Below are 136,547 nucleotides of genomic sequence, written 5' to 3'. Positions count from 1 at the left end.
TCCACAAAAAGCATTTCCATACCCTCCAACATGACCCATTCCATTAGGTACAAAATACTCTTTTCCTGGACTTCTCTGCCAGTGGCAGTTATAGAGGTTGGATTCCAGCACAGTCCAAAATTCAAAGAGGGGGGGTCACAAATGCCAGTGAGTCCAGGACAGTGATGTCTAGAGTGGCATTAGGTGTGGCTCCCCTTTTTCAATATTGGACTGTGCTGCAGCCCCACCTCTGCAACTGCCACTGGTATGGAAGTCCAGAAACAGGGCATTTTGTACCTAATGGAATGGGCCATGTTGGAGGATATGCATTTCATGGTCCTGGAGTGGCCTAGCCAGTCTCCAGACCTCAGCCCAATTGAAAATCTTTGGAGGGAGTTGAAAGTCCATGTTGCTCTGCAACAGCCCGAAAATATGACAGATCTAGAGAAGACCTGCATGGAAGAGTGAGCCAAAATACTTTTTTGCCCCACTGTGTGTGTGTATGTATGTATATGTATATATATATATATATATATATATATATATATATATATAAACAGAGGTGTAGGCCTGGCACTCCTCCAGCAGCAATAGTGACCCAGGTGCCTTCAGGAACAGGTGAGTACAGGTAAGTGAAGAAACAACCGCGGCACTCTGGGAATTTTTGAAAGAAGTATAATTCAGCAAAAAATAAGCTTCCAACGTTTCGGGGTATATAGCACCCCTTTGTCAAGGTAGATGTGCAGTAATACATTTACAGTGCATTGTGCTTACCTATATAGTACAAGTGAAAAGAGTGAACGAATCACACTGAACCGGCGTGCTGGCAGCAAGGCCCGGAAGTGAGCAGTGGGAGGAAGTGCCGCGGCGGATATCCTGCCGCTGGAACGCTGTTTGGAGCGCAAGCTCGTCATTACCATGGAGACCAGGTTGTGTATCCTGCCTCAGCGTCAGGCACATTATGGGAAGCCAGAGCCGTCTGGCGTGATTAGTTCACCCTATAACATAAATATCATAAGAGCATATATATGATGTTTAAAGCTGGGTGATACCAAACAGAAGATGCATTAGCACATAGATGCAATAAAAACGTGTAAATTGGTGTAGAACAAAACGTCATAATCATCATACACATTCTCACATAACACATTCGTATGGCACCCTGATACCATGGCATGTTCTCATTTTAAGTACATACTACAATTATAGTGGTGTCTATAGTGTTGGAGCCAGTAGTCATAGGTATACTGGTGCGATCACCGGACATTACTCATTAATTAGAATGTGTCGACATCTTAGGGGTTGCTCCAAGTGAAGCCGACACTGCTGAATTATACTTCTTTCAAAAATTTCCAGAGTGCCGCGGTTGTTTCTTAACTTACCTATATATATATATATATATATATATATATATATATATATATATATATATATATATACATACACTATAGTTAGATGTTATTTTTAAAATTTATTTTCTTCCTGCCCAGAGCAGCGAAATGTCTAGTTACAACTCTGGTAGGACAGGAGGTTAGGGTTAGGCACTAGAGGGAGGTTTAGCGTTGCTCTCTACTGGAACCACCCAACCACTTGTGGCGCCTTATAAATAAAATGTAATAATAATAATAATAATAATAACAACCACCAGAGGAACACTGAACCAGGTAAGTCAGCACTAGACCACCAGAAACATGTTGATGACATTCTAATCATGCTAAAGTTTCATCAGTGATTTAAGTCGATATGCTGCATGTAGCCATTCTTAAATGGACAAAATATACCAAACTCTTATAGAGAAAATGCCATAAATATGTCAGTTATTATATTAAACTGTGCAGGAGGGTATATATAGTGACGGTGGAATTATGCCTCCATGAATTATCAAAGAAAAGTTATAGGAAGAAAAAAGGCTTTGAATTATTTTTTGTGACACAATAATTTACACCTACAAGAAATTTCCTTCCCAGTATTAGCATCTAGACTGCCATTCTGAGTGGTCCGCGCAGTAATAAAGGTTTATATGCCTTGTGGATACGATTGTCAGACGTTGTGTATCAATGATACCCGACAGTCCCAGAATTGGAATATTCTACATGCTTCCCAAAATACATAAGCCCGGCAACCCAGGAAGGCCAATCATCTCATGCGTGGGAACCCTCACTGAAAAAATCTCAGGATGGGTAGAGGGTGTCCTGAAACCACTGGTGAGACATACTACCAGCTTTCTCCAAGATACCACGGACCTACTGAATAAATTATCAACCCTAGGTCCCCTCCCTAATGGAGCCATCCTTGCCACCATGGATGTGGAATCCTTATATTCCAATATCCCCCATGAAGATGGACTGACAGCATGCCAGATATATCTTGAGTCCAATGGGATTGCTCCTGGTCCTGCAATACAGCTTACAAAATTCATCCTTACACACAATTATTTTTCCTTTGGCAAAGAAATATTTCTACAGCGCACCGGGACCGCCATGGGCAGTAAAATGGCACCGCAATACGCCAATCTGTTCATGGCAAAACTCGAGAGTGACTTCTTGGCATCCTGCTCAATCAAACCCTTGGCTTACTTCCGTTACATCAATGATATCCTGATCATCTGGACTGATTCTGAACAAGAACTCATACATTTCCATGAAAAATTTAACAGATTTCATCCAACAATAAACCTGACAATGAACTACTCATATACCGAGATAAACTTCCTTGACACCACTATAACAATTCAAAACAACGCAATACAGACAACCCTATACCGAAAACCCGTGGATCGGCCTTCATACCTCAGATGGGACAGCTTCCACCCGAAACACATCAAAAAATCCATTATCTACAGCCAGGCCATCAGATATCATCGCATCTGCTCCAGCCCAGCAGATAGAGATGTCCACTTAAAACAACTTAAAGGGACCTTTTTAAATCAGGGATATCATCCCACATCAATCAACGATCAGATTATCAGAGCCATCAGGATACCCAGAAATCAACTTCTCCAATATAAAGAAAGAGAAAGAAACAACCGTGTACCCCTGGTAGTCACCTACAACCCACAGCTTGAGGTGCTAAGAAAAACTGCAAAAAAACTACATCACATCATACACAAAGATGACCGCCTGAAAACAATATTCCCAGACCCTCCACTACTATGTTACCGACAACCTGCAAACCTGAAAAATATTATAATCCGAAGTTCACTGCCATCCATTACACAAAGAGGAACCTATCCCTGCAATGTAAGGAGCTGCAAAACCTGTGCCCATATCCTCACTACAGACAGTGTACGGATCCCCAACACACAACAGGACTATAAGATCCCAGGGACATTCACATGTTCTACTACCAATGTAGTGTACCTGATTCTGTGCACCAAATGTCCTATTGGGGGTCTGTATGTTGGAGAAACAGGACAAAAACTTAAGGCAAGGATGAGGTCCCATCGCCACACAATAAAGGAAAAAAAGACACACTTTCCTGTGGCCAAACATTTCTGCAGCCCAGGACACAATCAGGATCATATGAAAGTGATTATACTAAAAGGAAATTTCAAATCACAAAGAGACAGGAGGGTCTGGGAATACAAATTAATGACAACGTTTGACACCCTTAACACAGGACTGAATCTATCCGAGGGATTTATGGCCCACTACAACATCTGAGGAATCTGGCCCAGAGAGAATGAGGGCATCGGAGCTCTAACTCTGGCCTGTCATCAACTTAGAGACAATAAAACTTTCACACTACTTATCTACAAACTAATTAAGGACTCAATTTACAAGCTCATTCTGTTATTTTGTTTTGTTTTGGTCTTAAGAATGTCCATCCATCACATCTTGTTCCCACTCTGCTGTGTATATATATGTGGTTCTTCACACACCTTGTTATACCATGCCTGAGGAAGAGACCTAAGAAGTCTCGAAAGCTTGCATTTTAACAACATTTATTTTTGTTAGCCATTAAAAGGTATCATATTTGCTAGATTGCTATTTTGTTTTTCTCACTGAGGAACAATAAAACTTTTCTAATGAAATTGAAAGAATGCGCCTTAATATTCAGCTGTGCCCCAAGCAATACTATACTGCGTGGTATGTTCTGTACATTTCTTTTTATTTTAAATTATATTTTGTCATACTTATTGTATGTCTTGTTGCAATCATTTTTTAGCACTGAACTAATTATTTGTATATTAAGTATTATATTTAATAAGTGGGTCTGTTATAGTCTGTTCTGAAGAAAAGGCTTGCTAGGCCTATTTATCTATTGCATATCTGCAAAGTATTTATCTCCTTGTGGGCTAGTATGAGAATTGGTAACATATGACTCTTATGTATCAGAGTGTACTAAAAGAGTACATTAGTGTTAAGGGACATAAACACAGGTGATCTGACTAGAATGGAGCAGGGATCGCTCCAGGTGTATGCCCCCCAGGCGATACAAGCATAGGCAAATCCCTGCTCAGCGCAGATCACTCAGCACACATAGCGGGTGCACCGCATGTGTGCCGTGATGTGTGCTGAGAAATCTTGCTTAAACACCTCGCTCAGCACCTCTGGGTCCCGTCACCCTGTGTGTACAGGGCTTTAGGGTCTCCCTGACCTCAAGGACAGCATCCTATGTCGGGCATGCTCAGGAGCAGCATCACATGTTGGGCATGTTCAGGAGCAGCATCCCATGTCGGGCGTGCTCAGGAGCAGCATCCCATGTCGGGCGTGATTAGGAGCAGCATCCCATGTCGGGCGTGTTCAGGAGCAGCATCCCATGTCGGGCGTGCTCAGGAGCAGCATCCCATGTCGGGCATGCTCAGGAGCAGCATCCCATGTCGGGCGTGTTCAGGAGCAGCATCCCATGTCGGGCGTGCTCAGGAGCAGCATCCCATGTCGGGCGTGCTCAGGAGCAGCATCCCATGTCGGGCGTGCTCAGGAGCAGCATCCCATGTCTAGCGTGCTCAGGAGCAGCATCCCATGTCGGGCGTGCTCAGAAGAAGCATCCCATGTCGGGCGGGCTCAGGAGCAGCATCCCATGTCTAGCGTGCTCAGGAGCAGCATCCCATGTCTAGCGTGCTCAGGAGCAGCATCCCATGTCTAGCGTGCTCAGGAGCAGAATCCCATGTCGGGCGTGCTCAGGAGCAGCATCCCATGTCGGGCGTGCTCAGGAGCAGCATCCCATGTCGGGCGTGCTCAGGAGCAGCATCCCATGTCGGGCGGGCTCAGGAGCAGCATCCCATGTCAGGCGTGTTCAGGAGTAATAGTCCATGCCAGGAGTTGCCCATTGCCGGTCAGTGTTGCTCAGCTGTCCCCAGAAGCTTTTCTTAATGCATACACAAAAAAATTCTTTCACTAGATATCAAATGTACAGACATGTAAACACCATTGCACACAATCAAATAAAAAATCATATTCTCTGAAGTAATAAGCATTGTTATAAGGTTTACAGTGTGTGCCACTTTATAAATGTTAACAATGGGTTAATATTATACAGAGATTTAATAGCAGCTATTTTAAATCAATAATAAGATTAATATGAATTTAAAGACAAATGCATCTTTGGTAGAATCAGGGGTCAAGCTTTTATGGAATAGAAAACCTTTGGTCGTGATGTCCTAATAATAGCTGCAGCCAGTGCATTCAATTATCAGACCCTAAGTTCATCTAATGAGTAATGTGACAGGCCACAAAGATGTGACATTTAACTTAATAAAGGTAAATTAGCAGCTAAACATGTATATTGGCTTCCTACACCTCCCACACAGCTCAGGGGATTCTAGGGATATGCCACAATCAATACTCTTAGGGTGTATCTGACAAGGGACAGGATTCCTTATTGTGATCAAACTACTACAAAATATCTCCAGCAGTTGTGTCTGTGTATATTGTTTTCAAATTGGACAATCCACAGTTCATCAATTTGTTCACAACAGCATAGTATTACATATTCCCGGGGCTGGCAGTGTCCCGCGGTGGGGCGCAGTTGGGAGTCCCCCCTGCCCAGCGCTGCTCTGCTTTGAATAGACACTCTGTGCATGTGTAAAGCATCTATTTCTGAGGATAGAGGGCCTGGCCAGCAGCTCACAGAGCCGCTGTCCATGCCCCACAGTGACAAAAATGGGGGAGCATCAGAGGCCATGCTCCAAAAAGTCCCTCTTTCTTTACATTAGATGTTGGGAGGTATGGTATTAGAGGACAAGAGTGAACTGATCTTGTGGAAGCCAGTGAACACTTGTGTGATTGCTCACAGAGCCGCTGTCCATGCCCCCACAGCGGCAAAAATTGGGGAGCGTCACCAGCAGAAGGCCACGCCCCAAAAAGTTCCTCTTCCGTTACATCAGATGTTAGGAGGTATGGTATTAGAGGACAAGAGTGGGAACACTTGTGTGATTGCTTGGATGCCCCCCTTCCCCAGCCCCCAGACCCTGACAAATCTCTTGGAGGCCCGGGATATATAAGCTTATGAACACAAGCCCTATTCTTATGAGTTAAGTGTTGAGTGTAACTGAATCCAGCCCTTGAGGTGGCCTTTATAAAGCATATTATCAGAAATAGTAAAAAAAAAAAAAAAAATGTTATCACTAATGTATTACTCTAAGGAACTTTTATCTTATTCCTGAAATTGGAATTTACTGACTGCAAACGAAGATCTCTATATACAGCAGGGGTTAGTTCAATCAGCCTGCCTCACAAGTCTGAGCCAGTAATTGCGGCAATTATAGTAGCTTCGGACTCTCTGATTTTTGTTTGCAGCCCACTAGTGCTACAGTACATAAAAAACTGCATGTCCAGGGTGAGATTATATATTATTGTCTGTGATTTTTATTCCCCTTGTAGTTGGTTAAATCAAACATCTACTTTTATAAGCAGGGACGCCCCAGAACTGCACAACAACGTGTAGTGTGAATTTGGCAGTGATGATCTTTGTAAGGGAGGGACACAGCAACAGAAATTGTCACATTTATTTATTTATAGTTTTTTTTTTTATATATAGCGTAGCATATTCTGTTGCGCTTTGCAATTGGAAACAATAGTGCTAAAACAAAGTGGGAAGTAACAGAGCGATATAGAGGTAGGAAATCCCTGCTTGCAAGCCTACAGTCACATGGGAAGTGACGGTGCCAGCAAAAGCCCAGCTGGTTAATATATATATATATAGGATCATGTGTTTAAAAGGTCACATTTACTGAACACACCTACAAGCTGTCTGTTTCTACATACTAACCCAGCCACTGCCATCTTTACTGCAATAGAAAAACAAATGAGTTTATTATTGTGCAACACTAGAGCTCAGAAAATGTGGTCAGTAATCGAAGCAGATGGACTGGCATTGACTTCTGTCTTTGTCCTCCTCTGGCTCCGTAGGTTGCAACACCCAAACTCCCTCGCTGTCACTATAGATTTGGATGGAATAGTACAAATCACAAATACTTATTTTCCTCCCCACCCTCTCAATTTTTGATCTTTCATAACTGCAGCATTCTTTCAGGTATGTCTGTAAACTTAATTTCAGTAATCCATGGATGGCGAGTAGTGTAAAATACCTAAACAATCTCTACCAGGGTGACATTCTTTGATAGTGAAGCTAACCTTGCCATCTCCTCAATTTGCCATCTCATGCGTAATTCAGCAAAATGGTCAGCCTTGGAATCAGAACTGGACAGAGATTGCCTATAAATGCTTGCATACTGTAGATGATATTGTGCGGCATCATGTTTAAAAGGAATATTGCCAGATAAATGGGACACATGCTCTAGAGGCTGTCCCAACCAAGGCACTTTCCTCCATATATAGGGGTCGTGTATCAATCTCTGGCAGTACGCCATTGTTTTCATATCAAACATTCTTCAAATCACCATACTAGGCTGACCACATTTTATCTTCTACCAATAAGCACCAATATAAACTGCTACGTCACACTTTCCAGACAATAAGCTCCAGAATCTGGTATGTTTATCGGATGGAAGTTATGACCAGTATCATTGATACTTCATCCAAATCACTCAATATTCTAAATGTATGACAGCGAAACCAAAGAATGTTTATGTACTTGTATTTAAAACCAATTAAAATTTAATTTGCAAAAAAACCAAATCACTCAATAAAAACTTGAAACCTAGGCTTTCCTTAAATCAATCCCCTTGAGTAGCGTTGAAACAACTTATTCTTTGGATATGATCCCACCCTAATACTTTATCTGTCTCTCTCCACTCTAGTTCTCTTCCCTTTCATCTCTCCTCTCAATAGGCCCTGCCATATTCTTCTTTCCTCTCTTCGCTCAATAGAACCTATTGTTTGTATTGCTTTTTAATTAATATCGGACATTTCAATATCATTTATTTGCAAAAAAAACCAACCTGCAAACCACTTATATTTAGCCACTATATCCACCTTCTTCAGACATGGTTGCTGAACTTCAGTACTTTTACACTGTGATTAGTACCATGCGGAAATGAAACATTTCTAAAAATCACTCTAAATTTGACAAGTGCAATGTGTCAGAATACTTTTATCATGGTCTATTTGCAGAGGTGGTTTTGAAATGTCACTGGATATGTTTTTAATTCCGTTTCCATGTACATCTGTTCACCATGCAAAAAGATTACTTGTCTTTTGATGCACAGTCCCACTGGGAAGACAGAAAAGAATCATTGACGTTTAATACATACTTCATTCCCGCTGCACTTCAGTACATGTCCAATAGATGAATGGGCGTAGGTGCGGCAAATCAAATCTGTGCAAACGCATTTAAACATTTCACGGGTTAATGAACCCTAAATATATAATTATCATCTATCAATGACATTTATTTATGTAGATATAATGTCACTTTAAAATACATTTTATTCAAAACATACCCTCTCCACATTTGCATGATGTAAATTCTCAGAACTGCTGGTGAAGCAACTTTTCTTTTCTAAAAGGGTGTATTGCAAAGAGGAGACAGATAACATAATAACATATTCATCTCGCTACTAGCCAGACAGACGAAGCGTTGAATTAAACACGAGCAGAGGACTCACTAACATTATTAATGAACCTTGCTGCTACAACACAAACATTTGTCAAAGTCAGCAGAAACCTTGAGACAAATAAAAAAAAAATGACTCCAGCTATTACGCATAGTCTTTTGTGCTCAGATTTCTAATTTACCATTAGTGGCTCACTTTTTTTATTGCATACCGGCTCGTAATGTTCTACTAAGTTAATGAGACTTTGACTGGCCATCGATGTTGGGGCTCAGCTATTGTAGCTACTGTAGCATAGGGATAGTCATCGTTGCAGTCACGATCTATGGCAACTCTGCACCAAGCCATCGATAATCATAAACTAGGTGATGGATAACCATTGATAGTTTTAGCCTGAGGACCAATCAAATTGTGGGGGTGGGGCTTCCGAGTGTACATGAAAAAAAAAAACATTGGTTGTCCTTGATGTAGGGAAATCCTCTGGTTCTTCCACATCGATGGCAAAAGTATTAAACATTTGGCAATAAACCATCGATGATTTCAAATAATCGATTGTCGATGGCCATCCCTACTGTAGTATGGACGACAGAAGTAAAATATTACAAGAATCTTGATTTTCCTTCTTGTCTAAAAATAACTTTCCGAATTTCTTCTTTAGAATAAATTACTCTATAAAATGTGTTTGCTACATCGGGAAAAAAATATGTTAAAGTTGAAAGACTAACTAGTGTAAAACAATTGTAATAGTGCTAGTAGTTAAGGGATTGTCCACCTAAGCAGCAAACCAAAGATCCCCTCCTCTCTACTGTCACCCTAAGCCACAAGACAATTAGAAGATACTCAACGTAACTCAATGGAAATGTTCGGGAAGCTCGCAAATTTTGGTGGGTTTTCTCTTGGAATGGGCTTGCTTCCAGCATGTTGGCGAATTCTTGAGTAAAGTGGGCATTGAGTAAAGTGGGCATTCCTGAGGTTTGATGATGCAAATGGCATTGATTCATGCCATTGTGGCTCTGCCACCAGCTGTACATTACAGACACTGTGGGTTTTTTTTCAATAGCAGAAGGCAGTGTCATGGTGATGTGATCATGAGTGGGTGTTTGTGTGAGCACCAGTAAGGCAATGTTGGCTCAACAGGGGGCAGTTTGGAGTGTGGAGTCATCGCTGGCATTGCAAAAGTGGGAGCAGATCTACAATGATGTGATCCAGCCCATAATGCATCATTGACCCACCCACTTATTATTCCCAGCAGTGTGGGTAGGTCAGTAGTGTGGTGAGAGCAGGCTGTGGGAGACTTTCTGGGTGGCTGGGGGTGCCATATGGTTTTCAGAAGCCCCCTGGCCATTCCAGGAAAGAGTAGGCAAGTATGCAATAAGGCTGGTAGATACTTTCTTTGTTGCGTGGTCATATAATGTATCTTGTGTGAGAATTGCAGCAAATTATTTTATTTTTCATACCTAACAGTTGTTGCTAATGAATTAGATATGTTTGAGATTGTATTGATGTTATTAACAAAAGTATATTTGCAAGCAAATTGAATGGCTAGAAATATGAACAAAAGCATGCGTGATTTACTGTATGCCTGATATAAACTGGACACATCTTGCAATGAATATACCTCAACATATGTACATATTATGATTTTTTATGAAGGTAAATTTGGTGCCTACCCAAGTATTAGGCCCATTGTATGTTTACTTTTTTTTTTATATCTGATAAATTATTTATGAAGACTGTGTATAGCCATGTTGTATTTACATATTGCATTTCACTAGGGGGGAGGGGGGGGTTGACTGTGGAAGTGCATGCAAGTGTCACAACAGCTAGAGAGCCACATGCTGGCCATTTATATGATCTGCACTGATCCAAGAATAAATGTCTAATTACCTTTTAACTGACTAAGAAGCGATTTAGAGGAAGCAAAAATGAAATTATATTCCCCCAATACCATAAAAGTTGTGGTGCCCCTGCTTATGGAGTTGTGGCAGTACTTGCTCATGCGCACACAGAATTGATATATGACTGAATACTGTACTGTTATGTGGTCTGAATGGACTATGGAAGATAGAATTTGAGCCATAATCAGTTCCTAGATGGAAAGGCAGCTCTATCAAGAGATGTGTGTCAGGGCCTCTCGCAATCCCACAGGACACCGAGGTCCTTGCTGCAGGCTGAATAAAGGACAATACAAAAGAGCAGGTACTATTAACTCCCAGGCAGGGTTATGTGCGGGCAGTGGAAGGTGACGGTTTTCCTCTGGAGTGCATGCAGTTTGGAACCATTCAATCATTATTATAGCAGCACTGAGCTGCTTTGTGTTACACTGGGTAAGAAGAAGCTGACTGACTAAAGGTGTGTGTGTGTGTGTGTGTGTGTGTGTGTGTGTGTGTGTGTGTGTGTCAGGAGTTATCTTCTTATTCTTTTAAACAAATAATATTTAACATGATATTCTCCCCCCATCCCTTTGAAAACAAAAAAAATCTTTAAAAAATGTATGTGGTAATTCAGCACAATATGCGCTTTGTCCAGTTACGGCACCCTCTGGATTTCTGGAGAGGAAACTTTCCTGTCACTATGAATGTTTCTGCAATCAGAAGGATAATCATAGCTCTGAATGGATGCAATATTTTTGTCATTTTTGTGCTCAGGTGTCGACATTGACACAAAAAAAAGTGAAAAACGCATGTCGAGCTTTTCATGTGTCAACCTTTTGCTTGTGTTTACCTTTCCACATGTCGACCTTTTGGATTCCACCTAGACACCATCGACCCTATGATCCACACCCAGTTTAGCATAATACTAAATTCACCCCATTATTATTATTAATAATAATAATAACAAAAACCATAAAACAGTAACTTTTCACAGAGGAGAAGGTTAACAGCCCTGTCAACAGAGACCCATTCCCTTGTCACTGGCCACTATTTGGCATCGCTCATCCAGACAAATGGCCTTCAGGGCTTTAAATGACCCAGAGTCCTTCTCGCCCTCCCAGATTGACAAGCAAACCACACTCCCTCCTGGTCTGTACAGGTGTTCTGATTTGGCCAGACAGGCTGCTAAACTGCAAGGAGATACAGCATTTTCAACAAGCTGCTTTAACACATATTGGGGGTATAGAATTACACAGGTTGATGTACAGCAGATAATTGTATTGAGGGGCTATCCAATTAGCTCAATAAGCTTATTATCAGGGATTTTGTTTCACTTGCCTCAGGCACTGAAACTGTGTGTTTTTGTGAGAAATTTTAGTTTTTTTACGGGCAACTAATTGAATAACTTGTAAAAAAAATTGTTGAAACATCGGGAAAAAATTGCATAAAGCTGACTTGTTTCATAACCGATGTTTTATCTTGCCTAATCACATAACCCCATTCTCTCTTTTAAATACATAACTTCACTAGATTTTCTAACGAAACACCCATGGCTCCATTGTAGCACACTGCGTCTTTTGTTACATTATATATATAATTCCACACCGGTAATTAACTATATTAATGATCCATACATGGTAAATTCACACCTGATACATAGTTACATGTTAAATTGGCACTTAATGCTATATACAATATGATTAATACAGCCCTTACAATTCCCCACGTTTATGATCAGATATAAAAAACACTGACATGGGAAGTTGTCATATAAATTATTACATATGGTGAATGCTGCTATTAATATAATATAGTGAAACACATGTGTGTGTGTATATATATATATATATATATATATATATATACACATACACAGATGGAGCGCCTTTCATTCTTGCTGCCAGCATGCCATCGCAGAGGTTTTGGCGACGCTCTTTTCTTCCGTCCGCCAAGGGGTGTGGATGCTCACCCATTCTTGCCTACCTGACCCTCTCCATGCGGGAGAAAATGCTCTGTTCCTGGACTTTAATGTAGAGAGCGGGTTTGCTCCTTTACGGAGCTGGGGGTATGTCTGCACTCTGTATATAGTTTTTGGATAGGTCTGATCAACAGATCGAATCCCCACATTAAATTTGATCGATTTTGCGGGGGTGCAGTTCCCAAACAGCAATGGTTTACACAAAAGGTAAGAAGAAAAAAGGACTGTTATTCTGGGGACGCACTAGGACAAAAGAATTTATTTCACATAAAATTTAACTTTTAATAGGTCATGTCTTAAAATTCCCATTTATATACTATGATGGGAAGCCGCAGTGAATTTTAAAGAGGTTAAAAAATTACACATACAAACATATACACACACAGATGGTGTGCTTAGTGATAAAGAGTTTAAGGAAAGGGTGATCCTAAAAAGATCCTTTAGACTGAAAAAATGTCAATTTATTGATTGAGCAGGTCTTTGATGTATAACAGAATATTTATTTTGTGTCAAATGTCTCCAACAATAAAGGTTCTCTGTACTTGATGTTAATCAAAGTGTGTCAATTTTCGCTAGTACTTTTATTAGTCCTTGTTAGTACATTGGGTGATTATGGGCACTTTTATTTACAAGGACCCAGATAACAAAAATAGAGGATAACCCCCGTGTTATGCCTGATTCCCGGCAAATACAGTATGGTCACCTGGGTTCAATGCCCGGTGAGCTTATTGGTTTATAATGCAGTTCACTCTATTGTCCGGTAAGTATTTATAATGTAATAAAGATAATTCCCGCTGTGTGTCGGTTTAAATACTTTGTCAGCAAAGATACTGTTTATTACTCATATAGCATAACACTGAGATTGGGTAACTTTCTTCTGATCAAAAAGCACTATGTACAGGAACAATTTAAATATTGGTGGAGTGCTGAATGTTATGCTTGGATGTTAATACCTGGATACAATCACCAACGTTAGAGATTGGGTGGTCTTATTAATTCTGGCAATATTGCCTCTATTGTTGCCACCTCTCAACTATCCGGTAAGTATTGTTGGATGTTATACTTAGATTTTAGTAATTGAATACATTCATTAACATTTTGGGACTGGGTGGTCTTATTAATTCTGGCAGTGTTGCCTCTATCGTTGCCACCTCACAATTATCTCTATAAGCATGTCCAGGGAGAACCTTGCATGGTACTAATATAAATATTATACAGGCAATGGTGTCAAATATTGTTGAAACATCGGGGAAAAATTGCATAAAGCTGACTTGTTTCATAACCGATGTTTTATCTTGCCTAATCGCATAACCCCATTCTCTCTTTTAAATACATAACTTCACTAGAATTTCTAACGAAACACCCATGGCTCCATTGTAGCACACTGCGTCTTTTGTTACATTATATATATATAATTCCACACCGGTAATTAACTATATTAATGATCCATACATGGTAAATTCACACCTGATACATAGTTACATGTTAAATTGGCACTTTAATGCTATATACAATATGATTAATACAGCCCTTACAATTCCCCACGTTTATGATCAGATATAAAAAACACTGACATGGGAAGTTGTCATATAAATTATTACATATGGTGAATGCTGCTATTAATATAATATAGTGAAACACATGTGTGTGTGTGTGTGTGTGTGTGTATATATATATATATATATATATACACACATACACAGATGGAGCGCCTTTCATTCTTGCTGCCAGCATGCCATCGCAGAGGTTTTGGCGACGCTCTTTTCTTCCGTCCGCCAAGGGGTGTGGATGCTCACCCATTCTTGCCTACCTGACCCTCTCCATGCGGGAGAAAATGCTCTGTTCCTGGACTTCCCTGGTAATGTATGATTGCCATCACCTGTGGTGAAACACCTTTACCTAGCTCCCCACAGGTGATGGCAATCATACATTACCAGGGAAGTTCAGAAACAGAGCATTTTCTCCCGCATGGAGAGGGTCAAGTAGGCAAGTATGTGCTCACCATGCAATACAAATCGCCACCACTGGGTGGGTAATGCTCCACCAATCTAGCGGCGGATTGATATACTGTACCAATGGAACCCCGCCATTCACTTACACAGTATACTACAGTATAAGATGCTTGTGCGTCTCATCCCTGTGAATATCGCTACCGCTCCAACTGTTCTACGGGACACTGTTCCTGTCGACCTAAATGCATGTTGACCATCATGCTGGTGACCCAATGACCGTATCCCATTCCAGGCATGACTATCTCTTATATAATAGCCAAGAACTGTCAATCTGTTAGTGTGTGTATAACGCTGGGCGTAGTCATATTGAAACTTCGCCCAGCGTTATACACACCGATCTGGGCTAATTTATAGCAGAGACTAGGTGGACAGTGGGTCACAGCAAAATGTATAGCAATAGGGACGCAGTGTGGCACAGCAGCATGTACAGTCCATAGGGGCTACTGTGTACACCGTTGGGTGCCAGAGATTAGGTTGCTGCTGCTGCTGACAGGGGGCAGGAGGGGGCAGTTCCACTGGTCTGTCATTGGCCGCCCGGGGCAGTGGGCACTCTCGGCTTGTGATTGACAGCCGGAGCCAGGAGTGTGTGGAGAGACCCGCCGGCTATGTGGAAACTCTCTGACAGGACCCTCAGCTTTCCATTACTAATAATAGAGCAGTACAGAGTAAGTTGGAGGGGTTATGGCGTTACATGCAGGAGGCATAGCCACAAGCTTACCATAGCTGCTGCCAGTTCCGGGAAGAATCTGTTCCAGTTCATGAAGTTCGTGGGGCAGCTAAAGGTAGTGATCTGATACTCCCTTCTCTGTACTCTGCATGTAGTAGCCCCACATTATGTATGTTGCTTTGGTGTACCCACTTCCCTGCCTTACCAGTGCCCCGACAGGCAGCAGCACAGTAATACTGGCACAGGACTGCAAGTTATGCATAATAATTCTCCCAGGTGCCTGAGTGGTGTTTTCCCCTTCCCTCTGCTGTCCAGTTCGCAGCAGCGCTGTACAGTATGCTGTTCACTGCTGGGGACAGTGTCCCTGTACATGAGCTACATGCAGGTAACATGTATGGGAGGCCAGGGTCCTGCACATCACCTGCACCTCTGCTCCTCAACAAGCCCCTTACGACGGTGTGAAGAGCGCCTGTGGGGCGCAATGAATCACCTAGTAACAATATCATTTACATGATTGGAAATGTAAAAATAAGTACTGAACATATCATAGTAAACAAACACCTAGTTATATTAAATAAATAAAGGGTTAATAACGGTAAATGTAATTAAATAAATATACACAGTAGCAGCGATAATAATATTTAAGCTCTTTTTAGAGTCATTTGCGGATCTCTGCAGCTCACACCTTAAAGGAAAAATCCGGAGTGAGGATTAATCTATCTGCCCCATCATTGTAGAACAGTCTATCCAATAGCCGGGCACTGTAAAGGAAGTGCAGCTGCAGCCTCCCCGTGTTGGTCTCCTGTTGCGGCTGCGGCTGACGATGGGAAGTTGGTATAAAGAGTTCAAGATTGTTGTAGGGGTCCAGACTAGACGCCAACACGTATAAATAATAATCCTATTAGTAGCATGGCTGACATGTTTAGCTTATTCTGATACTGAAATAAAGCTGCTAACCCAGAGATTTGGATAGCTACAGTACTTTGGACATTTTATACCAAATTATCTCTGAGTTGCTGCATGCTGTACGTGGGTTTAAAAAGACCAGCAATCCCAATCAACAGTGAGATCAATGGAAAAAGAAGAGCATTAGACCATTCAAAGGCTTCCTGTGAATCTGCACCCAGTCTGACCTATCCAAACCAAAGCTTGTTATAGCAACAGCAATCAAATCATAACAAAGGAGAATGCAGCACTACAGACGCTGGCAGGTAATCACTTTATTCATAGACGCAGCAGAGGTATAAGAGATTAACAGTGATAATATGTCACAGCACTGGTCTAAAGAGCTTTATGCTACAATGGTTGGTTCCCTGTGTTGGTTAGAATCAGGTGTAATCCTTAAAGTAATCAATGAAAGAAGCCTTAACTCATCTTACTCCTCAGGCACAAACAAATGATGTTAAAATAAAAAAAAACATACAATAAAAAGAAAGAAAGGAGTCCAATAACCGAGATCCCCATTGCATAATCATAGTCATTGGCCAAGAGTAAGAACTAGGCACTGCCTGAGCTGTACAGCTTGGACACAAGATAACCAAATAGCCATAGGTCAAGTCTGTATTCAGAATAACCAATTTAGAAGAATGATAAACCTACAATCTAAATAGTTTTTGGTTATAATCTTATATGATGGTAAGTGGTAAAATGATGTTAGGAGGGGAAGTCAGCCACAGAAGCGATATTGACGGCTTTTAATTAACTGATTCAAACTGGCAGGGGAGGAGAGGTGCCCCGTTGGGAGCAGGAGCCTGGCGGCAGATGACTCCATTGCCTCCCAGAGTTAAGGGCCCCATACATCAGCAATTAATTGTGACAATTTTCAGATATAGAGATGATTGCCACAATTAATTTTAGATGTGTGGGCTCCCCCTTTTGGCAATCCCAATCAGAATCGCCAATCGATTGCTTAATCAGGTTTTTAAACATGTTTAATAATCTGGTATTATCTGCAGATCTTTTTTAGATGTGTGGGCATTCCCAATTCGTTTTCTTCATCTATTTACATTATGAACAGCTGAAATGACAATCGATTGGGGCAATTTCCAGATAAGAAGATGCAATCTTTAGATGGAAAAATCTGCCGATCACTGAAAAAATCTGTAATGTGTGGGCAAAGTCGGATAGATCTGAAAATCCATTTATCTGGCCAAAATATCCCAATATCTGAAAATCCATAAATTGTGATTGCTGATGTATGGGGCCCATTACGCCTCTGCAGATGGTGATTGTGGGTATTCAAGAAGATGGAACCCCTAAGACCTTTCACCTATGTTATATTACGCCTGACTGTGTTTTTCTCCAGTTGTCTAAATAAGGTAGGACACTCTTGAGTGCATGCTTTATCTTGTGAGAGTTAAGGGCCCCATACATCAGCAATTAATTGTGACAATTTTCAGATATGAAGATGATTGCCACAATTAATTTTAGATGTGTGGGCTCCCCCTTTTGGCAATCCCAATCAGAATCGCCAATCGATTGCTTAATCAGGTTTTTAAACATGTTTAATAATCTGGTATTATCTGCAAATCTTTTTTAGATGTGTGGGCATTCCCAATTCATTTTCTTCATCTATTTACATTATGAACAGCTGAAATGACAATCGATTGGGGCAATTTCCAGATATGAAGATGCAATCTTAATGTAGCTGCCAATGCCAGTGAGTTATAGTTCTATGTGGATATCTACATCCCCCCCCCCCCCCCACCACATGTAATGGGCCCCATACATCAGCAATCACAATTTATGGATTTTCAGATATTGGGATATTTTGGCCAGATAAATGGATTTTCAGATCTATCCGACTTTGCCCACACATTACAGATTTTTTCAGTGATCGGCAGATTTTTCCATCTAAAGATTGCATCTTCATATCTGGAAATTGCCCCAATCGATTGTAATTTCAGCTGTTCATAATGTAAATAGATGAAGAAAACTAATTGGGAATGCCCACACATCTAAAAAAGATCTGCAGATAATACCAGATTATTAAACATGTTTAAAAACCTGATTAAGCAATCGATTGGCGATTGTGATTGGGATTGCCAAAAGGGGGAGCCCACACATCTAAAATTAATTGTGGCAATCATCTCCATATCTGAAAATTGTCACAATTAATTGCTGATGTATGGGGCCCTTAACACCATCTTCCCAGTGATATTGAGGAAGACAGAGCATGTGCACAAGAAAACAAAGGTTTTGCCAAAGTTACAAGATTTTTACTCGCAATGCATGGCACCATCTTTCTGAGGATGTCAATGGAAAGACGCAAAGGAAGGGAACCCACTTTGTGGCATCTGGGTGTAGGGTAAACAATCCTATGTCTACATACAAAAAAAACAAAGATTTAAGGTGCCCATACACGTTACAATTATTGTATACAATATCGCATCTTGGTTTTGCGATGAGATGAGACACATACTTTTTGTACCAGATCTCATCTCATCACAAAACCGAGATGCTATGAGATGCGATATTGTATACAATAATTGTAACGTGTATGGGCACCTTAAACATATTTCACAAAACAATTGATTTTAACAGCTCGATTTGAGGTAGATCATCTCCATTTGAGGTCCTCAGGTAGATCAGGCAAACATTATCAAGATAAGGTATATTACATAATACAGTGCTCATACTGTACAATCTACACATCCTTATAAAAGAAAATATGACCGTTATGTTTTTTAGACTCACCCCAAAAGGTTTAGATGTACATTTATTACCTATTGTAGGAAGTACACATTGATCATTAAGTTACAAAATATCTTATTTTGTCAATTAAACAATTGTGTGTCTGCACAGACACTTGCATTATGGTTATTCATTTCATATTTTGTATTCATTTATTTTTTAGAATGATACATTTCACAGTTTATTTCTTATAATTACTTACTAAATCGTTCATAGTTTGATCATTTACACTCTGTTCTATTATCATTTATTACATTTGCCAGATGGTTCTTAATGTTTAAACTGAACCATGAATTGCAAGCATCAAACATGAAAGGGTTTTGATCATCACCATAAGAAAAATGATACTCTGTGGACCTGAAAGGAAAGTGTAATTTAGTGTGTATTGCTTGTTATGTGCATTAACTGAATAGAAATGTATGAGCTACTCACTTAATAGCAGTGAGAACAAAGGGGCTGATGCAGAGGTGAACGCTATTAGCACAGAGGCTGCGTCCTTGCATGCAGTGGTTGCGTTCAAATTATGTAAATGCAACAGGAGGCGAAAGCTAGAAGATGCCCGCTGATGACTTCTGTGATCCAAAAAAACGCAGCATCGGGTCATTTGAATGAATAATGGCCAGTGAAGCTATGTCTAAGGGCACAAACACTTTGGCAAGAACATACAATGGAGCTGACAAGCCCCTGTTCACTGGAACCTTGTCCGTTACTGCCCCAAATGCCAGTAGCATGCCAGCCATGGTGCAGCTATTGGGGTACTGGGAGCGACACGGTACACCTAAATCTGCATATACCAGAGGGGGAGCTACCATTGGTGCAGGGGGTGCATTGCACCATGAGGACTGAGGGGCTTACTGCTGCCCAAACCAGCAATGAGTTATGCAGAGGCCCTACTACAGACCGTTTTGCACAATGTTGACTGAAAGGCCCAGTGCAGGGAGCAGGGTGGGCCCCATTGCTTGAGGGACCTGGCCCTTACCTTAGGGTGGCAGGGATGACCTTATGTTCTGGACTGATAGCAGAGTCCTGCCACCTATGAGCGCTGATGATCACAGTCACATGTTGCCTCTAATTAAGACAGCTCATTTTTTTCTGATTCCTTTCTGTCTGTGAATTATAGACAGCTCACAACCTGTGTAATTGGCACTGTCAGAGTATGTCTGCACGAGTGACAAACTGAGGAAAGCAAGGGGTGGGGGGGGGGGGCCTGTCAAAGACAGAGCAGGGGTCACTGTGTTCCTGCCTCCAACAAGGTACACAGGGCCGGCACCACCACTAGGCAAATCTAGGCATTTGCCTAGGGCGCCGGCCACTGAAGGGCGGCATTTCGCCCCCCCCCCCCCCCCGTGCCGCGGGGGTACCTGTCCTGCGGCTGTGTATATAAAGCTTGTGGCGGCGGCGGCAGCGGGGGGTCCCTGCAGTCAAGAAATAACGAGCTCTATCCGCCTGGCTACGCGGAAGCGCTTCTGTTGTGAAAATACTGGCCGCACGGCGCACGCTGATTGGCTGAATCTCTGAATCTCAGCCAATCAGTGTGCGGCCAGTGTTTCCACAACAGAAGCGCTTCCGCGTAGCCAGGCGGATAGCGCTCGTTATTTCTTGACTGCAGGGACCCCCCGCTGCCGCCGCAAGCTTTATATACACAGACGCAGGACAGGTACACCCCCCCCCCCCCCCGGCACCGGGGCGCCCCCACCCCGACTCGCCTGGGCCCTGAAGGTACATGCTATTTTATCCGAACCAAGCAGGACAATGTGCTTGTACCATCACCCATTGTCTTCCCCTCTCACCCACTCTTTCTTCCTGACACACTCTGCCTCCCACAGCATTACATTGCCACCCTCTTCCTCTCCCTGCCACCCACTGCCATGTTGCATATTGTGAACTTAATTTGGGGTGGAAGAGAGTGGCCTAAATTTTATGTTTCCACCTGGGTCCACAACCCATAAGCTCCACCACTGGCATATACAGTATGCAGTGCAGCTTCTGCTGATGTGCAGATCTTAAAATACCAATATAAATACTGAAATAGTGCCCATCTGTGCGGAATATATTGTTGAGTTTCTCCTGTTCTTAATCCAATGGCACATTATTTGAAAATTAGAATTTTGTCAACCTTATTATGCGTCCACCTTTTTCATGTTAATAATTTTGACTATCTTTCTCTCTGCACATGTTACATCTGCCCCATATTGAGAACAAATTTGTACTGCAAAGAAGCAGGAAGCTCTAACAACAAGATGTATACACATCTCAGGTGCCAGAGCCAAGGAGCAAAAATTCCCCTTATGATGGTCACCACCAGACCCTCCACACCACATTAGCCTAGTGCTGAAAATAATTAATAATACTTATTTATATTCATATACTGTAGTGCTTTTCTACAGTAGGTATATTAATACATATGATTGAGTATTATAGCAGGTAGAAAACTATGCAGAAATAATAATAATAATAATAATAATAATAATAATACAGTTGGGTAGAAGTACACAGTGTAAAGAAAAGAGGCAGTAGCAGGGCCGGCGCCACCACTAGGCAAATCTAGGTATTTGCCTAGGGCGCCGGCCACTGGAGGGCGGCATTTTGCCCCCCCCCCCCCCCCCGTGCCGCCCGGGTACCTGTCCTGCGGCGCTGTGTATTTAAAGCTGGCGGCGGAGGCAGCGGGGGTCCCTGCAGTCCATTAGAAATAACGAGCGCTATTCTCCGGGCTATGCGGAAGCGCTTCTGTTGTGAAAACACTGGCAGCACAGCGCACGCTGATCTCAGCCAATCAGCGTGCTGCCAGTATTTTCACAACAGAAGCGCTTCCGCATAGCCCGGCGGATAGCGCTTGTTATTTCTAATGGACTGCAGGGACCCCCGCTGCCTCCGCCGCCAGCTTTAAATACACAGCGCCGCAGGACAGGTACCCCCCTCCCCCGGCACCGGACAGCGCCGCAGGACAGGTACCCCCCTCCCCCGGCACCGAACAGCGCCGCAGGACAGGTACCCCCCTCCCCCGGCACCGGACAGCGCCGCAGGACAGGTACCCCCCCGGCACCGGGGCGCCCCCACCCCGACTCGCCTGGGGCGCTCCGGTGCCTTGCACCGGCCCTGGGCAGTAGATACAGAAGTGGAAAATAAAGCTAAATTTTTTTTCACAGTTCCAGGTAAAAAAAAATATAGGTGCTCTGGAAGCTCCAGACTAAAAATAGCCACTGCAAAATGGGGACTCCTCTACAGCAAATGTTCAGCCCTGATAGCAGACTAAAGTGTCCACAGCGTCACTGTAGCTGGAGAGGCAGAATCATGCTGTATAGGGCAATGTGAGAGATGCCCAGGCAGGAATGAGGGACTGGTGGCCGCACCAAGTTAGTAATACTCACCCACCACAGAATCACATTGCCGGGGATGAGTACCGAAAAAGAGATGCAGGCACAAAGGTTATTTAATGGCCTCACACAGGAGCTGGAAAGGAGACACAAAATGGCACTGGTGTGCAGTTCAAAAGAGCGATGCACAGATACTGGTGAAGGGATGGACCCGAGAAGAGATCACATGCTCCATGGGCAGCACAAACACTTGGAAAGCAGGCAGTCGCAAAGCAGGTTCAGTGGGGCAGAAAAACAGAAAGCAGCAGAGCCTCTGAACCAGACAGCTGCCATCCCAGCCATTAGTGGGTGTGATTAGACAGAAGTCATTGCTCAAACTCCTTGGCCGCAGATCAGTGTCTATAAGAAGGGGAGCAGGGGCATCACATGATTTCGGGGATCCAGACTATGGGAGCTGCTGGGCCCCCGACTGAAGAGCTTGTCAGATGAGAGCTCCCAATCCAGCAGCCCGAAGAAGACTGCACTATGTCTCACCTCACAGATGTATCAAGCTTCAAAAAGTGATAAACAACCAGCCAATCAGCTCCTACCTGTCATTTTTCAAACCCATCCTGTAACATGGCAGTGCCAGTTATGAGCTGATTGTCTGGCTGTTTATCACTCTACATTTTATCACATTTTGCAGCTTGTTACATCTGGCCCTCATACCTCTTCTATCCATAACAAAGGTTCATACTCCAAGTGATAATAGGGGGATGGGTGGGATTGGCTATTCAGTGAATTTACATTAATGGGTGTGTTGAGTTTCAGAAACTTATTAAAGAGAAAGTTTTCAAACAAAAATGGAGACAGTTGAAGCTAAGAAGCTTTAAAAAAGTGGTGAAAAAATTCTAGGGAACAATAAAGACCTAACTTTGGCCCTTATTCCGATCTAAGCGGTAACGGCCGCTTGCGGCCGTTCCGCCGATGTTTTCGCTCTGCGCATGTGCAGAGGGCACTCTGCGCATGTGCAGGCGAAATCGCCGCACAATTTTTTTTACCGCCGCAAAGGGGGTGGATAGGGGCGTGAGGGGCTACTTAGCCTCATTTCCCTATGCATACGCCCCGCGTTTCATGGGCGTTCCCATGCAAACGCGGGGCGTACGCATGGTAATGAGGCTGTGACGCATGTGTTGGGGGCGGGCATCTGACATCGCCGGATGTCAGCTGCCCGCCCCCATACATGCTTTCACACGGACAAGTGTCCGTGAGGTCTATGGTTGCGGGAGCTGGTGGAGCGTGCGGCCCTGCCTTCGATGGTCGGCGACCATCGAATGCAGGGGGCTGCTCCAAGATGGTGGAGGCGTATCCCCCGCCATTTTCATGCGGACCGCCACATGTCCGCGTACGGACGGCCGTGGCGATCCGTATGGAAGGCGGGGATTCGCCTGCACGGTCGGAGCCGCATATGCGGCTCCGGCCGCACCAAGCAGAATAAGGGCCTTTGAGTGTATCATGGAAAACACCCTGGTGAAATACAAATAATTGGGTTGCTTGATGAGTGTAAAGGTGCAATTCATTGAATTCTCATTGTGACTATTTCACCAAAAATCTTGATGCTGTGGGCATGCTCCCGATTCACCGGTTTCTTTTTCAGCGAATCGGGCTGTTTTCACTCCTTGGGCAGTATTCAATGACAAATTACGCGATGTGCATAGAATCCTGTTTAGGATTCGCTGCACATTCACAGGGTGCCGGAGGGCTGGAGCATTCGCTGCCAGCCCTCCCTGTCACCTTATTTAATGCCGCAGGGGCTCGCTGCCCATGACAGCACATTTTAACCCCTGCGGTGGAGCCCCAGAATGTGTGGGGGAGAAGGAGGGGAGAGCTGGCAGGGGACACGGGTAGGGAGCCGCTGCACTGTTATGAGCGGGAGCAGTGTGAAGTGAATATATGAATATGTAATGAGCGTCTCCCGTCTCCCGACCCCCAGTTGGCGAATGTGAGGGGGAATTTTTTTTAATTTTTTTAAATTAAATATATATTCATGTGCTTCAAGCACATGAATAATAATAGCATGCCCTTCACAAAAGAAAATTCAGATTTTTTGACAAAAAAAACCAAAAACCTTTATTTTAAAAGCTCACTTTCCAGTTCACCTTTAAAAGATGTCGAATGCAAAATGGTGAATCATGGCAGAAATCATGCTGAAAGCAGTTCTCCATCCTAGCCTTGAATACACTCTCGGCAAATCCTTGTGAAAACCCCATTGAAATACACCAGCGAATTGCAGCGAGTATGAAACGGAGAACTGGCCGGCATTCACTATTCACTTTCGGCGAACAGTGAACAGGGGTGACAGCCAGGTGCAACCGGGCCGTGGCCGTCCTGTGTGAATGGGCACAATCGTGTCCATTATTAACTACCGTGCTGGCTTTTGTACGTGCGTGGTTTTGCCGCCCGGCAGGAACCGGAGCATGTCAAGGGGCCTTATCCTATGTCTACCAGGGAGCTTGGAAGGTGTACTACTGCTAGATTTCCTGGTAATACTGTACGGTAACAAGGTGATTTCACTTTTCAGTCCACTCAGTTAATTTGTACATAATGCCTTCTGCTGTGTCCAGGAGTCAGCATAGAAAAGTCTTGTGCTGTGGTTCAAATTCAGAGCCGCACATACGTAATAGCAACTGTATTGTGTACAGGGTGCACAGAGGGAAATGTAGCTGAACATCCATATGCTGAGTTTCATGCATTTATGCGACAGCACCATCAATATCAATATGCTTGGTTTCAAGATTGCCATACCCTTAGTCCACAGGCTATATGCTCTCAACTATATTTAGCCCACATGCAAATACCCATTAACACCTAGTTACGCCTCTTCAGCCACAGGTGGAATATGAATATCGCTGTTAGAAGGTGAGCAAACAGCGATCAGTATGCCTGCTCCTGGGAAGTGTCATGGATGTGTCACAGCTCACATGGATGTGTCATGGATGTGTCACAGCTTGTAAGTGTCCAGAGTGTAGGGAGAAAAGCAGAACTGAATTTTTTAAGCACGTGAATACAATAAAAGGGATTATACAAAAAATCAAATGACAAGCCCCATGGCTATAAATGTAATGGAACATATGCAGAAGAACCCCAGCAGAGCAGAACAGAATCTGAGAGACCTTACAGGCTGTCAAAGTAGCAACAGGCGCTAGAACTTGGGCCTCTAGATAAAAATAACATAGAAAAGTTAACCTGTTCATACTATTACCCTGCATCCAGGGGGTTATTCAGACCTGATCCCTGTGATCAGATAGCCACCGTATGCAAGGCTGTGAATGGCTTGCAAAAATCACGCCAACCGGTGAATAGCTGCAGTAGGATCTGAGTGTAACCCAAGATCCTACTCTTCCTGTGCAATAGAATCAGGCTTAGTAAGACTGGGGCAGACGTCACACTCCCTCTACCTGGACCCGCCTGGGTACACCTGCGTTTTCCTTGACATTCCCAAAAAATCAACTGGTTACCACCCCCCAAAAGTCAGCTTCCTGCCAATCAACTTGGGAACGGCTTGCTATTAGAAAATAAATTGGATTATTTTTTTTCAGAAAGGCCTCATGCATGTGCGCTATGATCCGTACACGTGCGCATTCAATCAATAATCATCCACCTTGCGATCTGAATTACCCCCTCAGTGCCTTGAAAACACTAAAATTTAATTTTTAAGCAGGTCTCCATTGCTTGCGTCTATCAAATAAATATTTCATGTCATTCTAAAAATAGGTACACAAAGTTCTAGCTTCAGGCGTGCAGAGAGCCACTTGCAATGTCACTAGTCTTTGTCACACTGAGAATTATCTCTGAACTGGTATATAGAGGTCACTATTCAAGAGTTCAGATGCACTTTCTGCAAAGTAGTACTACGGTCTATCAATTGCAGCATTGTTAGCACATCAATCTGCACAGATATCTGTATGGCCTCAATGTAATTTTTTGGCATGCCTGCAACATGTACAGTATATGACCTAACACCAAGGTAGCCATGCACCATGAATATTTTATGACTGTCTGGATTAAGATGGCTGGTCTAGTAACCAAAACAGCAATAACCACCCAGAATATTCCCTTAATACCTTATACTGTAGCAGTTCTGAAATGCCTCCTCTGACCATACAAATTCCAATTTGAGTTAGGTCAAAGGTAGGGTGGCTAATTGGAATCTCGAGATTTCGGGATTTGGCCCCTAAAATGCCAGGATTTCGGGACTAGACCGTACATGCGCAGTCTAATGCCGGGCAGCGTCTGAGCGGGTGCTCAGATGCTGCCCGTTTTTTTCATCCCCGGCAGTGCAGCTCTCTGCAGCATGACGAGGTCAGAGTTCACGCAGCCGCATAGCCCCATCCTGGGTGCGCTAAATGAATGCATTGCCTGCCCGGCTCGAGGCTTCGCTGATCGACTTCCACCTGCTCAGCTCCACCGCCCACCCTCCCGGCCGCGCCGCACATGTAAGTAAATATTCAGGGCATCCAAGGTGTTTTTTTTTTTATTAGGGAAGCCAATCCCAGAATCCTGGGAATCCCAGGATTGGCATCCCTAGTTATAGAGGCTAATTCAGCATGGAACGCTTATCAGAGAATTTGCAAATCAAGCAATTATCGGATGACTGCACACGCATATGGTATGCATTGCACCTGCGCAAGAGGAATTAACAAGTGAAAATTCGTATGGATCCCAAACGCAACATGGCCAGACTTTCAATGACAGAAAGTCGGGGTGTGGGGTGGAAATCTGCAGTTTTCAGGGTACATCTGAAAAAACACAGGCTTCCCCAGGTGTTTTTGAAGAGGGTCCATGAAGTCAGCGATGACCACTTCCATTCAGGATCAGTCACAGACCTACTCACAATTGCACAAAAACTCTTTGATATTTGAGAAATGTGTATGTACTTTTAATTGGATAACAATTACGGATCCTTTCGCAATGTTCTCGCAAGTCAGCAAGGGGCATCTTCTCTTTCGGTCTGGATGTTGGCTTTCTCCTCGTAGTCCACAGCAAATTTCACATTAGTGATCCATGCTGAATTAGATCCATAGTCTTCCATTAGTAGCCCTATGGGATCCCAAGGGATCAGGAAATTCTATTGAAGACCACTTAACAGCATTTAAAATGTGCATTGCTCTAGTTTCACATCCACCTTATCAAGAGTATTTGGTTATGTGGTTAGCAGTTTTAATTTAAAACATTCCAATGCATGTATTTTTCATTTTGCTTCTTTGAAAATTTGTGTGAATATTTGTCTATTTAGCTCATATTTCACTGTTCCCAAATGTCTGGGAGGCTCCCACAATATTCAGAGCTGGCTCCAGTGCAGCCAGAAGAGCTACACACAAAGGGGGGAGGAACAGTGGAGTTAGGTTTGAAACCTTGTTGGGGTAATGGAACAGATTCTAGGGAAAGTGGGGCATAGATTTATCTAAAGACTGGTAATGCATACTGAGAAGTGGGTTAGGGGACAGTGACTGATGGCGCAATAATTTAGTAAAAGAGGGAGATGTATCTTCTAGTGAGTGTAATGATCGGTAGCAATGACTGGTGGAAGAAGACTGATTTTTTTGTGGGGATTGATTGTAAAGGGTTACCTGGTGGATGTGGGGTAATGAGTAATGTAGGGGAGCATTGTCTAGTGAAAGTGAGGTCATGTTTTCCTTAAAGGGAGCATTGTTGGGTGGAAGAGGAGCATGCCTGGTAGAAGTAAGGTCATGCTTTTTGTATGGGAGCACTGTCTTGTGGAAGTGAGGTCATACTTTCTGTACGGGAGCACCGTCTTGTGGAAGTGAGGTCATGAATTCTGTAGGAGAGCATTGTCTTGTGGAAGTGAGGTCATCCAATCTGTAGGGAAGCATTGCCTGGTGGAAGTGAGGTCATCCAATCTGTAGGGAAGCATTGCCTGGTGGAAGTGAGGTCATCCAATCTGTAGGGGAGCATTTTCTTGAATATAATGAGTTCTGTAAAGGGAACATTGTCTAATGGAAGTGAGGTAATGCATCCTGTAGGGAAGCATTTACTAGGAGAAGAAGGGTAATGAGTTCTAAAAAAAGAACATTGTCTGCAGGAAGAAAGGTAATTCATTCTGTAGGGCAGCACTGCCTAGTGGAAGTAAGGTACTGCATTCTGTATGGTAGCAATGTATGGTAGAAATAGGATAATGAGGGCTAGATTTATTAAGCTCTGTGAAGTGATATATTGTCTGGTTTTTATCACCGGTCAATCAGCTCCTACCTGTCATTTTTCAAACCAAACCTGTAATTTCACAGGTAGGAGCTGACTGGCCGGTGATAAAAACCAGACACTTTTTCACCTCACCAAGCTTAATAAATCTGCCCCTGAGTTCTGAAGGGGAGCATTGCCTGGTGGAAGTAAGTAAGATAATACATAAGGTATTGAGTTACATGAAGGCAACATTGTCTAATGAAAGTGGGGTAATGAGTTCTGTAGGGAACATAGTGGAAGTGGGCATATGAGTTCTATAAGGGAACAGCAGGGTCTGGCAACATTCAGTCGAGGTGGGTAACATGTCCAATTGCACCCCCCCTATCACAACCACTACCATTCCCCCTTCCCTCCTAGTATGCTGAAATAATTCATTTTAGTTCTGCACTTAATCACAGATAGGGTGCTGTTATATGTAGTATCCAACCATATTTACTGTGTGTGTGTGTGTGTGTATATATAGAGAGAGAGAGAGAGATAGAGAGAGAGATCTCTCTATATCTATATATATATATATATATATATATATACACACACACACACACACACACACACAGATGGAAGCAGGGGGCACTGTATGGGGGTCCAATAATCACCATGGCCAATCTGCCTGATTGGTGGCAGAGATTGGTCCTTGTAATATAAACTGACTGGCTAGGGGTAGCATCCTTTGCTTGTCTCCCAGCTATCGGAAGCATACAGCCAGCCCCAGGACACTGAAGTCACCGTAATAAAAACATCTTCCCTTCAGCTGTACTACTAGAGTACACGCTAGGCTGTTTTAGCGGGGTGCTGTGCCATGTCCTGCACAATTTAGAAATGGCTAAATGTGCCCTGCTGAAACAGCTATCTTCAGTCCCCACCTGTGAGCAACAGTGTCCCATGGATGGGAAAAGAGCTGGGGTCAGGCCCAGCATGTCTGTTCCCATTTTTTACAACCCCAAGAGGATGTGGTCACTCCCTGACTGACCACTCCCCCTTTTCAGACAGGTGCATAGTTAATGTGCCCTGCTCTGCCCGCACTCTAGCAGGAAAAGTATACTGCATTTTACAGCCTCTGGCAGGTTGCATTACATAAACAACAACCCCCTTGGGCAGCATGCAATGAACACTAATATAGTGGGTGGTACTAGATATGCCCCTTTATGGAATGGCACTACTCATGCACAATGGTGGAGCATTACGTTTCCATTTTTGTACCAACTCCATGAAATTATTTGTAAATATCAACCAAGTATGATTTAGCCCTGTGGTGTAAAAACACAAAAATAAAGCAATACAAAAAAATTGCTGTTGTGTTCTTTATAATGTTGCTACCTCTTCAATGTGATCAAGAACATTTCAGGAACCAGTGGTGCTTCTTAGACAATAAACCCTGGGTAAGCACTTTGTAATATGTGCTATCCATCAGTCCCTGTATGCTTGCAGCAGCAGCAGAGAGGTGTAATTACTGGCTGCGAGTCCTGCTGCACGCCAGCGCTCTGTTTAGCATATCCCCGGGGTACTTGCACTGAGACGTGCGGCAAATTTCATTTACATTAAAACTGAATGGAAGCGAACGCAGTGACCCAGAGCTGAAAACACACACACACAAAGGTTAAAGAAATACAGGAATGGAATCTATTATTATAACCACTGCTCATTTTATGACCCTTCCTAATACAATAGCTGGGTAATTATTTCTCAGGTCAGTCTCATGCATTTTTCTTTCAAGATTATTATTTGTTTAGTAAAGATTTCTTGACCATATTATTTCTTGGTTTAGTGCCAGAGAGTGACTAGCTATACTAGCCCTGAGGTAATGGTCTATGGAATGTACGGACTTACAGATGATGCAATAGCTATACTAGCCCTGAGGTAATGGTCTATGGAATGTACGGACTCACAGATGATGCACTAGCTATACTAGCCCTGGGGTAATGGTCTATGGAATGTAAGGACTCACAGATGATGCACTAGCTATACTAGCCCTGAGGTAATGGTCTATGGAATGTGAGGACTCACAGATGATGCACTAGCTATACTAGCCCTGAGGTAATGGTCTATGGAATGTACGGACTCACAGATGATGCACTAGCTATATTAGCCCTGAGGTAATGGTCTAAGGAATGTACAGACTCACAGATGATGCACTAGCTATACTAGCCCTGAGGTAATGGTCTAAGGAATGTGAGGACTCACAGATGATGCACTAGCTATACTAGCCCTGAGGTAATGGTCTATGGAATGTACGGACTCACAGATGATGCACTAGCTATACTAGCTCTGGGGTAATGGTCTATGGAATGTGAGGACTCACAGATGAAGCACTAGCTATACTAGCCCTGAGGTAATGGTCTATGGAATGTACGGACTAACAGATGATGCACTAGCTATACTAGCTCTGGGGTAATGGTCTATGGAATGTAAGGACTCACAGATGATGCACTAGCTATACTAGCTCTGGGGTAATGGTCTATGGAATGTAAGGACTCGCAGATGATGCACTAGCTATACTAGAACTGGGTTAATGGGTCTATAGAATGTAAGGGCTCACAGATGATGCACTAGCTAAACTAGCCTGGGTTAATGGATCTATGGAATGTAAGGACTCACAGATGATGCACTAGCTATACTAGCCTGGGTTAATGGATCTATGGAATGTAAGGACTCACAGATGATGCACTAGCTATACTAGCCTTGGTTAATGGATCTATGGAATGTAAGGACTCACAGATGATGCACTAGCTATACTAGCTCTGGGGTAATGGGTCTATGGAATGTAAGGACTAACAGATGATGCACTAGCTATACTAGCCCTGGGTTAATGTTTCTATGGAATGTAAGGATCACAGATGATGCACTAGCTATACTAGCTCTGGGGTAATGGTCTATGGAATGTATGGACTCACAGATGATGCACTAGCTAAACTAGCTCTGGGGAAATGGGTCTATGGAATGTAAGGACTCACAGATGATGCACTAGCTATAATAGCCTGGGTTAATGGGTCTATGGAATGTAAGGACTAACAGATGATGCACTAGCTATACTAGCCCTGGGTTAATGTTTCTATGGAATGTAAGGACTCACAGATGATGCACTAGCTATACTAGCTCTGGGGTAATGGTCTATGGAATGTATGGACTCACAGATGATGCACTAGCTATACTAGCTCTGGAGTAATAGGTCTATGGAATGTAAGGACTCACAGATGATGCACTAGCTATACTAGCTCTGGGGTAATGGTCTATGGAATGTAAGGACTCACAGATGATGCACTAGCTATACTAGCTCTGGGGTAATGGGTCTATGGAATGTGAGGACTCACAGATGATGCACTAGCTATACTAGCTCTGGGGTAATGGTCTATGGAATGTAAGGACTCACAGATGATGCACTAGCTATACTAGCTCTGGGGTAATGGTCTATGGAATGTGAGGACTCACAAATGAAGCACTAGCTATACTACCCTGAGGTAATGGTCTATGGAATGTACGGACTCACAGATGATGCTATAGCAATACTAGCCCTGAGGTAATGGTCTATGGAATGTACAGACTCACAGATGAAATGGTCTATGGAATGTACAGACTCACAGATGATGCACTAGCTATACTAGCCCTGGGGTAATGGTCTATGGAATGTGAGGACTCACAGATGATGCACTAGCTATACTAGCTCTGAGGTAATGGTCTATGGAATGTGAGGACTCACAGATGATGCACTAGCTATACTAGCTCTAGGGTAATGGGTCTATGGTATGTAAGGACTCACAGATGATGCACTAGCTATACTAGCTCTGAGGTAATGGTCTATGGAATGTGAGGTCTCACAGATGATGCACTAGCTATACTAGCTCTGAAGTAATGGGTCTATGGAATGTAAGGATTCACAGATGATGCACTAGCTATACTAGCTCTGGGGTAATGGTCTATGGAATGTAAGGACTCACAGATGATGCACTAGCTATACTAGCTCTGGGGTAATGGGTCTATGGAATGTGAGGACTCACAGATGATACACTAGCTATACTAGCTCTGGGGTAATGGTCTATGGAATGTAAGGACTCACAGATGATGCACTAGCTATACTAGCCCTGGGTTAATGGGTCTATAGAATGTAAGGGCTCACAGATGATGCACTAGCTAAACTAGCTCTGGGGAAATGGGTCTATGGAATGTAAGGACTCACAGATGATGCACTAGCTATACTAGCCTGGGTTAATGGGTCTATGGAATGTAAGGACTCACAGATGATGCACTAGCTATACTAGCTCTGGGGTAATGGGTCTATGGAATGTAAGGACTCACAGATGATGCACTAGCTATACTAGCTCTGGGGTAATGGTCTATGGAATGTATGGACTCACAGATGATGCACTAGCTATACTAGCTCTGGAGTAATAGGTCTATGGAATGTAAGGACTCACAGATGATGCACTAGCTATACTAGCTCTGGGGTAATGGGTCTATGGAATGTGAGGACTCACAGATGATGCACTAGCTATACTAGCTCTGGGGTAATGGTCTATGGAATGTAAGGACTCACAGATGATGCACTAGCTATACTAGCTCTGGGGTAATGGGTCTATGGAATGTAAGGACTCACAGATGATGCACTAGCTATACTAGTCATGGGTTAATGGGTCTATGGAATGTAAGGGCTCACATATGATGCACTAGCTATACTAGCTCTGGGGTAATGGGTCTATGGAATGTAAGGGCTCACAGATTATGCATTAGCTAAACTAGCTCTGGGGAAATGGGTCTATGGAATGTAAGGACTCACAGATGATGCACTAGCTATACTAGCTCTGGGGTAATGGTCTATGGAATGTATGGACTCACAGATGATGCACTAGCTATACTAGCTCTGGAGTAATAGGTCTATGGAATGTAAGGACTCACAGATGATGCACTAGCTATACTAGCTCTGGGGTAATGGGTCTATGGAATGTGAGGACTCACAGATGATGCACTAGCTATACTAGCTCTGGGGTAATGGTCTATGGAATGTAAGGACTCACAGATGATGCACTAGCTATACTAGCTCTGGGGTAATGGGTCTATGGAATGTGCGGACTCACAGATGATGCACTAGCTATACTAGTCATGGGTTAATGGGTCTATGGAATGTAAGGGCTCACATATGATGCACTAGCTATACTAGCTCTGGGGTAATGGGTCTATGGAATGTAAGGGCTCACAGATTATGCATTAGCTAAACTAGCTCTGGGGAAATGGGTCTATGGAATGTAAGGACTCACAGATGATGCACTAGCTATACTAGCTCTGGGGTAATGGTCTATGGAATGTATGGACTCACAGATGATGCACTAGCTATACTAGCTCTGGAGTAATACAGTAGGTCTATGGAATGTAAGGACTCACAGATGATGCACTAGCTATACTAGCTCTGGAGTAATAGGTCTATGGTATGTAAGGACTCACAGATGATGCACTAGCTATACTAGCCCTGGGTTAATGGGTCTATGGAATGTAAGGACTCACAGATGATGCACTAGCTATACTAGCTCTGGAGTAATAGGTCTATGGTATGTAAGGACTCACAGATGATGCACTAGCTATACTAGCCCTGGGTTAATGGGTCTATGGAATGTAAGTACTCACAGATGATGCACTAGCTATAGTAGCTCTGGGGTAATGGGTCTATGGAACGCAAGGACTCACAGATGATGCACTAGCAATACTTGCATCTAGGCTAATGGGTCTATGGAATGTATGGACTCACAGATGATGCACTAGCTATACTAGCCCTGGGTTAATGGGTCTATGGAATGTAAGGACTCACAGATGATGCACTAGCTATACTAGCCCTGGGTTATTGGGTCTATGGAATGTAAGGACTCACAGATGATGCACTAGCTATACTAGCCCTGGGGTAATGGTCTATGGAATGTAAGGACTCACAGATGATGCACTAGCTATACTAGCCCTAGGGTAATGGTCTATGGAATGTAAGGACTCACAGATGATGCACTAGCTATACTAGCCCTGGGGTAATGGTCTATGGAATGTAAGGACTCACAGATGATGCACTAGCTATACTAGCTCTAGGGTAATGGTCTATGGAATGTAAGGACTCACAGATGATGCACTAGCTATACTTGCCCTGGGGTAATGGTCTATGGAATGTATGGACTCACAGATGATGCACTAGCTACACTAGGTCTGGGTTAATTGGTCTATGGAATGTAAGGACTCACAGATGATGCACTAGCTATACTAACAAATTCGCACAGCAGCAATTAGATCTGAATCGTGCCCAAAGTGCAGATGTGCATTCCTGTAGGTCAGCACCTCAGGAGCCGATGTGCTATACCGCAGGACAGAGCACCAGGTGCGGATACAGTATGCACTATTGCTAGGAAACACACCAAATGCAGATGTGCTCTGCTGCAGGGCAACACAGCAGGGGCAGATTTGCATGACTACAGTGCAATAAGATGTGCAATGAATGCCACTGCCAGGTAACACACATACCACTGGCAAAGCAAATAGCTGCAGTCCAGGAAAAGGCTCAAAATGTTTGCTGCAGAACCAAAATGTGCTTTTTAATTGACAGGTAACGTTTTTCTTCATTTTAAAACCAGAATGAGTTATTACACTGTAGCATTATTAGTCTAATCACCTGTGTCTACAATCATAACCAATTTACAAGTAATCTTTGGTGGTACTTACAATGTTCTTGTGGAGTGTGCAGTATGTTCGTGTGCAGCTTTCTGTTATTATGCAATGTGACCCTTGTTGGCACTTTTTGTACCAGATTCCCTAAGTACTTTATTGTCTATCGGTTCATTTAATGAGGTTTCTAGGGTACACCTTTATCGTTTAAACAAAGCTTGTCCAAAGATAATAGCTTTTTGGAAAGTAGCAGCAAGGGAGACTCTAAATATTTTCACAGAGGTCTTTCTTCTGGAATGAAAGGTGATTATCTACAGATCGAAAAAAGAAAACCTAAATCTGTTTGGCTACATATCCAAGGTTACTTTTACAATAACTAGTGTTATGATGCTTTCACTGATAAAACATTTAACATATTCAAATTTCTGCAGCTAGGAGAGAAACCTCTGAAGGTAAAAGTTAGAGACGGGCTCTTATGGAGGGAAGGAGGGCCATGTGAAGACTCTGTCTGTACCCCCTCCTCTTGGGAAAATGGTCTGGCGGACATTTTCCCAGTGATTTTTTTTCACTGCGCATGGGCGAAATGCTGGAAAAATGTCCACAGCACCATTTGCCCCAGTGATTTTTGCAGCGCTGCCAATGGCAGACTTTGGAGAGTAAGTATTGGAAAAGGTGGATGCAGGTTGTGCTGGGTGGGCCCCCCTGGACCATGTGCACTGCACACAGTGCACCCATTCTAAATATGCCATTGGTTAGAGAAGTGGAGTGTCTCTAGCACTAATTCAGAGATAACAACTCTACCCTTCCTTTCTTTCCAGCCAGCCCTCTTTGTGTCTCATCCTCCAGCTCCCCTTATAGTTTCTCATGTAACCCTACCTTTTCTGTCTCTCCAGCCAGCCCCCTATCTGTTTCTCAAGTCAGCCTCCACTACTGTTGAGTGATGTCATATCCCCTGTATTTATTGTACCATGCAGCCCTAGACCTCCCAACCATGACATCTACACAGGGTAGGAGCCAGGTGAAAGCCACCATGTCTGTCTGAGCTGGGACTGCAGCCACAGCAATCGCTTCTGATAGTGCCTTGGCTAATCAACAACAGGTAAGCCGCAATTAAAACTCTTGGCTGTAGATTTGTGCTGACATTGCTGGGTGGCCTTGGGTCTCTCTCTATATATATACTGCAGTGTATTATATATTGCTGTCCGCACAGCACAAACATTAGTTAAAGTCAGTGCTGCATTCTTTCTGCTACAGTTACTTTTAAGGGTTTTAGCAAAGAGAGCTATTTATTTACTCAGGATTGTCAATTAAAGTTCAATTATAAACTCAATTAAAACTAAGGGTCTGTGTACTAAACTTTGTGTTTTATTCTCTGCAATTTTTTTTTGTGTTTATTTGTTTTGACATTTTTCTTTAGACGGCCAACATTTTTGGCACAATTTACATTTCAGTTTTCACACAAAATGTAGCTATAGTATGTCTTGTGCCCTAAAGTGACAACAATCAGCTTTTTTTACAGTGCTAAGCGTTTCTAATTATTATAAACCTGGTCTGCATAGCTTACTCATGTGTAAAGGAGATATATTTAAACAGTACAGTACTCCACAGAGGATATGATTTCTGCAAAGCATAAAAAGCTGTAGTAATAGCACGTTCTCAGGACTGTAATAAGAAATAGGTGCGATAAGCTTGTCAGAGAGAGAACTTTGCGTTAGGACCAGATAACAAATAATAATTAGCATAAAAGAGCTCTGGCTGGAGGAATGGGCATGGCTTAGAGTTGTGTGGCTACGGGTTCCAATGGACTAGCCATACATATTCAACTGCTCCCAATACATTTTTGCACAAAAAGAAAAACGGATTTTACCGTGATTATTCGCCTGATAGTTTTTTCTCCTATCTCCAGTCAGTTGGAGAAAAAAACAGATAAAATATATACTTAAAATCACCTACAACACAATGATCTGATGGCCTGCATGTTCTCTATTCTGATACTCCATATCGATAGTTTGTTACTACAACATTTTCTATTAACTTCTTCTGTTGCAGCTTCTTACAAAAGCCAAGTTCCGATAAAAGAAATCATATTTTAATTTGAACTTAAAAGCTATGTCTAGGTACACTAAGGCTGGAAGTCAGCACGCATCAATAGGATAATTCAAGAATTTAAACTTTTATATTATTGCGCAAAACTGAGATATTTTATTAACTTCTTACTGGATCTTGAATATTTCCCATTATGCAATAGATAGCTGTATTGTGTTCCTCCCTAGGGTTACAGGTCACTGTTGTTAGGTTCAATGAAGCTGCATTAACCATTCAGTGTTGGACTGGGGCATGAAGGCGCCACTAGGGGATATAGTAATTGGGGCCAATGTTTAGGGGTGTAGTCAGTCTGCAGTGGGGGGGGGGGCCAGCTGCAACAGAAGTCTGGCTAACCATTAGAGAATGCATGGTCTGGGCCTGTTGATAAATATTTATATATTAAATACTGCTAGTGCATGCATGATAATATGGGTTGGGATCTTTTGGTCTACAGCAAGTTGGTCAACACCGTTAGGTCGACATGGTTCTAGGCAGTGGTCGAAGTGGAAATTTTGAAGTGGGGGTATGGAAATTTTGAAGTGGGGGTATGGAAAAGTAAAGAGTGAATATAGTGCGCACCTTCGGACACCCCCCTGTCCATCAACGTCCCCTGCCAGACTGCCCCGTTGTACAGGGGTATTACAAAAGCACAATATGTGCTGCTGAGTGATCAGAGAGCATCCTGAGGGGGAAAAAAAACTGTTTTTTTTTATCTTCAGATTAAAGTGGGGGTATGCCATACCCCCGTATACCGCCCCACTTCGACCACTGGTTCTAGGTCGATATGGGACAAGGTCGACATGGGTTTAGGTCGACAGGTCAATAGGTTGACACAAGCATTAGGTTGCCAGTCAAAGGTCGACATGGGGTTTTTCACGGGTTTTTTTTACTGAATGTCGACACAATCGACATGGACACAGTTTCCAGTGCACCTTTCACTCGCTATGCTTTGGGCACACTATTTTATTCTCCCACCATGCCTAGTGGATGGTAGGGCATGAAATACCGCCTGTCGGCACAAAAAACTGCGAAAAAACCCATGTCGACCTAGAACCATGTCAACCTATCCCCATGTCGCCCTAATGATTGTCGACCCAATGACTGCATCCTGATAATGATACATAACAACAGCAAAGCACTGTAAATAACATAGTTACACTATACTATACACTATAGTCCTGTGCAGTATAAAGTACATACTGTATGTATCATGTATAACTCAACTGTATCATACCCTCCAACTGTACCGATTTAGCCAGTACAGTACGTTTTTTTTAATGGTCTGTACCGGCTAAAAATAAATGTACCGATTGTACCGGATTTCGGGGTTCAGTCGGCTCCTCCTTGGCTTGACAGGTGCCAATGATTATTCAGGTCTGGGGGTACATAAAGAATATATTTCTGGACCTTAAAAACGGTTCTGCACCCGTTCCCAGGGGTGCATTGCAGGTTCTGGCCAGTGTCATGACGTCACACAGCAGCCGTTGAAACTCATGGACTCAGTAATATAAACCTAAATCCTCCTTAAGACGCCAGCGCATGCGCTTGGAACAGCAGCAGCCATCTGCTGGGAGGTGAAGGGAGCGCTCAGTGGCCGGGCAGTCAGAATGCAGCAGAGCCCAGAACCCGGCAGCTTGGAGAAGCTGATCAGCCGGGCCAGAAGCACGGCGTGCATCCTTCTGTCAGGCCAGGTAAGAGCAGCTTGCTGCCAGAGAGTGACAGAGACACAGAAAGTCTCTATTTGATGCCCGGGAACTGATGCTACCCCCCTCCCACACACACACGTCAAGGGAGGACACAGCTGCCAACAACAGCAATCACCACAACACTGGCTGCCTCTGCCTCCTTCTGTAATAATGTAATAAACTATTCAAAAGATGGAAAAAGAGAAATGGCCGCACCCCCTTTCACAGTGGCCACGCCCCCTCTCAGTGTGTACCGATTTTTTAAGACTAAATCGTTGGAGGGTATGCTGTATAGTTTGTAACCTGATCCCTGGAGGAGGAGGTGGGGCCTCCAATAGTGAGGCCCACTGGGGGATTACCCTGTACCCCTGTGGCCCAGTCCAACACTGTACATAGCTCACCCCTGAAAAAATTGACACTGTCCTAAAGTATATTTCATAATACCTGATAGATGCACTACATCTGGGCCACTATAGCTATAACGAGTGGGATGTTGAGCCCACTGTAGAGAAATAAAATAAGACATAACGTAGAAATAAAATACATGCTGCTTTGGAAACTTTATCAGCTAAGGACTCAAAGATATCATTGAACAAGCTCTGTAAGATAAAGCATGTTCCAATCAGTTGCCGATCCCACACAATCATCGACATAATTTCTGAGTGAGTGTGAGAGTCAGGTTTTATTGCTTTTGTCTGCGGCTCTAGATGCAACTACACGGTCCGTCTGGTTAGTATCAATACTATTGATCATTATGTACATTGTTTTAACGATGATAGTAATGACTACTAGGAGACAGCAGACAGAGATCTTTCACAAATTAGTACACTGTTTTTCTAAGGAAATGAACAGCTCTACTATTGCCAGAAGACTTAAATGATTTTAAAAGATTAATGTATTTAAATTCAAGGTTAAAGACTAGCACGGCCTATGGCTCCCTCTGAGGTTTCATTTCTAGCTGTACGAAACAGGGAAGATGCATTATAACAACCACCTGCAAAGACAAAGATAAGATGGGATTCCATTGTATCCTTATACTTTGCTTTCCTAAATTAACATGACAACCACTACTGCCTGTGTGCACCTGTAAAAAGCACTGCTCCCACCACAACAGCCTGGTACGCCTGAATTAGGGAGGTTTTCAGGAAAAAAAAGCATCAATAATGCCTTTCATTTTTTCCCATTAGTCCCATTGCAGTAAAAACTCGGATTACATACTGACTTGCGGTTGGTGCAATCAGGGGATCGGTGTATGTATGATGCTGGAACACAGGGCTGTCTAGACTTTAGAGAAAGAAGAGTTAAGCAGTTAAGTGGAAAAAATGAGAATGTTAGTAACTTGTAAGTAAAGTGCATTCTACGCATAGTTCCCAACTGTCCACATACAGGTTCCTAATGGTGGGAGGTACTTATCAGTAGGGAGTGCAGTTGGCATACCGGTGCTCGGGATGCCAGCAGTGGAAATACTGGTGCCAAAGTTTCAACACTGGTAAGAAAACTGAAGCCGGAATCTTGACAATGCTCAAAATACCAATGCCGGAATCCCAAATGTCATCATCCCAAGGGCAAGAATACAAGGGAGGGTTAGGCTGGCTTGGTGTTTGTAGGGGGGGGGGGAGTTAGGTTTAGGCACAGGTACTACAGGCAGGGCTGGACTGGCCATCTGGCACTTCTGGCAAATGCCAGAAGGGACGACGGCCTTTTGGGGCAATTTTGTTCAGAAAGTTCTTACAACTTAGAAGTTATAAGAACTTTCTGCAGTAGTGGTGCAGACTCTGAGCCCGCTGCCGCCCCCCTGTTATGATGCGGTGCCGCCCCCACCATCATGACGTGGCCGTCCTGAGCACACTGCAGTGGCGGGATGGAGCCGTGCTCCATGACCCGCCTCATCACTGAGCAAGAGCTACTCCGACTTTCTCCCTGCCTGGCTCTCCCCTTCCACCCAGCCTGCTGCCCTTCTACTGCGGCCGCTGGTGCTCTGATCTGTAGAGAGCAGCCAGCGCCAGCCACTGGAGAGAGCAGCTATCCGGCCCACACACAGGCACACAGGTAAAACCATCTGTATCAGGATGCGCTCCGCCTGCTATTCTGGGTGGGATGGTGGGGGTGGTTCAATATATTTGACAAGTTTTTTCAATGCTATATGAAAAAGAGCTGCACTTCTTTATTTGTGTGGGGGAGGGGCATACTACTTTTACTGTTACTGTAAGGATTGTGTCATATTCTGTAAAGGGGCGTTACGGTGTGTGTGTGTCACAATGTGTAATGGGCATAACGGATTGTGTCATAGTCTGTCATGGGAATCACCGTCTGTGCCATACTGTGTAATGAGCATTACGGTGTGTGTCATAATATGTAATGGGCAATACAGTGTGCGGCTATGTGTAATGGGCATAACGGTGTGTTCGATAATGTGTAATGCCTCCTTTTTGTGATGCCACGCCTCCTCTTCAAGAGGCCACACGCCCCCTTTTTCGCACGTGGTTTCGCCACGCAAGGGTCCCGCCTACTTTAGGTCTGCTCAAAATGCCAGGGCCGATTTCTTGTCCCAGTCCGGCGCTGACTACAGGGTAGATTAAGATTAGCCTGCGGGTAGGGAATGGTTAGGCGGGGGGGTGTGGCTTAGGGTTAGGCTTCTGCCGCGGTCATCCTTTTGAAATAATGATAAAATTAGAAATATGCAATACAAAATACTATACTGTTACTGCTTAAAAGATATATATCTATATATGTATCTATCTATCTATCTACCTATCTATATATATATACTGTATATATATATATATATATATAGATAGATAGATAGATAGATAGATAGATACAGTGCTCGAAGTGGAGATTGCAAAGTGGGGGTATGTAAAAACAAAGTGTGTAGTTATGTGTGCGCCGAAAGCTATGTGTGGCATGGTACACTGCACTTAAATACACGAAGGGTCGTGTATTTAAGTGCAGTGTACCATGCCACACATCCAGATGTTTATTTAGGAGGCTCGGCACAGTGACAAGGATATACTCTGAACTTGAAGAGGAGAGACACAGGAATGGGGACATGAGGAAGGGGGCAAAGGGAGAGGAGGGATGGCATCTGGGGACATGAGGTGTGAGGGGAGGGGGACAGGAGGGACACAGGAATGGGTACATGAGTAGGAGGAGAGGAGGGAAAGAGGACCTGGAGACATGAGAGGGGGGGAGGGATGACACAGGTCATTTGCACATGAGAGGGGGTAGAAAGGGGGAGAAGGGACACAATACCAGCGGGGAGAGGAGGGATGGCACCTGGAGACATGAGAGGAGGGACACAGGAATGGACACGAGGAGGGGGAGAGGAGGTACACAGGACCTGGGGACATGAGGGGGGGGAGGGGGAGAAACACAGGAATGGGGCCATAAGGGAGGTAGGGGAGCATATTTTCCCTCTCTTTCCTACCTCTCCCCGGCAGTGGTACACTGAAATCCCCTTTCCGTTCTTTCTCCTGCAGTCCCCTCCTCTCCTCTTCACAATCGAACTCAGACCTCACCAGCACCTCCAAATGGGGACACTGCCGACCGTGGCTTGGACGCGCTTCCATATATATATGACCATTTACTTCATAACTGTCTGCAGATCTACTGCTCCTCCATGTTGGTAATAGACTGGGAATGTGGCAATGTCACAGAGCCAGGGAATCAGGAAAACACCGAATGGGTCTTGGGGTCTAGGGAAAACTTAATGATAGCAAACCTTTCATTATTAATGTAGCTATACACATATAAATGTAGCTTTGTTGGCAGAGCTAGAGCAAATAAATGAGGTTACAGTCCCTTTAAATTACATTTGAAGTTTAGTACAGGTGTAAATGCAGGATTTCTCTCTTTGTTCTAAGACCTGCAGAATGCCAATACATTAAGAAAAAGAGTGAGCCTCTTTTAATAACATGTGTCAGGGTTTAGTTCCAGGTCAGTGGCTCTGACATCAGATGTTCACTTTATGTAGAAAGATGAAGAAAGAAGGACTTGGCGACAAAAAAGTTGCATAAATCCTAAGGGACAGACTTTTGAAAGCATGCATTGTTCAGGGGCAGTGAAGCCCACAAAAATCCCTGCAGGTGTTCTGGGAGCTGTATATTGTAGGGATTTCCATTTTACATTTATAATATAAAGCGCTTGAAGGTAAACCACATAATTCCAGCCAATGCTGTTCTTTGTCCGCTACATGATGATGGCACTAGTAGACACTTAAACCACATCTTACTACACTGTAAGAGAAAGCCTTCTGAAATCAGATGGGAACATACGTATGTGTTCTGTGCTTCACACTAGAGAAAAACTGGCATGTAAATGTGTAGCAAGGCAAAACACCAAGCCAATATAATATATCTGGTAATGAACTACAAATTTCAGCAGGGAAGGAATTGTAAGATTGCTAACCACAGCTATAATTTAGGTACTTGTGTAGTTTCATGGCGCCGTGCTACTTCCGGGTTCTACGCTCGCCACAAACTATGTTAAAAAAAGTAACTTAACTCAATGCCAACATGGATAGTTCATACCCCCACTATCCATGTTGGCATGGAGTTGATTTTAAATAGCGTGGCGAGCGTAGCGAGCCACCGAGCCTGCAGCGTGGGCGAGCGAAGCGTGGGCGAGCGAAGCGTGGGCGAGCGAAGCGAGCCCCGCAAGGGGACTCAGACGCACGGCGCCATACTGGTGCCGTGAAACTACACAAGTACCATAATTTACACTACCGTTCAAAAGTTTGGGGTCACCCAGACAATTTTGTGTTTTACATGAAAACTGACTTCTATTTCTCAAATGAGTTGCAAAATGAATAGAACATATAGTCAAGACATTGGCAATGTTAGAAATAATGATTTTTATTTGAAATAATAATTTTGTCCTTCAAACTTTCGTCAAAGAAGGCTTCTTATGCAGCAATTACAGCATTGCAGACCTTTGGCATTCTAGCTGTTAAATTGTTGAGGTAATCTGAAGAAATTTCACCCCGCACTTCCTGAAGCACCTCCCACAAGTTGGATCGGCTTGATGGGCACACTGTCAAGCTGCTCCCACAACATCTCAATGGGGTTGAGATCTGGTGACTGCGCTGGCCACTCTATTACAGACAGAACACCAGCTTTAGTCAAAATCCCTTTTACCTTGTACAAATCTCCCACTTTATCAGCACCAGACCATCACATGGCGTCAGGCACTCTTCCAGCATCTTTTCACTTGTTCTGCATCTCACAAATGTTCTTCTGTGTGATCCAAACACCTCAAACTTCGATTGGTCTGTCCATAACACTTTTTTCCAATCTTCCTCTGTCCAATGTCTGTTGTTTTGCCAATATTAATCTTTTCTTTTTATTGCCCAGTTTCAGATATGGCTTTTTCTTCACCTCTCAGCATAGAAGGCTAGCATCCCAGAGTCGCCTCTTCACTGAAGATGTTGACACTGGCATTTTGCAGGTACCATTTAATAAAGCTGCCAGTTAGGACTTGTGAGGCATTTACTTCTCAAAGTAAAGACTCTAATGTATTTGTCTTCTTGCTCAGTTGTGCACCAGGGCCTCCCACTTCTCTTCATACTTTGGTTTGAGCCTGTTTGTGCTGTTCTCTGAAGGGAGTAGTATGCAATGTTGTAGGAAATGTTAAGTGTCTTGGCAATTTCTCGCATGGAATAGCCTTCATTTCAAAGAACAAGAATAGACTGTTGAGTTTCACATGAAAGTTGTCTTTTTTCTGGCCATTTTGAGAGTATAATCGAAACCAAAATTATGATGCTCCAAATACGCCACTAGCTAGAAGGAAGGCCAGTTTTATAGCTTCTCTAATGAGCAAACCCATTTTCAGCCGTGCTAACATAATTGCACAATGGTTTTCTAATCACCTATAAGTCTTCTAACAGGATTAGAAAACACAATTCACCATTAGAACACTGGAGCAATGGTTGCTGGAAATGGGCGTCTATACAACTATCTAGATATTCCTTTAAAAAACAGACGTTTGCAGATAGTATAGTCATTTACCACATTAACAATGTATAAAGTGTATTTCTGATTAATTTAATATTATCTTCATTAAAAAAAAAACAGTGCTTTTCTTTAAAAAAATAAAGGACATTTCTAAGTGACCCCAAAGTCGTGCCTGCAACATAAATCTTGGGGTCCAGTACACTGACATCTCCGGGGTCCTGCTTAATTCACACCCACACATCCCTCCCCTGTGTGTTCCAATAAATGGATCACCAAATTCTTCCACTTTAATTGTGTAGAGTGAGTAGACAGCGTGCCCCAGAACTAAAGTTCTGATTTCGATGTCACACACTCACTCAATGCCATGAAAATAGTAACTATGGCATTATAATAATAATAATAATAATAATAATAATAATAATAATAATAATAATAAAAAAACTACAGTAAACAAAAACATATAAATATGTACCTTAAAAGCAATAAATTACATACATTTAACACCAATACATTATTTTTTTTTTTAAATATATGATTTAATTTTTAGTAAAATATACACTGCTATTATCACACCCTGCACTGTCTATGTCACTGAAGATGCAGGCTGATGCCGTGGAGTGTCATACCCACTAGACCGATTTTTTTTACCAATATCGTTCAGAAGGGCCCATCCTTAAACAATCAGCCAGTGTGTATGCATGAACAACCATGTACAGTCCTGCCTCTCCTTCATCAAGTTTGATCGTTGACAGGTAGCTTTATTTGAATACAAATATATATATATATATATATTAAATTATATAGACTAGCTAGAGCATTCATATTTCCCCAATTCTTCAGTGTGTATGCATCACATCTTTCGTCCAGGACGAGATCGCGATCGGCCAACTCAGTATGTATAACACGTCTAACCGCTACAACACCATTTCCTGCCTCTCAGAACTATAGGATCGCCTTTCGAAAGCTTGGTGCCTGGGATGGGGGTCCCCTTTGTACTCCCCTGTCGCCAGGTTTGACCCAGACAAAGAAATCTAACAATCTACAAGTGCCCACTTTGCTTTATCTCTTTCTGCAATCTCTCCAATAATCATTAGAGAGAAGCACTAGAGAATAGCAGTTTTATTTTTCTTTTGTACATAATATTTCTGTTATGTATGAATAATGTGAATAATATTTTGTCTGGCCAATAAAAAAAAAAAAGTACATTCATTAGAAGTTAATATTACTGTATTTGCCAGAGTGTGGCTGTAAATCATGTAAATAAGTGTAGAACTGAAGCATTCCTGAGCTAGTCAAGCCATGAGAAGATGGGTTTGCCTGGAAGTGCAGGCATTTACAAAGCTATAATTTACAGCTGGTATTAAACACAGGGAGAAATTGAGGCTATGAAGGAGCTGAGTATATAGACGCTTCTATTTGTTTCACTTGCAGTCAGAGCCTCATTTTTACACCTCTTGGCAAAAGGCAGACAGGGCCAGCCAAAGTCTTTTGTATGAATGTTAAGAGAATGGTTCACCTTACTGGCCACAATTAAAGTGTTTTACATTGCCTTATATTCAGGGGAAAATTTGGAACTTAAACTGGATGTGGAAAAACATGAAAGTGACCAATACAAATACATTTTCCCTAGTTTATTATTGTTTTATTTATTTTATTAACAGTTTCTTATATAGCGCATACTGTACATATTCCACAGAGAATATTTGAACATTCACATCAGTCCCTGCCACAGTGGAGCTTACAATCTATATTCCCTACCACATGTACACTCACACACAGACATTCTGGGTTAATTTTTGTTTGGAGCCAATTAGCCTACCTGTATATTTTTGGATTGTGGGAGGAAACCGGAGTACCCGGAGGAAACCCACGCAAGTATGGGGAGAATATACAAACTCTGCACAGTTAGAGCCATGGTGGGACTTGAACCCATGACCTCAGCGCTGTGAGGCAGGAATGCTAACCATTACACCATCCGTACTGCCCTAGTTGCACATTGCCTGCCTACAGGTGCCCTAAATATAGGTCATCGGAGGGACTGGAATTTAGTAGGTAGCTTAGTGATGGAGCATTCTAGTGATTAATATACAACATAGAGAGCATTTCAACACTCATGGTTCCGGAGCAATGCATTTTAAGTACTTTCAAAGATGCCAGACTGGTAAAGTCTAGCACCTTTTTCTAAATACTTGGTGGCACGGTAAAGGGGAAACTCAGATAAGGCCAAGGAGGGGAAAGTAATAAGGTGGTTGGTCCATAAGCAGGAGACAGTCATCAAGAGTCAGATAAAAAAAACAGTGTTTTTAAAAACAAAGTGATTTTGCCTCAGCCTCGTATCAAAAATCTTAAATATATGCACGGATTTGAAACCCACAGAACAGGATCCTGGATTAATGGATGTTGATAGATTACATGTTCTCCACTCCAACCTATTTCACGTTAAACTACAAATAGCTTACATCACATAGTGTGATACTGTATATAAAATGAATATTTCCAATCATTGTATAAAATTAAATAAAGGTTATCTGTCAGAGTCCCATGTTGTAGGTGTTATTAGTCTAGTTCCTTTGGGACCACATATCTAGTATTTGAAAGACCACTCCTGGGAACTTTGTTAAGGGTGTTGTCCCATCTTGGTACTTAATTTAAGGAGTACAGATATGCCCACTTATTAATTTATTTAATAGGAAAATAGAGAAGATTTATCCCACATTCAGCTAAGCTAACAATTCTCAGAGATAGTCATTCTGAAAATTAGATGAAAGTACCCTGAAGAAGCATCTGGTCATTATAGACCACAGGAGACCCTTTATCTATTCTTGCTACGTGGTCTAATATTACCACTAACAAATATTATTAATTGTAAGTGTGCTGTAGATGTATTAAAATTAATTTAAAGTTTTGTAATTATCGGGTCCCACTTCTAATGCATAATGTGGAGAAGCGGGTACCCTTTTCCACCTAATGTATGATCCCCTCTTCACCCAATAAGGAGAGCTATGAAGTTCTGCCTCTTCAGCTCTTCTTATCGGTTCCCCCATCAGGACTGCACATGTGCGGGCCGTCTCTTCCCCCCGGCCGGCTCACTGGGCATGCGCAAGATCTCGCTATTATTGCGAGCTCTCATGCACAGCCCAGAGCCAGTGTCCCTGCTGTTAGGAGAGGGCAATGCCAGCCCGGGGTAGGTGATCCAGCCAGGAGGCTTTTATGGGCAATAAGTGCCTGACAGGCATATATATATATATATACAGTAGGAGCAAGTTTCATCTTTGCTCCTTTGGTCATAGCTAGCCATGGCTAGCCATGGCTATTCTATTGTTCTCAGCTGCAATACAATATGTATTGCAGCTGAGAACAATAGAATAGCCATGGCTAGCCATGGCCAAAGGAGCAAAGATGAAACTTGCTCCTACTGTGTATATATATATATATATATATATATATATATATATATATATATATATAAACACACACACAGCAAATCAGTCCCCTGGTGTCAGAACAACGTTTTTGGTAATGAACATCAAGCTGTAGTGACAGATCCTCCTGACACCTGAGGATGGGGTTAAGCAGTGCCGTACAGTGATTTGACTAAATACACTATCAGAGAATATATCACTACAGTTTATATACTGTATGTATGGGTATAGATATATATCTATAAACACATTTTAAGTTTTTAAAAATAATGTTCAGAAGTGCGGCATGGCAATGGGAATGATCTTTGCACCCAGGTTTTCTAACCTTTTTATGGTAAACTGGGAGAAATATTTTATATACAAGGACCATGATTTAATGAGATAATATATTTTACAGAAGTTAGATTGATATTTTAAAAATTTGGAAAGACACTGAGGAACATTTTAAAAACTATTTAAAATACATAGGAAACAATCAAATGACCCTCTCTTTCACGTAGAACATACAGAAAGACTGAATTAAATTTCTGGATCTCATACTAGTAGGAAGGAATGAGAAAGTCATCATGAGAAATTACATCAAGCAAGTTGACACAAACAGCTATCTGCACTTTAAAAAGCAATCACTCAAGACAATGGAAGAAAAACATCCCTTATTCTCAATTCCATTGAATTAAAAGAAAATGCAGCAAAACTGAAGAATATAAAAAAATGAAGAGAAAAGAATACTCACAAGATTATTCAGGATTCCATGGCGAAGACACAGAATATTAACAGGGAAGATCTGCTCATATACAAACAGAAGAAGAAGAACAACAACAACAACAACAACAACAACAACAACAACAACAACAACAAGAAAGAGTCAGTGGCCTTCATCACGACATATAATCATAATGAAATAGCCATTAGAAATTCCCTCAGGGGTCAATGGAATATTCTTTTCATGGATCCTATTATAAAAGAATTCCTACTATTAAGGTCTGAAAGCATTTTCAAAAATCAAAGCGTTTGTTCAGCCCTGATTTACATCAGTTGGTTAATTCAGCAGGTTACTATAATTATTAAATAATAATAAAACCCAGAGGAGACCTCAGAAAGTAAAATAGGTAAAATATTTGATGTGCTCATTCAGATGAGAGAATTTGCTGTATTTAAACTAAATGTGACAGGAGGAAAATACTCTGAAAATGTTTTGGCATTTTGCTGTGACCTGCACTTTATACTGTTGCTTGTATGAAAACAGTGACATGCAGCCACCATGATCAGCGATAAAGGTTTTAACGCAGGCAGCAGAAGAAACTGTGGGTGGCAGCAACAGGGCTAACCCACACATTATACATCTGCCTGGCTGAACAGGAACATGGGGTCAGTTCATTCTGTAAGAGCCCTACTTACTACTTTAACATCCCATTTATACATCACACTGCAAATGTAAAATGGAATTAATTAAATGTAAAGAAAAATGTTTGAAGATAGATTCTTACTACCAAATGTATATGGCAGCTGTAAAATAGTGTGGTGTCTGATACAAGCTAAATCTACCTATGTTGAATAAGAACACCGTACTGGATGCTTCTTTAGGACAGAATGCTTTCACAGTGCTCAATGTTCAACACTGTATGTGGTGTAATGGAGAATGGAAATCTGTAGCTGTATATTGTATATTATTGAAGTTACATCATTGCCATCCATTCAAGGGCATAACTACCATAGGTGCAAGGGGTGCAGCTGCTATGGGGCCCAGAGGTGTAGGGGGCCCATCTTTGCTGTTTAAGTAATATGTTTTACATACATTTATCACCCTCAGTTGCTAAATAGGGGGCCCTTACAAACTTTTGCTATGGGGCTTATGAATATCTAGGTACGCCTCTGCATCCACTTGTTATGCAGTAAGAGTGTGTTATACATGAAGTGCCTCTGCAGCCATTGTTCCGTATGCCTGCAGCTAGCAAAGAAACACTTCTGCAGCGCCCCACAATTTTTTGGTGATTTGCACTTCACAGCATATTCATACACCTCTTGAATTATGAGAATAGCTAAGCCTACACTTGGACTTAGGGTGGCCAATCCCGGGATCGGGATCGGCGGGATCCCGGGATTTGGCCCTAAAAAGTCCGGGATTTCAATCCCGGGATTGGAGTATCCAATCCCGGGATTTCGGTATTAGACTGCGCATGCGCAGTCTAATACCGGGCAGCGTCTGAACACTCGCTCAGACGCTGCCCGACTGTTCCAGACCCCTGCGTGCGGCCTGCGCAGCGTGACGGTCACGCTGTGCAGGCCACGCACACCGCCCACAGCCCCACACTGCTGTCAGTGTCACTCCTCCTGGCCGCCCGCCCCCACCTCTTCTCCTGCGCCGGCCAGCCCGCCCCGCCCCTTCACCGCCCGCCTGCCAATGTAGGTAAATCTGCGGGTCGGCCGGTGTGGGGGTGGGTATAGGGCACATGCCAGCAAACTAAGGATGCCAATCCCGGGATCCCGGGAATCCCGGGATTGAGCATTTTCAATCCCGGGATTGAAAAAATGCCCCGGGATTGGCATCCCTACTTGGACTGTACTAAGCGTGTATAACCTGTGACTCTTCCCCATGCACAGTGCCTAAAAATGTCTAGCAGTGTCTAGCAGGCGGCCTTCCGTTTGGCTAGCCCTTTACGGTTAATGAGATGTCAGTGCTTAATACATCTTTGGTTTTGAACCTGGTTTTGAAAAAAGCATTTAATGGAGATTGTGAAAGCAACGCCTATAAGTATGGACGTATACTGCAACATCTGAGAGGTTTGTCATAAAAGTGACTTCAATCCCCATGTTGTAGAGTAGTTAGTAAGATTTACTTGTTGATAAAAACATGCCGATACTTTTCAGATTGGTCATGTATTGTGTTATACACACATGCAGTTCTCTATAAGTGCCAATGAGAAACCTTGGGTGTCATGGACACCCATAGAGGGACAAAGTGCCGCCATTGCGGCGGTTGGGATTCCGGCATCAGTATTTCGACCGCAGGGATTCCAACCACCGGCATATTGACCGCATCTCATCTAGATAGTCAAAAAACAGTACCCTAAGATGGAAATATAAAAGTACATACAGTATACCCAAAGGCGCCATTCAGGCAAGCTGAACTATAAGTATTCTAGGGTAAAACATAATAATTCACACCTCTGTTTGGTTAGGAGTCATATAAATTTACATCTTGAAATTATAGGGTTTATAATACTGTAGGACAGAACAGGATATTCAAGTAACAATACAACCCACCTATCAGAAATACATGTAAAAAATAAACCAACCTACCTACCCCCCCCCCCCCCACCCCGTATAACCTATCCCCAACTAGGTATACTTGGATCCTTGAAAGTATTACCCTTATCCTTTTAAGCCTATCTCACTAATTAACTAAACCCACCCACCAACATTAAGGGACAAATAAATAATGACCCTGGATCTGGAAGATACTGGATCTCCCGCCAAGGCGTAAATATCAGGCTTAATAAATGTAGATAGTTAAATCGCACATATTATAGTCACAGCCTTAGAATAATAATGGTCAACAGCATGAAACATATTGAAGAAAACCAATTGAATACAGAACTTTCGCACCAGATATATACGGTGCAGCTTCCATCATACAAACTTAAACATGTACAAGCAGGACTGCTACTTTCTCAGAATGTGGATGTTCTCAGTCCGGCCAATGTGAAATATTGAGAGAATAACAAAATAAAGTGCTAGACCCATGCCCCAGTGATTCAGGAGTATTAGCCGCTAGCCCAGCATATGCAGGTTCGCAGAGTGTCCCAATATCCAACAGGAGACGTAACATTGTCGGTGGGTATAAGGCATCCATGTCATGGGGTTTGCACAGGCAATAATCAGAAGCTTGTGGGCTATACATAGCCAAATAGCAGAGTTGGTCCATAATGTGGCCAGTCTCATGGACATTACAGCTGAAAGGAGTGGTGAAGGTAGTGAGAGTGGAGCAAGGGGTAATATTACTCTTGCCATCAGGGACAGAATACTCCGGATTGAACGATGAGTAATGAGCAGTCAAGTCTAGGGCCGTAAAATTAACCGATATACATCTCCATTGGTCATCTCCATTGGTCTCATACTTATACGGATAGGAAAATATATCCCCCTTTAGAGTGACTGGGTATTCAATAGGTATTGCAGCTGGTCAAAGAAGCTTTAACCTTTCTAACTCCAGTTACAGGATCAGATGTAGCAGATGTTAGATCAGCATGTAATAGGTTAACCTTGTGATATAGCCTTTGATTAGAATCCTGAATGCACTGGAGAAGGTGAAATAATCCATGGTCAAGCAGGTGTTATAATGGTGGTGCATCACACTATACAGAGCAGAGTCAAGCAGGCAGGCTGTAATCAGTAGTACACAATGTAGCTCACTGCCAAACATATACAGTGGTCTCTGGTGTCAGGAGGACTAGACTCAGTCCTTCAGTCTGGAGACCGGGTGGTGTATAAACAAATAAGGCACTGCGGCCACTGGTCCACACTCACTGAGACAGAGACCTGTCCTGCACTCGGGAGGCCCCAAAATGGCCGCGCTCCATTCCCCAATCCCAGGGGGCAAGAACCCAGACATGTGCTCAGAAAAAGCCGCAGGCAGGATGTGGAGGATGGTAGCCCCGACGGTCACAGCATTTAAGGATTTGCAGGAGGAAACTGAGCTACCAGAGGAAACTATGATGTATTCCAGTTTTGATACCAGCCTATCAAAACGATGTAACAACACATAAACAGGGCCAAAACTAGGATTTTTGGCACCCGGGGCAAGGCAGTAATTTGATGCCCCCATCCTTTAATTACAAAATCAACAATCCAATATTTACATGTGTGTGTGTTTGTGTGTGTATATATATATATATATATATATATATATATATGGCTTACTGCAATGCAGTGTGAAACTCTATATACAGTACCCCTTTCACATCGCCCTTCGGACCCGGTTATTGCCGGGTTGGTGATGTATGGATACGGGTTGAGGTGCAGTGTGAAAGCACCACAGGTTATAACCCTGGTTTACCAACCCGGCAAGTCAACCCAGGATATAAGAAGGGTTAAATCCGGGTCGCCCTCTGTATAGTAGGTGACCCGGGTTTAATGTTAAAGCGCCAGACCCAGGCCCATCCTTGCTTTGCCATGTGAAAGGGATATATATAAAGAGCGCTTGTTAAATGTGAAAGTGTGTGTTTGAACATAATAACAAACTAAAAAAGTTGAAAACCAGTGAGCAAGGTCCTTAACCCTTTGAGTGCCAACAGCTCTGTGAGAGATGCACAAAAGATCTGCCAGCGTCACTCACATTCGTTATATAAATTCAAATAAAAATGTCTAAAAAAAGATTATACACTCCTCAAAAAAATAAAGGGAACACTAACATTACACATCCTAGATCTAAATGAATGAGATATTATTTTTAAATACTTTGTTCTTTACATAGTTTAATGTGCTGACAACAAAATCACACAAAAATTATCAATTGAAATCAAATGTATTAACCCATGGAGGTCTGAATTTGGAGTCACTCAAAATTTAAGTGGAAAAACACACTACAGGCTGATCCAACTTTAATGTAATGTCCTTAAAACAAGTCAAAATGAGGCTCCGTAGTGTGTGTGGCCTCCACGTGCCTGTATGACCTCCCTACAGCGGCCTGGGCATGCTCCTGATGAGGTCGCAGATGGTCTCCTGAGGGATCTCCTCCCAGACCTGGACTAAAGCATCCGCCAACTCCTAGACAGTCTGCGGTGCAATGTGGCATTGGTGGATGGAGCGAGACATGATGTTCCAGATGTGCTCAATTGGATTCAGGTCTGGGGAAGGGGCGGGCCAGTCCATAGCATCAATGCTTTCATCTTGCAGGAACTGCTGACACACTCCAACCACATTTGGTCTAGCATTGTCTTGCATTAGGTGGAACCCAGGGCCAACGGCACCAGCATATGGTCTTACAAGGGGTCTGAGGATCTCATCTCGGTACCTAATGGCAGTCAGGCTACCTCTGGTGAAGAAACGCCACCCCACCCCATTATTGACCCACTGCCAAACCGGTCATGCTGGAGGACAAACCGGTCATGCTGGAGAATGTTGCAGAACGTTCTCCTGGGCGTCTCCATACTCTGTCACGTCTGTCACATGTGCTCAGTGTGAACCTGCTTTCATCTGTGAAGAGCACAGGGCGCCAGTGGCGAATTTGCCAATCTTGGTGTTCTCTGGCAAATGCCAAACATCCTGCACGTTGTTGGGCTGTAAGCACAACCCCCACCTGTGGACGTCTGGCCCTTATACCACCCTTATGGAGTCTGTTTCTGACCGTTTGAGTAGACACATGCACATTTGTGGCCTGCTGGGGGTCATTTTGCAGGGCTCTGGCAGTGCTTCTCCTGTTCCTCCTTGCACAAAGGCGGGGTAGCGGTCCTGTTGCTGGGTTGTTGCCCTCCTCCGGCCTTCTCCACGTCTCCTGATGTACTGGCCTGTCTCCTGGTAGCGCCTCCATGCTCTGGACACTACGGTGACAGACACAGCAAACCTTCTTGCCACAGCTCGCATTGATGTGCCATCCTGGATGAGCTGCACTACCTGAGCCACTTGTGTGGGTTGTAGACTCCGTCTCATGCTACCACTAGAGTGAAAGCACCGCCAGCTTTCAAAAGTGACCAAAACATCAGCCAGAAAGCATAGTTGAGAAGTGGTCTGTGGTCACCACCTGCAGAACAACTCCTTTATTGGGGGTGTTTTGCTAATAGCCTATAATTTCCACCTGTTGCCTATTCCATTTGCACAACAGCATGCAAAATTGATTGTCAATCAGTGTTGCTTCCTAAGTGGACAGTTTGATTTCCCAGAAGTGTGATTCACTTGGAGTTACATTGGGGCAGATATATCAATCTGCCTATAACGTTTTTTAAATAACGAGTCCAGCATAACGTGGAGAAGTGGGAAAACATTATAGGCAGATTATTAAGCCCCCCCCCTTATCAGCTCCCCTGGCACCCCGCGCATGCACACTCACGGCTTCCCCGTCCCTGGCCGGCTTTCTGGGCATGCACGAGATCTCGCTAAAACCGCAAGATCTCCAGCGCAGCCCAAGCCAGAAGCAGGGCTAGCATTGTGCCCACAGTGGGGGATAGGACAACGCTAGCCCTGAGCTGGCGAAGCGGCCGGGGCGATTTAACGCCTGGGCGGCTGTTAATACATCACCCCAGCCGCTAATCACTGGGGGGAAATGCAGGGAACAGTCCCGCCGAGCGTAACTCGGCGGGCCGTCACTAGCAATACATTGGGGTAAACGTAATCCCCCCCCAGTTAACCAGCGTTAAGTGCAGAAATGCACTTAACGCTGGTTAGTACATCTGCCCCATTGTGTTGTTTAAGTGTTCCCTTTATTTTTTTGAGCAGTGTATTTCCTATATAAAAGGTAAACATTACAGGTCATTAAGATGAATAAATAGGTTTGCTAGGCAATTTTCACACCTATTTTGACAAATTCACTTGTTTTTCAAAGGGTCAATGTTTATGGCTGTTTTCACAAAGTGTGTTTTTGCGCTGTCCAGAATGATGTCTTTATGCTGGGTTCCTTTAGCGCCATTACTGCAAGTAGTAGTGTAGTTTACTTAATACTTGCTGGCCAACCAGCAATTCCCTGAAGCTGCACTGAAGTAATCCAGCATAAAGAGATCATTCCAGTCACCACAAAATATACCGCTCACTTGTTTTAAAAAAAAATTAAATATATGTTACTGTTATTATTTTAGTTAATTTTTAATGTTATTTAATTATTTACTTCCTTTAAATCTTAACAACAGTCTCAGGCTGACTGGCCTCTCATTTCTCTTTCTTTTTGGGTGCATACTCTGGCTGAATTCAGAAAGCTGAGTTTACAGCCTGCAGGGTGCCCGATCCAGCGACTCCAGACTCCTCTATCATTTCATGTGATATCACATCATGATGTGACATGCAGAAGTGTGAGCTCCTGGAACCAGCACCCGCCAAGCTGTCAGTTATTAGAAAGCTACTACCTTCCAACTTCAGCCAGCTGGCACAGCGCGTAACCTCTAATATTAACTTTGGAGTTCATAGCTCAAACTCGAGAGGAACCAGATGCCCTCGCATCCCCTTATTCCTGCTCCTGGGCCAGGTGAACTCCTAGCTCCCCCAGTTGCGGATACGGTAGACAGCGGGAGGGTGTGGGTGGCGGCGGACATGAGGTCGGCACCTAGTAAACTGCTGCTGCTGCTCACCCGGCCTCTTTAAATGCCGGATTAAGATTGCCGGAAACATGGTCAAAACCTTTCAGTTTTGGCTGTGTTTCCGTCAAAAGCAGGTGGATTTGCGGCTATTTCGTCAATCCACCTAGTTTTCGACCTGCCGGAAAAAAACAGCTAACACTGAATAGGTCGGAACCCCTTCTGACCTATTACTGTCGAAAACTTCTGTCTCTTCGGCAAGACAGCAGTTTCCACATCAATTGAATATATTCCTGGTAATGTTTGCTGGCACATAGACAGCATAAGGAGTGCACATGCACAGTAGCTACTGTATGCCAGAGTCCATATCGGGATGTAAACTGAATGCATAAGCAAACACTTTACTTCTTATTGCCCATCGGGACGGGCTGACATCTTGCTTTTTCAAATCTGTTACAAAATATTCCTTAGATTTGGGGCAATAAGGAGCATTAATTCCGGTGGAGCATTGAATATAATAATACACACGACCCTTATGTATTTCTATTCCATTTAGTTAAAGTACTGGCCAGTAGCTGACTACTAACTCCAAGTATGAAATCTCAGGATGATATCTGTAAGAAAATCCAAGGGAGAAGAGGAAACCAGAGAGTAATTATTGCTGCTCTAGGCATTAACGGCATGTTTATACTGTATTGTTGCCATTTATCTGTGTTTCTGCTTTAGATTAATGGCAGCATTATTACACTGACTGTTGTGTTTACTGATGTTGTCAGAAAATGACACAAAAAATTGTATACATCCCTTGATTGGAATGATGGGGAGATGGCCCGGAGAATAATGGCTGATGATGGTGCAGGCAGCTGTAGGCTGGGTCTTGTAGGACTAATTATGAATCCTGTGCTGCTTCCGAATATATCAGCAAAATGTACTGAACGCAAGCCAGCAGTGTTTCCCAATTATACTGGTGAGCTGCAGAGTAATCCGCGCTACGTGGAAAGCAATCTACTGCTATTATTTCTATAATATCCATTATTCAGTGGGCTAAATGATCTTTCTGTTTGGCACATACTAGATATTTCTGCATGGCCTGTGGGTCATTATGTTAACTGGACAGTGTACTTGGCCCTCTAGAGATTCAAAACTATTTTGTGAGGTAAGAAGCAATCTCTTGGGGTGTTAGCATCTCCCGATATTTCTAAATTCCAAGTCAGTGTATTTTAGGACACACTTCCAATATGTGCTAGCGAAGCCATTACCCGGTTACACCATATAACCAAACCAAGCACCTTGTCAGCTGAAGTCAGTACCACCTACACTCATTGCCTTTATGCTGGTTATTATAGATGCTAACTAGCAGCTACAGTAAATTCCTATTATTGCCTGCACTTTACATTTATATTGTGGGGTATATTCAGGAGCTGTCTGGCAACATTTAGCTTGGGAGGAAAACACAAGCATGTGGCCCTGACGTGAAGAGGGCGGGATGTACCAAGCAGCGCCGCCCATCGTCACAATGCTTATTACATATGTACTGACATATGTGATGAGCAACACAAAGGGCAGCTCTCCCCATAAGAGCGGCCTTTGTGATCCTTTATGCTGCCTGGACTTCCGGGTTTATTTTCTGCCTGGAAGTCCCCCTGCACGGAGACCCAGACAGCCACGGGCCATGTCATGCCAAAAAATTACACCATGATGCCTATTACACATCAAACAGCCCCGACAAAGTATACCACATGCCATGATGCCCATTACACGTTATGCCAGGGCTCAAATATAGATATATATAGATATATATATGAAAAATATAGGGTGAAAAAAGCGCCTCCTAGTGTAGTATTAAATGGTGTACACACTACACCTCCACCAATGGTATTTAACACCCCAAATTATAAAGGTGTACCATATACAGTGGTATCCAACCACTTTGCATTAAGCTTGTGTAATCACTCCCATTAGTCCGTCAACAGTCTCTCTCTCTCCAATCGTCCGGTGTATACCAAAAGAAGGAGATAAAGACAAAATAGAGATCCTGCCGTAATATTGTAAATCACAGTTCTTTAATTAGCAAGTAAAAGGCAAATGCCCGTACAGTGTTAAAAACAAATGAGGCTTATCTGTAATGCTGACCATACCGTCAGTGACTGCATGTTTAGCGGGGGGTCCTGGGGATGTCACTGAACAATATTTACCTGGTGGGTCGTTTGTTTCATGGCACTACCAATATTGATAACATTATCCGTGGTGCTACATATGGTATAGTGTGTACGAATGTTAGCAACAGATCAAATTTAAAACATCAAATATAACAATAATAATTATAACAAAAAAACAAAACAATGTATTCTATGCTGCAAGGGCTCATAAGCAGTATTCCTTAGTATAAAATACAAAGCGACTTTATGACATTAGCCTTTTCACACAGAATACAAACAGCACATTCACCAATAGTGAGAACAGCCCTTTTTGCTATTTTGTATAACATACAGCACGTACCAGAATTATCTCTGGTTCCCCTTTAAAAAAAAAAAATGCAGTGTAAATGTAGTTATAATGAAGCACTCAGACTGATGCTTTGTTAACAAAGCATTTTAATCAAGCCCAATGATTCATGATGAATCTTTCATTTATTGTCTCTTCTCCCTACACTGAAGCACCTTCTCCCTGTGATGAAGCCGCAGGGAGGGGAGGAGGGAGTGAAGTGCTTGGTGAGAGCTTTCAGGCCATGCAAGTATTTTATTGATGTTGAAATATATTAGGTACATTAAACAAGCCCTTTGGAACAAAGGAAATATGGTAGATAAACAAAAGCAAAAACATGGGAAAACCCAACAGTTTTTCTGCCCGCCCTTTATTTATCATTCTGTGCAGGCATTTTCCAGAAATAATCAGATCTATTCACAAGGAAGTGTACTCGTATCATATGTATCTGTAGAACAGTGCAGTCCATGCAAACGAGACGCTGTAACTTGCGCAGATCCATCATAGGTTTAAAAACACACAACTACTGTATACTTTAGAGAACAAATTCAGCATATACATTAATATTCCAAATATCTATTAATATATTGCTGTTTTTATCCCCAAAATATTCATATCCATATAAATAAAGTGTCTAAGTTATTATTGTGCTACAATAACGGCATCTCTCATCTCTGCCATGTAAGACTGACACTCGCAGTTGGCCTCGTTTAGACAACTCTCTATTGTGCCATACTCTATGCTCTCCATTGCTTCATAACACAAATGAGTAACTAGATATCAGTAGGCCCCATAGAAAAAGTTTTTAAGGGCCCCCCATTTACCAACTGATGGTAATAAATGTATGTGAAACCTATTACTTAGACAGTAAAGATGGGCCCCCCTCAGCTCTGGGCCCCATAGCAGCTGCACCCCTTGCACCTATGGTAGTTATGCCCTGACACTGGCAAAGCTGATACTTTACTCCTCTAATATCATACATCCTACCTGGTTCCAGATGATAGATCTACAGTGCATAGTCAATAGGTCTACCCCAAAAAGTTGACAATAGGTCAAATACTGTAGGTCGACAGTGTCAAAATGTCAACATGAATAAGGTCAACATGCAATAGGTAGACAGGGTAAAATGTCGACATGAGTTTGCCATGCTTTTTTTGTTTTTTAACCAGCTTGTCCTTACTTCACCTTCCATGTTGGCATAGAGAGCGACTGTAATAGTGTGCCCATCATAGTGAGGCACTGAGCCCGATGGTACATTTTACACTAATGGGGGTCTATGCCAACAGTTGTCGACATTGACAATAAAAATAGTCTACCTTTTCAGGTGTCTACCATTTGCATGTTAATATTTCGACCCTTTTGACCTTTGATATATTGACACTTTGACCCTGTTGACCTATTGCATGTCAACCTTTTGAGGTAGACCTATTGACTATCTATGTAGACACTGTCTATCTAATGAATTAGGTGGCAATAACTTAAGACGACTGATCACTGCAACGTGTATTTAGGTACTGATATTATGGACTAACTGTTGCCCCTCCCCGTCCCTCTAGTGTAGACTACCTGCAGTCACCCACTAGAAAGTCATCATGGACATGTGTGCACCACAGATGTGCAGGAGAATGCCGGATCCAACAGAGTCCAAAACATTCTAAAGTGATTTACAGCAAATCTAAAATGAACCCAGAGGGAAGGTTCAGGTGGGTTATTGTCCTTGGTGGGGATTGGCCATCTTTATTTATCCCATGACCACCCTAGAAGTGGGAGCCTCTCTCACACTGTACTTCCACTGAGCGTGACGGAGACAGAGCATTATTATTATTATTATTAATAAACATATCTAAAAAAAAGGAGCAAATGTGTATACAATAAATTGTCTGATTTGTACTGTATTTGCAATTATTTAACAGTAAAACTAATTGTGCTATCACTATTGTTGTACTATAGGATTAAAAAGATATATTTTTAAATGATAGGATTTCCCAAATGAGTCCATAATGATTCCCTGGGGGGTAAATACTCTGTATCAGTGATAGACTCTGGTCCCACAGGCCCTCACTTTTGGCCCCAAGCTCCTTATTTATTTATTTACAGTCTGTTATATAGTGCAGCGTATTCCGTGGCACTCCAATTGGAAACAACAGTGAGAACACAAACGCCTCCATGCTAATGTTCTACACTTGTTTTGTTACAATGGTTATGGGTCATAGGGTCGACTGTATGAAGGTCGACATAACTTAGATCGACCACGACCGGACTTAGGTTGACACAAGCTAAGGTCGACAGGTTCGCAAGGTCAACACAAGCATTAGGGTCGACAATGGGAAGGTTGACAGTCAAAAGGTCAACATGAGTTTTTAACTTTTTGTGACCTGAATTTCAACATGAGTCGACATGGACCGCGTTGACATGGACAGGGTACCACGACCCCTTGCATGGTTCGCCATGCTTCAGGCACACTATTCAATTGTCCTTCCATGCCCTAGTAGATGGAAGGGTATGAAATACCGCCTGTCGGCACAAGTCGACTCAAAGTGAAAAACTCATATCGGCCTTTTGACTGTCGACCTTCCCATTGTCCACATGATGCTTGTGTTGACCTTCAGGCCTTGTCAACCTTAGCCATGCAGACCTATTTTGTATGTCGACCAAAGCCCTGTCAACTTTCAGTGGTCATGTGTGTCAACCTTCATAGTGTCGACCTAGCGACCATATCCCTTTACAACGTACTTGTATTGCGTGTTTACAATGCTGTATGTCATTACATATGGTGGCCCTTTCAGTAATTAAATGTACAGATTTACTGAACATTTAATTAAAGGTAATTAAGGGTAATGTACAGCCCTTTGATTAGAGCCACGCAATGTGTGCCCTGACTCCGGTGCCCTATTACTGTGTATTAGAGCCAAGCACATCTTATTTTATAATGAAATAGTTATTCTTTAAGGATTAATAATGGATTACTATTGCTTACACAGAAAGTGACACTAGTATTAATGTATTATGTGAAATGCCTTCTCCTCCCTGCACCGACTCTGCCACAGTTTAGTCATGTGAGCAATGTGAATATCTGACCTTAATAATCTGCATGCTGCAGTTGGCTCAGTCGAGCGTTTAATGACGTTGTATTCTCTGTGGAAGGTTCTGCTGCTGAATCACAAAGTTACCTCAGGAGAGGCGACCCTTGTGCTTCTAGTAGCTCATGTATAAATCTCCCACTGCAGGTTCTAAGGCAGAGAACACAGTGCTGCCCTATGGCACCACTGCAGTATAATACAGTGTTTTACTCTGGCCCAGAAATGGGCCACATATCATGGACCTTATTCAGGTCCATTCGCACGGGGCCAATGATTTATCTTTGCGCATGCACATTTCTGCTCATGTGCATGCGCTGGATGCGTGTTCGCTGGGTGCACGCACCAATCCTTGTGAGCAGAAGGCGGGGGGCGCGGCGGTGCGGACCATGACAATATGTCAATGCCCAGCGTTTCATGGGTATGCGATGAGAACTCTGGGCACTCTCATGCTAATGGTATGATGACGCGGGTGCGGGGGTGGCCTTACATCTGCGTGCACATTCCGCATCGAATGATGTGGGTGTTCCCCTGCAGGCTGCTAATGGATGTTTATGTAAAACATCCACACGCATGCCGTGCGAACATACACACCGGGCCGGCGAACATACACACCGGGCCGGCGTACCACCATTCACAAGGCGGGATCTGGTTGACTCACATGGATGCAAATTCGCATCCGAGCAAATCAACCAGAATAACCCCCCATATCTCCAAACATGACCCATTCCAGGATAGACGAAAAGCTCCATCCCTGGATTCGCCTCTTAAATTAATATTTGCTGTACTGAAAACGCTTTCTTATCAATTCATTCATTTAATATAGGTGACATAAATAATAAAGTAAGAAGGAAGTCCAGCCACAGAGAAGTTTGGGCCAGATTCAGGTTGAATCGGTATGGACCGAATTCGGCCCATTGAACGATGTTGCGGGTCCGCGCATGGGTATGGGCGAAAATACCAATGTGCAGACCAGTAAGTGTCCAGGGACGGGGAATTCTGTCCCTCCTGGAACCGGTCATGTCGGGAGGTATGCAAATGTCACACATCAAATTGCTCAGTGGAATCTAGCAAAGTTTTGTTACTTACTTCCAATTGGTTATTCCTACAAATTAGATGAACGCTGGGACCTGGCCGATGTTGGGAGGGGATGTTTGGCGCAACTGATCTGTCAAATTAATGCTGAGCAATAACAAAATCTAAATGTCATTGCATAATCAATGAAACAGATACTGAAGGATACATCTCCCCAAAGAAACATTAATGTGGCCATTACATTGCAAGCATGTGGTAAAGAAGAAAATATATTTACTGTATTCCTCAGAAGGTGTCCATACACCTACAGGAGCATTATCCCAGTCCCTGGCACTGCCATTCTGCTGACTGGATGCGCTGATCAGTGGCCAGCGATGAGAGATTGGAGAGGAAATATTAGTGCCATCCTGCCGCCAGATCTTCCACGCACTGTGCTTGATTCAATGGCCTGAGTTTAACACCATTTCACCCCTGTGAATTGAACGTATTCTACCACTCTCTATGAAAGAGATAAACCAACAATCCAGTTACTACTCAACAAGGCAGCATGAAAGCAGCATCACTGGTGGCAACGAGGGATAAGATGGACGAATATCTCTTGCTTCTGAGATCATTGGGCAGGGAGGTTGTTTGTCTGTATACTTTGAATACTTGCTTTTCTCTTTCTATCTTTTTCTAATCCCTTCTCTAGGGCTTCACTTTTTTTCTTAGAACCCTGCTTTGTCTATCTTCTTGGCCTTCCTTCGCCTGTCTATTATTTGTATGAATATGTCTGATTCTCTGTCAGTTTCGAGCTGGTATCTGACTGATATGAAGGTCCCCAGTCTTGGCCACACACTCCTACAGTCACTTCACCCCGAAATCTGCAAAAAATGGTTACTGTTAAGGGGGAGGAGGTTAGCTTACCAACGAAACCCCTGTTGGGATTCTCTGCATCAGAATGCTGGGGTTGGTCTTTTGATGCCGGCATTCCTACCCCCAGGATATAATATGTATCCCGGCCAAAGGCTGGCTGCCTAAACTAAGCAAAGGTGCAGCAGCACAGTCACACAGCAGTTATTTCTGTTCTAAAATGTCTTTCAAATTAGTGGTATGTGGTCGTTAGGTCAACATGCATTGGGTCGACCACTGAATGTCACATGGGCCAAGGTCGACACCTGAAAAGGTTGACATGGGCTTAGGTCGACAGGGTGATTAGATCAACACAAGCATTAGGTCGATATGAGCTAGATTGACAGTCAAAAGGTCGACATGGGTGTTTTCCCTTTCTTTTTGAGCCAACATGTCCCGACAGGCGGTATTTCGTACGCTACCATCTACTAGGGCATGGTGGGAGAGCAAATTAGTGTGCCAAGCGTAGCAAGGCACCGTGCCCGAAGCATGGCAAGGGCATGCGAACCATGCAAAGGGAGGCGGTGCACCGATGTGGTGTCCACATTCAAGACAAAAAGGTGAAAAACCCCATGTCGACCTAATGCTTGTGTCGACCTAATGACCCTATCGACCTAAGCCCATGTTGACCGTTTCAGGTGTCAGACTTGGCCCATGTAAACCTTCAGTGGTCAACCCAATGCATTTCGATCTTAGTGCTGTCGAATCTATGATCCATATCCCAAATAAGTAATGTAACCAAACCACAATAACTTTCAATAAAACACAATCCAACACAGACATTCACTAAGAATCATGGGCCTATTTTCGTAAGGGATGAAGATTTTCAAAAATTGCCATTTTGCTTTTCTTGCTAATCTTTGCATGCCCGCATGTGCGAGTGCTAAAACTGTGGCCGCATTCAGAAAATGCGCCCGTAGTCTGAAGGCCAGCGGGGGGCATGTATCACTTTCAGGGCATTGACTCTGTGTTCTGGTGCACATTCCGGTGCACGCATGTTTGTCCGCATTGGTTGCGGGCAGGAATGGGGCAGCTGCATGATATCACACGCAGCCACTGTGACTGGAAACAAGGTGGCCTGGTGACTAGCTTTGCAGCTAGGCGGCACAGCCAGGGAGCTACCCTTAATATGAGAGCGCTTCGAAACCGGAGCAGATTACAGGAGCATGCATCATTAATGATATAGTGAGTACACAATAAAAGATGTGCATCATAATATATAGTTAGCGATATTGTTATCATACATAACATTGAAAATTTTCATAAAGAGGCCAATTCAGACCCGTTCGTAGCTGTTCCCGATCGTCCCAGATGGTCGGGGTTTGCGCATCACACTTGTCGAGCCGTTCACTCCAGGAGGGGTGGGAAAGGGGCGGAAACAGGGAAACGCCCATCACTATAGGGGCATGCCCAAAAAACGCTGCCCGTACCCCTGCAGATGTGTCGATGCCTGCTTGGGGCGGGCGGCTGGCGTCACATGACGTCAGCACCCACCCCAAATTTGGAGGACTGCATTCAAATAAAAAGAACTGACTTACTTTTCATTACGAATGGAAGAAAAATCATTCAATCAATCAATCATGCAATGGTCAACGACTATTGCATGTGAGTTACACATTGGCGCGGATAGGGGGCAGCATTTACCTGCTCGCCAGGCTGTGAATATACGCAGCTCAGCAAACAGGTCTGAATCAGGCCCAAAATGTGTACGCACCTTAAAATAAAATGGCGGATGTATGCTGGGAAGATATAAATCCCCGTATACAGATGCGAACTATATGTGTTATAATGGATACTGGGGCTCCTGATTGGTCTTCCCACTCCCATCACTATGAGCAGCCATGTACAAGGGAGCACAGAGATAACCCCAAGGCCTATCTAGAACCGCAGCTTTACAACTTGTAAAGAAAAAACCCACAATATATTTTATTAGCTACAGTACATGGAGTGTCACTTTAATACAAGGATTTGTTACCTGCAGCAGCTGAACATAGGAGATAAGACCTTACCAAATGTCAAATTCGGGGCCATATGGGCAGAGATTTATAGGCAACTGCAAACCTTTGGCAAGGAATTTGTCTGCTGACCTCCTGCTCCCGTGAGGAGATGCTGTACTGATGTGCAAAACCTTTCTGTGAAATATGGTGCAATGGATACCATAAAACAGAGGAAGCTGACAGTGGAGTCTCTGCTACATCTCTAGACTGATTCAACAGAAGAAAATGGAATTTCTCTTTCTATGTCTATGGTTAAACGGAACATAACAATGAAAGGTTCGGTGTATGAAGCCTTAGGTATGGCATGCTCTAGTGAATCAGGTGGGTGCGTAGTTCACTGAGCAATGGACCAATAAAAACAAATGACTTAGATTTTATATATACATATATATATATATATATATATATATATTTATTCATTCACCATAGCACAAAGCAGAGGTGTCACTCTGAGATTTTTCAAAACAGAATAAGGCTTTATTCACCAACAGGCAATCCAACAATTGCTTCGAGCGTTAATGCTCTTCCTCAGGGACGTCCCTGAGGAAGAGCATTAATAATGCTCGAAACAATTGTCGGATTGCCTGTTGGTGAATAAAGCCTTATTCTGTTTTGAAAAATCTCAGAGTGACGCCTCTGCTTCGTGCTACGGTGAATGTGTTGGGTTCCTATACCCTAGGAAGGCACCGGAGTCATGTCTGCAAGTATATTGGGAAGTGCCGGTTTTGCTGCTTCTGTATATATATATATATAGAGAGAGAGAGAGAGAGAGAGAGAGAGAGAGAGAGAGAGAGAGAGAGAGAGAGAGAAAGAGAGAGAGCGCTTTGTAATATCCACCACCTTCAAATACAATTTGACACTGGTCCAGTAATTGTTACATTTATTAAAACATATGAAAATCAGACTTAAATTCCATTGATCAGTTCTTTCAAGATGGAACAAGACCAAACACGTTTCGTCATAAATGACTTCATCAGGGGGACTGATTCCAAACCATCAATTATAGGGTTAGGAATAATCAGTGGGGTTTTTTTTGTGTTTTCACTTTTAGTTATGTTCCTTTTAAATGGAAGTGCGATTATTTCAAGCAGGATCGAGGAAAAACAATGGATGTCAGATAAATTGTAGGCAAACCAGAACTAGCAGTCCAAATCATATGACTCCAGTGTCTGAGTACAGCGTATAGTCTCTTCTGATCTCTCAGCCAGTGATCCAAGGAGTCTGAAAAATTAGATGAATTGTCTGTTACTTCCCCCTCCTCAGATCATTGGCTTAGAGCTCTATGGAGTGATCAGTCAGCTCCACCCCCACTCCAATGCTCTGCCTCTCCTATCCTGCCCAGCAGCAGCTATTGAGTACAAAATAATATAATTCCACCACAGCGCTAAGAAGTGCCCATAAGTAACACACAAGAAGGAAATATTCAAAACAGTACTGTCCTTTTAATTAGGAACATTAAAGTCCCATGGAATGATTCCACGAAGGTCCTATAGCAAGGATCTGAAAAAGATAAGACTCCCCTTTCATAGAAGTGGGAGACCAGAATCACAAGCAATAGTGCAGATCATTTAAAACAAAATAAATTAATTTAATAAAATGCACTCACAAAAAGACAATTAAAACACTTAATGCATTTTGGATCCTCCTGATCCCTCCTCTGAAGCGTAATTGTGGCTCTGCTATTGTTTTTTTTTGCCACTATTGCCACTGCTGCCACACACTGGCTACACTTCTGGCTCTCTTATCTACATGCAGATATCCACAGGGGCACACAGCTGCAAGCATGGGCACTGCTGGGTCCTGGCACATCTGAGCTGTTGGAAACTTACAGATGAACCATGTAGTCAACCGGCGGACTGCAGTTAGACTCTGTGGAGCCATCCCGCAGTTATCAGGACTCTGAGTCTGTGAAGAACCTCTTGTAAGTAAGTGTAGCACGGAGAGGGGGGGCATCTGTGGGCAACATGAGGGGGGGGGGTTCGTGTCACAGTGTCTGTGGATGGAGTGAACAAGGGAGCACACAGTGTAGGATGTGGAGGTGGAACATGGGAAAATGTATTAATTAAACACCCACTGCATTCCTAATAATATGTTGACTCTTCCTGCAATCCTCTGCCTCTACATTACCCTATGACTCCTCCTAATCATCCTCTGCCAAGCCCCCTTTCATTCTCTGCCACCTTCTATCACCCATTACCTCTCCCTAGTCAACAATTGCTTCTGCCTAGTCACCATCTGCTATACATTGTCATACCCATGTCACTGCCCCCCTTTGCTTACTTCTGCCTTCCTATCCCTCCCCCTAATCACCCTCTATCTCAATCTGCCACTTCCTATCTCACTCTGCCACCCACAGTCTCTCCCTGCCACCCTCTGCATCTCCCTGCCAACCGCTTCCTTTACTGCGCTCCTGCTGCCACCCACAGCCTCTCCCTATTATCCACAGCCTCCGCAGTCTCCCACTGTCACCCCCAAAGCATCACAGCGGGTATAAAATTAACATTTGCATGAATAAATGACAAAACACATGCATGGCAGGGACTTCAAAATGAGCTTGTACGTGAGATTGTGTAAGGAATGACGTCCTTCTTCTGCCTCTGCAATGCTGCCGTGAATGTGCGCTGTGCTGACCACACATGTGTGACAACCATTCTGCTGTAACTTTCCAGGGTCCCAGAGCAAAATAGTTTGAGAACCCCTATGTTCTTCAAATGCCTATAATAAAGTTATAGAAATAATGACACATCAGATACAAGAACTGTGTAGTTTCCTTCTGCAACTGCCCTGCATTAAAAATTGGTTTCTTGATCTTCTGCAGCCCATTCGTCTTCTTGGATTTTAATAATTCAGCTTCAATATATGTCTAACTACACCTCAGCTCTATGAGGTGAAGTACCACCTCTGACCACTAGAGGCCACTCGGCGGACCATATCACTCCACTGTGTGCTAAAAGATGTCATAAAAGCAAGTGAATGCAATTTTTGCAGGGACACTGAATATGGGGAGAGGGGGCGGTGGAGAGAGACTGAGATTAGAGGTAGGGACTGGGGGTGGGGTGGAGAGTTTTTGGCCTAAAAACTGTCAAAGCTCAAAGTAAATACTGTCACAGCTTAAAGTGAAAATACATTGCGGAGCCTTTATTTGGAAGGGCTTTTAACTATTGTTATTATAGTAGGTTATCTAGCGTTAAATGCCTGCATAGAAAGCGGCATCCCTATACATTGCTTATGTCTGTAACAGTCACTTTTTTAGACAACCACCAGGAAACAAGTATATGGCAGTAGACACTTCTGCCAGCGATGACGGAAGCTACAGTCTGAGGCTTAGTAGCGGGTATTACACGTGACAGGGAAATATTGTTTACAGGCCATGACAAATGTGCAGCTCAGCACTTAGTAAATATGCTCGCAGCAGGTGAGGTGTGACCTTTTGTGGCCATCTCTGGCTGTTCTGTAATTCCAACCAGCAGCTGAAACACGTCTGAGGATGAGGAACACGTCTCCCATATAAATATCACAAATAAACAGTTTTTTTTTTTTTTTTTTAACTTTTGTGTCAGCTCGTTAATCAATTCTGATAGATAGAGAAACATCACTACAGGGAAATTAATTACTGTGTGAGCTTTTCTGTTGACGAGGCTGTGACTTGTTTCATTTCACAACAAGCAGCAGAATGATAACAAGGGCTTGTGTTTTCCTCTGTCTGATCTTAAACACGTTTCTACTGTTAATGGTTTTCAGATCCGAGAAATAACTACTTGGGGAAAATTATAAGCTGCAATATCAATTTTGACACCAAACCACAGTCTGAATTGTCCTTGGAAACGGTTAAGGAATACACTCTATCACGACTTCATAAGATTATTCTGGATTTCCTTATGCTACTGTATATGCATTTTTCTTACATTAAAACTCCAATTCCATTTTTGCAAAGAAACTAAGGACAGAAATGACCCGGGCTTCCAGTAACAGCCTCAGGCCCAAGTATTAATGAGGAGTGGCCAAAATTGGGGAGGCGTGGCCTATCCCCCTTGAAAATAATGAAGAATACTTTGCCATTGATGCTTCCCAGGGACAGCTTGTGGCCACACAGAGGGATGGTGTCTCTCGTAGCAGCTGACCTTGGTCATGAGTCAGAGCCATGGTGGACACAGGTAAGTAGTACCCTTAAGCAAGAGGGATATATGAGTTCAGTAGACCCAGAGGCAGCCTACAGTGCATCTACAGTACATAGACTGTTGTTATAAAGAAGGAGCAGGGTGGGGGCTACTGAGAAAGGAGTGTTTTACTGAACTATAAAGATCAAAAACACACTGTTCGTTGCTTACTCTTCAAAGGAGTAGCTTCGTGCTAAGAGTGCTCTATTCTTCTTTTTCATGTAGGTCTCTTCCACAAAGATCATCTAAAACCTCAGAGTAAGATTATTTAGGTTTTTCTGCCTTACTGTTCCTTTTTTTAATTTACTCTAATGGGGCCTACACACAGGGCGATGGGAGCTTTGTGCTGAGTGATCTACTGTAGTTAGGGACAGATTGCTCAGCACACAGCGCTGCACCAGTGATGTGTGCTGAGCGATCTGTCACTGCCTGTGTTCTCAATAGAGGGAACATGGGCGATGACTAGATTTATACAGCATACAATATATACTGTATGTAGTCAAGCGATAGCGATGTGCGGGACTGTGCAATGCCATCGCCGGGGGCACAAAGCAATTTACGCTTAATTTTTAAACGATCTAGTCAGATCACTTAAAAAATAGGCAAAAAAAGCTACGTTTGTACTGTGTCCTTGTGCAGTTCTCAACTGTATCACTTTTTTACTTACCCATTGTCTTTTGTAACCTAAAGCTGGCCATACATCTACAGATCGATTGTCAGATCTGGCTGGTTGGAACAAAAACCTGGTAATATCTGAATGACAGTTTTTGGCAGTTTTCCAGCATTTCAAAGCAAATGGTCAACTGTCATTTGCTCTCATCCATTACCAGGATTTTGTTCCAACCAGCCAGATCTGACAATCGATCTGTAGATGTATGGCCAGCTTAACCCTGGAGATGTTTTCTCAATAATTTCTAAAAAATTATCAGCGTTATCTCTCTATAAGAGCAGAGGCTGGGTAACGGCTTGTAACAAACTAGTTTGCCACCCTGCACTTAGATACGCCAACCTCCTTTGTACGTTACGTGAAAATGTGCAATAAAATATTTTACAAAAAGAAAATTAGCAAATAAGAATTATGTCAATAACAGCAAATACTTAAAAATAATAACAAAGAAGTACAAAGAAATAAACAAACAGATTTAGGACAGTTTTTAAACAAAAAAAAAATTTATATAGAAATATAAAAAAATTATCATAGAACTGGAATATACTAAGATATTAAAGGAATTCAGCTTAGCTACAGGGGGTGCATACGCTTGCTATATTCTATATTTAACCCTAAAAACATCAAAAATATGATAGCTCCAACTGTTCTTTGGACAAAAAAAAAATACCGTCGAAATGCATATAAAATCTACTCATTAAAAGGCCATCACAATGACAGCTTCTGCAGTGTACTTTTACTTTGAACCTGACAGTTTTTACTTTCACTTCAAGCTGTGACTGTTTAGTCCACAAACTCTTCACCCCACCCCCGGTCCCTATCTGCTCCTACCTCCTTATACCTCTTCACAGCTCCCTCTCTGCATATCCAGCAAGTTTGAAACATATCAATGTCAATGTCAATATTGCTTTAATTTTCTGTTATGACATCTTTTAGCACACAAAGGAGTAATTTAGACTGTTGGGTGGCCAGTGGCGGTACTTCACTTCACAGAGGTGAGGAGTAGTTAGCCAACTGGGTGTCCTAGGCATGCCCACCAACAGGGGGTGTCTGTGAGGACAGAGAGGAGGGCCCTGATGTGGTCCTACAACTATTAACATGAAATAGCTCCTTACCAGCTATCTATCTGCACCTGATATCTGTCCCTGTGGTGTGTCCATCGGCTCTGCTGCAGCCAAACTCTGCTCTGGTCCCGGACAGCAAGGACTGCTGGGACATGTAGTTTTTTATTAAGTGTCTGGCAGCCAGGCACTTAAAAAAACTACATGTCCCAGCAGCCCTTGCTGTCCGGAACCAGAGCAGACCAGACTAATGGATGCCTGAAGAAATTCTCAGTAAGAGCTCTCTGAGCTGCTGCTCAGGAGGCGACAGGTGCATGGAGACGGTGCACTGCCTGTGCGGATGAGGGGAGAACGAGGACTCTGTAGCAAGGATCTCCCTGTCAGCCCCCACCACAGTTAGTACTTGTATTATGTGTTCTTGTTCAGGCTGATCTCTGTTGCTCCCGTCTATCTCTCCTTTTCCTCTCTCTCTTCTGTTTCCCACTCTTTGTCACACACTCACATACCTCCCAATTGTCCCGCTTATCGCATGAATATCCCGGTTTTTGGACGTTCCTGCGTCCCTCCGATGGCAGTGTCCTGCGTTGCGCAGGGGGGGGGGGCGTTGGGAGTCCCCCCTTGTTCCCTGTGAATAGATGCTGTGCGCATGCGCACAGAGTCTATTCATGCAGCCTGACGGTCTGAGGACCTAACCAGCAGCTCCCAGAGATGGTAGTCAAGCCTCCACAGCGGCGAAATTGGGGAATGGCCTCACGGCAATAGGCCATGCCCAATTTTCAAGAGGCCACACCCCAAAAAATGTAATCCGCGAAGACGGAGGCGCGCATAGCGTCCCTCCTCCCGGGTCATCAATGTTGGGAAGTATGCACTCACCAATTTTCCCTATTCATTCTCTCTCACCCTACCTCTTCCATTTCCACCTACTCCCTTCTCTCTCTTTCTTTTTCTCTCTCTCGCTCACTACACATGCATACATACACACACACACACACACACACACACACACACACACACACATATATATATATATATATATACAGGGGGGCCCTGCCTTTACATGTCTGAAGGACCCTCTGGGTGACATTGCAGCAGAGACTCTAGTGGATGGTACCATTCGATTGGCTACCCACATGGCTCTATACTCTATGTGGCGGTACCACTTGCATATCCCTAACTACGTTTCTGTACAATATCAAATAATCCTCAAAGGCTATAGAGTAAGATGGGATCCAAATTCTGTCTCCAAGGAATCTTTATCAAGTTAAAAACAAAAATGCAGTGCTAAAGAAGCAAAACAAAGGCAAAAAAGGCAATAATGCATATCTAATATGTAGTGAGCAGCTTAGGAGTATTTATTTCTATATAAATAAGTAAAACCAAGCAGTAACAGCAGGAGGCCAGGATGAGGAACTTTGGCAATATGGTTCGGATGGTTAGACTTTGAAGATTCTGTTAAGAATAAATTACTTTACAAAGCAAAAGGAATCTTATGCCACATTACATGATTATTATGAAGATGTGTTTAGTGTCATGCACGAGTCATAAACTATATACTATTTGTATACTCAATAAAGAATGAATTATAAAAAAGTAATGTTTTAAATATTATGTCCATAAAGCAAGAGAATTCTCTATTTTCGAATAAGAAAACATTTGATGTGTGGAGATGTAGTAACTGCAGTTTTCATATGTTGCATATACAGTATATCAGTAGGACAAAGTACAAAGTATTTTAAAAACAAAAGATTTAGGAGCACCTGTGCTATTTGAGGGCAAGATGAAAAGAAGTCCTTAGGTGATATGACAGCTCTGGGTAAACAGCACACTTGCCTACCCTCCCGGAATGGGCAGCACCCCCATCCCCGCTACAAATACCGGAATTTGTGACAAGGGGGCGGGACTAAAATGCTGCACCTCCCCCAATCTGCTGACCGGCGAATTGCTGCGTTTGACTGGTATGGATGTGGGGCTTGGTGATATCAGCCTCATCCTGCCCCAAGGAAAATAAGAAAAGTAGGCAAGTATGGTTACCGGTGAACTACAGTACATCTTCTATCACACATACACGCTAAACACAGTATGTCTCTCCCCTGCACAAGCTACATGAATTCTAGTTGAATTCAGGGTTGTCAAGACTTCAGGCAAGCACCAATTTCAAAGGGCATATAGTTTGGCATGTAGCTTAGTCTTTGTACAGATGGAGCCACAATCAGGACAGCAGGCCGGCGAGCTACCAGATGGGGACGCACGAGCAGCTCACCTGGAGCCGATCTAATGAGAGCGGCTCCCTCTGTATATTGCCATGGGGGCTAGGGTTATGCCTCCCTACATTTTCAGGACACTAAAGGATCTTTCTTCCCCACCCCACCATATTCTTGGTGACCCTGGTTGCATCAGCTGAGGTTTAAGCCACTTAACGTTATTTAGGAAGGATAAGTGTGGGAATCGTGACTACTTTAAAGCTAGGTATGAATTAGACGACAATGCAAACAATATATTGTCATCAGTGATTTCCCTTGAATTGGATGGAACTCCCTGACACATAATATAGTGCATACACAATGAACGATCTAACAAACAATATCATTCAATGGCCACATGCTGGCACCGATGATATAGTCAGAATTTTACTGGATGTACACATGACAGAGTGAGGTCATTAATGACACGCGGGAGTGCACATCGATAGTGAATAGTGTGTGCACACTAGACGATATGCACAAAAATATAGTTTATGAAATCGCTATTGTGCATATCATTAATGGTAATCGTCTAGTGTCTGCGCACCTTAAGCTAACAGGTGCAAAGAACATAATATGATATGTGAAGTGAGACGGGTAGCCCAGACAGTCTCAAGGTTGCTTAGATGTAACAGATATCAACAAGTAGCACAGGAGTCAACACTGCGTGTTTTAATCTGATAGAGGTACTATGTGCATGAGGGTAGAGAGAGCGTGCATGAGGGTAATGTGAATGTGCGTGAGGGTAGGGTGAACATGTGTGCCGGTAGTGAGGGCATGTGTGAGGGTACTGAGGGCATGTATGAGGGAAGAGTGAGCGTGCGTGAGGGTAGAGTAAGCGTGCGTGAGGGTAGAGTAAGCGTGCGTGAGGGTAGAGAGAGCATGCGTGAGGGTAGAGAGAGCATGCGTGAGGGTAGAGAGAGCATGCGTGAGGGTAGAGAGAGCATGTGTGAGGGTAGAGAGAGCGTGTGTGAGGGTAGAGTGAGCGTGTGTGAGGGTAGAGAGAGCATGTGTGAGGGTAGAGAGGGCATGTGTGAGGGTAGAGAGGGCATGTGCGAGGGTAGAGAGGGCATGTGTGAGGGTAGAGTGAGTATGTGTGAGGGTAGAGAGAGCATGTGTGAGGGTAGAGTGAGCGTGTGTGAGGGTAGAGTGAGCGTGTGTGAGGGTAGAGTGAGTATGTGTGAGGGTAGAGAGAGCATGTGTGAGGGTAGAGAGAGCATGTGTGAGGGTAGAGAGAGCGTGTGTGAGGGTAGAGTGAGCGTGTGTGAGGGTAGAGAGAGCATGTGTGAGGGTAGAGAGGGCATGTGTGAGGGTAGAGAGGGCATGTGTGAGGGTAGAGTGAGCATGTGTGAGGGTAGAGTGAGCATGTGTGAGGGTAGAGAGGGCATGTGTGAGGGTAGAGAGGGCATGTGAGAGGGCATGTGTGAGGGTAAAGAGGGCATGTGTGAGGGTAAACCACATTATGCCGGCATCTCTACTTGTTCCATGAAACAAGTTTATGGATGAGGTGCACTTGGTGCTTATGCAAGGTTAATGATTATCCATGACACTGAAATTTTCATACAAATTGCAACCATGTTTTTTTTTAGTTGTCGGGTATCTCCTGCTTGGTTACACAAGCCACTGGTAAATCTGTGGTTCTCAAATAACACACACACACACAACCCTACAAATGCTACAGAATTTACAGAGCAATCCCCACCTGTCCATATACTACCCTGTTGCCAAGTTGGGCTCTTCTGTTTCCTCACTAAGAACTGGCATATCCTCTTCTAATTACCTCTGCAGACTATTGCTAATTAGTTATTTATCCATGCTAAAGCTTTTCGGAAGACAAGCACATCAGTGCATTTCGTGATGAGTCATCGTGGGTGAAAAGTATCAATATAGTGATTTATTGTCCATGCACCTGCAGAAATAACTAATGTACAATGTTGGCACACAAGACATATTTTGCGTTTTCATTTTGCAGAACCACAAATCCCTTGGGGAAACCTTGGCCCTCTATAAAACCAATTTTGATAAGAACTGTGGTAACCCATTAAAAAATATGAATATATCAATGCTCTAGGTGCAAAGCAATTATGGAGTGCTCATGCATTTTTTACTGAAATACATATTAATAAATATAACATTAAGGAGCATAATCTAGACCCCTGTGTGTGTGTGGGGATTGTTCACAATTTATTGTGCATCCTTTTATTTGTCAATATCACCTGTTGAGATGACCTGACCAAAAGAGCAAGTCCGTATGAAGAGCAGCATCCTCAAAACCCTGATGTCTATAACCTCTAAAATCTTTTTATCCGAAAGGGGAAACCACAGCAGGGATATAAATCACAACCTTTCATCAGGTTAACTTGCCTGATGCTTTGCCTTCTAGGAAAAGGAACTCAGATGGAAAACGTTCTGATGTATTTCACCCTGCGAACATTATGATTAATGCAGCATTTCATGTTCAGAGAAGAAGACATAACCCAAATACTATTTCCATCCACCTCTGAGCAGCTGTATAATAATGATGTTAGAAGAATACACACTGATAATGGGAGCACAGTACTGTAAAATGATGCAAATTATCTTAATACCGGTAATAGGCATGGCAAGCTGTAAAATACGTACCCACACCAAGATAATGACTCAGGGTATGGAACATGAAAGATCCTTACAGCACATGGAGGAGAAGGCTGATGAGGTCAAATTTAAAAGCGTTCTTAATATAGAGGTTTGCAGGGGACAATGACAGCTAATTATGCGCCAACACAAGGTAGTAGGTCCTGTACGGTGCCAAATCCTCATTAGCTTTTAATAATTCTTACAATTAAGCTTCTTTACTTGAAAAATGTGCCATGTTGCTGCTTGTCAATATTATTTCTAATTATAAGGATCAAATTCTGTATTTCTTAACTTGTCAATACATCAGTAACAATTATCCCGCTTCAGTGCTAGATCTTTTCTTATTCCTTAGATTATTTCATGTTGTGTAAAATGAAATAGAAATTAAATTTGAAATCCAGTTAATAGAAATGAAAAGTAATAATTAAACCTTTATTTGCACCCTACTGTGATTCAATTATTATTCAGTATTTGCTGTTTTCACTATTTGAAGGGATTAAACAGCACAAGACCTAGCAATAATTACGAATAATGAGTAGTCCTCACATGCATTGTCATTTTGAAGGTGGTGTCAGGTGTTGCTTCAACAAATTTATCAGATGGATGCAAATAGTTCTAGATATAAGTATTTTCGAAGACTATAAAGTAGGTTGCTGATATCAGTTCTGTCATAGTCAAAGGGGGAAATATACAAAGAAGGCCGATTACGGGTTCTCCAGATACGTATTTTCCATTTGTATCTGCCGGTATTTGCCGGCTCCTCCCTCAGCCAATCAGGAACTTGTAGCAGTGTTGACACTTGCAGCTCCTCCCTAAGAATGAGGAAATTCCTGGTGATATCATTAACTGGCTCCTGCCTCAGCCAATAAAGAGTGGGCTCTGGGGGGGGAGCTCTGCTTCTGGTTGGCTATGCGCATCTCCATAGAAGCCCATGTTTAATTCAAGCCTTGTCCTTAATATCTATTTTAAAGTAATCATACAGAGGTGTCCTTATACATTATTGCTGTAGTCGCGCCAAATAGCCCCACTTAGCACCGCAGGTCCTGCTCAACTCTGTTAGCACCGAGCATCTTTTAGAGACTGTGGAGACTGGGCTGATCCATTTCATATGTGGCACTTATACTGTATATTTGTGCAGCTTTATTCTACACCAAATTTCATTACGTTACATATACTGAGTCTGATGCATAGAATATACAAGTATCCAATTATTTAGTAGTCTCCTAGTGGGTCCTAACTTTATCACATTCCAGCTATGGCTAGTATTCAATCCGTGCTGAATATTCCAACAGCCAGAAAATCCACACTTTTCGGCAATTTTGGGGGCGAATTTACATTCGACCTATTTAATCTAAGTGCCGTTTGTCAGCAAAATCGTCATGGTCAGAAAAAACGTGGATCAGCAAATTACTTGCCGATCCATGTGTTCTAGTAAAAAAAAAAAACGCATTCCCTGCAGATGCAGATTCAACTTCATCAAAGTAAAAGCTGTACAAAATTGCCCACAATGAATAGGTATGTCTGGATATTTGGGCTTGCCGAAAAATTCAGACAACATTGAATACCCCATGGGAAAATTTAAATGCTGTTGAATGGTGCAAATCACCATTGCCTTTTCACACCCTTCACCCGGCCAATTCGCACCCCAATTAGCTCAAAAGGTCACACTGTCCTATGGAGTGGTGAACACTGTTGTGTGAGATTCCACTGCCATAGTACGGTGGATGCCTCACATATCTGAGCCAACTGATTTGCTTTCAATTGAATTTGACCATGAGTAATTTATTGGGGGGGTATAAGGGTGCAAAAAAGAAACTGGGCACTAACAGTCACACATGCCAATAGTTCTTTACTTAAGGGTAATGGGCCCAATTTATGGACTCCAAAACTGGATGAAGCATTTTAAAATGAGTGACATTTTATGCATGCTTTGAAAATAATGAAGGGCAAATGGTAAATTCAGTGAATGTATCGCAGGTTATGCAGAGTTTTGCAGTTAGCATAAAAACACATGATGATGATGTTGATGAATAATAGAGAACTTTGTATAAGCAAAGGTGGATGGGAACTATGAGTGGCACTGTAACACCCATAGTGGTGAGATTAATACATCACTACACCTGTGTGGAAGCCGTTGGTCTCAATATACTTTGCAGTCTAGTTGCTCCCACACCTTTACAGTATGTTTCTGTGACAGACCACAAACCTCCACCTTTCTAATAATACTCTACATTTCCCCACTGAGACTAAACACAGACACCAAAACCTCCATCAAGCAGACAAATAACTCCTTATCATAATCCCAAGAATATCGCAAATATCCCCACCCCTCCCCCAGCGAAGCCAAGAAACACCTCAGAAATTGTTACACCCTCAGATAGCACCCACTCCTGTCCCTTTAACAGATGGGCGCTCACCTTAGACAAGTATTTGCAGCTCTGTGAACCTTCAAAGGTTGTTTGTGTGGGAGACAGAAGGGGACAGGACAATTACTCTTTCAAAACCAATGAACAGGCTGACAGGTGGCTTCACAGGTACGACAGCCTACTGGTAATCTTCACTGCAAGGTCTATGGCCTATCTGCCCCTATATATAAGCATAGGGAAGGACACCTCCTGCAAGGCACATACAATACTACATACCAGTATGCAAATTATTGTATGTGCAAACCATATGGAAGCATGTGCTGTACGCTCAGTTTCCATCTGACTCTGCATATGGCCTACTGTATGGTATTAAGATAACATGTCATTTGCAAGCCACAGTATATATTATGGGGACCATATAGGTTAAACTTGCTTTCTTCTTCTGCCTTCCCCCTGGCAAATCCATTAGGGAGGACCAGTTGGGAAGCATGGTGCCACTACACAGAATCGGCCGCATGGAATGATGAAGGATGCCATGCAGCGTTCCTCGGCTTGGCATTGTTAGCAATGTCTTTTGGTTGACCCTGCAGCAGATTCAATCAGAAGACATTGGTAAATGTTGTAACGATGTGCCTGGGAACAAAGTATCAGGCCAAGATCGCTCTAGCGTGTACCCATACTTAATGTGTTAGAGTTCTTATAGATGGGCCTAGTCAATCTGCTTCTTGTGGTTATTGCAGGAGTTCTCAAATGCCCCCAAAGACTCCAGGTTTTAGATAACCATGATATGCAGCAATTGACTTCATAACTACGTCCGTCAATTTGATTTAACATCTGTGCTGAAGCATGGATATACTTAAAACTTGAATGGTTAGGGTTCAAATTTGGGTTGGTACCAGTGTAACTACCATGGAACATGGGTAACCGTCCAGCTATTGGTCCAGCTGCAAATATTGTATGTCTCACTGGCCACTGACAATGTCAGGTTGTATTAGTATTCACTATAGAATACTTCTGGGTTTGAAATTGAAATTATTAGTACTACCAAAATAAAAAATAAATGAATAAGTGCTTGTGAATTACAATTGATTATCATATAAACCGACAGGACCACGATTACATTGCTCCTGAATATTTTTGTATAATCGCAACCTGCATGATGATGCCAAAGATTATTGTTACGTGACCTTTAGTTTACAACACATCCCACACCACCGACACCAAATATAATCCTTACAGGTGCCTACATTATTTTGTTGATTTTTTGTTACACATCGTTTTTGATTCTTTTGTATACAGATGGAGCAGTTCTCGTTAGAGCATGGGTCTTCAACCTGTGGCCATCCAGATGTTGTGAAACTACATGTTCCAACATGCATTGCCACATTTTTTCCTATGAGAGCATGCCAAAACTGTCAGGGCATGCTGGGACATGTAGTTCTACAACATCTGGAGGGCCACAGGTTGAAGACATGTGCGTTAGAGTATCCCGGCATGACTATCTCTATGTGCCACCCGCACCATACGTCACTTGCACGAGGCGCTCGCACACCCCATTCTCGTCAATGGGATGCGTTTGCGTGTCCCCATCCACCTGCCTGCCCTCCGCCAGCGCTCACCAGCTAGTGAAATCTTTTGCGCTGGTGGAATGACAGAGAGCGGCTCAATACAGTCCGTCTTTTTTTTTGTCTTTTACTAGTTCATTTTGATTTCTCTTAAATTTTTGAATGTCTAAAGAAAAGATTTCAGAAAAGAATGTAAAAAGTGAACCAATTTTCTAAATGTCCAAAAATAAACTAGATTAGGTAGAACAAAATGACGTACATTTTAATAGGACATATCCGCGATGTCTTGCTATGCAAAGTACCCTTTGTTCTGTTAGATATTATTTTCTAATTGCACCACTAAGTGGGAATTTAAGAAGTCATGGGGTTTGCGGCATGGAGTTTGCGGCATGGGGAAAAACTCAGGAGCTATTCCATTATTCTGCATATTCCTAGAGTGGTAAACCCTGAGAATGAGAGGAAAATTCTACCCTCGGAATCTAAGCGCACGGGGTTCCCGCGGCTAAATGGAATCTGGCAGTTTAGCAAAGATATTGTAGCGCTGTGTCAACAGATAACAGTAGGTTATCATAGTTATTAAATATTTATATTAAGATATAAGAATTATAAGGAATAATGCAACATAGTTTAAAAGGTCAATATTGAAAGGAGCCTATAAATATTTATAGAAAGCTTTATAATACAAGTAATGAATCTTTTGTTGCCTCGAAATATAATGAGGAACATACTTTTCTAAATAGCATAGGCTACATATAGATCAGCTCCAGATTGCTTTTTGTATGTAAATCCCCTTTAGCAAGGAGGAGTGAAGTGATTTCTCTTTGTGACAGTTCAGCTATCCTTTATGGAGTGTGATTGCATTTCTATCTGTGGGTAAAAAGCAGTGGAGAGGAACGGAAGAAGCCTGAAGATGTAATTAACTCCTCTCATAATTAATATTAGAAAAAGGTAAGCATATGGCGAACTTCGGGGGAAGACTTTGCCAGGTCTTGTATGAAGCCACAGGAGCAGAGAATTGTTACAGGGAGGGGGGCTCTGTAAAGAGAGATGGGAAAAATAATAGAAGACATAACAGGGGGGAACAAAATGAAAGCACAATGCAGTAAACCAAGGTCAAGGCAAACAGAAGAAAGCATCAGGTGTCAACTGCAGGGGACGTGGTGATGCAAACTGCGTGATCATGGTGCCTGCTGAGCGGTGCTGGGTTTAGCACCATCACCCAGAAGGATTCTATAATAACACGATTTGCAGCAATCTCATCATCAGCCCCAATGTCATGCTGTTCACTATCTGTCAAAGGGATATAGGAGAACTACCTGAGATTTAGGCCTCTCACAAGACAGTAAGCAAGTATGGAGAAAGAATAAAAAATATTAATATGATGACAACTGGTGGCAGATTTTACCTATGGGCTGCAGGAGTTCAACCCACCTAGTTAAATCTGCGGCTGTCCAGGCCTTTGTCTGTTGCCACGCTCACCGCTGCCTTCTTTGACTCTCAGAATCTATGAAACAGCGCCCAGTGTGTACCCAGCTCAAGGATGCCTGCAACAGCTTCCAAATGCCACAACTGGAACCAACTCCAGAGGTTTCACCCGCTTCACTGATAAAGAAATAACAAAATAATAGCATGTGCTATTTCCCCTGTGTTGCCTCATGGGAGGGGTGAGTATGCGCTCACAGAATGCAAAGATTCGCGCAGCTACAAACATAAGCAGCAGCGTAAGTCTAAATCAGGCCCAATATTCATTATATAACGAAGTTATAACCTTTAGTCAACAGCTAAATTCAAAATATTGCACCAGTGTTCAAATATATATATATGCAGACTTAACTGAAAATGAGCACAATGTGCTGCGAGCATGCTCCAAGCTTTCGGTAACATGGGCGTTTCTGCGGAGGACTCCTACTATCTATATATTGGGGCATGCTTAATTATCAAGAAGGGCAGTGTCCTCTTTAAATAAATAAATAAATACAGAAACTAATCCAAAAAAGGAACAAACCATGTCGCAATGCAAGTTATATTCATGTTTTAAGTTCCTCTTACACTCTACGACTTCTCTGAGGTGAGACGATGCATCCAATTGAGCCGCCCGGCAGTTTCCCGGGTGGCTCACATGCAATTTATTGCATGTAAAAGGCCCGGGAAACTGCAGGCTGAGGGCAGGAGTACTTGAAAAAAATACTCGTTTAAAAGAATGGGAGGCTGCTGATTGGCTGAGAGAGTTCTCTCAGGCAAACAGTGGGCACCCATTCTTTTGCACCACTCCAGCCCAACGCTCCCCGCTCTGCGTATAGGATGTGATACATCGTGGGTGCTAAAAAGCACCCGCGGTGTGCCACTGACAGGATGCACATACGACTTTTCTTACATGCAGTCCTTCCGACCTCTGACACCATGGTGGTGTGCATGGAATCGCACATCGGATCAGCTCAAATGTCATATACATGTGATTTGGGATGATTTTACCTAATTTCACGGCGCGATCTGCCAGAATCTAGTAAAATCGGGCCCAAATCGCATAGTGTATGGGGGCCTTTAGTTTGCAGGGTAAATAATGACTGCTTTTGCATGTAGCTCACAAATACTGGGCAGCTTTACACTGACAAAATTAAGATGGGAGACACCAACTATAAACCTTGCTGAATACTTACCTAAAGGTTAGCATGGTTTTACCAAGGTGCAAATAGCTTTTTTTATATTTGACTCCTATATCAGGCTCTGAGTGAGACCTTGGGGACTTTGGGTTTATTCAAACCTGATCGTACGGCTGCAATTTTGTAGGCCTAGTGATTATTGATAGACTGCACATGCATATAGATCAGAGAGCTTCCAGCACTTGCAGCAGGCATTGGTTGTTTACCTGTCCCCAGTGACAGTGGACAGCTACGTGGGTGGTATGGTAGCTACATAACCACTTAGCCACAGAGCACTCAGGTTAAAACTTTGTGACGGCGTACCTTAAAATGGGGTCCACTAGGCCAAATGTTGTTCTCTAGATCCAAGATTCCTCACCTCTGAATCTCCCAGAGTTTGAGCAACCACCATCATACCCGGCCAGCATGTTGCAGCACCAAGTCACACAAGCCTCCTTCTACTCTTGAATCAACGGATGTAGCATCCAGCATGCGGAAACCTTGCTCAGGCCAAGGTTTAGTGATCAATCAGATGGCTGCTGATGAGATGCTTACCTCCTTCTCGAACTGGGCTTTGGTCACCCTGGCTTCCACCTCAACTCTGTCCTAGATAACAGCAACCATGTCCTCTGTGATGGCAGAGGCACCTAGAAATCCAGAGACCATCCCCTTGGCTAAATTCTGCAAACCACTCAAACAGTGGTTTGGTACAGTGCTTCCTCCCCTAAAGCTGTTTGCAGTCAGTCAAAACTCTCCTGCTATCACAGATCACTCTTGTAGCTGTTACGATCCGCCTCCAGCGGATCTGTGTACATGTACAGTTTATATATTCTGTTTGTAGCTTGTATGTTTTCCCTGGATCTGTACTCCGGGATTTGTGGATCCAGCTCCCTGGGTTTCATGCATACCCTGCTACTTGGGTGTGACTGCATGCAAGGTTATTTCTCAGCATGCAGACCCTGCCAGTTATAGTTCTGTTTATGTCTACTCAGAGGTCTGTCCTAGCGTCTTGTTAGCTTGCAGAGAGTTCCTAGTTCACAGTACAGTTTGGTCTGTCTAGGCTCCTGCTCCAGAGCAGTCCCTGTACTTGAATCCAGTGTCCCGTGCCCAGCTCTGCTTGTGCTACAGTGTCCGTGTTCCTGGTCCCAGTCAACAGTCCTGTTAGCCTGCGCTGCAGCCTCCTGAGATCTGTCTGCTGTAATACCATAATTCCAGATAAGTCAGGGGCGTCTCCCTGCAGCTGTTTCTTTTATTATTATTTTGTACAGTACTATCTCTGCATTGTTGCACTACTGTGCACTACTGGAGAGACTACTGTGCACTACTGTGGGTCTCGTTGCCCTCTAGGGGCCATTCCTTCCTTGTGCAGAAGTCTGGGCTTGTATTTGTTATTTACCACCTTAGAGCATTGTTACACCTGCATTTTTGTAGACTCTGGGGGTATCCCACCATATGTCTGTCTCTTTAGTCAGCTTTCCTCTTGCACTCTCCTCGCCTTGGGGCGGACACATTGTCTCACGTAAGGCTTGGCGACATCGGGGTTGGAGCTGGCATAACCAGCTAGTTCGAACGCGGTTGTTATAGGTGAAGACTAGCACCGCACGTGTCCATCAAGCACGAGGAGAGGCAACAGAGTTAGGGGTCAGGTTTGGTGGTACCCTCCAGAGTCCTAACAGTAGCCATAGAAGACCATGGCTGTCCATTGGCCTCTGTTAAGCTCAATAACGAGTTTACGAAGGAGGTTAACAGAATGGCTTTGTCAGTGTGCAGTGCTTCTTATATTTGGTTCTGTGCTCTATTTCACTCCAGCTTTAATCAGACATTACAGTACACAGACAGTTGCACTGTGCATATAGCAATCCCCTCAGAAACTTACCAAACCATGGAACACTCCATTCTATTTTTTCTGATAGTTCAAGGAGAAACCCCTCTTAAAGTACTTCTCAATGCAGTTATTTCTGTGTTAATGTATACAGAGCACTTCTGTGTAAACCCAATTACAATCTAGAAAAGCTCTAGAAGCCTACCCTATTGCTTCAGGAATTTGAGCTCATCTGATCTTCATTCTCCAAATGGCACGACCTGGATTATAGTAGATGGGGTTGACTACTCTTCTTTCAAAGAGGGCCTCATGCTTCAGGACTGTCAACACTTTTAATGGCGTATTTCCATTGGTTTGGCATACATAGATGGATATATGCTCTGCATGTGGGTGATGGATATACTTTAAATTTAGGATATTTTAAGATAATTCATCAGTTTCTCACAACAAACTCTAAAGCAGCCTGTTGTCCTTTTATCATCTTAAATTAAAGAACACATCTACCCACAGTAAGATAGAGGATATAAAAGGACACGTGAATTACAAAGATAAGTAAATTATAGTCTTCTTGGAAAATCTCATTTGAGATTAGTTTCTTTTATTTACAGAATAAAAGAGACATGAAATGCATAATTGTATGATATCCTTGTTTCCTAAAAGCAGCATATACTTTCTTACAAATTATGTTTAAAAAGGAAACCATTATTAAAAATAAAAATAATATAAAAAAAGAAAATGTGATGAAACTAATGTAATGTTGTAACCACTGCATAAAGTTTGAACATACATTTTAATTTATATCACGTCAAGAAAAAAAACCCAAAAAACAAGTACTATAACTTTTGTGTCTAGAACAAACCATGCAAGCGGAGCAAAATGTTTTTTTCTGTGCAGGGTAAATATTGGCTGCTTTTGCATGTAGCTCACAAATGTTAGACAGCTTAATTTTTACAATGCAATTTAGATTTCAGTTTGAAAACTCCCCACCCAGATCTAAATCTCGCACATGTTACTCCTAACCCACCTACACTGCAGAATGGTTTTGTCCAGTTACTTGCGTTTTGTTTTACTTACAGACATGAATCTGGCGCTTAGAACCTTAATGCCACCAAAATGTTGTATTTAAGGAAATAACAAAGATCAATCAATTTTATTTGTGTGATCGCTCATGAATGTATACACCAAGAGAAAAATGGGTTGGAACTCCAGTTTTGACAGATTCTATGGGTAATTCATGAATATGAATTGCTTTGCACAGGAAATAAATTAATTTGCATAAAGAGAAACCACAGAACTAGCCAGACCACAGCACTGTAATAATGCCCAGACGAGTTCAGCCGCACAAAGTAGCTGTAGATACATACTGAGAGATTACCAGCTAACCTTGACACTCCAGCTGTTATTGAACTACACATCCCAGCATGCCCTGCATCAGTTTAAGCATGGTCAAATAACAAAACTGTAGCAGAGCATGCTTGGATGTGTAGTTCAACAACATCTGGAGTGTCAAGGTTAGCCATCAAGGATCTATACAATGGTACTGTAAGCATATCTTCCAAAGAGCTTACCATCTATACAAGACTGCATAAACAACTAACTGATCCATCTGCTGTATCCACTTGCTGCTGTAACAAGACGCTGTAGGCATGAGATCACAATACTGTGTGCAGATACGCATCACGCATGGCTACAGATGGCTCATCCATTCATTGCTACGAATGTGTGACAATTCCAGATCAATAGATTTACCTGTAAGGGAATGTAAAGCAGGGCTGAAAAGAAGTTTGATAAAAGTATTTTTTTTTTATTATTATTTTGTAGAACAGACCCGACAGAACATTGTTCTCTAAAATAAAAAACAGCATCCAATGATGAATGGTAGTTTTCCTGGGAAATTATATATTGTATAAGTAATTTGCATTTTCTTTCCTATTCCTCATCTGTAAAGTAATCGCATGTGATCGTTGAACACACAAGTCTTAATGAGTCAGCTGCATCCAGGAAGCCTATCTCTTCTGCTCAGGAGAAAAACACACTGCGGGATGCGAGGTGTGTATTATTTAACTTTTTTTTAGCTAGATTTTAACCATATGCTACTACTGTGTAATTATCCAACCTCTCACTCTGAACTGCAATGTTCCAGACTCAGCAACCATGCAAACCCACTGCATCACCCAGACAGTTTTCTTATCCTACTGCTTCCCCACCCAGCCATCCAAAACTGTCAGAGCTGTCTTCTCTGTGTGCCTTCTCAGGCTATCTGTAACATCATGCGAAAGGTTAGCCAACGCCGCAGACAGATGTACCCTTCTGCCTGGCAATTTATCAAACCTGTCATCGGGAAATAGAAAAAGCTGCCACATGGCCGCTTACTGCAGATGCAGCCTACATTACTCCAAATTAATACACAAAAACAATGTATTGGGTGAGTTGCAGTGCAGCATCCGGATGGCTTACAATGCCTATGTTGACAGCAGTGGCGTCGATGGAGGGGGGGGGGGGGGGGGGTACTTTTTACCCAGGCCCAGTTTTGCTGGAGAGGCCCAGGTCCTGCTCCCCCCTCCCCTATTGCAGGGAGACAGGCAGTAGTAAGGGAGATGCGAGACACAGCACAGCCTCTCTCCCCTGCTCAGCACACACTTCTCAGTGCAGTGTACTGAGCTGGGGAGAGAGACAGCTACAGTGGCATCCTGTCCTCTCTCTCCCTCTTATTTGCCACGCCCCTCATGGAGGCTCCACCCAGTGGTCACGCCCGCTCCATATTACCAGGGCCCAGGATAACTTCATGGGCCCATGTTATCTGTTATCCGCAGACTGCATATTGGGGATTATGCGTCATGAACCCGAGGCATCCGAAGCATAATCCAGTTTAAGTGCCGGGTTATCATGGATAATTGGATAGCCCCAGCAGAATCCATTTGATGTGGGTATTTACCACAGCTAATTGGATACATTGCCCATTGCCTAAATGAAGACACAGGTTTTGGAGAGATATGTGAAAGTTTAAGTGAATGAAGGGTCAGACCCTAAGGTGATAATTTTACAGTATAAAGCCCTTTGTGGGCGATATTGTGAACAATATTGCTTAGTGTTTATGTGGCTTTTAGGCAGTAGAATGCGTGTACCAGTGTATGTATAAATCTAGTACAAATATGCACCTTCAGAGGGTATTAATACTTTTGAAGATAGTGAGGAAGTTCATCAGGTCATAGAAGTCTTGCAGCCCCTAATTAGAGGTGGTTATCAGAGAAGAGGCACAGGGCATATGTAACAGGGTCCAAGTTTGTGGGAGGAGCAGTAAGCTGGCTGATCTCAGACTGTTTTTTTGGGGGGGGGGTTTAAATGACAAAATCAAAATCATGCCTTAACGATTGATGCTTTAAAAATAAAAATAAAAAAAATCAGAGATTGTTTGACATCCAACACTTCTGAAAAAAATGGAACCTACAGTATTACATGAGGTTGTCAGAGAGAATGCTGAAATTACTTTGGGGTGTATTTACTAAGCAATGGATTTAAAACAAATTAAAAAAAGCTGATTTTTGTAAGAACTTACCGTTCAAATCCCTTTCTCTGAGTCCATCCTGGTGACACAGCTCAATCATGGGATATAGGAGGGTCCGCAGGAGCAAGGCACCTATGCTGACTTCTTTTGAGAGGAAGGCTCACCCGTTCTGCATCCCAGAATTCCTAAGTTCAACTTCTAAAGCACACCAGGATACATTACTCTGTACAACGCCTGAACATATTCATATGCCCAATCAATAATAACCATAGAACATGGCAACACATGAAACGGTATAAACTTACTGAGCGTAAGGGAGGGATCGCTGTGTCATCAGGATGGACTCTGAGATAGAGATTTGAACAGTAAGTTCTTACAAAAATCCCCTTTACTCTTTCGTCCATCCTGACACAGCTCAACCATGGGACATTCAAGAGCCGGTCCTTTGGGAGGGTACGCTCAGGCTTACAGTTCTCATCTCTGTTTGCCCAAATGAAGCGTCCTCCGACGCGAACGCATGGAACCTATAGAATTTGGTAAAGGTATGAACAGAGGACCAGGTGGCAGCCCTGCGACAACTGCTTGGCTGTAGCCCCATGAAGCACAGCCCAAGAGGAAGCATGCTTGACACCGATTTCTTCTATGCCAGGATAGAGGCTTTGGTGTACCGTTTGAACAAATGCTCAGACAATATACAGGACTATGTGTAAAAAGTATCTACCTAAGCCATACTGCTAATTATACATTTATGTACCAGCTGAATACATTTACATAATGAGGGGCCTTGTTACCTAATTTATGAAGCTCCCTCATATTATGAGAAAAAGTCACATGAATGAGAGGTGGGCAAATAATGGGTGAATGGACACCATCATTGTACTCAGGATTCTGTCTGTTCGGGAAGTGTTGGCCAAATCAAAGGTTGCTGTAAAATCAGGAATTAGGCTTGCTATTGGATCCCGATGCAATCAGATCAAATCGGGATCGAATCGCACAACAAGCCACCCGACATGCATGCGATTTTGACCATATAGTGCAGATCTACACTACAGTATATAGTCATTGCTGCCCTGTCTATCTGGGTTTCGATTTGTGATGTCCCGGGAGAGAGCATCGGGATCGCAAGGTAAAAAACCTGTGCAATCTGCATGCGATTTTGACTACGGTATATAGTCAAAATTCTATGCTGGATTGTACCGTGTGTACACGGAATCGGTACATCTGTCAGAATGAACTTAGGTCTACAGTCATTAGGTCGACCCCGCTAGGTCGACTGGCAGGAAGGTCGACTTGACTTAAGGTCGACATGGGCCAAGGTCAACATGACTTAAGGTCGAATTTGCATAAAGGTCGACATGAGGAAGGTCGAATGGTCATAAGGTCGACATGGGTTTTTCACTTTTTTTATCCGAATGTCAACACAGTCGACATGGACATAGTTGGCAATGAAAATCGGACGCTCGCGATGCTTCGGGCATGGTGGCTTGCTTCGCTCGCCACAGCTTTAATAACCTCCTCCACGCCCTAGTGGATGGTAGGGCATGAAATACCGCCTGTCGGAACATGTCAGCTAAAAAAAAAAGTGAAAAACCCATGTCGACCTTTATGCAAATTCGACCTTAAGTCATGTCGACCTTGGCCCATGTCGACCTTAAGTCAGGTCGACCTTCCTGCCAGTCGACCTAGTGGGGTCGACCTAATGACTGTAGACCTAAGTTCATTCTAATAGATGACCGCATCCCGTGTACACACCATTACTACACTGATCATGCAGACTCTTCCATGTATGTGCATGTGAAACTATATTTGTTACTGTGTAGAAGTATAAAGCTACACTATCGAGCCTTTATTCTGGGTCTCTGATGCTTCTGTAATATAGAACTATAAGAGGAGCGGCCAGGAGCGAGGTGGGGTGTTTGTCCAATCCCAAAATCCATTTTAGGGTCACCCTATGCACGACTCGTGGGACAAAACACCTTTTTCATTAGGCTTTATTCACTGAAAATTGATTGAATCTTTCTTCCATCAAACAGTCTGGGATAAAAAAGGTAAAACAAAAACACACCTAGATAAATTGGTAGTATATAGTTGCTTTAACAGTCATGATCCTCAATAACACAGCACACAAGACCGTATATTTATAGGCAACATTATCATTTGTATATGACTAATTTAATGTGCTACAAAAGAAGATGTTTCTCGCCATTTGAGAATAATTAAGTTTCTTATCGGAGGTTATTAGCAAGCAGTGATTGTAATCTGTACAAATAACAATGGATCATGAAGTGATTACCCCAAAATGAAAATAACATTTTACTTCAACAGTCACTATCTAAACCCTCCATGGTAAGCATACTATCTTATGTTACATTATCTCTCTTTTGAGATAGACAGATTTACAGCACGCTCTTTGTTGCCACAATGCAAATGCATGGGCAAACGCATCATGGCATGCTGCATGGCACGTCGGGCTGCGCCATATAAAATCTATGAAAGTCGCACTCGCATATTGCATTACACATCCAACCACTATATATCCCAGACATGCTCTGCACGTGGGTGTCATTGTAAAGACTGAATCCTTGCTGCACATACTGTGTCTGCATTCCGTTTATTCCAAGTCCTCTGAGAGTGCTCCCCCCCCCCCAGTGTCCAATATATATATATATATATATATATATATATATATATATATATATATAAACAGGTTTGGTCCGGCACAACCACATATCCAATAGGTTCACCGCGGGTGCCCGCATAGCACAAAGGGTATTTGTAGAAGAAAAGAATGCAGCACTCCAGCGTAAACAAAGACGTTTCTTATTGGTGAGACAAAATATACAGCAACATTTTAAGCCTGAGGACAACACACAAGTGTTGAAACGTTGCTGTATATTTTGTCTCACCAATAAGAAACTTCTTTGTTTATGCTGGAGTGCTGCCTTCTTTTCTTATATATATATATATATATATATATATATATATATATATATATATATATATATATATATATATACAGGTTGAGTATCCCGTATCCGAATATCCGTTATCCGAATTATTCCGAAATACGGACATTCCAGAAAGTGGAAAAAAAATTTTTTTTTGCTAAAAACTCACTGGGGACATTTGGAACAGCATCTACTGGGGACATGATATGTAACTGGCACTATATATGTGCAAGACAATGATTGCTTGGCATTCAAATTCACTGCTGAGATAGTACACACATTTTGTTTCACGTTTTGAAACCTTGTTTTTTGAACAATTAAAATATATTTGTGTGTATTTTATGTGGTAATAAAATATATTTGTGTGTATATTATGTGTTTATACAGCATAAATGCAAGATACTTCAAAATACATCATTGAAATATTAAAATATTCCGAAATACGGAATAATCCGTTATCCAAAATTCTCCTGGTCCCGAGCATTTTGGATAAGGGATACTCAACCTGTATATATATATATATATATATATATATATATATATATATATATATATATATATATATATAACAGGTTAAGGCCGACATTCCACAAAAATAATGTGATGCCTGGGTGCAGTATCAATGTGTGTTACCGGGGGTAGAGACCCCAAGAACTACACTTATGTCTGCAACCTGGGTCTATCTATATAGAATCTGTATGTTGGGCTAGATTTAGTAGCGCTCCATCAAAGATTATAACAGAGGGTGGCGCTATCATGTATAATTCTAAAGTATAATTATTTAATTTGGAAAGCTTTCCGTATTGATCTTCTACAAAAAGAAAAGCTACACCTCTCATTGTCTGACTTTTAAATTATAGATACATATATATTTTGAAATATGTTACTATATTCTCATTTATTGCTATTCAAATAAATTGTCCTTTTTACATTTTATATATGTGATATCTAATATTTTATAGAGTAACTAGGATCTCTTTTATATCTATTTATCTAAAGAATTTTATCCTTCCTTGCAAGAGATAGAGGTCCCTAAGAGAGACTGTAACAGGCCGAGCTCTTTTCAGAACAAGCTAATCTCTACCAGTGCAATTAGTGTAATAATTGTTCACCGACATCGCATCTCCTAATCGTTTCAATAAGAAATTTAATATTCGGACTGTATACAATCCCCTGATGAAGTCTTAGGACGAAACGCGTTGGGATTCTGTTGTACGGCCAGACGGTCAATCAAACTTTGAAGATTTTAATAAATTGTTATCTTGGAGAAATGACGTATGGACTATCAATTGAGTAAAGGGCGCTGAACCACATTTGGGAAGTGTATATATATATATATATATATATATATATATATATATATATTTAAACTTTGAAATTTTAGATTTCCTACTATCTGTGATCGATTTCTGCTGTAGAGAGAGAGAGAGATTAATGGGGGGATACTTATGTATTATCTGGACTCCCATGTTAAATGCACCCCATTTTTTCATACCCCTACTATCCAACTACGCATGGAGTTGATTTTATATAGTGTGGCGAGCGCAGCGAGCCACCGTGCCCGAAGCGTGTCGAGCGCAGCGAGCCCCGCCAGGGGACACGGTCTCATAAGAAAACCGGGAGTCCAGATATTACATAAGTACCAATGGGGGTATTCAATCTGAGTCACGACTGTCGGGACGTGACCCGTTCTGGAGGGATTCAATGTCCTGCCTGCCAAGTGCCGAAAAGGGGCGTGTACGCCGGAAATGGCCATGGATCATCGAGATACGGCCGTGGGCTTAACAATCCACGGGCTTTCTCAGCAAAACAGGCCCGACTGCTTTTAAAGTGGCTCTGTTCTGCCGAGATGCCTCTTCGATGCTGTCGGGAAAGAATAGACGCCCGCTGCTATTTCCCCCCTCGGAAATAGCAGCAGGGGATTGAATACCCCTCCCCCCCATATCTTTACTTTTGAAGTATGTCTGCTTTTAAAGAAATTACTAAATAATATTAGCAAACTAGCTACCCAGCTCAAAAACAGCTTAGCTATTGCCAGTTATTTTGGATAAAAGTCAAAAGTATGCCATTAAAACCTAAAAATCAATATTTATATTAATAATAGTGCACACGGCACCTTTCTTGCTGACAGATTGCATCTCACTGCCATTAACAGAAGAAGTATAAAAGAATGGCATTTGCATATAAAAATATACCATGTCAGCAGTATTTAGCATATACCATTATTACAGAAAGGTAATCACATTCATCCCGGAAGTATAAACACCATTTATCAAACGTTCTACTGTGCTGAATTATTATTGATTATCCAATAATCAACAAAACAGTGGAATAATCGGACTGGTACATTTAAGCCAAATTCTGCTCATATAAATAAAGTAATGACTGCTGGAGATGGACTTAACATTCCAAGTGCAGTAATATATAAAATAAGGTACCAGATGTTAAATGTGTCATGTCTGACAGTTCTTATGAACTGACATTGTACAACTTGCATAAATACAGCTGTGGTGAGAATGCATACTGAAAACAAAGGTTAAGGGGGGCATTCAATATCAACGCCTATTCAATGCTGCCATTTCCAGCAGAATTGAAGACGGATTTTGACCAAACAAATCTGACTTTAAAACAAGTCAGATCTGTTTTGTCGGAAATGTCTGTTGATTATCGAATTCACGGCAGTTTCTCGACAATCCACGGGCATTTTCGCCAATACGCCTACTTTTTGCCATTCGACAGGCAGAACATTGAATTTCACTTGTCGAGTTGAAAACGGGACAGGATTGTCCAACAGTTGGAATCCAAGATTGAATTCCCCCAGCATCAACCCTTACCGCGTTCAACACTATTTGCTGTGTGTTGTGTCTTGTAGTAACAAGATGCAGTCAGGATGTAGGCTTTCAGAATACCAACATCAATTAGGATGACGGTGTCTCAATCCTGACTGCTGGGATGCCAAAAATTAAGTACAGTATGCAGGCAGTGTGAGTGTGCAACATGAGAAGGGGAAAGAGTTAGGTTTAAGCACTAGTTGGGCGACTTAAGGCCCTATACACTAGTGCACAGGTTCTCAAAGTCAGACCCCACAGAGTGCATGTTTTGCAGGTCTCCTCACAGAATCAAGTGAAATAATTAGCTCCACCTGTGGATCTTTTTAAAGGTATTAGTCAGTAATGAGTGCACCTGTCGGGTGACCTAGAAATCGTGAACTGTGTGGGGACCGAGTTTCAGAACCATTGCACTAGCGCGACTTCTCCAAGGGGAGAAGTTGTATGCGATTTCCCTTGAACTACCCATATTTAGACCTTTTGCAAACGATGTATCATATTCGATCCCAACCACAGCTGTCGGAGAACACACATCGGAATCGAAGCAAATACACATGTGATTTAACACTTTTCATCTGATTTCTCAGTCCGATGCATCATAATCTGTTGAAAAGGGCCCAAATCGCACTAGTGTATCTCCACCTTTAGGGTTATAGGCTACAAGGTTGAAAGGTTAGGATTAGGCTGTAAGGGTCTACTATACACCTCCCAACTGTTCATGAATCTGGACAAAGGACCTCAAACTGGGGCTGTCAAGACTAACAGTGAAATAGCTGTGTACCTGTAACCACCAATAGCCCATAGACAGAATTTAGCACAGTGACTGTAAATGGCAACTGCCCAGAGCTAGGAACTCCTGCTAAACCTGTAATCGTCAACTGGAAGGAGCCAGCATCTAACAAAATGCCAGTAACCATGATAAAGTGCCCCTCCCAACTGATCCAATTGGTATTTTCTGAAAGGGCGGAAGGGGGGGGGGGCTAATTTAGCTTCCCTAAAAAAAAATTGGGCAAAAAAATTGTGGAATTCTGGTAAAACCCATTTGTTTTGCATGAAAGTTTTGCAGCCACAATTGAATTCCTCTCTTTAGATTTGCTTGTATTGTCAGCACAGAAGTATCACTGCACCCGGGTGAAACTGTTTCAGGGGGTAATACCACAATGACAACTCCTTCTTAGTGACTGAGGAGGAACTGGCATTGCAGGAAGACTCTGAGAATGCTGGGCATGGCCCCTGAAGTGATGTAAACAGGGGGGGGGGGGGAGCGGCTCTTCACAATGGAACACCCCTTTTTAAAGCAGATTTGGAGGGTCCACTGGCGACATTGGGTGTCCCTGATCACAGTACTGCAACTTTTTTGGCATTTTATAAATCAGCTACTTATACCACTATATCAGAAACCATGCAGATGAGTTGGCTGATAATGCTGTGTTTCTAGAAAAGGGAGAGCTACAGCAAAATCCCCAGTAATATTTGGCTACTACGGAGAACCAAGAGTGAATCAGCAAAGAAGGGGCAATATTAAGACAACTTGGTATATACTCCTTCTATAAATAACTATTTATAACTATATAATTTAAGCAATTAACATTAAGACAATATCCTTTCTTGTAATATGTTTAACAATGTAATTATTACCTCTAACCCCCCCCGGGACTAAATATATCACAGAAACCTGACTGTCTAAACCACTAAGGGCGAGATGTACTAAGCCTTGAAAAGTGATAAAATCGAGTGTGATAAACCACCAGCCAATCAGCTCTTACCTGTCATTTTTGATACCCAGAACAGATATAGTGCCTGCGCTCAGAACTTTTTCTACTTTTATATATTCTTTATTTAAATTTTTCAAAGGAATTAAAGACAGTACAAGTCATTTTGACATCTTAAAACATACAAATAGCAAGGAATGGCATCTTACATTCAAACCGTATAACAGAATATAAGAGTGATGTAATGCATCTTTAACATACAATAAAATTGGTAGAGGAAAAGAAAAACAACTTCTCTGACTTCTTCTAACTAATATGGAAAAATTGTGCTGGATAGTAGGAAGTTCCTTGTGTTGTATCATCAGGAACATTAGTATATACGTGTGAGAGGGGGGAGGGGTATGAGAGAAAGGAAAGGAAAGGTTGGGGGGGGGGGAAGCAGGAAGGGGCATAGTCTTATGAGTATGTAAATGAGTTTGTTATGTCTGGAGTTTTCAGCTACTTTGGATTGTGTGGCCGAGTAACACACTTTGTTAGGGCGCTGCTGGGTCCCGGGGTATATAGCTTCTATATGTGTCTGAGGATTTAAAATTAATCCAGGCTAACCAGGTGGTTTGGTAGTCGGAATACTTTTCCAGTGCTGAATAATATAGGTCTTCCATGGACCTATAGAATTCTATCCTCTGAAACCACTCCCAAATCCCCGGAGGGTCTGCTGACCTCCAGTGGACTAGTACTATTGCTCTCGCTGCATTGTTAAGGTGTTTAAGTAGGGATTGTTTGTATTTTGCTATATGGGCGGTGCTGTGGGATAGCAACCAGAAATCAATGTTGTCAGGAGCCGGGAACCCTAGTATTTCAGAGGAAAGTTGGATGACTTTAGTCCAGAAGACCGCAATCCGAGGGCAGTCCCACCATATGTGTACCAGTGTACCTCTGTCACTATCACAGTGCCAACAAAGAGGGGAGAATGAGGGGAAGATCTTATGCAGTAGAGGCGGGCAACGGTACCACCTGGTGAATAGCTTGTACTGCGTTTCCACCACCTCCAAACTCGTGGAGCAGCTGGCCATGGTCTCGCAGTGTTTGGACCAGTTTATTGTTATCCCCCGGGGGGAGAGGTCGGAGTCCCAAGCTGCATAAAATGAGGGAGCTTCACTGGTATGACTGTGAAGGACAATCTTATAGATTGTTGAGATAACATGGACGGGTTCCGAGGGGTGGGAGCACATCACTTCAAATGGCGTAGGTTCCTTTGCTAGCTGGGCGGGGGTCCTTTTCGAGTTGGCAAAGTGTCGTATCTGCAGATAAAACCAGTGATCTGATGCAGGTAATTTGTTAGCTGCTATAAGCTCGCTGAAGGGTGTGATATGTCCCATTGACACTAGGTTCGCTATTCTGGTCAGCCCAGCCGTTCGCCATCTAGTGGCTATGGCCCCAGCTCTTCCCGGTGTGAATTCTGGGTTATTTAGAAAGGGGAGTAATAGTGAATCTTTCGAGGAGAGACCTAATTTATATCTCATGGTTCTCCACAACGTCAATGTTAGATGTGTGGAACGTATAACGCTCGGGAGCCATGGGGCGTTTTGTAGGCATAGTCCCGAGGAGCGACCCTCCAGATCCACCCATTGTTTCCCAGACTTTTCCGCCCTTGTCCAGTCCAAAATTCTGTGAAGGGCCGTGGCTTGGTGGTATGCTGAGATCATTGGGAGTTGTTGGCCTCCTTGCGATTTCCTGCGAAACAGGTAGCTATGTTTAAATCTAGGTTTCTTGCCCCCCCATACGAAGCTGCTGATCGCTCTTTGGGCTTCTATTAGGAACTGCGGCGGGAGTTTTAAGGGGATGGTCTGGAATAAGTATAAGAGCCTGGGTAATATGTTCATTTTAACCCCTTCCCGACATTTGACGTACATGTACGTCATGGTCGGGAAGTACTTCCCGACATTTGACGTACATGTACGTCATGGCTTTAAACTGTCACTGCGTCTATAGACGCAGTGACAGTTAGGTGATGTCTGCTGTCCCTGACAGCAGACATCCCCCCTCGCCGCCCAGGGGGGGCAGGGGTGCCCCCCCCGGTCGGCGATCGCTGTGATTGGCTGTTCAAATCTGAACAGCCATTCACAGCGTTTCCTGTGTTACCGGCGGCTAAGCCGCTCGGTAACACAGGGATCGGTGGTGATCGGTGCTGTCAAGTACAGCACCGATCACCACCGATGTGCAGCCCCCCCCCCTCGCACCCGCCGGGCACTCACCCGGCAGCAGCAGCAGCTCCCCCGGCAGTGTCAGGAGCGCACGCAGCGCTGCCCTCCTCCCCCCTCCCCCCCGCAGCAGCAGCAGCAGCATCAAGCTGCAAAAAAAGTTAAATATTAGTAAAATTAAAAATATATGTACTGAATAAATATATATATATATATATATATATATATATATATATACACACACACACACACATATATATATATATATATGTGTGTGTGTATATATATATGTATATATATATATATATATATATATACACATATATATATATGTGTGTGTGTGTGTGTGTGTGTGTGTGTGTGTGTGTGTGTGTGTGTGTGTATATATATATATATATATATATATATATATATATATATATATATATATATATATATATATAGAAAGATATTCCCGACATATGACGTATATATACGTCATGGTCGGGAGGTACTTCCCGACCGAAGACGTATATATACGTCATGGTTTTAAACTGTCACCGCGTCTATAGACGCGGTGACAGTTTGGAGATGTCTGCTGTCCCTGACAGCAGACATCCCCCCTCGCGGCGATCGCTGCGATTGGCTGTTCAAATGTGAACAGCCAATTGCAGCGTTTTCTGTGTTACCGGCGGCTAAGCCGCTCGGTAACACAGTGATCGGTGGTGATCGGTGCTGTTAAGTACAGCACCGATCACCACCGATCGCCAGCCCCCCCCATCCCACCCGGCAGCCCCCCCTCCCTCCCACCCACCCGGCTGCCGCAGCGCCAGCACCCCTCCCAACCCCCCACCAGCCGCAGCGCCAGCCCCCCTCCCAAAGCTGGTGACCAAAATGGGGTCACATGTGGGGGGGTTCCACTGTATTGGTGCTTCGGGGGTCTTGCTAATGCGACATAGCACCCACCATTCATTCCACCACCAAATATCACTCCTTCCCTTCTGAGTCCTGCCATGCACCCAACTGGTATTTTTTGGTCACATGTGAGGCATTGCCGTACTCGGGAGAAATTGGGGCACAGATTTTGGGGTGCTTTGTCTCCTTCATTCCTTGTGAAAATGAAAAATTTTGAGCCAAATCTGCATTTTTGTGTAAAAAATTACATTTTTTTACACAAAAATGCAGTTCTGGCTCAAAATTTTTCATTTTCACAAGGAATGAAGGAGACAAAGCACCCCAAAATCTGTGCCCCAATTTCTCCCGAGTACGGCAATGCCTCACATGTGACCAAAAAATACCAGTTGGGTGCATGGCAGGACTCAGAAGGGAAGGAGTGATATTTGGATTTTGCAGCACAGATTCTGGTTGAATGACCCCCGAAACACCCATACAGTGGAACCCCCCCACAAGTGACCCCATTTTGCAAACTACACCCTTCAGGGAATTCATCTAGGGGTATAGTGTACATTTCAAACCCCCAGGGGTTTCACCAATTTTGATACAACTGAGCTGTGAAAATGAAAAATAATTTTTTTTCATTTTCACAGCCCAGTTGTACCACAATTGGTGAAACCCCTGGGGGTTTGAAATGTACACTATACCCCTAGATGAATTCCCTGAAGGGTGTAGTTTGCAAAATGGGGTCACTTGTGGGGGGGTTCCTAACTTTTAGCATCTTATGGTGCCTAGAAACCTACATGGTGCCTAAAAAATAATCTCATAAAAAGGAGGCTCCAAAATCAAGTAGGTGCTCCTTCTATTATGAAGCCTGTGGTTTGGTCAACGTGCACACTAGGGCCACATATAGGATATTTATGAAAACAAAAGAATTGGGGGAATCAATTTTTAGTCACATTTCTCTAGTAAAATCTGCTGTGTTCCTTAGAAAAATGTATTAAAATTGAAAATCTGCAAAAAAAATGAAATTTTGAAATTTCACCTACACTTTGTTTTAATTCCTGTGAAACACCTAAAGGGTTAACAAACTTCCAAAATGCTGTTTTGAATACTGTGAGGGGTGCAGTTTTTGAAATGGCATCATTTATGGGGGTGTCTCACATACAAGTCCCTCAAAGTCACATCAGAACTGAACTGGTCCCTAAAAAAATCAGTGTTTGAAATTTTCTTGAAAATTTGAGAATTTGCTATTCATATTTTAAGCCTCCTAGTGTCCAAAAAAATGAAAATGAGGTTGAAATAATGATGGCAACATAAAGTATACATATGGTCTATGTTAGTTATTAACTATTTTGAGTGGTAAGATTATTTGTCTCACAAGCAGAAAATTTAACATTTTGCAAATCGCAAAATTTTTCATTTTTTTCCGACATTTTGGTATTTTTCACAAAAAAACACAGACTGTATCGACGAAAATTTACCACTAACTTGAAGTACAATGTGTCACGAAAAAACAATCTCAAAATCACTGGGATAAGTAAAAGCAAAAAAAAGTTATCCCCACTTAAGTGATACATGTCAGATTTGAAAAAAGGGCTCTGTCAGGAACGCAAAAACTGGCTCTGTCAGGAAGGGGTTAACTATATTTATTCGGCCTAGCCAGGAGAACTTCTGCATCGACCACTGCACCATTTCTCTACGCAAGTTCTGCAGTAAGGGGATGTGGTTAAGAGTTACAGTAGTTTGCAGTGAGGAGGGGATGGATATGCCTAGGTATTTAATGTGTGTCGGGTGCCATGAGAAGGGGAACGTGGATTTTAGTGAGGAGGCTAGGGTGGCGGGGAGAGAGACATTCAAAGCCATGGACTTGGTATAATTTATCTTGAAGTTTGAGAGTGAGCCAAAGCGCGAGAATTCTTTCATAAGGTTGGGTAGGGAGACTGTGGGGTTTGTGAGCACCGCTAGGAGATCATCAGCGAACAATACTAGTCTGTGGTTAGTATTGCCCACTGTCAGCCCATCGATGTCAGGGTTCAACCTAATGGCTCTAGCCAGAGCTTCCATACAGAGTACGAATATTAAAGGGGACAGCGGGCATCCCTGTCTGGTGCCATTTGATATGGTTATCGGACCAGACAGCAGGCCATTGACTCTAACCTGTGCGGAAGGTGATCGGTATAGTGCAAGAATCTTTTGTAAAAACATGTCGCCTATGCCTAAGCGTCGTAGGATCGCCTCCATGAATACCCAGTCTACTCGGTCAAACGCTTTTTCTTTAAAAGTGATATGGGTCGGTAGCTGGATGGTAGGGTTGGGTCTTTGCCATCTTTTGGGAGGACAGTTATGTGGGCACCTAGGGATTGTGGGGAGAATGGGGAGGCCTGGGAAACTGCATTACAGGCGTGTAGTAGGAGAGGTAGGAGTTTATCCTGGAATGCCTTGTAGTATGTTACCGTGAAGCCGTCCGGCCCCGGACTTTTGCCAGATGGGGATGCCTTCAATACATCTAGTAATTCTGGCTCTGTGAAAGGGTCGTTTAGTGCGGATGTGATATTCGTAGGGAGAGAGGGGAAATTTATCTCCTCTAAGTATTTCTTCACCTCGCGTTCATGGGCTAAGGGGTCACCAGAGGGGTTGCCAGATGTTAGGTTATAGAGGGTCGTGTAATAACCGTGGAAAATTTCCGCCATTTTGGTGTCAGATGCATGTAGGATACCAGCCGGATCCCTCATCTCTTTGATATAAGTCTGGGATCTTTGGGCCCTTAGGGCTCTGGCAAGTAGCTTACCAGGCTTATTTCCCCATCTATGATATTTATGGCCGCAGCAGCGGGTGCCTTCATGGAGTAGGCTGTTTAGAGCAGACCTTGCTTCCTGTAGTTCCACTAATATTTCAGGGGTCTGGGAGGATTTGTGTATTAATTCCAGGTTCTTAATTTTGTCAAGTAGGGCCTCCCTGCATTCCGTCTTTTTCCTTTTCAAACGGGAACCTAGTTGAATGCATTTGCCCCTAATTACGCACTTGTGTGCTTCCCATAAAGATACTGGTGACATTTCATCTATATTATTGTTGGTTATGTAATCATCAATGGAGTCCGACAAGCATCATCCCTCAAGAACTGTTCGTTGAAGCGCCATCTCCATTGGCGAATGGGTGGGTGTTCAAGGGATAGGCATAGAACTACAGGGGCATGATCCGAGCTCGCTATCTGTCCTATTGAGGCCTCGACTACGAGGTCAAGGGATTTGTGGTCTACGCAGAGATAATCTATACGGGAGTAAGAGTTATGTGGGTGTGAATAGAAAGTGTAGTCCCTGTCTGTGGGGTGGGCTAAGCGCCAAGTATCAATCAGCTGGAAATCATGTAACAAGGCTTTGAATCTTCTAGTGTCCCTTAGTGAGGCTCTATTAGGTGTGCTTGTGGTGTCCACTTCTGGTTCTATGACCCAATTAAAGTCCCCTCCCACCACCAACACCCCCTCCAGGCTATCCTTTATCTGCTCCAGCGCTTCTCTGAGGAAGCGAATTTGGCCTTTATTGGGAAGGTATAGGTTAACAAATGTAAAGGTCTGATGAGCGATGGTCGCCTTAACCATCAAACCTCTACCGTCGCCTATCGGAGTCTCTACTACTGCGGACAGACGAACATTTTTAGCGAATAGAATTGCTACTCCCTTGGATTTGGTCTCTGAGAAATCGTTGAAGTAACCCACTGGAAAGTGTTTGGATGACAATCTAGGACAGTGGTGGCCAACCTGTGGCTCTTGAGCCTCATGCGGCTCTCCCCCTTGTAAAGTGCGGCTCCTGCTCCCACTGCTGCCCGCTGCCCACCGTCTGTCCCAGTTTCCCCTGCTGCCGGTTCCCTGAATCCCTTCTCCTTCTGAGGGGAGGAGAGCGCGCATCGCGCATCTCTCCTACCCCTTACTGTGCATCCTTGTGACTGGGCCGTCCGCCAATCAGAGCTCGTGGGCCAGCAGCCAATCAGGAGCCGGCCAGTGAGCTTTGATTGGTGGGCGGCCCAGTCACAGGGAAGTGAGGGGGAAGGAGACGCGCGGTGTGCTGTGCTCTCCTCCCATCGGTGACATGACAGGAGGACTGCAGGGGGACACCAGACTGTCCTCTCCCTGCCTGGCAGCCGCAGCAACAACGGTGAGTGCTGCTGCTGGGAAATTTGCACTGTGGGGGCATAGCAGTTTGTGGCACTGTGGGGGCATAGCAGTTTGTGTCACAGTGGGGGCATAGCAGTTTATGGCACTGTGGGGGCATACCAGCTTTTTGGCACTGTGGGGGCATACCCGGCACCGTGTGGTGCATACCTGGCACCGTGGGGGCATATGTGTATCTGGCACTATTGGGGGCATATTTGTATTACACCCACCCAAGGGGTCAAAATAGACTACACCCCTTTTTTTGGCGCATGCGCCTTCGGCGGGCGCATGATGTTGGCTCTTTAGCTTGATTACCGGTTGGCCACCCCTGATCTAGGAGCTGAACCCTTTCTAAAATGGGTCTCCTGTAGGAAGACTACATCTGCCCTGTCTGTGTGCATCATGTGGAGAATCTTAGATCTCTTCTCAGGTATATTAAGGCCTTTTATGTTAAGGGAGATCACTTTTAGATTAGCCATTCATTAACAGTAGATTCAGTAGCATCATATAGTGCCGCATCCTGCTGGTCAGGTACAGGTGGGGAGGGGAAGCGGGGTGGACACATGGGGGGAGAGGGGTGAGGGAGGGGGTACATAACACATAATGTTGAAAATACATATTGTTAATGAAACAGGTAGTCTCTGCGTCTATAGACCCGGGGAACCTGAAAAGGCCCATAGTCTACAATTTTACAGCAGAGCAGTGGGGGGTAGACGGGAACTAGAGTAAGCTACCTTTCGAACATATAAATAGGTAGTAGTAAAGTGGTGCTAAACTGCACCCGCCCGAGGCATCAAGAGTTCGGGCACTATGAGGTGGTACCTTAGTAACAAACATATTCCGGGACTATTTGATTCTAACTTTAACTGGGGTCGTCTTAAGAGAGGCGACCTCCTTCTAACGTAAAAAAAAAAACCAGTGTATTACACATGGCTACTGTAACAAAGAAGCAAAATATCTAATATTCACGTGTCAGGAGTAGCGGTAACTGGTCGCTTCGGCTGTTGGTGTAGGTGTTGACCCTCCCCTCCAGAGTTTGGGCCACCAGAGGCGGTTGCCCTTTGTCTCTTGTCGGATCTTTGAACAGTCTGCCATCGCTCTCTGCGGGGCAGGGGCGGAACGGAAAGTTCAGAAGGGTCCAGCCAGTTGGGTAGGGTCGGAGGAGGTATTTCCAATGCACTGCAGAAGTCTTCAACATCCGCTGGGTCATGGAGGGATAGTAGCGATCCTTTGTGATTCACCTGGATACTTAGTGGAAAGCCCCAGCGGAATTTGATCTCCCGTCTTTTAAGTTCGTCAGTGAGAGGCCGGAGCAGGCGTCTTTGTTGTAACGTGGACCATGATAGGTCCTGGAAGATTTGGAGCTTATGGCCCTCGAAGTCCACGTCTGGTTTGCGTCTAGCCGCTCTAAGAATCTCTTCCTTTTCTTGGAAGTAATGTAGCCTGCAGATCACGTCACGTGGTTTTTCTGTCGGGGTTCCTTTGGGTCGTAAGGCCCTGTGTGCTCTATCGAATAGTATCTGGTAGTTAGGATCGGATCCTAGAAGACCATTAAACACTTTGGTGAGAGCAGGTTCTATGGATTGGGGTGCGACATCCTCAGGGAGGCCCCTTAGTCTCAGATTGTTCCTTCTCCCCCGATTATCCATATCATCAAGCCTGCGGCTCATTTCCACTAATGAGCGGGATTGGCGTGAGACCAGATCATGGAGGTCGGAGAATTTCGAGTCCACCTCTTCACTTTGTTCTTCTAACATAACCACTCTGTTCGCAATCTGCTTGATATCGGTTTTGATAGCGGAGATGTGGGTTTGCATGGATTCTTCTAGCCTCTTTTCCGTGGTCAGTAGGTCTTGCTGCATTTCCTGGCGTGTCGGCAATGACTGCAATTTGGCAAGGATGATCGTCATGTCTGGAGCCCCTCCAGCGGCTTTTGAGAAGGGGAGTTCACCGCCATGGAGACTTCTATGGTATCAGCAAGTCGGGAGGGGGACGACGGGGCTGAAGAGGCCGATTCTGAAGCAGGGGTGCCAAACAGGGAGTGGAATGCAGCCACTTGAGATGATTTAGCAGAGGTGGACACCAGTGATCGAGAGCGGCGGCGTTTAGTCATGTGGTCACGAATGTGGTGTGTCCATCGGTGGCGCGTCTCGGGCGATGCAGTATGTAGTAGGCAGCTTAGCTCATAGTCCCCTCAGCGAGGCCCGGTCAAGACATTACATGTCCGGGTGTGGCTTAGTCACATCTGGGCTGACGTGCATGCTTAGTGAACTGAGCTCTCCCTTAAAGTCCCAGAGCTTACATCAGGGTATCTGGCTCCTGTAGCCTGGCCCTCGGGGTCCCCCCCAGGCCTATGTAGCTGTGGAAGAGGGTTATGTGCAGCAGGCAATGTATATATATATGATTTGGCAGCTGTAGCTGTCTCACCATGAAAAGGTGATAACAGGTTTCCACCTCCAAGATGGCCGCCGTCTATTCTTTATAATAAGGTGGGATCTGCGCTTCCAGCACCCTAGGCACTGAGGCTCTCAAGATAATCAGTGTGGGGAGCCCTGCTGGAGGTAGGGGGGAGAGGGATGCCCACCTTTATTTGGTAAATGGTGGCCGCAGGGACAGCTGCCTCTGTCTGGAGTGGCTTGCAGGGACTCCAAGATGGCCGCCGTCTCCAGTCACTCAGCAGTGCCCAAAGCCCCGCTCATCTCTCTCTGTAGCTGAAGGGGTCCAGGGAGAGTAGCGGTAGACGCTGGAGACCCCCGCTGGTTTCATGGTGTCAGATCAAGGCGTTGATCTGTCCACGGTGCCGCCGGCGCTTGCTCCCCGCGGCGGACGCAGCCACGAAATTGAGGTCCCGGCTTCTGAGGCCTGGAAGGCCGCAACCTGCAAGGACCAGCTTCCCAGTCCCCCGGTTTCGCAGCTCTCACCAGCCCAAGGTACGGGTGATCAGCAGGGGTTGCTGATGTAGTGGGCGAAGGATTAGGGGTTAGAAGGGGGATTTATTTAAGATTTAGGTCTAGGTGGTCGGGAGCTAAGGGTAGAAAGCTGCCGTCCTCCTTGCCAGCCAGGCCCCCCCTTTTTCTACTTTTAGTGCAGCAAAGGTATAGAGGGTGCCCACCCCCCTGAGATTATACAAATAATAAGGATATATACCTTACGCTCTCTGTATATTGACTTATACAGTATGGTAAGAAGGGAGTGTATCAAAATGAGATGAGGATGAGATAGTCTGAGATCCGGAGGATGAGATATACACAAATTCCTGAGGCCAGTTTAATTAAATTTTAATTATTTTAGACATCATGAGCATCAGTGTATATTTTATTTGTTTGTGCTATTAGGACATTTACTTGTACATAAGCAAAAATTTTTGTGTGTATTTATAACTTTTTAATGCTAAAAAAAAAAATCTATGAAATAAATTTACAGATAGACTAGATTCATTGGTATTTTGATACACTCCCTTTTTACCATATAAGTCAATATACAGAGAGCGCAACCCAGCTTGTTACATGGCAGATACAGATGGAGCGCTCCCCATCCGGGGGGTCTGGCGGTCAGATCGCCAACCACCAGCCCCCTTGCAACGGAGCACCCCGCAATCTTGTCGCCGCTCGATCACACCCTGAAGTGGAGACGGGCAGGGTTTGTGTCCCCTGCCGCCCCGGAAACGGGGCAGATGTAGCACCATATCGCCAGCGGGGGCAGGGGCACAGTACATCTGGTCCTCAATGATTTGATTCTATACCCCTACCCAGTGTCCTACGTAACCACTCTTCCCACTTACTCCAGGATATTGACTAGCACAAGCTGTTCCATCTATTATGTAGAGGATCTTTGAACTAGACAAATGTAAACGGAAGCTCTAAACTAATGGAAAAGATTACAACACTCATTATTTATTTAGCAATTTGGAAATAAATACCTTATTAGCATTTAAAAAATGCTACAAAACACTACATTATTACACTTGATAAATGATTTAAGTTCATTTAAATTTCTCAAGACGTTCTATGCAAGGGGAGAGATCTGTCACACATGTGATAGCTACTGCTAGTCTGGGTAACCGTGAGCAGCGTGAGAATTTCAGGCGGCTTCTTAGTGATTAGCCTGAAGCTGTCAGTTTAAGCCTCAGAATCATTACAAAGCCGGGTTTTACACAGCACACTGCGGCATTAATTGTCTGCACATCCTCTTCGCTGGGGACGGTACAAATTCTCTGAGCAATGTATGGATGGTCACCGTATATGACGGAACTGACGAAATTATCGCAGAAATTAAAAAGGCCAGAAAAAGGTACAATAACATTGTAAGAGGTGTGTCCCACACTATGCTGAAACAGGGATTGGGTCATTGGGTCACCAGCATGAAGGTTAACAGTCATTAGGTCGACATGAGTCTAGATCGACATGCAGGAAGGTCGACATGAGTCTAGGTGGACAGGTGGGTTAGGTCAACAGGGTCATTAGGTCAACAGGGTCATTAGGTCAACAGTCAAAAGGTCTACATGGGGTTTTTAAAAAAAAAATTTGAGCCGACATGTGCCAACAGGCGGTATTTCATGCCCTACCACCCACTAGGGCATGATGGTTAACCTTTACACTCCAGCTGTTGTTGAACTACACATCCCAGCATGGCCTGCATCAGGTTTACTATTTGGCCATGCTAAAACTAATGCAGGGCATGCTGGGATGTGTAGTTCAACAACAGATGGAGTGTCAAGGTTAGCTATCACTGCACTAGGGCGTGGTGGGAGAATAAAATAGTGTGCTGAGTGTAGCGAGGCACCGTGCCTGAAGCATGGCGAGTGCAGCGAGCCATGCAAGGGGACGTGGTGCTACATTTCAGTGTCCATGTCAACATTTGGGACAAAAAATTAGAAAAAAACAATGTTGACCTACCCCATGTCGACCTAATGACCATGTCAACCTAGACTCATGTCAACCTTTCTGCATGTCAACCTAGTGGTATCGACCAACATTGTGGTGACCTAATCATCCATACCCCTGAAACAGCTGCATTTATTACATCTAACCTGAAAGTCACTTGTTCGGAGGCATTAACCTAATTACAGTGTTAGAGCAATTCCAGATGGTTACCGGTTTCACAGCTCATTAACAGGGCAGCTCTTAATTGCAACAGTGCATTAGCATGGGCTGCATTGATTTGCATACATCTTTATCCAATGCACATTATTATTCAAATATGGATAAAATATATGATCAGACGTTATAAAGCTGAATTTCTGTCTAGTGAATTTAAAATATGTCCTTGCAGCCGGGAGTTTACTTGGTTACATTTCCAGTAAGCCAGTTAGCCGGTGCCGTCCGAGGAATGAGCTGCAATCCCCAATAATTACTTTTTATACTGTGCACTGCATTTATCCATATATTATGTCAGGTATACTCTTATAGGATTGAACAAACAAGATTGATTGCATAAATAAAACATAGCGGTAATGCAACTGTACTCATTTTAAAGGAAAAATATTTCTGGATACACAACATTCAAGCGAGACAAACTCTCTAATTTGCTTCTTATATCGGGATAAATAAAAACCCTTGGGACAATTCCCTAAGTGACTTGTTAGCAGATAGGCCTAGTGCTGCCTGATTATCTCCACGTCTTAATATCCACTGGCAAATACATTTTTGAATGACTTGATCATAAAAAAATTGCCAGACAGAGCATACATACAACTGCCGGAGACATGCTGAGTAATGTGAGAAATAGAGGCAGCTTACTAAATGAAATGAGTGTGATATGTAACACAAGAGATTATGAAAATAGAATTATGTTACCATGGAGTAGTAAAGAGAGATAAAGCCCTTTGTTAATTTGGCAACTATGTACTAAGGGACCGATTCTGGTTCATTCGGAGTGAACAGAATACGGCCCGATGGTCGGGGTTTGCACATGTACATTTCTGAGCAGGGGCAAACCCCGACTGTGAATGGCTGCGGTGATTTACAATGTTGGCGGGCCATTCGCACAAAGTGGTGCGGTGCGGGCTGGGGGCGTGTGGCGGCGGGCTTGGGTGTCGTCCATGGGAACGTCCAGTGTTTAATGGTCATTCCCACGGGATTGCAAGCAGGATGAGGTGTGCCGGGGGTGGTGTGCCCGCCCTGTATTCATCCTGCTGCCCACAAATATAAGTCAGTCTCCACTGACTTATATTTTTGAAGGCAGGAGAGATTATTCGATGGTAGGCAACCATGGAATGAATTCTCCTGCTGCGGGCACATGCGAGGCAATATGTCTTTGTGACACATCCCCTTGCACGGTTGCAAGGGGAAATGGCGGCATGCATTCGCTGGGGTGGAGTCACAAGGACTCATTAAGCTGCAAGCTTCGCAGCTTATAGAGTCAACTAGAATTACCCCCCAAGACAGAACTGCCCTATCACAGTAAAACAGACTTGCCTACGCTCCTTGATTTGGCCGGGAGGTTCAAAAAAACTGGGTCCGCCTCCCCGGGAAGGTGGGCAAGGCTCCGGCTTGCTTCCCAGAGCCCTTGCACTCCCTTTCCCTGTTGACTCAATTTCTGAAATGTGCATGTCTACATAGAGGGGCGGGACTAAAATTATGTGAATAGCGTATCATTTAAGCTCTGCCCCCTATCCGCGTACCCGTGAATCACAGCGTTTGTGTGGCATGGGGGCAGAGTTTGGTGATGATCTCATCCCTGCCCCCTCAACATGTTGCCTCTCTGGGCTTCTGCCAGAGAGGCACTTATGAAAGTAGGCAAGTATGCAGTAAAAGGTATTTAATATAGTATTGGCCACGTCTCCCGATCAAACATTTTCTGGTTAAAAAATAAGAAGTGTGGAGAAGTAGCCTTGTAGTGGAAGCATTCACACTGATTCCAAACCCCTTTACCACTGCTTTATTTATTTTGAATGACTGCACAATATTGAACTCAACAGAGTATGATGCTCACCTCCCTGACACTTACTAATAGTCACTGGCCACTTTCTGGCATCAGCCATACTGACAAATGGCCTGCAGTGGCCTTAAATACCTCCTCCCCTTCCAGGTTGACAGGCCAACCACTCCCTCCTTGCCTTTAAAGAAAAGTCCTCCACAGGTGGTCTGCTTTTAGTCAATCAGGCTGCCAAACTGAAGGGAGAGGCACAGTGAAAACAACCAGCGTGCCACACACACATTCAGATGCATGAAACCTACAGACCATGGCAATTGTGTATGCTACCAAAACTCCACAGTACATGTGTTCATATCACTTGGATTAAGCATAAAGCTACAAATTATTCATAAATAATACACACACACACACACCTTATTATAATGTTTTAAAATGTTTTAAAAATAACTTTAAATTAATTTATATAATTTTATTAATCAGAGGCGTCACCAGAACTAGTGACAGCAGCTGCACACTCCATATCCCATGAGTTTGCCAGAGGCGTAAGTGCCTGATAAGAGCCTGGCCTTGCGGGAAATCTGGCTTGCATGACTCAGTGGCGTGTCTATCATCTCCATTTATGTTGGGATGCCCCTGTAGACAAGTGCCTGCACTGTTGACCCCTCCTCTGTGACTGGAGCCAAGTGCTACTTCTATTGTAGGGAAGAATATGATCATTGTGGACAGCAGTGGCGTAGCTTGGTTTGGGGCGCTAATGGGGGGGCGCCTCCCTCCCCCCCCCCCCCCCCCATCGCCGCAGGCTTACCTGTCTGCGTGTCCCGGCTCCCCTCCTAGCTTCAATTAATAATTCTATGCAGACGGACCATGATAAAATGGCCGTCCACATACCGCAGACAGTTTCAGAGAACTGTCTGCTTTATGGGGTAGCCATTTTATCGTGGTTCGTCTCCATAGAATTGATTGAAGCCAGGAGGGGAGCCGGGACGCGCAGGCAGGTAAGCCTGCGGGGGATGGGGGGCGGGGGCATTACTATAGCACCGCAGCCCCCCGGCGCCCCCACATGCGCAGCGCCCTCCCCCCCCCCCCCTGCGACCGCAGGGGCTGCGGTGCTATAGTTACGCCCCTGGTGGATAGTCAGTATGCATAGAGTATGAAAAAAATCATTACGTTAACAAGGCCACTGAATACAGATTGTGATGTCTGGTGACATTTTCCCTCCTGGAAAAAAGGAAGGATATGATGGAAAGGTGTATTTAGGCAGCACAGATGGATGGATCGACACTTTGAAAGAAGGAAAGAAAATGAAGAAAGGAAAAATATAAAGAAATGTAAAGAAAGAAAAAAGAAGGAATAGAAGGAAAAAAAAAATATATATATATATATATATATATATATATATATATATATAAAAACGTAATATACAGTAGGGTAAAAAAAAGGGCAAATAAAAAAAGGAGAAAGCAAAAGAGGAAAAACAGAAGAAAAATCAAGAGTAGAAAAGGAAAAAAAAAGAATAAGGGAAAAAAAGAGAGACAAAGAGAAAAAATATAGAAATCTTCCCTGGGGATTCCTCGATCAGGGCCATGGTTTGTATCTGTCTGGTAGAACGGAGAATATCACAACCTGGCTTCTCTGCATCTTTTCGGCATCAATTTCCCAACTGGTGAACTGTGAAATTAAACCGCAACCTTCACAGTTCTGACCATTAAATCTTTTGCTGAGCTAAGGTAGCGCAGCTTTCTTATTTTATTTTTAAGGCTTGCCGCATTAAGAAATATTTATAACATTCTCCAAGTATTAATATTTACTTAGATTTTATTGTTTTTATTCTGAAGGAAATCGTCGCTCATTATAAACTGAGTTCTCAATGTTATGCAAAATATCAGTGATTCCGGAACACATGTTATGAACATCAGAAGCTGTATTAAGGGGGATATTAAACTGCTTACATGAACTGATATAAGCAGTTGGCAATAGCAGTTACTTAAATAAAGAACTTGTGAAGCAGATAGCAAAGATGATATTGACATGAAGGTATACTCTAAAATGTGATTATAACCATGCAACAGGTCATATGTGTAGTTTATTAAACAGTGGTGTCCAAATAATCAGCATGGGTTGGTGGTCATCTGCATTAATGTTTATTAGAGCAATTCAGTTGGATGTTACCCACTGCATCAGGAGACCCTTTGAGTGCCAAAATCTGTGTGAGATGTTCAAAATATCCGTTAAAAATTCCTGCATCGCTCACATTTATTATATAAATTCAAATAAAAAATGTTGTGTAATAAAATATTATATTTCCTATAGATATATATACTGTACATATTATACTCATAAGTTTAACAGGTTCTACATTTAGGGAAGATTCTTCTTAACCTGACCAAAATACTCAGATTTTTTCCATGTATTTACAAATGTATTTATTATTTATTAACAGTTTCTTATATAGCGCACACATATTCCGCAGCGCTTTACAGAGAATATTTGAATCAGTCTGTGCCAGTGGAGGTTACAATCTACATTCCCTACCACATGTACATGCACACACAGACATTGTAGGGATAATTTTGTTAGGAGCCAAATAACCTACCAGTATATTTTTGGATTGTGGGAGGAAACCGGAATGCCCGGAGGAAACCCACGCAAGTACGGGGAGAATATACAAACTCCGCACAGTTAGGGCCATGGCGGGAATTGAACCCATGACCTCAGCACTGGGAGGCAGTAATGCTAACCATTACACCATCTGTACTGCCCCAAATGCCAATAATTCAAGTTAAATAAGCATTTTTTTTTTATTTGAAATAAAAACATTCATTACTATGGAAGGGATACAGATAATGGCAGACTAAAATCTCTCCGACAGTTTATGTGGGCTACAGGACAATTCGCCATTCTACCAATGCCGAACGACTTCACTGATTAACAGTTTCTTGTGAGACTGGCAAAATCTAGCATGTTAATAATATATGACTCGCTGACTCCAAAAAATTCTGGGTCCGAATCAGGGTAAATAAAGGGATTTTTGTAAGAACTTACCGTTCGAATCCCTTTCTCTGATATGGTCCTGGTGACACAGCTCAACACTGGGATGTACGAGGGTCCGAAGGAGCCAGGCACCTATCCTAAAGCTTTTAGAGGGTAGGCTCCTCCCCTACTGCATCCCGGACTCTTCAGTTCAATCTTTCAAAGCCACTGGAATACATTAACTCAGTACAAACGCCTGCACATATTATATGCACATTTTATAACAAAACTGTTAACTTTAACCATTTTAACATGAACATCATGAAACTTCTGGCATACTTACTGAGCGTAAGGGAGGGATCGCTGTGTCACCAGGACCATATCAAAATCCCTTTTTCTCTTTCAATGGTCCTGGTGACACAGCTCAACACTGGGATGTTCCAGAGCCGGTCCTTTGGGTGGGTACGCTCAGGTCTGCAGCTCTCAGCACTGCTCGCCCGAATGATGCGTCCTCCGACGCGAACTCATGGAATCTATAGAATTTGGCAAAGGTATGAACAGATGACCAAGTGGCAGCCCTGCAAACCTGCTCAGCTGTTGCCCCATGTCGAACCGCCCAAGAGGTGGCAACTGACCTGGTGGTATGCGCATTTATTCTGGCCGGTACAGGCCTTCCCACTTTGGTGTATGCAAAAGCTTTCACAGATCGCAACCACCTAGCAATAGTCTGCTTAGATGCAGGCCAACCAATTTTGTGTATGTCATACAACACCAACAAGGTGTCAGTTTTCCTGACACTCTTTACTCTGTCCACATAAATGCGTAAAGCACGCACAACATCCAAACTCTTCAACTTGTCCCTTTTCTTAGAACCCTCTGGGGGTTGAAACACAGGTAGAATTATCTCCTGATTTAAATGGAAGGCAGAGACTACCTTCGGTAAAAACTGAGGCACTGTCCGAAGGACCGCCCTATCGTCATGAAAAATTAAGAAAGGAGATCTGCATGACAAAGCTCCTAACTCTGACACCCTCTTAGCTGATGCCACTGCCAACAAGAACACCAGCTTCCATGTAAGAAACTTAAGGTCCGCCGACCTCAGAGGTTCAAAGGGTGCCTTCTGAAGGCATTCCAAAACCAGTGACAAGTCCCAAGGCGCTACTGGTTGTTTGTATGGAGGTTTCAACCTAGATACCCCCTGTAAAAATGTCTGAATTTCCGGTAAAATGGCTATCTTCTTCTGGAAATAGATGGACAAGGCCGAAATCTGCACCTTCAATGACTGAAGGCTTAGGCCCGATGAGAAATCATCTTGTAAGAATTCCATCATCTTTGATAATTTAAAATGAGATGTGTGTGACTTCCGTCTCTCACACCATCGAATGTAAGTTTTCCATACTCTATAATAATTTGCAGAGGACACAGATTTCCTGGCTTTAATCATAGTATGAACCACTGCGTCAGAAAAACCTTTTCTTTTCAAAATGGCGGTTTCAATAGCCAGGCCGTCAAAATTAATCGAGCTGAATCCAGGTGATTGAATGGACCTTGTCTTAGAAGGTCTGGCCTCAGAGGTAGACGCCATGAGTCCACAGACAACCTCTGAAGCCTTGAGTACCAGGACCTCCTTGGCCAATCTGGGGCCACTAAGATCACCGGAACCTTCTGCCCTTGTATTTTCTTTAAAAGTCTCGCCAGCATTGGTACTGGTGGAAAGACATAAAGGAGATTCCCCTCCCAGGGGATAGTCATGGCATCCACTGCCTCCGCTAGTGGATCCCTCGTTCTGGCATAGAACCTGGGTACTTGATGGTTGAACCTGGATGCCATCAGGTCCACATCCGGAGTTCCCCACTTCAAGGTGATCTGCTGAAACACCTGAGGGTGTAAGCTCCATTCCCCTTCCTTGAGCTCCTCCCTGCTCAGGAAGTCGGCTTCTATATTCTCCACTCCTGGTATGAATATAGCTGATACAGCTGGAACATTCTGTTCCGCCCATAGGAAGATTCTGGACACCTCCCACATGGCCAATTTGCTGCGTGTACCTCCCTGGTGATTCAGATACGCCACAGCTGTGGCATTGTCGGTCTGAATCCTTAAAGGGAGGTTCAGTAACCTGTCTCCCGCCAAGAAAATCACTTTCCAGACAGCTCTCAGCTCCAAGATGTTGATCGGTAGAGCTGACTCCTCTGCAGTCCACAAGCCCTGCAGCCTGAGGTCCAAGACTACTGCCCCCCAGCCCCTGAGGCTGGCGTCTGTAGTCACTACCAGCCAGTTCCAGGTCTGCAATGACCGACCCCACTGAAGGGAATCCACTTCTGTCCACCATTTCAAGGAGTCTCGAGTGTCCGAAGACAGCACTATCAGCTCCGACTTCATGGTCTGTGTGTTTCCTGACCAAGCTGACAAAATGTTCCATTGGAACACCCAAGAGTGGAACCTGGCAAATTGAAGCGTCTCGAACGACGCCACCATTTTCCCCAGGAGCTTGAGGCACCTCCATACTGAAATGCTCCGAGCTCTGAGAATCTCCTGGACTAAGGTGACCAGATCCCTGGCCTTTACCTCCGGGAGAAATACCCGATGGAGATGGGTATCTAGGATGACTCCCAAGAATTGGAGCCTCTGTGATGGTTCCAACTGAGATTTTTGCAAGTTTAAAATCCAGCCGTGAGCCTGTAAAAAACTGATGGCTTCTGCCAAGTGACTCTGAAGCATGGCTGCTGACTCTGCTTTGAACAGCAGGTCGTCCAAATAAGGTATCACTGTGATTCCCCTGAGCCTCAGCACAGCCGCCATCACTGACATTATCTTTGTGAATACCCTTGGCGCGGTGGCTAGCCCAAAGGGTAACGCCCGGAATTGTAAATGCAGGTCTCCTATAGCAAACCTCAACAAGGTCTGATGTTCCGGGTGTATAGGGACGTGCAGATATGCGTCCTGGACATCCATGGACGCCAAAAATTCTCCCTGGTCTAGGCTCAGGAGCACTGACCGTAGAGACTCCATCTTAAAATGGTCTACCCATAAATGAACATTTAGGGACTTCAAATTTAGTATCGGTCTGAAAGACCCGTCTGGTTTGGGCACCAGAAACAAAGTGGAGTAAAAGCCTTTCTTCCACTCTGCCCTGGGAACCGGAGTAACCACCCCTTTCTCTAATAGGGAGTGAGCTGCTCTCACAAGAGCTGTACGAAGCCGCGCTTCCTTTGGCAAAGATGTGGGGATAAATCTTTTCGGAGGCAGACCTCTGAAAGGAATTTTGTAGCCCTGGGCTATAATGTCTAAGACCCAGGCATCCTGGTCTAGAGAAGCCCATGCGTCCCTGAAATGTGAGAGACGCCCCCCCACCTTTATCACTGCCGGGCAAATCCCCTGACAGTCATGCGGAGGGTTTGTCCTCTCCTTTGGTGGCAGGCTTCTTGTGAAAGGAGCCAAACTTGGACTTCGGGGTCTTGCCCCTAGAGGACTGAAACTTTCCCCTGAATGACTGTCCTCGAAAGGACGCACCACCTCTAGGGGAGGACCGAAAGGACGGCCTGAAGGCAGAAAATCTGGATGCCTGCTTAGCCGTGGGAGCCGGCAGAAATGTACTTTTGCCGCCCGTGGCCGGTTTAATTATTTCCTCTAATTCTGACCCAAATAATAACTTTCCTTTGAAAGCTAAAGTTTCTAGGGCCTTTTTGGACTCATTGTCTGCTTCCCAGGCCTTAAGCCAGAGCACTCTCCTGGCATTAATAGACACTGTGGACACTCTGGTTGCTATTTTAAGGTCTTCCTCCTCTGCTTCCACCACATACTCTGCAGCTGCCTTAAGCTTCTCCGCCAGCAGCAATACACCAGGGTCAGCCTGCAGCATGGTGCATAATTCACTAGCCCACTCAATCATGGCCTTAGAGACCCAGGCTGAAGCAATAAGAGGACGTAGGGTGAATCCCACCCCTTCAAATATAGCCTTGAGGTTACCCTCCAGCTTTTTATCCACAGGATCTTTAAAAGCTGCACCGCCCTGTACTGGTAAAACAGTAGTCTTGGACAAACGTGCCACTGAAGCATCCACAACTGGCACCTTTTCCCAGAGCTCCGCATGAGACTCTGGCATGGGGTACAGACTAAGGAATCTCTTAGGCATTTGCAGCCTCTTATCAGGGTTTTTCCAAGCCCCTTCCAACAATTCCTGTAAACCTTCATCCGAAGGAAAGGTAACAGCCTCCTTACGCTGTCGCTTAAACACACCTTTAGCAGAAGTTTTATCCTCCACTGACAGTTTCAAAGCCTGTTTCACAGCTACAATAAGATCCTCTACTCCTGCAAAAGAGGTCTCTTCAAAATCATCACCCTGATCCCAGGGGATGTCAGTATACACTCCCTCCTCCTCATCTACCAATGTAGGCATAGCATAAGACCTTTTAGGGGTCCCTGCAACATCAACATCAATCTTGTCTAGTATCTCACTAAACCTGTTGATCCCCCTAGCAGTATCCTGCATCACCTGAATAAAGGCAGGATCTGCTTGGGTAAGAGGCAAGGAGCCAGAGGACTGCTGAGATGATGGCATAGGTCTCTGGGATTCTACCAAGACATCACTCTGTCTGTCCAGTAGCTGCACCAAAGCGTTCACTGACCTGCCTAGGGCACTGGCCCACGCGGGTTTAATCTGCTCTGCCCTCTGAGGTTCACTCCCCATGGGTCTCACAGCAGCGCAAGTATTACATAAGCCCCCCTTGGCCATCTGCTCAGGGACAAATTTCTGTGTGCATACATTACACGCGCTCAGTGCAATAAGGGATCCCTCCCCCAAAACCACAGCATGTTGCTCAGACATGATGAAAAGTGATATATATATATACAGTGCATACAATGTACCAGCGATTATACAGGTTTAATGCACTCAGTCACTTAGCTGTCTGTTGGTTTCAGATGCGGGGAAACGATGCCCAGGAAATCCAAACACACTGCTAGGATCTGTAAGCCAGCTCAGCTCCGCTGCAAGGGTTCTGAAAGGCGCCAAACACAGAGTGAGGGAAGAGACCAAAGTCCCTGCTGCTGCGGGGTCCGTGACTTTTGGCGCCAACCACCCCCAGTCAGCCGCTCCCTTGGTAGGATTTCCTAGTTCCAGTATCTCCCCCTTGACTGGGGACCACTTGGAACATGCCTGTAACAACGCTGCTGTCCTCTCATATAGGAGCTCAGCTTGTAAGCTCCGCATAAAATGGCTGCCGCCATCACGGAGCGCCTGTCCCCCATGATCCCCACCTAAACGTGAAGCTGGTTTCAGGACACTCCGGAGCCCAGGCAGCTTCTTAAAAGAAGCTGTAAGCGCTGCACAGGGAGGCCAGACAGCGTCTCCCTTGTGCACAGTGAGCTGACAGGACGCGCTTCTGTTAGCTCCTGCTGCGCTAGCAGTGTGAGGATTCACTATGAGAATCCTCACACTGTGCCTACCTAGCTAGAGTACAATTAATAAAATAATAAAATTCCCCTAACTACTCTAATTCTTCAGCTGCTCCTGCAGCTCTTTAGAATAGCACCCACTCCAGTGGGCACCTAACACGAACTGAAGAGTCCGGGATGCAGTAGGGGAGGAGCCTACCCTCTAAAAGCTTTAGGATAGGTGCCTGGCTCCTTCGGACCCTCCTACATCCCAGTGTTGAGCTGTGTCACCAGGACCATTGAAAGAGAAAAAGGATTTTCCAAATCTAACAAAGAAATGGGTCCCATTACTCAAAAACAATTTTTTTGACAATTGTTTAAACCGGTATTTTTGGTTAAAACTATTTTATGTTTCATTAATGGTTTAAAAAAATCCTGCTTAGTGTATTAATATTTTGAAACATTGTTATGAATTAGATACCTTGATCAAGCATGTGAATACATAAGCATACATCAATCATACATCTGAATATATTGAGGCATTTATTAAATTCAGGGAATCGGCATTGAAAAATGGTCAATCCTGGGATTCCCAGGATCCCGGGATTGGCATCCCTAAAAGAAAGCTGCCCCGTGTCCCCCACATGTACTTACTTGGGCGGCAGCAGAGTGGAGGGAAACAGCGGTTGTGACGTCGGAGACGCTTGCGGCCGAGAGAGGTGGTATGGTAGAGGGTACCGGCGGCGGAGGCGCAGCTGTGCGGGCAGTGCAGTGTGATTTGGTCATAGGACACGCTGTGCTGGCTGCACGCCGGGTTGAGAACAGCCGGGCAGCATCTGTGCGGTGCTCAGACGCTGCCCGGTATTACACTGCGCATTGAAATGCTGATCCCGGGATTGGCCACCCTAATGGACACTATGTTAACAAAAGTGATTAAACACCCCCAAAAGTTCCTGCAGCAGAAACGTGTTAGTAAAGGCATAAAACTGTTAGTGGGGAACTGATTAGATAATTTAACTAAATAGCTTACCGGAAAAAGCTAACCAAATTCGAAAATAAAGACTGTAGGCAGCGAGATCGGGGGTATTAGTGTGAGGTACCTAAACTCACCACTTCAGGCAAGCCTATCATTCGATACCTGCTGCTATCTCTCCATCTCTGTCAGCAGCATCCCCCATTGGTTTCTATGGGGGTTGTGATGCTGCACAATTTACCAATATCAGAAATGGGTACTTGTTTCTTAGCAGGGCGCCCAGTTTTCCTACGTATGCTACCATAGTGAAATCGCATCGCATCGCATGGGCCATTTTAGTGCCATGCGATGTGATCTTTTTATGTAATTTATTCACTGCTCTGTTAGCCCCAGGGGATCGCATCGCATTGCACCTCCCGCAAAATCGGGTGCGATGCCATGCCATTAGCTATACACTTGTATGACATAAAATGAGGTTTTAGTCACCATCCCCCACTATCCACGCCACCCTGAAGCATGGCGAGCGCAGCGAGCCCCGCAAGGGGTGGTGGAACGCGCACTCCCGACCTTTTCATAACCCCACTATCCACGTTGGCGTGGAGTTGATTTTATATAGTGTGGTGAGAGCAGCGAGCCACCGAGCCTGAAGCGTGGCAAGCGCAGCGTGCGCCTCGAGGGGACGCGGAATACATGTAAAGTAATCCGCGTGCGCTCGCCACACTTCGGGCTCAGTGGCTCGCTGCGCTCGCCACACTATATAAAATCAACTCCACGAAATGTGGGGGTATGAAAAGGTCAGGAGGACGCTTCCGCTGTGCTCGCCACACTTCAGGGTGGCGTGGATAGTGGGTGGTGACTAAAACCTCATTGTATGTCATACAAGTGTATATCTAATGGCATAGCATCGCACCTCCCGATTTTGCGGGACGTGCGATGCGATCCACTGGGGCCAACAGAACAGTGAATAAACTATATAAAAAACTTGCATCGCATCGCACGGCACTAAAATGGCATATGCAATGCGATTTTAGTACAGAGAATAGCCCTGTACGCAAATAGAGTACTGGGCGCCCTGCTAGGAAACAAGTACCCATAAATGCTATATTATTACTATCACTACTGTTTAAGGATGGCATTTTTCTCTACTCCCAAGGCAAAACTATCTACTCATCACAATGACTATTACTTGACAGTACCCCATAATTCTCTTGGGAGAACAGGAGGATCTGCAATTTTGGTCACCAGGCTAAAAACTCAGCAGCATTGTGTCTTCTCTGCAGCCTCTCACTCTCCACATTACCTGACTCACAACAGAAGACAAGAGTCCGAGGCCCAATATTGTGCGGAAATATTGTGCAGAGGGCTTAAAGGGGCTTACCTATGCCCTGATGGACCGGACTTGGTATGTTGGGGGAGGGCAGTAGATGGTCTCAGGAAGTCCAGGAGGTGTAGCAAATCAATCTACCACACTAAACCGAATATTAGTGTTCTGACACATATAATATTACATGGCTTGAAGTGCAAGTGTGATAAGAAACCAAGGGTGAAATTTAATAGGATGAGAGATTCAGAAAGTGAAAGATTTGGTGGGACATCTCCAGTTTTTTTTTAAAGCGGCAATCATTTACACTACTAAACCAGTTTGATTTTGAAGTGTAAATGATTGCAGCTTTAAAAAAAAAACTGGAGATATCACACAAAATCTCTCACTTTCTGAATCTCTCATCCCATTAATCTCACCCCAAATGTCATGAAACATTAAAAGAAAATAGAAAACACATACATACATATATAACATATTATAATAAACCATAAAAACATGTGTGTAATAAGAAATGCGCGGTGAAAAAAATATATATTCCTAACCGTGGGGCTTTCCATTTAGAGACAAAAAGAGAAATAATAAAATCAGCATCAGGAGAGCACTTGAATCAAACTGATTAGAAAACTCTTGAGTAATCTCTCTGTATAATGTATCTGGGGTATGAGCAGTCTAAAAGATGAATAAACTGTTAGACATAGTGGTCTCCAGGCAAAGAAATTCCAGCTAGAGATAGGTAGCTAATATATCTAAGTTTCAGCACTATATTGAGAGCCTTTCCTGTAAGGATCAGCTGTAGTCAGAGGGCAGTATTCAATGTGTATAATCCTGTTTAGGATTCGATGCACAGTCGCCGTGTTCCGGAGGGCTGGAGCCTTCGCTCCTCGCTAACACACTATTCAATGCCGCAGGGGCTCAATTGGCGAAACATGGCGAATTGGCCTGATTGAATATTGCCCAGAGAATATATATATGTGCTTCAACAGAAAGAGGGTTATTCAATTAGCTGCAGATTTACCCCACAACTAATTATCAGCAAGAATCCCTGCAGCCCAGGGAAAGGATACCTAATTACATAGCCTTTATCCCATGCCGTAAAAAATGGACTTACGAAGACCCAATAATTTTTCATAAACTGTGCAATAGGTATTATATAATTTTTATGCAGATTTTACCTCCCAGCTCCATGAGCTGCACAGTGCAGGGTACTTACTGCTGATTGAATATCTCTGATGCAGCAAATTAATAGTAGATTGAGAAAAGAAGCGCTATTAAAGTGATTTTGTCTAGAATGGATAAGTGAAGATAATATATTGTAATTCGGTTATTGTCTACAATAATATTGGGGTGCTGAATATAAGAATATGTGTGAGTGGTACCTGAAATTAAAAAAGGGGGCGGTTAGTTACAATGTTTACACCCTTTTGGGGAATTTTTTTGCATTTTTTGTTGGTTTTACGTTTTTGTTAAAATATGGGAAATACTCCGTGCGGCACTGTCCCTGACTATCCCTAGGTACCTGCGTTCCGTGTAGTTGTAGTCTGCGGGAGATGGAGCTAAGTTGGTTGCAGAAATCTGGCTTAACCACGCGTCCGTGGTAGCCGCTGCGATGTTTCTCCGTCTCTACCGTCAGCCGGAAGTTGCCGGAAGTCCTCGCGGCGTGTTGTACGATGTCACCGCGGGTAGTGGGATCAGAGTGCCGCTGGAGATGGAGGTGCAGGGATTGTTCTCCAACGCGTTTCATGCGTCTTGGCGCACTTTTTCAAGGATGTTTTCTTTCCACCATCTTTGTTCTTTTATAGAGAAACTTTATTGCTAAAACAGGAAGTCCTTTTCCGGAAGTTTGATAAAAAGAGTGGGAAGCACATGTTTCCTCTTCTCATTGGTTTTTATTCAGATATTATTTAAAAAATAAAATAAAGATGCTAATATTTATTATAGGTTTTACTTTTAATAAGAGGATTCTTAGGGGTATGTAATCAAGGTACCACTCGTTGGATTTAAATTATAGAAATGCATTTAATTCTATGTCTATGTTGAGACCTCTGGGTTCCATTGTTTTCAACTCAAAAATCCATTTGGTCTCAGTTCTTCTGAGCTGTGTGACAAGATCTCCTCCACGCCAGTTTTCTTTTACTTTTTGTATCACTATACATTGCAGTCCTGTGGGGTTCTTATCGTGCTTTTCCAAAAAATGATTTGAGACACTGTGGGTTTTGAGGCCCTTCAAGATGTTATAAATGTGCTCTGCAAATCTTACTTTGGCTTTTCGTTTAGTCTGTATCACGAGTACACAAAGCAAAGGATTTTTTGGGTGCACAAAATGTAAAGCATGCAAAAACAATAAGAGATCGACAAAACCAATAAAGAGCTTCACATCCAATCAAACCGGTAAAGAATTCAAAATAAAGGATCATCTTTCATGCAATTCAGAAGGAGTCATCTACTTGTTGGAGTGCCAATGCGGACTCCAATATGTAGGACAGACTAAACGAAAAGCCAAAGTAAGATTTGCAGAGCACATTTATAACATCTTGAAGGGCCTCAAAACCCACAGTGTCTCAAATCATTTTTTGGAAAAGCACGATAAGAACCCCACAGGACTGCAATGTATAGTGATACAAAAAGTAAAAGAAAACTGGCGTGGAGGAGATCTTGTCACACAGCTCAGAAGAACTGAGACCAAATGGATTTTTGAGTTGAAAACAATGGAACCCAGAGGTCTCAACATAGACATAGAATTAAATGCATTTCTATAATTTAAATCCAACGAGTGGTACCTTGATTACATACCCCTAAGAATCCTCTTATTAAAAGTAAAACCTATAATAAATATTAGCATCTTTATTTTATTTTTTAAATAATATCTGAATAAAAACCAATGAGAAGAGGAAACATGTGCTTCCCACTCTTTTTATCAAACTTCCGGAAAAGGACTTCCTGTTTTAGCAATAAAGTTTCTCTATAAAAGAACAAAGATGGTGGAAAGAAAACATCCTTGAAAAAGTGCGCCAAGATGCATGAAACGCGTTGGAGAACAATCCCTGCACCTCCATCTCCAGCGGTGCTCTGATCCCACTACCCGCGGTGACATCGTACAACACGCCGCGAGGACTTCCGGCAACTTCCGGCTGACGGTAGAGACGGAGAAACATCGCAGCGGCTAACACGGATGCGTGGTTAAGCCAGATTTCTGCAACCAACTTAGCTCCATCTCCCGCAGACTACAACAACACGGAACGCAGGTACCTAGGGATAGTCAGGGACAGTGCCGCACGGAGTATTTCCCATAATTTAACAAAAACATAAAACCAACAAAAAACGCAAAAAAATTCCCCAAAAGGGTGTAAACATTGTAACTAACCGCCCCCTTTTTTCATTTCAGGTACCACTCACACATATTCTTATATTCAGCACCCCAATATTATTGTAGACAATAACCGAATTACAATATATTATCTTCACTTATACATTCTAGACAAAATCACTTTAATAGCGCTTCTTTTCTCAATCTACTATTCAATTAAATTATAGGAGCTGCTGAAAAAATTAGGTTAGCGCGGAACCACTTAACCCATCTGCAGCAAATTAATACCCCCAAAGTCTTTTTTACAGTTACAATTACATCCTAGCTGAACTATAATAATTAGTATCGTGTTCTCAATATTCTGAATATTTATAACTTCTGTTTTAACAAACAGAAGTTCTATTTACTGGAAATGATGAAGATTCTGAAGGTGCATACACACTGTACGATTCTTCAACCAATATCGTTCATTTTGGCCCTTCTGAACAATACTGGTCAAAATATCTTTCAGTATGTCTGCTACAAATGATGAACGTAATTGTAAGTAATTCATTAAGGTTGTTTGTCTACTGTGCTGGCAGCTCAATTTGGATCTTTTGAAAAAGTCTATAGGCTGTAGCTAGATCGTTCATGGTTTTTCCTCCTCAAAACGTTCAGTGTGCATGCACCACATCTTTCGTCCAGGACACTAGAGAAGTTCAAAGGAAATTACCCAGACTCCCCATCCTCAGTGTTGTCAGAATCCTCCTTATCATCTTCTTACTCATTCTCCTCCATTTGCTGCTCCTAGGGCAGAACCCTTTTCTTAGCCCAAGATGCTGTGCAGCGTTACTCCATAACAGTAACAAACTTCTTTCAGTGCCTCTGGCTATATAGTGTACATGAAAGAAAAGTATGTGTTGTTGGGGGGAACCAAAAATAAGGATCATGGATGGAATCTTTGTTGTGACTTAAAGGTAGTTGCATAGCTGAAGTTGGAAGGAGGATTCACAAAGGACTGTAGTTTTCTGTGTCGATGGTACAGAAGAGATTCTAAGCATCACTATATCACAAAGAAATGTCCAGAGAGAGAAAAACTTATGTTGCTGGATAGAAAAACATCAAAGTACAATCCATTGTTTGAATAGCATAAAACATTTTTACCTACACATTAAGTTGTGCCATTGAAAAATGTCATGAAAGCTCTGGATACAGAAGGCCAGGCTTTCAGTTATCTGAAGGAAAAGTTTCTGAAGTTAAGCAAAGCAAAGGTTAAAAAAAAAAAAAAAGGCTTATTTATTGGACCCCAAATAAGGAAACTGCTTACAGATATATGTGCCAATATTTCCAGGCAGTGGAAATATTGGCACTCACCTATATAATAAAGGCATTGAAGGGTGCCAGATCCGAATTTTTTTTAAAGGCTACTAGAAAGGGTTTTGTTTGGGGAAACTGCACTATGTAATCAGGAAGAGTTTTGCTAAATGAGTATGTATATTGGGGACGTGACCCCTTGGGTCTTGTGCTGTTTGTGTGACGGTCAGTGGTGCACCCCCAAGTTATAAAGTGTCAGTTGAAAGAAGGAAAAAAAGAGAGAAGAAACTCGGGTGGGGTGCACTCTAAATCCCCAATTTTTTTTAAGTTATTCTGTTAACATTTTGTGTGTGTTATTGTCCTTTTTTATTTTTATTTTTAATGCTGTGCATATATTAATCTAAGTTGAAATCATTAACTGTGAGGCTTATGGTGTCCAGGGGAATAAAAATTGTTGCAAATTATAATTCAATTCAATGCCTGAAGCCCTACGGTTTATATTATATTGATAATATTTTTAATGAGGGACTGGTATAATGGTGTTAATTGTTTGTTTGTACTTTTAATCAATTACCAAATTGACCATCATATATCCCTACCATCCGTACACCATGGATGTTCTGGGTGTTTTTACTCAATTTACAAAGTTTGAGATAAGGATTTAATAATTGGTCAAACAAAAATTATTCAGAAAAAAACAAAAGCCTATTTTCGCCAACCCTCAGACTTTCCGAAACTCAACAATCAGAACATTGAATTCTGAGTGTAGAGTTGCAGTTGAGAGAAGTGAGAACGGCCTGGGATTCCGACTGTCGGGATATTCCGGTAATCGGAATCCCACATCGAATGCACACCTAAATATACAACGTTAAACTGACAAAAATTGTGTCTTCTGCTTTGTGCTCCTTCAAGGCTTATGTGCTGAGATTCTTGAACAGAGAAGAGGCCAAATACAAGTAAGTCATGTATGAACTATTGGACAACTACAAGAATATGGGTTGTAGAATGTCACTTAAAATTCACTTTTTTCATTCCCATTTAGATTTCTTCCCTTAAAACCTGAGGAGTATAAGTTATAAACCGGGTGGAATAAACTCTTTAAGACATTCTGACAATGGAGCATAGCTAACAAGGATGCTGCAATGATGGGGCACTACTACTGTTCCTCTTTAAAGAGTCCAATGAGATATCTTACAAAAGGAAGGTGTTAACATTCTATTTCTCTAAAGCAAAGTGACCTTACATTGTATCTTTTATTAAGAGTTACATTACTGATAACTTGGATTGTTAAACTTTCTGGAGTTTAGTCTCTGCAGCTTTTAAGCCTTTCTGTAGTGTTGTTATTATTATTATTTTATAAAAGAATACGATAAAAATAGTTAAATTCTCAGGGGACTAATCAACTACTTTTTTCATATATTGCTATTACTATTTTTGTTATCAGTGTGTACTGTATCTAATAAATGTGACGTGATAAGAAAAAAAAAAACAGATTTTTTTTTCTACTGAATCTACTGTAGCATCCTGAAATTAGGGGAAATCACTTATTTCCATGCCAGATACACATATATTAATATTTTTACTAATTTGTTGAGTAGTGTTATCAGGACTTGGAAGGTAAAACTAAAGAGGTGTACACACGCTGCGATTCCTTTTCTACTCAATTCTGATATGATCAGGATTGAACTGTATAATTCAGTGTACAGATTTGATTTAGACTATAAAGTACAGATCTGTACTATATAGTCTTGTCTGCACTCTATATTTTTCTATTCAAGTTCAATGCCGCAGGGCCACAGATCGGGATCGAATCTAAATCAAATGCATTCAATTTCGATTCGATTTTAGACTCGGTTTTGCTTATATAAAAAAAAAATCAAATAGAAAATAGAATACATCGAACAGTGTGTACACCCTATTACACAGATTGCTCTACCATTGCACACTGAAGTGCTGTTTTGAAGGTGCATAAACACTGTACAATTTTTTTACCAACTTTTTTTGATTTCGTTAATTTTGCCCATTCTGAACGAAATTGGTCAAAATATCTTTCAGTGCGTTTGCAACGAATGATGATGCGCATACCCGCCAGTTGTTCATCAAGGTTGTTCGTCAACTGTGCATGCAGCTCAATTTAGATATCTTTCAAAAGAGCCTATAAACTGTAGCTACTGTAGATCTTTTGTCATTCATCAATATCTTTCGTCAACATCTTTCATCCAGTACACTGGGTTTAAGGGAAATGTCTTTCAATGAAATTAGTCAAAAAAATTGTACAGTGTGTATGCACCTTTAGAGAGTGAAGTGGGAAGGCCTAGCACTTTTAAAGTATTCTGCATGTTCATGGCCAGTCCGATTTGCCCTGCTTTAGATTTTCTGGATGTGGGGAGGTATAGCATAGTAAGAACAAGGTAGATTGAAAAGAAAAAAGATTAAAGCAGATTTCTTTCTACCCCCAACTTTTAAAGTTGCAGTGAAATTGTATCTTACTGCTAACCAAATGAGCTTTAAAAAGCAAGGCCGCGAATGAGTTTTAAAAGCAAGGCCGCGATTCCGCAGGCTGCTTATAAGATTAGAGATTGGCGCTGATGGAAATACAAATGAGCACATTTAGGGCTTAGAATAAAAATCCAAAAAGAAGTTTAGTAGCAAATAGCTGATTTCCTTACATGTCTTTATAGTTTGCCTGATTCTAGCTTACATCACATTTCTTTCTGAATTCCATTGTTATTTTCAGGTGCCACAAATCCCCAGATTTATTGCATTGTGCCCCTACAAAAACCTCTGCATCTATGTAATAAAAAGTCTACATTCGATGCAAAAGAAAACATTCTTGCTCAGAATTTCTCATGAAAAGACCTTTCTGCAAAATGCAATCACAAGACCACAATCTAAAGCAGTATGTTGGCTCATCCTATAAATCTTCTGCACTCATAATTCAGCAATGCGATTATTAGCACAAAGACACCCTATGGAGGAGGGGATAGAATACGGGGATAGGGAGGTATTATCTTATGACGAGGTCACAAATGAGGTGAGAAGATGAGCAGCTTGAATTGAATTCTGGAGGTAACAGGGAAATGGCAAAAGGGAAAGATCTGTCTTACCGAAGTGATACAGTAAAGGAAACACTGGAGAAGGGGAAGGCTTGGGAGATAAGCAAACACTGTAATATATATGTGCTATCTTGGATAATTTGAGCACTGATTAGCATTGAGACAGATGAAGATGGGTGAGTGACAGTTGGACACATTGGATAAAAAAAAAAGAGGAGGAAATGTAGATTTGTGTGTTGACTGCAAGGTGATAGCAAAGGCCAAAGCAGCACATTAGTTTACACTGAGAAATTATAGTAAGAGAGAAAGCAGAGGGCATAGAAAACAGGTTTGAGGAACCCTAAACAATAGCTGGAGTGTAGTGTAGGATGTGTCCGGAATAAACACTAAAGAGCATTCAGATAGGAGTTGAACCAAGAGAGATCTGCCATCCGCAGAGGGTGGATGATCACAATCAACCCTTCAATTTAGAAGTGAAAATATCATCAGCTTAGTGAGAGCAGTTTCAGTGGAACATACTGTAGCAAATGTTAGACTTTTTTTTGCAGATGCACCAAATCAGAATAAATAAGCAAATATGGCAATCAGTGGATGACAGCGATTGGGAATGAATGACTAGAGAGATGAGGTACTGTACAAGGAGGAAACTGAGCAGATAGTGGGGATTGTTTTTGGCCCAGGGTTTGGGGAAAATGTCACCAGCAGTGTGTGAGAAAGCACACAGGGAGGGACATCAGAGTGCAGTTATGGGGAGTGAGGCAAGGGCAGCGATACAAGCATTTATTCATTTACTTTTCTTTCATTCATTATTTTTTATTTTAATAATACAGCAACTTGGGGGAGAAGACATGAAGGTGATGGAGGGGAAGAGAACAGGGGGATTTACATAGCCATACAGATAGTGGTAGATGCTCAATTAGTTCAGTAATACCACTCAGGTGCATGAGGGAGGGGTTAATACTGACTTTCTAGCTTATGCTAGTTTTTTTGGGTGCCGCACCCTGCATCTAGATATAGCGCTAGGGACCTCCAATATACAGAGAAGCCTTGACCTGGCTTGGGGGCATATCATATACCTGCGCAGGTATATGTAACCAATATCTCTGAATTCTATTATCATGTAGTGTTCAAGATTGGTTACTAATACTACTCAGTGTGCTGGGGGAACCAATGTCATGTTTTACTTACTCAGTATTAACCCCTCCCTCATGCACCTGAGTGGTATTACTGAACTAATTGAGCATCTACCACTATCCATATGTATGTTGTGAGAGGCAGAAATGAGCTTGCATTAGGAGGAGATGCAGGTCCTGATATGCCATATGGAGTATTATGGGGTTGCTCCTACGTAGGTAGCTCTTAGTTTAGATATATCAAGTAGACCCAATTTAGGGTAATGGCAGTGTGGGGTGCAGTGCCCCAGGACTGGTTGAGCTGGGTGGCTCTAGTCGGCACACACTTACATTCTATTAACACTTAGCACTATTTCTTATTCTCTCTCTCTCTCTCTCTCTCTCTCTATATATATATATATATATATATATATATAACTTCAGCTTCCTATTACTAATATTTATTAACACTATAGTATTTCACTGGTGTGCCGCTCTGGACTTTCTAGCTTATGCTATTTTTTTGGGGTGCCGCACCCTGCACCTAGATATAGCGCTATGGGACCCACAATAATCAGAAAAGCCTTGACCTGGCTTGGGGGCATATCATACACCTGTGCAGGTACTGTATATGTAACCAATATCTCTGATTTCCATCATCATGTAGTGTTCAAGATTGGTTACTAATACCCTTCAGTGAGCTGGGGGGAAACAAGGGCTTAACATAGCCAAAAGGTGGAATACTCAAAAAACATTCAGTACAGTATAAGAGAGATAGTCACAAATTCCACAAAAAGGGGGAGGGGAGCATTTAGTGTCACAGTCAGAAATGAAGGGAAATTAATTGATATGTTGGAGATTGGGGAGGTGGATATAACTAGAAGGACCTTGGGGTGAGAAGATAAAGTAATAATATAAAAGTGCTGTGTATAAATAAAAACAGGACAATGTACATTATATTGGCTGGTGGTTGTAAATAATGACATTGCTAATCAGTATTGCATGAGGAACAGTGGTATCAGGAAGCATTTTTATGAGAACATTCCCACTTAGGCCATCACTATTTGGAACAGATTTAATAAGAAAAATCCGGCGCAGTACAACATATTTTGGAGTTTATCTCATAAAGAGAAGAAATCATAACATTCACAAAATCTCAGAAAAGTGGGCACCATACTATTACTGTATGTTATGATATACGTTAACATGTAAAACCTATACATCAATGTTCATGAAAGTGAAAGGAAAGACATATAGAGGTCAATTATATTCTCTGTACCGTGAATTGAACCAGGAAACAACGCTATTCTAATCAGCGCACTGCAAACGCCGACTAGTGGATTTCTGTTGACACCCATCACGGGGTGTGAGCAGTAAGCCCTAGCGTGGCGCAAACGGCATCACGACAGGGCACTTAAGTCGAAAAACGCCGGTACTCGTGACTAACACCCACAAGTGATGGCATTCTCCAACTTAGAATGTGCTGATTAGAATAGCTCTGGGAGTTCTCTCCCGGTGATATTCACAGTATTGAGAATAGAATTTACTCCATAGAGTATAGCAAGCGGTCTCGTCATTTGTGATTGTCAGAAAAGGAAATAAACACTTTACTGTGGACATAAGTTAAAGAACTTCATAATATTTCAGGGAATTGAAAAAGAGAATAGTAGATTATATTGGGTGTGGTAAAGTGCTCCAACAATCGTGATCCCGACTGCCGATGCTACGACAGGTGGGTGAGCGCAAAGAAGTTCCTTGCAGGCTCGGTGGCTCGCCACAGGTTCTATTCTCCCTCTATGGGGGTCGTGGACCCCCACAAGGGAGAATAGCCCCTGTCAGTCAGGATCCCGACTGTCGGGCATTTAAACAATCGGGATACCAATGTTGGAGTACTAACCATCAGAATCCCGACTGTCGGACAGTCATCCGGAATATATTGCAATAATTTACAATTTTGACACATTAATAAGTCCATGTCCTGTTCTATGGTATCATATCCTAACCAGTCCAATAGAACATAACGTTTTCTTTACGTTTCATACAATGGGGTAGATTTATTAAGCTCGGTGAAGTGATAAAGTGTCTGGTTTTTATCACCGGCCAATCAGCTCCTACCTGTAATTTTTCAAACCAAGCCTGTAACTTCACAGGTAACTTCACAGGTAGGAGCAGATTGGTCGGTGATAAAAAACAGACAGTTTATCACTTCTCCGAGCTTAACAAATCTACCCCAATGTTCAAATAAAATGGTTCTGTCTCTTAAGCATTCTTCCCTATTCAGTTCATGATTTATTTGCCCCAAAACTCAAGAGTAATGCTGGGTACACACCAGGACGACTAGGGCCCGATTCTGTCAATTTAGATCCAATTCCGACCGGTTGTATGCAGATTGTATGTACTATCGTGTGTTTTTGACATTTATTTGATCCGATTCCGATCCAATGCGCGTTCACGCCGCTCGTTTGGTCGCATCTTTGGTCCTACGTGCTGCAGGTAGGATCCGTCAATCCCAGGCCGACCGACCGTCAATCGTATGCAGATCGTGAGTGTTTTTTGCCGCCTCCGTCGTCCGTCCGTCGGTGCGTCCGTCGTTTGATCCAGCCTATTTGAGTGGCATTTCCTAAACACTCCCCCGGCGCCATGTTTTTCCACATAGCAAACAGCGCTGGCGCAGCAGTTGGACTCTCCTTCTTGTCTCATCTCCCAGAACAACAACCTGGTATGTTTGCACTCCCAATGCTCTTCTATGCATGCCCACTGATGCCACCAATGTATATAGTGTGTATAAAGCACTGGTTTGGCAACCGTGCACCCGACCATGTCACTGTTTTTTTTGGGTGGGCCCCATGTGTGTGTGTATACATATAACCAATGTCCACCATTGCAGTATTCCAAGCACTCCTCTCTGCTAGGCCCCATTCACCTGTGTGTGTGTGTGTGTGTGTTTGTGTATATATAGATATATATACATAAACCATTGTCCACCATTGCAGTATTCCATGCACTCCTCTCTGCTAGGCCCCATTCACCTGTGTGTGTGTGTGTTTGTGTATATATAGATATATATACATAAAACATTGTCCACCATTGCAGTATTCCATGCACTCCTCTCTGCTAGGCCCCATTCACCTGTGTGTGTGTGTGTTTGTGTATATATAGATATATATACATAAACCATTGTCCACCATTGCAGTATTCCATGCACTCCTCTCTGCTAGGCCCCATTCACCTGTGTGTGTGAATAGCAATCTGCACAATAAAATGTATAGTGGTTTTCATAAAAGTTTATTAACATTTTAAATACTTAAAACATAAGAACTAGGTAAACTGGTAACTATAACTATAAAAATTTAAATATGAAACAAAACATGGGTATAACTATAACAACTAAAATGGTTTTATCTTTTTACAGTCCCAATGTCCAACGCAAAGGAACAAGAGTTTCTTGAAGGGTTTATTGAAAAATATCGTTCACACGAATGCCTGTGGCGAACAAAATCCAAGGAGTATTCAAACAAAATGAAAAGAAACCAAGCCTTGGAGGACTTGGCACGCTACAGTCTTCCATTTCACCCAGAGGCCAATGTTGAATGGGTGAGGAAACGCATCCAGAATCTGCGCACGGTGTTCTTAAAGGAACACAAGAAGGTGGAGGCTGCAAAGAAGTCTGGTGCTGGAGTCGACGAGATGTATCAAACATCGCTCTGGTACTATGACCGGTTGACATTCACCCTCAGCCAGGAGTCGATGAGGACAGGAGTAGTCCTTATGGTAGAACATGAAAACCAAGAAGTCACGGCGCAGGAGGAGGAGGAGAATTCGCAGTCTGCATCGGTGAGTCTATTTTTTTGGCTATCTAATTGATTCCTCCTGCCAATCCACAGCGCCCTCCCCATTAAAGTAGGCCATGTACTGTTCCCTCACCTGTTTGGCTCGTGCACTCCCTGTGTAGTGTTGTGTTGGGGTTTGCAAGGAGGATATCTGCACTACCTCCTCTGGCAGTTCTTGGTCTTCTTGGAGTGCTGTGCCTGTAGCCCTTTGCTGTGTGGCTTTTCTGCGGAGCAAATTGTGCAGGACACAGCACGCCGTGACAACCCAGTCAATTTTGTCCACCCTCAGGTTAATGGCAGTGTGGAAAATGCGAAACCGGCTTGCCAGGATGCCAAAAGCATTTTCCACAACACGCCGTGCCCTGGATAGCCTGTAGTTAAAGATCCTTTTGTCATGGTTCAACCCCCTTTGCGCATATGGCTTCATGACATGCTCGTGCAGGCCAAAAGCCTCGTCAGCCACAAAAACAAAGTTAAGCCCCTGTTTAGTTTCCTGGACAGACGGCAAGTGAAGGGTGTTCGCTATGAGCCTTTCGTAGAACTTTGTGTCCTTGAAAGTGCCACCATCCGATGCACGGCCATTCCTTCCTACATCCAGGAAGATAAACTCATAGTTCGCATTAACAACAGCCATTAGTACAATGCTAAAATAGCCCTTGTAATTAAAATAGTAGGAACCACTATTGATAGGCTGGGCTATGCGGACATGTTTGCCATCAATGGCTCCACCGCAATTTGGGAAGTTCCATCGCTGTTCAAACTCCTCTGCGATGACTTTCCATTCATTCACGCTGGTAGGGAACTGAAATTAGAAGTAAATAGAATTGATTAGTAAACATGTTCAATTTTTTTACAGCTTGGTGACTACCCACCTGCAACCCCAGACCTATCTGTCCTATCTGAGAATGCATGCACATCGAACGAAGTTCCTACTCCGGCACGCACTCCGCCACCCACCCTGGAACCCACTCCACCACTCCCCCGTGCCAAAAAAATGCGTGGCAAAGGAAAAAAAGGAGAAGCAGCGGCACATGAAGAATTTATGATGCGGGCACATCAAGTCCTGCAAAGAAACCCGGACAAACATGACAACTACTTCACTTATGTGGCAGAGTGTGTTCGCAACATGGCTCCTAACCAGCAACTTACTTTTGAAAAGTTATGCATGGAGTTGGTGTATAATGGCAGTTTAGGGTATCTCAACAGTGGCACTAAAATAGTTGGCATTGGTAGTGCACCAGACACACCACTGTCATTAGAATCACCAGTGCCTACTCCGCCTGCCACCGTAGCAGGCCAGTCGAGCACAATTCCAACACATACCCAGTCAACACCTACACAGCCTTCTCAACCCCCCCAGTACCGTCAATTCTACAGTTCTTTACTGATAGAAGATCCAGAGTGTCCTGTTTTTGAGGATCTGTCTTAAAAAATAGGCTACTTTATCATTTACCATCGACATGGTCTCAGCTGCAGGTATGTGATGGCCACTGCTCACATGGCGTATGGCGCACATCAATGGGGCCGGGACCATTGCATCTGCGCCATGCGCCATGTGGGCCGCAGCCTTTACATATCTGCAGCAGACATCCTCTGCCACACAAGGGCCACAGTGTGTATTTTTGTTTATTTATATGCTGCTACCTGTACCTGCATTACCAGAGGGAGAACAGGATTCTCCTCAATCTGGATAGCAAACTCCATTTATTGCCCTTTTTTCTTTGCCAATAGTATGGGGTACTGTGCGGCAGACATGGTCTCAGCTGCAGGTATGTGATGGCCACTGCTCACATGGCGTATGGCGCACATCAATGGGGCCGGGACCATTGCATCTGCGCCATGCGCCATGTGGGCCGCAGCCTTTACATATCTGCAGCAGACATCCTCTGCCACACAGTACCTTATCTCTACTGTTGTAAGGGCCTGTTTCAGAAGTTACCAGAGTGTTTTTTTTTTCTTTTTATATGCTGCTACCTGTACCTGCATTACCAGAGGGAGAACAGGATTCTCCTCAATCTGGATAGCAAACTCCATTTATTGCCCTTTTTTCTTTGCCAATAGTATGGGGTACTGTGCGGCAGACATGGTCTCAGCTGCAGGTATGTGATGGCCACTGCTCACATGGCGTATGGCGCACATCAATGGGGCCGGGACCATTGCATCTGCGCCATGCGCCATGTGGGCCGCAGCCTTTACTTATCTGCGGCAGACATCCTCTGCCACACAGTAGCCCGTACTTATTGGGAAAGTTTAAACTGGGTCATACATACTTAAATCTTTATATATAGTGTGTGTTTTTGTACAATATCTTTTATATATGGTATTATAATATATTTGTGTTGACACAATCTATTTACTATTTTACATGTTTTAACCATGAAAGGCCTAAAAAACCTGTTTCTGTCCTAGGCCTAAATTATAAATAAAAATATTTTGTTTGCACAATAAAGTGTACAGTGTATATTTCATCCTTACCTTGCAATACTGGTACTGCAGCACCTTCACAATGGCTTTGCAGGTCTCCGGGATGATGAGGCCCAAAGCTTGCGGGGAGATGAGGGATCCAAACTTTAGGTCAGCAAGAGACCGTCCTGTCGCCAGAAACCTCAGGGTCACCACCAGCCGTTCCTCAGCAGGGATAGCCATGCGATACTTGGTATCCTGCTTCTCGATGTGGGGAGTCACCAGACGCAGCAATTCCTGGAATGTGGCATCATCCATCCTCAAGAAGTTACGAAAATCGTCTGGGTTATTCTCCCTGATGTCCCTGAGCAGTGGCATGTGCGAACGAGTCTGACGCTGAAGTAGCCACTGCTTTGTCCAGCATGATCTTTCTCTCCTGCGCTGGGCTCTCTGACGCCTGAGCTTCAAAACTGCATAATAGAGCAGGTACTGTTGCTGGT

General features: G+C 43.3%; 1 long non-coding RNA gene across 1 annotated transcript; it reads left to right on the top strand.

Moving 5' to 3' along the window:
• The first annotated feature begins 70,261 nt into the window (after positions 1–70,261).
• LOC146045139 (uncharacterized) lies at positions 70,262–127,015 on the top strand. The gene is made up of 4 exons (XR_014465370.1): positions 70,262–70,337; positions 87,265–87,365; positions 126,559–126,602; positions 126,689–127,015. It is a non-coding gene; the product is annotated as an uncharacterized LOC146045139 (long non-coding RNA).
• Positions 127,016–136,547: the final 9,532 nt, after the last annotated feature.

The sequence above is a fragment of the Crinia signifera genome, chromosome 11, assembly GCF_055691185.1.
Source record: "Crinia signifera chromosome 11, ASM5569118v1, whole genome shotgun sequence".
NCBI classification, from domain to species: domain Eukaryota; kingdom Metazoa; phylum Chordata; class Amphibia; order Anura; family Myobatrachidae; genus Crinia; species Crinia signifera.
Note: the sequence above shows the minus strand (reverse complement) of the source record. Positions and strands in the feature narration are given on the sequence as shown.